At 40.2% G+C, this 144,179-nt stretch overlaps 3 protein-coding genes across 4 annotated transcripts; 2 read left to right on the top strand and 1 right to left on the bottom strand.

The window, feature by feature from the left end:
- Positions 1 to 28,364: 28,364 nt before the first annotated feature.
- On the bottom strand, positions 28,365 to 33,851 carry LOC106084936 (uncharacterized). 2 transcript variants are annotated; one of them, XM_059365922.1, is made up of 3 exons: positions 33,620 to 33,851; positions 33,307 to 33,567; positions 28,365 to 28,483 (listed from the first exon to the last, which is right to left on the bottom strand). In XM_059365922.1, the coding sequence occupies exons 1-3, from the start codon at positions 33,772 to 33,774 to the stop codon at positions 28,459 to 28,461; spliced, it is 441 nt and encodes a 146-aa protein (XP_059221905.1). In that variant the 5' UTR covers positions 33,775 to 33,851; the 3' UTR covers positions 28,365 to 28,458. The 2 variants fall into 2 exon arrangements, 1 of the variants encoding a protein (XP_059221905.1); XR_001220888.2 differs by lacking the exon at positions 28,365 to 28,483 and having other exon boundaries at positions 33,461 to 33,550; positions 33,620 to 33,710.
- A 16,837-nt stretch (positions 33,852 to 50,688) lies between these two features.
- On the top strand, positions 50,689 to 100,875 carry LOC106084951 (thioester-containing protein 1 allele S1). Its single transcript, XM_059364238.1, has 9 exons — positions 50,689 to 50,816; positions 57,701 to 58,109; positions 64,947 to 65,770; positions 76,174 to 76,435; positions 76,499 to 76,766; positions 79,472 to 79,559; positions 82,782 to 83,865; positions 99,693 to 100,217; positions 100,283 to 100,875. The coding sequence occupies exons 1-9, from the start codon at positions 50,752 to 50,754 to the stop codon at positions 100,772 to 100,774; spliced, it is 4,017 nt and encodes a 1,338-aa protein (XP_059220221.1). The 5' UTR covers positions 50,689 to 50,751; the 3' UTR covers positions 100,775 to 100,875.
- A 5,473-nt stretch (positions 100,876 to 106,348) lies between these two features.
- LOC106084940 (thioester-containing protein 1 allele R1) lies at positions 106,349 to 143,280 on the top strand. Its single transcript, XM_013248919.2, has 9 exons — positions 106,349 to 106,600; positions 106,660 to 107,077; positions 117,170 to 117,990; positions 124,881 to 125,145; positions 125,202 to 125,481; positions 128,730 to 128,817; positions 137,776 to 138,844; positions 141,572 to 142,096; positions 142,635 to 143,280. The coding sequence occupies exons 1-9, from the start codon at positions 106,533 to 106,535 to the stop codon at positions 143,217 to 143,219; spliced, it is 4,119 nt and encodes a 1,372-aa protein (XP_013104373.2). The 5' UTR covers positions 106,349 to 106,532; the 3' UTR covers positions 143,220 to 143,280.
- The last annotated feature ends 899 nt before the right edge of the window (positions 143,281 to 144,179 follow it).

Genomic DNA, 144,179 nt, shown 5'->3' with positions numbered 1-144,179 from the left:
TGCGCCCTTGGGGGCTCAAGAAGTAAAATAGAGAGATCGATTTATATGGGAGCTGTATCGGGCTATAGACCGATTCAGACCATAATAAACACGTTTGTTGATGGTCATGAGAGGATCCGTCGTACAAATCGGATAATAATTTTGACCTCTAGAGGCTCAAGAAGTCAAGATCCCAGATCGGTTTATATGGAAGCTATATCAGGTTATTACCCGATTTGAACCTTATTTGACACAGTTGTTGGATATCATAACAAAACACGTCGCGCAAAATTTCATTCTAATCGGATAAGAATTGCGCACTCTAGAGGCTCAAGAAGTCAAGACGCAAGATCGTTTTATATGGCAGCTATATCAGGTTATGAACCGATTTAAAACATACTGGGCACAATTGTTGGATATAATAACAAAATACGTCGTGCAAAATTTCATCCCAATCAGATAAGAATTTCGCACTCTAGAGGCTTAAGAAGTCAAGACTCAAGATCGGTTTATATGGCAGCTATATCAGGTTATGTACCGATTTGAACCATATTTGGCACAGTTGTTGGATATCATAACAAAACATGTCGTGCAAAATTTCATTCCAATCGGATAAAAATTGCGCACTCCAGAGGCTCAAGAAATCAAGACCCAAGATCGGTTTTATATGGCAGCTATATCAGATTATTACCCGATTTGAACCATACTTGGCACAATTGTTGCATATCATAACAAAACACGTCGTGCAAAATTTCATTCCAATCGAATAAAAATTGCGCACTCTAGAGGCTCAAGAAATCAAGACCCAAGATCGGTTTATATGGCAGCTATATCAAAACATGGTCCGATGTGGCCCATTTTCAATACCAACCTACACTAAAAGAAGTATTTGTGCAAAACTTCAAGCGGCTAGCTTTACTATTTCAGAAGTGAGCGTGCTTTCGACAGTCAGACGGACGAATGGACGGACGGACGGACGGACGGACAGACGGAAGGACAGACGGACGGACGGACGGATATGGCTAGATCGACATAAAATGTCGCGACGATCAAGAATATATATACTTTATTGAGTCTCAGACTAATATTTCGAGTAGTTACAAACATAATGACGAAATTAGTATACCCCCATCCTATGGTGGAGGGTATAAAAAGAAAATTTTAAGTAAGGAATTCCGTGCTACTTACAAAATCCTTAATTGTTTTCAATGCCACTCCCCTAAGTTGGTTCATGTCTGATATTGTGTCTCCACCTAAGTACCGGTATTTGTTGTATGCGAAAGCCGGGCAATGACAAAGGAAACGCTCCATCGTCATCATCATCATCATCTCCGCATGCCCTACACATGCTATCACTTGCCGCACAGATTTTACATAAGTGAGCTCGTTGTCCTATTTGTCCCGTGATGATACCAATAGCTATACCGACCTCCTTCTTGCTTCCTTTCAGTAATAGCCTCATCTTCCCACAAACTGGATCCCCCCATAGGATTTTCGCAGTCCTATCGACCGTTTCGCTGTTCCACAATGTTGCATGCGCATTCGTCGCCCACTCCCTTAACTCGGACTGCATCGACCCGAAAGCCTTCGGGTTAACCAAGTTTCTTGACAGCAGTCCTCTGGCCCTCACCGCCAAATAGTCTGCCCTTTCATTTTCCCTTACTCCATTATGGCCCGGCACCCAAACGATGTGGATTTTCACATCCTCAGAGAAAGCGTTAATCTCCATCTTACACTGCAAGACTGTTCGTGACCTTACCGTCCTGGTTGTTATTGCCCTTATGGGAATTTTACTGTCGGTAAAGATGTTCACACTCGACGTCCTCGCGTAAGCACCACACCACTTCATGTATTCCGTCATCGCCCGGATCTCCGCCTGCAGGACCGTATTATGGTCAGGCAGTCTAAAACAGATCTCAGTCCCTGTGTTTTCTATGTAAACCACCAGGCCCACTCTGTCCTCTAGCTTTGATCCATCCGTGTAACATGCTCCTCCAGATGGCAAAACTAGGGTTCCGCCAGTCCAAGACTATGACGATGGCAGCAGAGCGTCCCACTCGACTTCAAGGTCCATCTCAGGTATCCGATCGGAAACCTCTCCCCTTCCTTCCGGGTTTCCTATCGTCCCCTCGATTATAGCTGCTCCCATCTCATGAGCTGCTCCCATCCTCAATCTACTTTCCCATCACCTTAAGTCTCATAGCCACAGTGGCTGCCTCACAGTTAATCTGTATGTCAATGGGTCGGATATCTAGAATAGTCTCCAGTGCCCTAGTGGGCGTGAGGCCACCGTAGCGCAGCGGTTAGCATGTCCGCCTATGACGCTGAATGCCTGGGTTCGAATCCTGGCGAGACCATCAGAAAAAAATTTTCACCCGTGGTTTTCCCCTCCTAATGCTGGCGACATTTGTGAGGTACTATGCCATGTGAAACGTCTATCCAAAGAGGTGTCGCACTGCGGCTCGCCGTTCGGACTCGGCTATAAAAAGGAGGCCCCTTATCATTGAGCTTAAACTTGAATCGGACTGCACTCATTGATATGTGAGAAGTTTGCCCCTGTTCCTTAGTGGAATGTTCATGGGCAAAATTTGCCTTTATTTGCCCTAGTGGACGTGGTCCTCATCGCTCCGCCTATGCCAAGACAACATGTTCTCTGAACCTGTTGTATTGGTCTAATCACGGTCCTGTAGAGCCAGTGGACTATCCTCGGATTCAGGCCCCATTTCGAGCCTACGGCCCGTCTACATAGTGCCCAACATCTGTGAGCCTTCTCAGTACGCTCTCAATTCAATTTCGTGTTCAAGATCACATCTAAGTATTTGACATTTCCAGCTATCGAAATCGTCTTATTGAGCAAACGTGGTGCGTTAAATTCGCCCACCTTCGTCTTCCAACTCAGTCTTTTCTGGGTTAACATTGAGACCTCTGGGTCTAGCCCAGTCATATGCCATATGCAAGACCCTTTTCACCCTTCTAAATAGCTCGTTCGGATCCTTACCCCTTAGAAGTATTATAACATCGTCTGTCAGCATCCGTAATAGTTAATTATGGTGGTCACCCATAGGATTGGCGATAAAATGCACCCCCCAGATGAGGCGCCAGATAGTCTGCCTCTTTCTGTAGTAACGCCGGAAAAATTTCATCAGGTCCGGGTCACTTAAATGCTTTGAAGCTCCTCAAGGATTCCATCACCATAAATTACGTTATTATAAACCTTCGATCAACGTAATTTTTCCAAGATACCGGTGTCTCCGTAAGTCCCGTAGTATCCTGTGGAAAATGTGTTTACATCAAAAGCCTCAACATGTCCTCCGTTGACCACAGAATAAGATGGTCTAGATAAAAGTTGCCAAAACTCCTAAATAATGCGAAAGCAACTAGGGCCCTACAGGACTGGGGCTTTAAGGCTGAGAAATTTGTAGCTACTTGGAAGATACATCCAAGGCATCTAGGCTAAGGAATATCCTATTACTTTTGGGTAAATACCGAAGTCAGGGAATAAATGGACAATCGATACTTCAGGATACACTATTCGCAGGAAACTCTCCAACGAACAACATTGCACCGGAAGAGGTCGTCTTTGATTTGCATTTTTCAGGGATTGGACAAAGTGTGTCCAATATTTTTGTTCCCTGGCTTAAACCTAGTACTAAGAAAAACTTTTCGCCCGAACCATTGTGAAAATTAAAACTAATTTTTGGCAAAAACAATCCAAAAATATTCTCCTGAAGTGGTACTGAGCTCTATGGCTAAAAAAGCAGCGACATGTCCCTGCCTCACTACTTATTTCACTTAAAATAATTGTAGACGTATTCCTCACGAACTGCGCCACAATCAACCCTATTTTAAACATGTTTCCTTTGTTTTGTTTTGTTTGTTAGCTTTTGCTATACCCACCACCGAAGGATGGGGGTATATTCATTTTATCATTCCGTTTGCATCACATCGAAATATCCATTTCCGAACCTATAACGTATATATATTCTTGATCAGCGTAAAAATCTAAAAGGACCTAGATATGTCCGTTTGTATGTCCGCCCGTCCGTCTGTCTGCTGAAATCACGCTATAGTCTTTAAAAATAGAGATATTGAGTTGAAATTTTGCACAGGTTCTTTTTTTGTCCATAAGCTGGTTAAGTTCCAAGATGGGCCATATCGGATTATATCTCGATATAGCCCCCATATAGTCCGATCCACCGATTTAGGGTCTTAGGCCCATAAAAGCCACATTTATTATCCGATTTTGCTGAAATTTAGCACAGTGAGTTGTGTTAGGCTCTTCGAGAATTTTCTGCAATTTGGCCCAAATCGGTCCAGATTTGGATGTAGCTGTCATATAGACCGATCTTTCCATTTAAGGCTTTGGGCCCATAAAAGGCGCATTTATTGCCCGATGTCGCCGAAATTCCGGACAGTGATTTGTGTTAGGACCTTCGAAATCCTTCTTCAATTTGGTCCAGATCGGTCCAAATTCAGATATAGCTGCCATATAGACCAATCTCTCGATTTAAGGTCTTTGGGCCATAAAAAGCGCTTTTGTTGTCCGATGTCGCCGAAATTTGGGACAGTGAGTTGTGTTAGGCTCTTCAACATTTTTCTGCAACTTGGCCCAAATCGGTCCAGATTTGGATATAACTGCCATATAGACCGATATCTCGCTTCAAAGTCTTGGCCCCATAAACGGCGCATTTATAATTCGATTTCACTGAATTTTGACACAGGCTGAATTTTACGAGGCTTTTCGACATCGGTGTCGTATATGGTTCCGATCGGTTTATTTTAAGGCCAATATTTTGAACATTGACTGGTACTTATTAGTATTTTGTCCAAATCGGAACATATTTCAATATACAATAGCTGCTATGGGGCATTAGGTAGGCATTTTTCATCGGATTTTGACGAAAGGTGACTTACGTATATACCCGAGGTATTGGGTATCCAAAGTTCGTCCCGGCCGAACTTAACACCTTTTTACTTGTTTATTTATGTTCTGGTGAAATATATAGTCCGACAGATTTCGTAATCATGTCGTAGCATCCCAGGGGGAAACATGAGAAGGACCCACACTTAGAAGCCTTCCATTAGGCCTTCAAACTCAAACAAAGCAAAAAAATGTCCTTCCAAATTTTGCCATTATAGTGGGTGAATTTTTAAGAGCTATAGGAAAGTTTTTCAAAAAAATTACGTCAAATACAAAAAAAAAACCGTAAGGAAGGGCAAAAGTCGGGTGGTGCCGACTGTATAATACCCTACACCTACTCTATTAGTACAATGTGGGACCTATATCCAATTCTGAACCATTTTTGATGGACCTCGGCGAGCAAAATTATGTTCAGACTGTAATAACTACAGTTGACATATGACAACACTATTGCAAATTACCCAAAGTCTGACGAACATATATATGAGAGCTATAACTAATACTGAACCGATTTCTATAAAATTCACCAGTAATGTCGAGATAACAATTGACCATTTTATTGCAGTAATACTGCAAATCGGGCGAACATACATATGGGAGCTATATCCAAATCTGAACCGATTTTTTCCAATTTCAATAGGCTTTGTCTCTAAACCAAAAAACACTCCCATACCAATTATGAAGACGATCGGATGAAAATTGCGACCTGCAGTTTGTACACAAATTAATATGGACAGATGGACAGACAGACAGACAGACGGACATAGCTAAATCGAATCAGAAAGTGATTCTGAGTCGATCGGACAGACAGACAGACGGACATAGATAAATCGAATCAGCAAGTGATTCTGAGTCGATCGGTATACTTATCGATGGTTCTATCTCTCTTCCTTTTGGGTGTTACAAACTAATTAACTAAGTTATAATACCCTGTCCCACAGTAGTGGTGTAGGGTATAAAAACACGAAATCTTTATTTGAATTGATAGTACGGTCCATATAATTTAACGTTTGAAGATTATTCCAGACCGTGACTGCGCGTCAAATGGTCCATCCGCTTAGTCCAATTTTGGCATACTCTTTTCAATACATCGGCCGGTATCTCATGAATAAATTCTTCAATATTGTCTTCCATTAGGTCAATTGAAGCTGGCTTGTCTGTATAGACATGAGCTTTAACATAGCCCAACCAAAAAATATTCTAAAGGCGTTAAATCGCACTATGTAGGCGGCCAATTGACCGGTCCCGAATGTGAAATAAAATGTTCACCAAACTCGCCTCTCAATAAATCCATTGTTATGAGTCTTGTGTGGCATGTGCAACCGTCTTGTTGAAACCACATGTCATGCAATTCAAACTCTTGCATTCGGGGCAAAAAAAAATTGGATATCATCTCACGGTAGCGCTCATCATTCACAGTTACATTACGATTCGCATCATCTTTGAAGAAGTACGGTCCAATGATGCCACCAGCCCATAAACCGCACCAATCTTTGACATTTTCTAGATGCATTGGTAGCTCTTGCAATGTTTCTGACTGATCTTCACTCCAAAGTCTGCAATGCTTCTTAGTTACGCACCTATTGAGCCAAAAATGGAAGAACCGCGCAGCTCAATGGAAGAAGCTCGCGATGAACTTTTTTAACAGATTGCACATTTTTTGATTATAAAATTCAATAATAAAAGCGTTGTTCGTTTGTAAGACTATTCATGGTTAAAGTACAGACCAGAGTGAATACGTTTGACAGTGAAACAAAACACGAAACGTATGTGAGCTGTTTAAACCAGTGTTTCCAAAAAGATAATAGCTAAAAAATCTCCCTTTTAATATTGTCTTTAGAAGAAAAAGCTGTAAAAGTGATCGCGTATTCAGACCACGTGGCTATTGTGAGTCAAGGAAATGTTGCCGCCACTCTTAGAGATATACTTCAGAAAGGCCTACCTACGACAGCGAAGGGGGCTTCCGAAAGAGGTCTAGAGATAAAGTCGTCCAAAACGGAAGTTTTTCATTTCAAAAGGAGATACATGTTGCCCACAGTGGAGCCTGTCTCCTTGGGAGGTGAGAATGTTCCAATAAATGAAAGTACACAACAGCTGGGTGTTTTGTTTGCGCAGTTGACTAATCTTCAAATTCAAGATTTTGGAAAGGGTTAAAGGCTCATTCTTGCTCTTTACTCCCGAAAGAGTTATAAAAGATCAAAATCGAGCAGCACTGAGGAAGTCACCATCTGATGTACTAAATGTAAGGCTACACTTTATGTCTGAGATTGTGGCTGGAAAAATTTCTACAACATTGCATGAGCCGCTACTTGGTGAAAGGCAATGTACCCTCGGAACCAAATATCTGATTCTGACAAGACCGTACCGAATTCTTCCGAATTTTGTCCAAACTTCTTGCGTAAGTATTATTATTCGGATAACTCGAAGCGAATGCTAAACTTCTCCCCAAAAAGATGTCGCCCAAGTACCCAGCGGGCCCCCATCCCCCAAAACTCCTCCTAAACAGATATATTCGAAGTACATATCAATATGGCACTCAAATGAAAAGTATTAGGCAGTAGATTACAAATATGGCATAAAACATTAGGTCCAAGTAATGGGGGGTCGCCCACCCCCAAATGGGCATATTAGCCGACCATAGCTATATGGGACTCAAATGAAAGCTATTAGGAAGTAGATAACGAATATGACATTAAAATTTGCGTTCAAATCTATGTGGCAAATTTTTCTCCTAATAATACGTCAAATTGACCTATTATTACAATATGGGACTCAAATTAAAGGTATTTGAGAGTAGAAAACGGGTTTAATACCCAATTTTGGAGTCAAGTGTATTGGGTTACGTCCCAAAACACCCACTAAACTGAACTTCATTTCCGTTGGAAATAAAGAACGAAGTTAATGTCTAATTTCAGTAATTTTAAAGTGCCCGTGGCCGCCCGATTCCAATTCAAGTTTAAACTCAATGATAAGGAACCTGTTTTTATAGCCGGGCCCGAACGGCGTCCCGCAGTGTGACACCTCTTTCCGGAAAAATTTTCAAATGACCATACATGACACTGTACCTCGCCAACATTAAGAAGGGATGAACACTGCTTTATCCGATGTTCTCGCCAGGATTCGAACGCGTTCAACATCAAAGGCACGAATGGCACGAATTCGACATCCGCATTCAAGGCAAAGTGTCCCCAGTCTAAAAAGATATAAGAGAGTTAAAGAAGGCGCAGGGGAGCGGGCCAGGTTTGGCTAGTATTATCTAAAAATGATAATCGCAAAAAAATATATTGATTTTCTTCATGAAAAGCTAGCATAGGAAGGGATAACAACTGCAGAATTTGTATACCCTCCATCATAGGATGGGGGCATACTAACTTCGTCATTCTGTTTGTAACACCTCGAAATATGCGTCTGAGACCCCATAAAGTATATATATTCTTGATCGTTATGTCATTTTAAGTCGATTTTGCCATGTCCGTACGTCAGTCTGTCGAAAGCACGCTAACTTTCGAAGGAGTTAATATAGCTGCTTGAAATTTTGCACAAATACTTCCTATTAGTGTAGGACAGATGGGTTTTTTAAAGGGCCAAGTCGGTTCATGTCTTGACATAGCTGCCATATAAACCGATCTGGGATCTTGAACTTAGCACGCTCTTACTTGTTTTCTTTTTACTTTCTCGCCCTGATCCAAGCGTTCAGTGTCAAAGGCGGACATGCTTAACTATAAACTAAGGGTGGCCCCATTTGCAACAATGTACCTTTCCTAAATTTCTAAGCAATAGCTTTTTACCATAAATGCTTAGTTTGCACTGCCTCCGTTGGTTTTGTCTCCAATGATATCCTATTCGTCAACAAAGTTACGGGTATACTGCTAATGAAGGATAGATGGCATTTGTAAAGTTGACATTTTTGGTCTACAAGGGTTTTGCAAACATAGTTGAATCTAAAGATGCTACAGTAGATTTTTAATTGATTAAATTCAAAGTTTGTTTTAAAGATTACGGATTTGTAAGGGTTCAATCGTTGAGTGAATTTGCTTTTAACATTAAGTGATTTGCTTTGAAATACTTTAGACTTTTGGCCACAAATATGGAAGAAAGGAATATTCCATGTTAATAAGACCTCAATCGGTTGCAGTGTGATTGTAATGTCTATTTGTATACTTCCTCAAAGGGCGTAGTGGTATGCCAGAGAAGGCCGATGTCCTAGGCAAATTATAGGCATTCGAAGATAAAATAGGTTCAGGTTAGTTCTCATGACTCCAACCAGGTGTCTTTTACAGACCAATCGTTTGTCGATTGGCGCAGCCACTCCACTAGTCGAGGTCTCAGTAGCAGACAACAACCTTTGGCCTAATACCACCACCGCAGCTGTTTGGTCTTTGGAGTCCATTCTAAGCCTACTCCCGGGCTCTACATCTACCGCTCCACTGGAAACCGTTCCATGTCATCAACCGCTTGAAGGTCACAACAAAATGAGCGCATTGCTTTGAAAAATGCAACTCTAATCATCAAAAATCAGAAATTTCTAACTTTGACGCCTAAAAACACGAGTCAAGAGTGCCAACACAGAACGGCGCTCGATTTCAGTCATAAAAGTTTAAAATTCTTTAACTAATCAGCGTTGCTCGCCCCAGGAGGTGTCGTAATATCAATGAGATAAAACTTGAATGGGGCAGCACTTATTGATAGGTGCGAAGTTTGCCCCTGTTAGTTAATGGAATGCTCATGGGTAATTTTGCACTTCTGAGCTACCTTAGAGCTCTACATATCCTTCTTGCCGAATATGATCTAGAACGGGCCATATTTGGATACAGCTATCAAATAGACCGATCTCACAATTTTTCGAGGAAATTACAATAGGTTAGGTTTAGGTGGCAGTCTGCCATCAGACTCACTTAGACGTTTTCGTCCATTGTGATGCCACAGGAACAGGAGAAGGAAGATGTCCTCTAGTTCCTACCGGTGAACCATCCAGATCGGTTTAAAAAGCCTAACAACTTGCGAGTGTTCACATCCGCTAAATCAGACAGGATCTCAAAGAAATGAGAACCTAAAGAGGAACTCTTTCTGACTGACAGTGTGGGAAATACACACAGAAGGTGTTCTATAGTCTCTTCTTCTTCTATGTCCTAATAGCTTCTGCAAAAGTCGTTACCGGAAATATTCAGTCTGTCAGCACGTTTTCCGATTAGACAGTGACCTGTCATGACGGACACAATGACTGAGACGTCCGTTCAAGCCAGTGACAGCAAAGCGGTAAACTTCTTCAAGTCTAGATTAGCTCACATAGTTTTGGAATGCTCACAGTCCCCTCTTTGGGACCATCTGTCATTCATTGCACTTCGGGCCTGGTCCTGAAAACTTAGCTTATATGTCGCTAGAGGCATACCCACAGATTCCAGTGTCCCTGGAGTGTGTTAGGTAGTTCCTAGTCTCGCAAGCTCGTCCGCTGTACAATTCTCTGAAATATTTCTGTGGCCCGGCACCAATAACAGGTGAATTTTGAACTGTTCAGCCAAAGTCGAGGGCAGTTTTCGTGCTCAGAAATAAGTTCTCCAGGGATTTAATGTCTGCCTAGCTGTCTGAAAAGATATTTATGCCAATCGTCGTTATGACATAATATATTAGCCATTCCACCTCTTCCTTAATTGCACGGATCTTTGCTTGATACACACTGCAGTGGTTGGGTAACCTTTTCGATATGACCAGTTCTAGATCTTTAGAGTACACCCAAAGCACACCTTGTCGTTTAGTTTGGAACCATTCGTATGGAAGTCTATGTAACTTCTGTTATCAGGGTTATTGTGGTTCCAATGGGTTCAATCAGGAATAGTGGTATAGTAATTTTAATCAAAAAGCGGCTCAGGTAATCTACACTGACTGGAACATCGGACATTGTATCAAGCATAACACAGTGTCCGTAGCCGCTACATGACCAACCTCACGGCAGTGGTCGCTGCAATTTGGTTAGCCACAATGTCCAGAGATATAAGATGTAACATTAAATTCCGTGCATCAGATGTTGTCGTCCTCAGTGCGGCTGTGATGCACAAACATGCCACCCTTTGGATCCGGTTGACTATTGAACAATAGATGGACTTTTGAAGCGTCGTCCACCAGACCATAACACCATATAGCATTATAGGTCTGACAACTGCAGTTCACTTTATGACACGCGGTCTAAATACGGAACTTTTGTCAACGGCTCTCTTGCAGGGGTACAGGGCAAGCGTTGCTATTCATGCCCTTTCCAAAATGTTGGATTTCAATTTCCTGTCCACCAAAACTCCCAAGTATTTTACGCTTTCTGTAAATGGACCATTCTCTCCTCCCAAGTAGATAGGTGCCACAGTAGGCAACTTGTATCTCCTGCTGAAGAGAAGTACTTTTGTCTTGCACGGATTTTAATCTAGACCACTTTCAGTAGCCCACTTTGCTGTTGCACGTGTAGCTTCCTGAATTATATCTTCTAGAGTGCTGGGAAACTTTCCCCTAACCGCAATTGCCACGTCATCAGCATACGCGACCACTTTTACAACTTTTTCTTCCAGAGACAATAAATATTGTTAATGGCTATATTCCAAAGTAGAGGAGACAGTATACCTCCTTGGGGAATTCCTCTGCTGACCCATATTTGTAGATCCACAAATCCCAAGCCTGCCGTAATGCTTCTTTTAGTAAGTAAGTTATTAATAAACTTTCTCACGGTAAAGTTGATGCCTAGAAACTCCAACTCCTTCATGACCATTGACAATGTCAAGAAATTCTACCGTTGTATATTCCTTGACAGCGAGAGAACCCTCTATGTAGCCGACAAGGTCGTGAGGGGCTGTTTCAGTGGATTTGCCTTTACTATATGTATGTTGCTGCCGCGACAAGCGACCTTCAGCGATTTTTGCCCTAAGATATGTTTCTATCAACCTATCAATAGAGGATGACAGACACGAAGTCGAAAATTTTTCTTGTGGAAAGGTTTTCCTGCTTTCGGAATGAAAATTGCCTTCGTGTCCCTCTATCCCACAGGTATATATGGCATGCTGATACAAATAGAGTATATCTCCCTTAGCCAAGGAGCCAGTCTATCGGACACAGCTTGTAATTCACACGGTGATACACCACCAGGGCCATGCGACTTAAGGGAGTCGCAACTTCTTATCGCCCAAAGGATTTTTGGCTTATACACCATTTTTCTAATAAACTCCGACCAATGCATACCAGTGACAATATCTTCTGGCGGTGGAGAATTTTCCGGGAAATGTGTATCAACGAATAGTTCTAGTGTTTCTTCACTAGCCATTGTCCATACATTCTCTGACTTCTGAATATACCCCACCGCAATAGGTCTCGAGGACAGAATCTTCCTTAGCCTAGGGGCCTCAGATGTATCCTCCACGGATCTACAGAATTTGTTATTGTATTTATTTTGAACCTTCCTCAGCTTGCCCTTATATTTTCTTAGCTAAGCCTTGTAGAGGTCCCAATCGAGTGGTGCTTTTGTGGCTTCCGTCCTATCGCGGAGTATTCTTTAGTCCTTCCTTCCTTCCAACCAGCTCTTGGGTCCACAATGGCGGTCGCTGTTTGCCCCTTGGCTTGGCACTAGCACATGCTGACAAAAGCGATTCATGCAGGGGCTTCGTTATCCGCTTGACCACTAAACCTATATACTCCACAGATTCCACATCCTTTTCTGGTCTGAAGGCATAATTCGTGACGAAATTTATCCCAATTCGCCCAATCCGAATCCGTATGAAGTACTAGGGGCTTTGCCAGGTCCAGGGGTCCTTTAGTGTGATTATGTCTTGGTATTCATTTAGGAGTTAAAAGTTCTTGGTTGCCGAATACTTTTAAGAAATAATTGTAAGCTCGTATTTGATGGAGAAGGAAAATAGGTTACAAAAGCTAAACTAAATTTTTCTTCTTTAATCATGCAAATTTGTCATACCTTCATTTCTGAATGTCAATAATTGTGGAACGTTTACTACTCCCAGTCCACAGAAAGCAACATTCTAACTAAGCAGGCCAAGTTTTTGGGTGGAGTTGCTCATTTGGTGTTGCTAAATAAAAACTGCGCGCCTAGGCTGTAATTTAAAGTCATTGGTTTTGTGGCGGCATTGCAATTCCAACATGGAATTTTTGCCTGCATCAAGAGAACACGGCCTTAATAAAACCCTCAAATATGTACATGTAGGTTAGAATGACCGGCATTGGTCCATAGCGAGATTCATAACGAAATTGGCAACCAAACGTTCGAGTATGTGGTGGCGTGACAGCAACCTCGTATATTGTGTCATGTTGTACTCTGGTTTTTGTCCATGGCGCCAATATTTGAAAAAAGTTTCACCGGAAGGGAATAACATTCAAAATGTTTAATAGGTTGCGATGAGAAAACTCGGTATTTTGAAAGAAAAAAGTAAAGCAGAGAGGAGTAAGAAGCAAAAACCTATTAAGTTCCAGCCATATGAAAATGCCGACCGTTTGAATCAAGCAATTCGGTCAGAAGAGTGGAAGATGTCTTGTCATATGTGGCATTTTCAGTTCCCGATTTTAAGCATCGGCGTTATGTTGCGGCAAGTTTATTACCCTCAATCCATTATCAAACTTCAAAAAATGCGTTTTTTATAGTCGGGAATTCAGTCTAATGTTGTATATAGACCAATTCCTATTATGTGGAGAACATCAGCGATGGTTATTCCCTCCTAGTGCTGGCGACTCTTAAGAGGTATTTTCCTTTGGTAGCTGCATAAACTTCTCTACTAAAATCGTATAGCTCTGCCACCAATAAATAAGGAAGTCCCATATCATTGAGTTCATACTTGTATCGGGGCTGCACTCATTGATATGAGAAAAGTATGCCCGCTATTCCCTAATGAAGTGTATATCCAAATATGGTCCGATCTGACTCAAGCTCGGCACTGTCTAGACTTGGCTTGCAAGATGGTTGGGATTACCCGACTTTTTGGGACTATCCCGACCACCGATTTTTGGAGAAAAATGTGGAAAAATCCCGACTTTTGGATTCTATACAAATATTGCATTTTTAGTCTGCATTTCATTCATACACCATTGTTTTCAGAAATAATGCTGTCGGAATGAATCCTAGTACATAGTTATCAAAATCTAAGACGATCCGTCCGCCTGTCCGTCCGTCTGTCCGTCCGTCTGTCTGTCCATCTGTCCGTCCGTCTGTCCATCCATCTGTCCGTCCGTCTGTCCGTACATCTGTCCGTCCGTCTGTCTGACCGTCTGTCCGTCCGTCTGTCCGTCCATCTGTCCGTCCGTCCGTCTGTCCGACCGTCTGTCCGTCCGTCTGTCCGTCCGTTTGTCCGTCCGTCTGTCCGTCCGTTTGTCCGTCCGTCTGTCCATCCATCTGTCCGTCCGTCTGTCCGTTCGTCCGTCTGTCCGTCCACCCATCTGTCCGTCCGTCTGTTGAAATCACTCACAGTCTTTAAAAATAGAGATCTGAAACTTTGCACAGATTCTTTTTTTGTCCACAAGCAGGTTAAGTTCGAAGATGGGCTATATCGGACTATATCTTGATATAACTTCCATATAGACCGATCTCTCGATTTATGGTCTTAGTCCCATTAAAGCCACATTTATTATCCGATTTTGTTGAAATTGGGGACAGTGAGTTGTGTTAGGCCCTTTAACATTCTTCTTGAATTTGGCTCATATCGGTCCAGATTTGGATATAGCTGCCATATAGACCGATTTCTCGATTTAAGGTTTGGGGTCCATTGTCCAATGTCGCCGAGATTTGGGATAGTGAGTTGTGCTAGCACCTTCAACATTCTTCTTCAATTTAGACCGATCTCGCGATTTAAGGTTTTGGGCCCATAAAAGGCTCATTTATTTTCCGATGTCGCCGAAATCTGAGACAGTGAATTAAGTTAAGCCCTCGAAATATTTCTTTAATTTGGCTCAGATCGGTCCAGATTTGGATATAGCTGTCATATAGACCGATCTCTCGATTTAAGTCTTTGGGCCCATAAAAAAGCGTATTTATTGTCCATTGTCGCCAAAATTTTGGACAGTGAGTTGTGTTAGGCCCTCCGACATTTTTCTCCAATTTGGCCCAGATCAGTTCAGATTTGAATATAGCTGCATATTTGAATATAGCTGCGGGTACCCATAACATAATGCCTTTTTACTTGTTTTCTTCATGTGCGGGACTAAAATTAGTCATTGGGTGCCAAGTTAGGCATGTTCGGCACATGACCCATCAATTCGACATTTTGGCCGTTCAAAAAAACACTGGTTTGAGCCGAAGTGTGAGAGGTCGCATTGTCATGGTGAACAATGATTTGTGTTCTCTTGTTCGTTATTCGATTTTCTCCCTAGACTTCAGGCAATCAAATTGTAATGCACCGTTCAGAATTTAGCGCTTTATGTTGCTCAAGCGGAAAAGTCGCCATATGACCAGTTTTGCCGAAGAAACAGGCAACCATTTGCATCGAAGTGCTTCTTCCACGAAAAACTTGTTTTGGTTGGATTTTGCCCGTCTTCGAAAACCCACACCGTCGATTGTTGTTTTGTTTCGGACTCATACGCATAAATCTACGATTTTGAAGCAACTTGATCGTATTTTTTTCAAACATTTCTACGCAATAATCGACACGAGTGTTTTTTGGGCGATTCTCAAGTTGTGTGGAACCTAACGGGAACAAACCTTTTTCACTAGTTTTAGAAATGCCCAAGCGTGCCACCATCTCATGGTATGTCACATGACAATCTTGCATTATAAGTTCAAGCAAGGCATCAATGTACTCTGGCACAACAGCAGTTTTTGGACAACCTTCACGGAATTCGACTTTGAGCGACCGTCGGCCACCACAGAATTCATTAAATCACTTTTTTACAGTATTATAGGGTGGTGCTTCATCGCCATATAAAGATTGAATATCATCAATATGCGAAAATGTTCACGATTTAACGTTCTGAGTACCATTAGGCAAGAAAAGGTCAAACTTTCCAATGGAAATGTCAGATTATACCTGAGAACACTTAGTGTTGCCTAGGTCAGAAACTTAGCAGTCTCGTATAAACGGAATGACAAAATGAATATACCTCCATCCTTCGGTGGTGGGTGTAAAAAAACAATAGCTTAGTGGGCCACTCTTCACATTTGAACAATCGGTACAACCTAATAATATCATCGGAAAGCTGTATCCGCAAAGAAACAACCATATAAATTTCTGTGCGTTGAAGGCATGAGCAGCATTGACCAAATTTTGTTTACGACCAAACGGCAAGCATCATTGTGCAACGAATTGCAGTGCACAATGGCTGCTGATTCCGTTGCGTTGACCATTGCCGCAGCTTTTATGGGCAACGAGCGTGTTGACTGTGGCCGATTGCGGGATGTCGTGGTTGTGTGCATGTGTGTGTTTTCACGCCTCCTTGTTATGTTATCCAGCCACAAAGCTGCAATACCTAGGATGACTCTACTGAGGACACAGTTCGTGCGTGGTATTCTCAATGGTCTCCGGTTCCGGCAGCTGCTCACAATAAGTGTTAATGGTCGAAGTAGAGGAAATTTTGATGATGCCAGAATAGAAAGTGTGAGAATTTGTATCAATTTTAGAACTGCAACGCAGGGCCATGAGAAAGAAAGTTTAAGTATTTCAAAAAAAAAAAAAAAAATAGACGTAAAGCATCATTGGTCGTCTTTGTCTAGTTTTAATAAGCGAAACTCAGAAGGGGTCATTCAATAATTTTAGCATGCTAATGTTTAAATTGGCATAAGAAATGAAATCTAAATTTTACTTTACAGGGATGCTTATGCGTTAGAGGACTCATTTAAATGGATTTATACAGGATGTACAATAAAATAGGGGTGGACTAGACCATCTACATATATGTAGCATATATTACAACAAAGTCAGTCTAGGCTACTTTTAATTCGTCCTATGCCTCAATTGACACTTACCTACGCCAGTAATAGGCACTCTACTTAAAAGTAACGCCGAAAAAATTTATGTGAGGAATACCGTGCTACTCACAAAATCCTTAATCATTAACCAATCTATTCCTCAAAATTTCTTTATGTCTGGTATTATGTCGGATAATAAAGGCACCTTTTATGGGCCCAAAAGTCTTAAATCGAGGGATCGGTCTATATGGCAGTTATATCCAAATCTGAACCGATCTGAATAAAATTGAAGAAGGAAGTCGAAGGGCCTAACACAACTCACTGTCCCAACTTTCGGCGACATCGGACAATAAATGCGTCTTTTATGGGCCCAAGACCTTTAATCGAATGATCGTTCTATATGGCAGCTATATCCAAATCTGAACCGATCTTGATCTTGAACTGAAGAAGGATGTTGACTGGCCTGACACAACCCACTGTCTTAAATTTCAGCAAAATCGCATTATAACTGTGGCTTTTATGGGCCTAAGACCCTAAATAGGCGGATCGGTCTATATGCCAGCTATATCCAAATCTGGACCGATCTGGGCCAAATTGACGAAGGATGTCGAAGGGGCCAACACAACTCACTGTCCCAAATTTCAGCAAAATTGGATTATAAATGTAGCTTTTATGGGCCTAAGACCCCAAATCTGCGGATCGGTCTATATGGGAGCTATATGAAGATATAGTCCGATATTGCCCATCTTCGAACTTAACCTGCTTATGGACAAAAAAAGAATCTGTGCAAAATTTCAGTTCATTATTTCTATTTTTAAAGAGTGTAGCGTGATGTCAACAGACAGACGGACGGACGGACATGGCTAGATCGTCTTAGATTTCTACGCTGATCAAGAATATATATACTTTATAGGATCGGAAATGGATATTTCGATGTGTTGCAAACGGAATGACAAAATGAATATACCCCCATCCTTCGGTGGTGGGTATAAAAAAAAAAACAAGTAAAAATGTGTTAAGTTCGGCCGTGACGGATAAAATAATCATCCTATCTTCATATAACTCCACCAGTATATCCAAAGTTATATCTAAATATGGGCTGGTTTCAATCGTATTTTGTTTACGTCCCGAGAACTCATATACAAGTAACAGTTTCAGCGAAATTAGACCCAAAACTAGAAGATCGATCTATATGACACTTATATCTGTATAGTCATATCTGAATCAGCTGGCGGGAGCCTCAAAACAACTCACTGATTCACACCTCAGTCAAATGGGGTAATGAATAAAGCTTCTTTGGGTGTCAGACCCTTAATCGGCATATCGGTCTATATAACAGCTATATCTAAATATAGTCCAAACTGAACCATTCTCAGGTCTGTATCGGGGGGCTTAAAATATCTCATTGTTTAAAATTTCAACGAATGTAGGTAATAAATGCAGCTTTTATAGGCCTTAGACATTTAACCGGCAGATCGGTCTATATGGCAGCTTTATCTACATATAGTCCGAACTCAATCATATTCGGATTGGATATCGCGAGGCCTAAAACTGTTCACTATTTAACACTTCAGCGAAATCGGATAATCGGTGGTGGGTATAAAAAAACATTTTGGGCTAAGTGCCTGTGCGGTTCCACAATCTTAACGTTTTGCAATATGCACTGCATTCAACTTCAAGGCAAGTTATGTATGCCAACAATGTGAAGTCAAGATAAACCCATGAGAGCTAGAAGTTTCGATTAAAACAAGTAAAAGCGTGCTAAGTTCGGCCGGGCCGAATGTTATATACCTTCCACCATTGATCGCATTTGCCGAGTTCTATGTTTTAGACAAACATAGAATATTGAATAAGAACTGTTATGCTATTGGAGCTATATCAAGTTGTAGTCCGATTCGGACCATAAATGAATGCTGAACATTGTAGAAGCCATTGTGTAATATTTCAGTTTATTCCGATAAGAATTGCGCCTTGTAGGGGCTCAAGAAGCAAAATCGAGAGATAAGTTTGTATGGGAGCTGTATCAAGCTATTGATCGATTCAGACCATATTTGACACGTAGGTTGAAGGTCATGAGAGATTTACGATTTACGCCATACTTAGCGTGGTTGTTGGAAGTGCTACCAAACCACTACGTGCAAAATTTCAATAAAATTGGATAAGAATTGCGCGCTCTATTGGCTCACGAAGTCAAGATCCAAGATTGGTTTATATGACAGCTATACCAGATTATGAACGGATTTAAACCATACTTAGCGTGGTTGGTGGAAGTGCTACCAGAACACTTCGTGCAAAATTTCAGTTAAATCGGACGAGAATTGCGCCCTCTTGAGGCTCAAGAAGTCAAGACCCAAGATCGGTTTATATAGCAGCTATATCAAAATATGGACCGATTTGGCCCATTTGCAATACCAACCGACCTACACCAATAACAGTGCAAAATTTCAAGCGGATAGCTTTACTCCTTCGAAAGTTAGCGTGCTTTCGACAGACAGGCGGACGGACAGGCGGACGGACATGGCTAGATCGACCTAAACCGACATGACGATATATACTTTATGGGGTCTTAGACGCATATTTCGAGGTGTTATAAACAGAATGACGAAATTAGTATACTTCCATCCTATGGGGTCCAATTCTGAACCAATTTTAATGAAACTTGCTGTATGTTTTCAGATGGGTTATTAAACAATCCCAATCCCAAACGTTCGATACAGTCAGCAATATGTATAATATGTATAATATGTATACCAATAGGCTTAGTTTTAGAGATGTCTGTTTATTTTCTCAATCAACCTAACATGGAAATTAACTTCATATTCAGTTTAATCAAAAATTTCGTAAACAATTTGTCCTTAAGAACGGTTTTAAGGTACCGACTAAATACCTTACAAAGCCTTTATCGTCTTTTATCAGCATGTATGTGTAGACTGCCAATGCTGCCCGCATTGGCATCCACGTACAATATCGGTGTGGGCGATTCGAATCACAGTATAAAAGTACGTGTTTTGCATGTACTTTGCCCTGTTCACAGAAGGTACTCTAATTATAAGGGCTTAGGCAATTCTGGCCAATTTAAATTTAACATGCACTACCACGCATACCATATTAGTGTCAGCTTATGTATGAGATGGCGCCAATGGTCATTTCCGGTCATTAGCGTTGATGTTGGCTGTTTAAACACTTTTTGAGCTCTCGTTGCAGAAGCAGCAACGACTGTTCCCTAAACACAAAGAACATCGAAAATTGTATTGACCAGACACATGGTGCACCCAATTGCAATGTGGAAAGTGAAGTCTCACCACCGAAGGAGAACGTCATACCGTTTATAACACATCGAAATGTACATTTATGAACCCATAAATAAAATATATTTTTGATCTTCGCAATATATTAAGACAATCTCGACATGTTGGTCCCACCGTCCGTCTGTCTGTTGAAATCTCGCTGTAGCCTTTAAGGCCGTGAGCCCATATTAGGAACATTTTTTATTGGACTAAAACTGCATGTGATTAGAATATAGTTTCAGATCATTATCCTTATTTTGAACAAGTAAAAGCGTGCTAACTTCTGCCGGGCTGAATCTTATTTACCCTCCACCATTTAACGCATTTGTCAAGTTTAACGCACAATTCATTTTAATCAGTAGAAAGGCAATAAATAAAGAAGAATTGATTTTCATAGTTGATCAAGAAACCAAATTAAGAAATAGGTTATATGGGAACTATGTAAGGTTAAAGACCGATTCTGACTATACTGGGCACAAATGTTGGAGGGAAGAGAACGAGAAAATCAGGCCAGTATGTTGTCATTGCTTATTGACATCAACCTTGGGAATTAAAATACATCCCTTATTACACCGGTTCAGCTTCAAGAGGAAATGGTCAAAACGAGAAAGCATATACCTACAGATTTGAAGTTACCAGGCCAGGCAGATGAGCAGTTGCGGAGTGTATACAAGCTATCAATGTCTGTGCCGAATTTGAGTGCATAAGTTATCCAGTCTTCACCGGATTGTGACGCAAGGGGGTTTACATATACACCCTAGGTGGTGGGTATCCAAAGTTTGACCCGGCCGAACATAATGCCTGTTGACTTGTTGTACCCACCACCGAAGGATGGGGGTATATTCATTTTGTCATTCCGTTTGCAACACATCGAAATATCCATTTCCGACCCTATAAAGTATATATATTCTTGATCAGCGTAAAAATCTAAGACAATCTAGCCATGTCCGTCCGTCTGTCTGTTGAAATCACGCTACAGTCTTTAAAAATAGAGGTAATGAGTTGAAACTGTGCACAGATTCTTTTTTGTCCATAAGCAGGTTAGATATAGCCCTCATATAGACCGATCCACCGATTTAAGGTCTTAGGTCCATAAAAGCCACACTTGTTATCCGATTTTGCTGAAATTTGGGACAGTTAACTGTATTAGGCCCTTGGATATCCACCATCAATTTGGCCCAGATCGCTCCAAATTTGGATATAGCTGCCATATAGACCGATCTGCCAATTTAGGGTTTTAAGCATATAAAAACCACATTTATTATGCGATTTTGCTGAAATTTGGGGCAGTGAGCTGTATTAGGCTTTTGGATATCCGTCATCAATTTGGCCCATATCACTTCAGATTTGGATATGGCTGCCATATAGACCGATCCTCCTATTTTGGGTCTTAGGCCCATAACAGCCACATTTATTATGCGATTTTGCTGAAATTTGGGACATTGAGTTATGTTAGGCCCTTTGACATCCTTCATCAATTTGGCTCAGATCGCCTCAGATTTGGATATAGCTGCCATATAGACCGATCTGCCGATTTAAGATTTTGAGCCCATAAAAGCCACATTTATTATCTGATTTTGCTGAAATTTGGGGCAGTGAGTTGTGTTAGGACCTTCGACATTCTTGGTCAATTTGGCTTAGATCGGCCCAGATTTGAATATAGCTGCCATATGGACCGATCTGCCGATTCAAGGTTGTGGGTCCATAAAAGCCACATTTAATATCCGATTTTGCTGAAATTTGGGACAGTGAGTTGTGCAAGGCCCTTCGACATCCATAATCAATTTGAGATTAACCTGAAATTTGCCACAGCTACGTCTTTCTGCTGCACGCAGTTCAAATTCTTTAACGAGGCAAATCGGACCATATTTGGATATAGGTGCCATATAGACCGATCAGCCGATAAAGCGTCTGAAGCCCATAAAAGCTTTATTATACCCTCCACCATATGATGGGGGTATACTGCTTTCGTCATTCTGTTTGTAACACCTCAAAATATGCGTCTGAGACCCCATGAAGTATATATATTCTTGATCTTTCCGACATTTTAAGTCGATCTAGCTATGTCCGTCCATCTGTCCGCCCGTCCGTCTGTCAGTCGAAAGCACTCTAACTATCAAAGAAGTAAAGCTAGCCGCTTGAAATTTTTATTAATAATAATAATAATATTTTTTATTAGTGCATATCCGTTGGTATTGTAAATGGGACAAATCGGTCCATGGTTTGATATAGCTGCCATACAAACCGATCTTGGGTCTTGACTTCTTGAGCCTCTAGAGGACGCAATTCTCGCCCGATTTGACTGAAATTTTGCACGAAGTGTTTTGGTATCACTTCCAACAACTGTGCTTAGCATGATTCAAATCGGTCCATAATCTGGTGTAGCTGTCATATAAACCCTCTATTGGCTCATAGCTTGAGCCAATAGAGCGTGCAAATCTCATCCAATTTGGCTGAATTTTTACATGAAGTGTTTTGTTATCACTTCCAATAACTGTGCTAAGTATGGCGTAAATCGGTATAGAACCCGATATAGCTGTCATATAAACCGATCTAGGATCTTGACTCTCTAGAGCCTCTAGAGGGCGCAATTCTTATCCGATTTGGCTGAAATTTTGTACAACGGCTTCTCTGCATGACCTTCAACATACATGTCTAATATGGTCTGAATCGATCAATAGCTTGATACAGCTCCCATATAAACCTCTCTCCCGATTTTGCTTATTGAGCCCCTTGAGCATTCATTTATGGTCCGAATGGGACTATGACTTGACCTACAGCATAACAGTTCTTATTCAATATTCTTTGTTTTCCTAAAAGAGATACCGCACATAGAACTCGACAAATGCGATCCATGGTGGAGGGTATATAAGATTCGGCCCGGCCGAACTTAGCACGCTCTTACATGTTTATACCCTACACCACTTCTTTGGTACAGGGTATTATAACTTAGTGATTTAGTTTGTAACATCTAAAAGGAAGAGAGATAGGCCCATTAATATGTATATACCGATCGACTCAGAAGCACTTTCTGATTCGATTTAGCTATGTCCGTCTGTCTGTCCGTCTGTCCGTCTGTCCATGTTTATTTGTGTATAAAACTACAGATCCCAATTTTCATCCGATCGTCTCCAAAATTGGTATGGTAGTGTTTTTGGTCTAGAGACGAAGCCTATTGAAATTGGAAAAAATCGGTTCAGATTTGCATATAGCTCCCATATATTGTGTTCGTCCGATTTGCAGTAATACTGCAATAAATGGTCATTTATTGACCGATTTTCTCGAAATTTAGCAGGAAAGATTTTCTTATGCCTCTTGACATTACATGTGAATTTCATAGAAATCGGTTCAGATTTGGATATAGCTCCCATATATATGTTCGATGTCCGATTTGCAGAAATAATGCAATTAAATGGTCAATTGTTATCCGATTTGGCAGGAAGGATTTTCTAATGACTCTCGTCATTACTGGTGAATTTTATGGAAATTGGTTCCGTATTAGTTATAGCTCTCATGTATATGTTCGTCAGATTTTGGGTAATTTGCAATAAAGTTGTCATTTGTCAATCGCAGTTATTAAAGTTTGAACATATTTTTGCTCGCCGAGGTCCATCAAAAATGGTTCAGAATTGGATATAGGTCCCACATTGTACTTATAGGGTAGGTGTAGGGTATTATACAGTCGGCACTGCCCGACTTTTGTCCTTGCTGGTTAGATATAACTATGGATTTAGTAGTGGAGTTATAATAAAGTAGGATAATTATTATATCCTTGTTTTCCTTGTCTTTAGATTGCTGGTTTCTTGACTGCTACGCTGTTCTTTTACATTCACAAAAACTTACACCGAAAATACATCCCCCTGGCGACAACATTGCAAACTGAGGAAATCAATTTTTAAAGCTGCATACACAAAAGCTAAAAAGTAATTCAATATATAATAACACAACCAATACGTTTGGAAAAGCTCTACAAGATGTCGCTTAATAATTTAAAAACAAAACTCTAACTTGAATACGTTAAGTAAAGCATTTTGAAATACGAACTGTTTTCAAAGTCTTCAAACGTTAACCATAAAATCGAAATTATAAATTTCATCCAAACATTGCTAAATTTGTTGCAAAAATCTATATTTGTGAAATGTACCCTTCTATGGAAGCTATTGTAAAATATTGGTCGATCCGTTCATGTGTTCATGTGTGTGCTATGCATTGACAATGTCGCTTGCCAAATTTGAGACAAATTGAAGAAAAATTTGGACTACAAGCAAAAGCGCGCTATGTTCGGCCGGGCCGAATATTGGGAACCCACCACTATGGTTTCTGCTAAAAATTTATACAAAATAAATTAAGTTCAAGATTATAGTTGTATTCTACATACCAAACTCTTGTCATACCAGTAAAATTTTAAGCTTCTAGGAACCGAACAAGAATGATCGAGATCTACATCCCAATGATGGGAGTAACATGAGGTTAAAGACTGATTTGGACTGTATTTGGCACAGTTGTTGGAAGTTATAACAGAACGCACGCAAAATTTCAGTCAAATTTCAATCAAAACCAGTAAGGAAAGGCAAAAGTCGGACGGTGCCGACTATACAATACCCTACACCACCTCGTGCATGTAGTACATTTTATATGCAGAACTTATCTCGAAATCTAGTCAGGCTTTAATTTGGATACCAATTGAAAAAGCAATTTAGAACCTTGTAAGATTTTCCTACCATAGGTTTGGATTTCCACATCTCTAAAAGGCCATACGGATAAAAGACTATATGGGGGTTATATCGAAACCTGTGTCAATTTTAATGACACATAACGGGACATGAAATAAAACATCTCACGCTATATTGTAGAGATGTGATCAAAATTGTGGATTTTACTACCTTAAAAGTCCATATTGGTGAAATATACACATTGGAGCCATATCTAAATTAGGACTGATTTTAATGAAATTTTGCGCACGTATTGGAACGTCAATTTAAACGTCTCCTGCAAAATCGGACGAAAATTGTGAATTCTACAGCTTTAAAAGGCCATATCGGATGAAAGATATATATGGTAGCTATATCTAAATCTAAATCGATTTTTATGAAATTTTGCACACAAATGAAGACGTCAAATAAAGCACCTCATGCAACATTTTGTAAAGATCGGACCAAAATTATGGCTTCTACAGCTTTAATAGTTCAAATCGGATGAAAAATACATATTGGAGCTATATCCAAATCTAGACCAATTTTGATGAAACTTTCCAGATATATTAAGTGCAGTAGCAGAACAGTCCGTGCCAAATTTTGTGCAAATCGGTTGAAAATTGTAGCTACTACGGCCATTTAAGTGCAAATCGGGCGATACATATATATGGGAGCTATATCTAAATCTGGACCGATTTTTATGAAATTTTTCACACACATTAAGACCTCAAATTAAACACTCTATGCCAGATTTTGTAAAGATCGGTAAAAAATTGTGGCTTCTACAGCCTTAAACGGCCATATCGGATGAAAGATATATATGGGAGCTATATCTAAATTTGGAGCGATTTTTATGAAATTTTGCACACATATTAAGACGTTATATAAAACACCTCACGCAGAATATTTTAAACATCGGACTAAAACTGTGGCTTCTACAGCCATAAAAGTTCATGTCGGATGAAAGATATATATGGGAGCTATATCTAAATCTAAACCGATTTTTATGAAATTTTATACACATGTGTAGACCTCAAATAAAATACCCAGTGCCTGAACCGATTTTTTTCAAAATCAATAGCGTTTGTCCTTGGGCCAAAAAAGTGGCATGTGCAAAATTTCGTGACAATTGGACAACAAATACGACCTGCACTTTGATTACAAGAATACATGGACTCATAGACGCACATGGCTAAATCGAATCAGAAATTGATTCTGAGTCGATCGGTATACTTATCAATAGATCTAGCTCTTCTCCTTCTTAGCGTTGCAAACAAATGCACAAATCTGTACCCCAGTGGTAGTGCAGGGTATAATTACGCCCTCCAGTGGCTCAGTGTCAAATTGGGATATCGTCATAAACCGCAGTTATACCAGGTTATCAACCGATTTAGACCATACTTGGCACAACAATCAATGCAAAATTTCAATCAAATTTGATAAAAATTGCGCCCTTTAGAAGCCGAAGAAATCTAATGGGGACATCGGTTTTTATGGCAGCTATATCAAGTTATGAAGCGATTGGAACCATACTTAAAACAGTTGTAGAAAATGATACTAAAACACCACGTAAATATTCAGCCAAATCGGATAAGAATTGCGCCCTCTAATAGCTCAAGAATTCAAAATCGGGAGATCGGTTTATATGGCAGCTATATCAGGTTATGAACCGATTTGAACCATACTTTAAACAGTTAAATTTCGCCCTCTAGAGGCTCAATAAATCAAGACCACAGATCGGTTTATATGACAGCTATATCAAAACATGGACCGATTTAGCCTATTGACAACCACAACCGAGTGCCTTCGACAGACAGACGGACGGACAAACAGACATGGCTGGATCGGCTTAAAATGTCATGACGATCAAGAACATATGCACGTTTTCGGATGTCAGACGCATATTTCGAAGTGTTACAAACGGAATGACGAAATTAGTATACCCCATCCTATGGTGAAGGGTATAAAAAGGCATTAAGTTCAGCCAGGCCGAACTTAGGATACCCACCACCTCCGGCTTATATGTACAAATGCAGTATTTATGAACCCATAACATGGATGTCGAAAAGCCCAACGTTAGTCACTGTGTCAAATTTCAGCGAAATCGGATAATAAATACGCCTTTTATGGGGCCAAAACCTTAAATTGATAAATCGGTCCATATGGCACCAATATCCAAATCTTGACTCATCTAGGCCGTCTTCAAGATGGATATCGAGGGGCCTCTGGCACAACTCACGCTCCTAAATTTTAGCGAAATCGGATAATAAATACGCCTTTTATGGGGCCAAAACCTTATAACTATAGATCGGCCCATTTGACAGCTAAAGGGTGATTTTTTTGAGGTTAGGATTTTCATGCATTAGTATTTGACAGATCACGTGGGATTTCAGACATGGTGTCAAAGAGAAAGATGCTCAGTATGCTTTGACATTTCATCATGAATAGACTTACTAACGAGCAACGCTTGCAAATCATTGAATTTTATTACCAAAATCAGTGTTCGGTTCGAAATGTGTTCATTCACCGTTCAGCGATGAGGCTCATTTCTGGTTGAATGGCTACGTAAATAAGCAAAATTGCCGCATTTGGAGTGAAGAGCAACCAGAAGCCGTTCAAGAACTGCCCATGCATCCCGAAAAATGCACTGTTTGGTGTGGTTTGTACGCTGGTGGAATCATTGGACCGTATTTTTTCAAAGATGCTGTTGGACGCAACGTTACGGTGAATGAACACATTTCGAACCGAACACTGATTTTGGTAATAAAATTCAATGATTTGCAAGCGTTGCTCGTTAGTAAGTCTATTCATGATGAAATGTCAAAGCATACTGAGCATCTTTCTCTTTGACACCATGTCTGAAATCCCACGTGATCTGTCAAATACTAATGCATGAAAATCCTAACCTCAAAAAAATCACCCTTTATATCCAAATCTGGACTCATTTGGGCCATCTTCAAGATGGATATGGAAGGGCCTAACACAACTCACCCTTCTAAATTTCAGCGAAATCGGACAATAAATCCGATTTTTATGGCCTCCAGACTTTAAATCGAGAGATCGGTCTATACGGCAGCTATATCCAAATCAGGAACGATCTGGGCCATCTTCAAGAAGGATATGGAGGGGCCTAACACAACTCACGGTCCCCAAATTTCAACTAAATCGGGCAACAAATGCGGCTGTTAGGGGACCAAGACCTTGAATCGAGAGAGCGGTCTATGTGGTAGCTATATCCAAATCTGCACACGTCTGGGCAGAATTGAAGAAGGATGCCTTATTGAGCGGACAATGAATATGGCTTTTATGGGGGCTATATCAAGATATATTCTATATAGCCGCCTTCGAACTTAGCCTGCCTATGGACAAAGAAAGAACCTGTGCACCTGTATGCAGTTTAATTTTTAAAAACTGTGGCGAGAATTTAACACACAGACGGACGGATGGACGGACATGGCTAGATCGTCTTAGATTTTTATGACGATCATGAATACATAAACTTTATAGGGTCGTAAATGGATATTTCAATGTGTGGCAAACTGAATAACAAAATGAATATAACCCCATCCATCGGTGGTGGGTATAAAAATTAACAAAAAATGTGGGGCCAATGAAATAAAAAGAAATTTTTATTTACGAAACCAAAGAGCTAAAAATATAATTTTATAGAAAAATAATTGGAGCAGAAAAATTTGAATACAACAATCAGGCGATTTTGTGGTGAGTATTCCTGAAATGAAAGAATGAAAATTTGTTGATTGTATTTAGTATACTCTTTATTATCAATAAACCAATAGGGAAAGGCAAAAGTCGGGCAGTGCCGACTATATAATACCCTACACCACCTAGTGCAGATAAAACACTCCACGCCAAATTTTGTAAAGATCGGTAAAAAATTGTGGCTTCTACAGCCTTAAACGGCAATATCGGATGAAAGATATATATGGGAGCTATATCTAAATATGGACCGATTTTCATGAAATTTTCCAAATAAAACACCTCGTGCAAAATATTTTAAAGATCAGATTAAAACTGTGACATCTACAGCCATAAAAGTCCATGTCGGATGAAAGATATATATGGGAGCTATATCTAAATCTAAACCGATTTTTTGTGAAATTTTGCACACATATGAAGACGTCATATGTGTGCATTTTGCACCTCATGCAAAATTTTGTAAAGATCGGACCAAAATGGCGGCTTCTACAGCCTTAAAAAGCCAAATCGGATGAAAGATATATATGGGAGCTATATCTAAATCTGAACCGATTTTTATGAAATGTTGCACATATATTGAGATTTCACAAAAAAGGTTCCACTCCAAATTTGGTAGAGATCGGACCAAAATTGTGGTTTCTACAGCTTTAATAGTTCAAATCGGATGAAAGATATATGTGGGAGCTATATCTAAATCTAAACCGATTTTTATGAAATTTTTCAGATATATTAAGATCAGTAACAAAATGGTCCGTGTCAAATTTTGTGCAGACCGGTTGAAAATTGTAGCTACTACGGCCATTAAAGTGCGAATCGGGCGATACATATATATGGGAGCTATATCTAAATCTGGACCGATTTTTATGAAATTTTGCACACATATGGAGACATCAAATGAAACACCCCATGTCAAATTTTGTAAAGATCGTTAAAAAATTATGGCTTCTACAGCCTTAAACGGCCATATCGGATGAAAGATATATATGGGAGCTATATCTAAATATGGACCGATTTTTATGAAATTTTGCACACATATTAGGACATCAAATAAAACACTTCACGCAGATTATTTTAAAGACGGGACTAAAACTGTGACTTCTACAGCCTTAAAAGTCCATATCGGATGAAAGATATATATGGGAGATATATCTAAATCTGGACCGATTTTTACGAAATTTTTCACACATATGGAGACGTCAAATGAAATACCCCGTGCCAAATTTTGTAAAGATCGGTAAAAAATTATGACTTCTACAACCTTAAACGGCCATATCGGTTGAAAGATATATATGGGAGCTATATCTTGATCTGAAACGGTTTTTTTTTCAAAATTAATAGCGTTTGTCCTTGGGACAAAAAATTGGCATGTGCAAACTTTGGTGACAATCGGACAACAAAAAGGACCTGCATTTTGATTACAAGAATACATGGACTCACAAACGGACAGACGGACATGGCTAAATCGAATCATAAAGTGATTCTGAGTCGATCGGTATACTTATCAATGGGTCTAGCTCTTCTCCTTCTTAGCGTTGCAAACAAATGCACAAATCTATAATACCCTGAACCACAGTGGTGGTGTAGGGTATAACAAGTAAAAGTGTGCCGGGCCAAATCTTGGGAACCCACCACCATAGATTCTGCTAAAAATCAATACAAAATAAATTTAGTTGAATGGCATAATTATACCCTGCACCATAGGTGGGGGTATACTAATTTCGTCATTCTGTTTGTAACTACTCGAAATATTCGTCTGAGACCCCATAAAGTATATATATTCTTGGTGGTGGTGACATTTTATGTCGATTTAGCCATGTCCGTCCGTCCGTCTGTCCGTCCGTCTGTCCGTCCGTCTGTCCGTCCGTCTGTCCGTCCGTCCGTCTGTCTGTCGAAAGCACCCTAACTTTCGAAGGAGTAAAGCTAGCCTCTTGAAATTTTGCACAAATACTTCTTATAAGTGTAGGTAGGCTGGGATTATAAATGGGCCATATCGGTCCACATTTTGATATAGCTGCCATATAAACCGATCTTGGGTCTTGACTTCTTGAGCCTCTACAGGGCGCAATTCTAGTCCGATTGGACTAAAATTTTGCACGTGGTGTTTTGGTAACACTTCCAACAACTGCGCTAAGTGTGGTTCAAATAGGTCCATGTTTTGATATAGCTGCCATACAAACCAATCTTGGGTCTTTACTTCTTGAGCCTCTAGAGGGCGCAATTCTAATCCGATTTGAATGAATTTTTGCACGAAGCATTTTATTATAATATCCAACAACTGTGCTAAGTATGGTTCAAATCGGCTCATATCCTGATATAGCTGTCATATAAACAGATCTTGGGTCTTGACTTCTTGAGCTCTAGAGGGCGGAATTCCTATCCGATTTGGCTGAAACTTTGCATTACGTATTTTATTCTTATTTTCAAATAAGGTTCAAATCGGTTCATAATCTGATGTAGCTGCCATGTAAACCGATCTGGGGTCTTGACTTCTTGAGCCTCTAGAGGTCGCAATTATTATCCGATTTGCCTAAAAATTGTACACAGGTCTCCAACATATAATTTAATTGGGTCCAAACCGAACCATATCTTGGTATCGCTCTAATAGTAGAGCAAATCTTTTCTTATATTCTTTTTTGTCTAAGAAGAGATGCCGGGAAAAGAACTCTTTAAGATTCGGCCCGGCCGAACTTAGCACGCTTTTACTTGTTTTAATCTACATACCAAACTCCTGTTAAACCAGCAAAAATCAAAGCTCTAGGAACCGAGCAAGTATGAAAGAGAGACCGGTTTGCATCGCCAGATTATAAACTGATTTGATATGTTGTTGGAATTCGTAACAGAACACAGTATGTAAAATTTCAGCCTAATCGGACTAAAATTGCGGCTGGTAAGGATTCAAGAAGTCAAATCAGGAGATCGGTTTATATGGGAGCTATATCAGGTTATAGACCAATTAAAACCGTGCTTGTCACAGTAGTTGCAAGTCATAACGAAAAACTACATGCAAAATTTCAGCTAAATCAGACAAAAATTACGACTTGAAAGGATTCAAGAAGTCAACTCGAGAGTCATAGCAAAAGTCTTTGTGCCAAATTTCAACCAATCTAGATGAACACTGAGGCTTCTAGGGGGCTTAGGAAGCCAAATCTGGGGATCGGTTTGTATGGCAGCTATATCAGTATATAGATCAATTCGAATCATGCTCGGCACTGATGTTAGAAGACAAAACAGAAGTCCTTGTATCAAATTTCAGCCAAATCGAATGAAAACTAAAGCTTCTTGGAGTTCAAGAATTCAAATCTGTGGGTCGATTTATATGGGACCTATATCAATTTATGGACCAATTCGGATCATACTTGACAGAGATGTTGGAAGCCACCGCGTAAGTCTAAGTCTGTCAGCCAAATCGGATAAAAATTAAGGTTTGTGGAGGCCACCGTAGCGCAGAGGATATCATGTCCGCCTATGAGGCTGAACGTCTGGGTTCGAAACCTGGCGAGGCCATTAGCAAAAACATTTTCAGCGGTGGTTTTCCCCTCCTGATCCTGGCAACATTTGTAAGGTACTTTGCCATGTAAGTCTTCTCTCCAAAGAGGTGTGGCACTGCGTCACGCCGTTCGCACTCGGCTATAAAAAGGATGCCCCTTCATTGAGCTAAAACTTGAATCGGACTGCACTCATTGATATTTGAGAAGTTTGCCCCTGTTTCTTAGAGGAATGTTCATGGCCAAAATTTGCCTTTGCAGGGGCTCAAAAAGTCCAAACTGGAGATCGATTTTTATGCCGGCTATATGCAAATCTTAATCGATATGGCCACTTTGCAATCATCAAAGACCTACATCGATAAAAAGTGTCTGTGCAAAATTTCAAGCGTATATATTTATTCGTTCGGAAGTAGTAGCTGCAGCCTTTGAAAGAATCGAAAGAGAGTCAGTGAAAATGGGTATGACAGTAAATGGAGATAAGACGAAATGATTGGTTTCAACTCCCAAAAGGCGTTGTGCAACCGAACAGATAAAGAAAATTGAGAAAGTTGAGAACCACTACTTTGAGATAGTCAGCAATTTTGTCTACCTTCGCACCGCCGTCACCGAAACGAATGACACCAAATTTGAAATACAGCGAAGAAAAATACTGACAAACAGTTGCTACTTTGGATTGAGGATGCAGTTTAGAAACAAGGCCACCTCTCGTCAAACGAAGATTACACTATGCAAGACACTGATACTACCCGTGTTGTTATATGCTTCTGAGACACAGGTACTAGTGAAAACAGACGAGACAGTGCTTGGAGTGTTTAAGAGAATGATTCTTCGTACGTTTGCGTCAATAAAGAATAAAGGCGTTGTATGAACAACGAGCTGTATGAGGACGATAACATAGTTAACACGTAACGACTGCGTTGGCTAGGTCATGTTGTTAGAATGGATGAAGCTCCAGCAGAAAGTTTTGAAGGCAAACATGGTGGTACACGCAAACCGGGACTATCAAAAGCCCGATACAAAGATTAGTGTGATGGGAGGCACATCGAAACTTGATATCAAAGATTCTAAAATGAGCGCGAAAGATCGAGACGCTTGCAACGGTATTCTACGTTCGGCTAGTGGAACCAATGTTCTGTCATAGCCAATTAAAATAAAGTTAGCAAATTTATTCGTTCGAACGCTATCGTGATTTCGATAGACGCACGGACGGACACGGTTGGTCGACGATCAAAAATATTTCGTCAATATTTCGAGGTGGTACAAACGGCATGCTAGATAAATATGCCTCCGATCCTATGGTGGTGGGTTTAATTATTTTTCTTTTTTTTTTAATACAATGGTACAATGTTACCTTATTTGCCGCATGAAATTTATTTTCTTTCTTGATTCCGAGTGATTTATAAAGTGGTCATCCATAAATTTATATTCGCATGATTGTCGCATTTCAAACTCATTGCATGGTTTTCGATTAAACAAAGGATCTGGCTCGGTTTCTACATTCACAAGAGGCACACAAATATAATTATCAAATGGTGGCGCATAGTCACGATTATAGGATGTTGTCAAGGGAATGGTCACAGAAAAGTTTGACGATGCTAAATGATCATGATGGCTGTGTTTTTAAATGAGTAATGAAATTGCAAAAACATTTTTGTTCTACTCACGGTAAACTAGTCGAAAAGGATACTAGTTGCTTATGGGCTCCTCTTTTTGCCGGTGTAGCAGTGTTATGGACATTTTCGAGCATTTCCTGGGTTGTGGTTTTGGGAAAAACTCCATTAGTTTCAGTATAATACCAACCAAAATGTTCTCTAGGCATAATTACTCCTTGAATGCTTATACAATTAATTTATTTCTGACAGTTCTGATGTCAAACGACATTTAACATATGTATACATATGTCATATTTTTTTTGGGTACCACAGTGGTGGTATAATATTTCTCTACTTGGACCTCTAAGTTCTGTTTGCAAAATACTGAAATTTCCGAAATTTACGATTTCCGACCATACAAAAAAATTGTTTATCAATGTAAAACTCCAAGACGACAAGGCGACGAAAAGTGTGCTTACCAAGTACTCCTTCACCCGAGCAGATTCCTTTTCTATAGCCTTGTGGGATTTCAATGGTCTCAGCGAAAAACTGTTGGCAGACCATTGCTGCTCCGTGTGACAACAGCTCTGAGCTTGTAACAAGGCGTTTTCCAATGCCTGTTGGGTTATTCTTCCTTTGTTTCCCTTTGATGTCACATTGTAATCCTCCTTAAGACTAACTGTACTGTCATCGAATGAGTACCTGCTACTTTCGGAGTATCGTTGAGTTGGCAAGTGTGGAAACATTCGCGTCCGTTGCTTTCTTTCTCTTGGATGGGTGGATGGTATAGGCACCAGCAGGTTTGCCGCTGGAATAGCCAATGCGGCCTTTGCTCTGAACTTGTTGTTTGTAGAAGTTCCATCTCCTTTGCACATCCATTCAACTTTTACCATGTTTATGTCAAATAACTCCTTCAATAACTGAAAATTTTCTTTTTATACCCATAACTATAGGGTGGGGGTATACTAATCTAGTCATTCCGTTTGTTACAGCGTCTGTCCGTCTGTGGAAATCACGATAGCGGTCGAACTCGTAAGTTAGCGGCTTGAAATTTTGCACAGATACTTAATATTGATGCAAGTCTTTGAGGATTGCAAATGGGCCATATCGGTTCAGATTTAGATATAGTTTTGACGGAATTTGTTGAATGCTACAAATCGATCAATGAACACCTATTTATGAACGGTTGCTATATTCCTGAGTACGTTTACGTTGGAACTTTATCAAAAATTCCAAATTATTGACCTCTTCTTTATAAATGTGGTTTCTGTAACAAAATTATCCCCAACAGGTAGCCAACGGAAAAACACACATCAATTAACAACAAGTAAAAGCGTGCTGAATTCGATCGGGCCGAATCTTGGGAACCCACCACCATGGATGCTGAATATGGGAGCTATGTCTTGTTATAGACCGATTTGTACCGTTATTGCCACAGTTGTTGAAAGACATAACAGAACACTATATGCAAAATTTCTGCCAAATCGGATAAAAATCGCATCGATTCGATCTGTACTTAGCACAGTTGTTGGAAGTCAAAACCAAAAACTTTTTACGTAATATTAGCCAAATCTGACGAAAATTGCGGCTTATAAAGGCTCAAGAAGTCAATTCGGAAGACCGGTTTATATTGGAGCTATATCAGGTTATGGACCGATTCGGACAGTACTAGACACAGTTATTAGAAGTCGCAGCAGAACACTACATGCAAATTTTCAGCCAAATGTTACGGTTTCCAGGGGCTCAAGAAATCAAATCGTGATATCGGTTTATATGGGAGCTATATTAGATTATAGACCGATGGGGAAGTCAAGAAGTCTAATGGGGAAATTGGTTTATATGGGAGCTTTATCAAAGTCTGAATCGATATGGCCCATTTGCAATCCCCAACAATAGTAAGTATCTCTGAACGCAAACCGTTTGGCGTTCGATCACTATCGTGATTTCGACAGACGTATGGACGGAAGTGACTAATTCGACTCAGAATGTCGAGACGATCCAAAATATATATACTTTAGGGGCCGCAGATCAATATATCGAGGTGTTACACACGGAAGGACTACATAAATATGCCCCTATCCTATGGTGGTGAGTATAAAAAACACGTTCAAAATTTCAGTAGATAACAATTGCTGCTTAAAGGGACTCAAGGTGTCATATCGGGAGATAGCTTTATTCCGCTTATATGTGAGCTATTATATCAGATTGTGAACCGATTTGGACCATACTTGGCACTATTGTTAGAAGTCGTAACAGAACGCTACGTGCATTTCAGCCTAATAAGATGGTGTTGCAGTTTCCAGGGGCTTAGAAGTCAAACCGAAAAGCCACTTGAAATCGGAGCTATATCGAAATCTGAACCAATATGACCCATTTGCAAATGGCCTATAGTTTCAAGGAGATAGCTTCATTCGTTCGACTGCTATTGTCATTTCAACAGACAGACGGAAGGACGGATATAGACAGATTGAGTTTGAATGTCAAGACTATAAAGAATATACACACATTATGGGGTCGCACATCAATATTTCGAGGTGCTAAGAACGAAATGATTGGATTAGTATACAACCATCCCATGGCGGTGGGTGTAAAAATTGTCCTTAGCCGACCACAAATTGTTGGAAACATTTTTTTAATTAGTACAATGGCTTATGCCTCCGGATGGACTAAAGCCTATGTCTATCATATTCATGTACGATTTCTCATAGATAAGAGATATGTACACCAGTGTAGGTGAATATTTATGTTTGCAAATATGTGCGTAAAATGTGTAAACAAAAGCAAAGGGTGTATATATGTATGAGCCCAATATCTGAAGCAACTGATAAAACCACATATTCTTAAACATAACAAGTAAAAGAGTGCTAAGTTCGGCCGGGCCGAATCTTATATACCCTCCACCATGGATCGCATTTGTCGAGTTCTTTTCCCGGCATCTCTTCTTAGCAAAAAAGGATATAAGAAAAGAGTTGCTCTGCTATTAAAACGATTTCAAGATATGGTCCGGTTCGGACCACAATTAAATTATATGTTGGAGACCTGTGTAAAATTTCAGCCAATTCGAATAAGAATTGCGCCCATTGGGGCTCACGAAGTAAAATAGAGAGAACGATTTATATGGGATCTGTATCGGGCTATAGACCGATTCAGAACATAATAAACACGTTTGTTGATGGTCATGAGAGGATCCGTCGTACAAAATTTCAGGCATATCGGATAATAATTGCGACCTCTAGGGGTCACGAAGTCAAGATCCCAGATCGGTTTATATGGCAGCTATATCAGGTTATGAACCGATTTGAACCTTATTTGACACAGTTGTTGAAAGTAAAAATAAAATACGTCATGCAAAATTTCAGCCAAATCGGATAGGAATTGCGCCCTGTAGAAGCTCAAGAAGTCAAATCCCCAGATCTGTTTATATGACAGCTATATCAGATTATTGACCGATTTCAACCATACTTGACACAGTTGTTGGATATCATAACGAAATACTTCGTGCAAAATTTCATTCAAATCGGATAAGAATTGTGCCCTCTAGAGGCTCAAGAAGTCAAGACCCAAGATCGGTTTATATGGCAGCTATATCAGGTTATAAACCAATTTGAACCATACTTGGCACAGTTGTTTGATATCGAAACAAAACACGTCGTGCAAAATTTCATCCCAATCGGATAAGAATTGCGCACTCTAGAGGCTCAAGAAGTCAAGACCCAAGATCGGTTTATATGGCAGCTATATCAGGTTATAAACCAATTTGAACCATACTTGGCACAGTTGTTGGATATCGTAACAAAACACGTTGTGCAAAATTTCACTTTGATCGGATAAGAATTGTGCACGCTAGAGGCTCAAGAAGTCAAGACCCAAAATCGGTTTATATGGCCTCTATAACAGGTTATGGACCGATTTGAAAAATACTTGGCACGGTTGTTGGATATGATAACGAAACACGTCGTGCAAAATTTCATTCCAATCGGATAAGAATTGCGCACTCTAGAGGCTCAAGAATTCAAGACCCAAGATCGATTTATATGGCAGCTATATCGAAACATGGACCGATATGGCCCATTTACAATACCAACCGACCTACACTAATAAGAAGTATTTGTGCAAAATTTCAAGCGGCTAGCTTTACTCCTTCGGAAGTTAGCGTGCTTTCGACAGACAGACGGACGGACGGACGGACGGACGGACGGACGGACGGACGGACGGACAGACGGACGGACGGACGGACGGACGGACGGACGGACGGACGGACAGACGGACGGACGGACGGACGGACGGACGGACAGACGGACGGACATGGCTAGATCGACATAAAATTTCACGACGATCAAAAATATATATACTTTATGGGGTCTCAGACGAATATTTCGAGTAGTTGCAAACAGAATGACGAAATTAGTATACCCCCCATCTTATGGTGGAGGGTATAAAAATCAATTTGTATTTGTTTGTCAGTTTGTTTATGTGTTCCTTATAGGCTCAAAAACGGCTTAACATATTTTCTTGAAATATTCACAGATGGTGCATAATGATAACATGGTGAAAATAAGGTACTACATTTTTTAATATCTGAAGGGGGAGCGGACCCTCCCCCTTATTTTCAGAAACGCCAGATCTCGGAGATGGGTGGTACGATTTAAGTGAAATTTTGTGTGCTTTCTTATTGTAAACTAAAAACAGAAATTTGATATCCAGATGGGGTACCTGGGAGGCCGCCCCACCCCCAAAACCTACAAAATATGTATAGACCAATCACGACAATATGAAACTCAAATGAAAGCTATTTAAAATTAGAAAACGTATCTAATATCCAATTGTCGAACCAAGTGTTTGGGGGACAACCCCAACCCGCAAAACACCGCAAATCGGACATATTTACCCACCATGGCAATATGGGACTCAAATGGAAGGTATTTAAGATTAGAAAACGTATCTGATATCCAATTGTCGAACCAAGTGTTTGGGGGACAACCCCAAAACACCCCTATATCTGACATATTTACCACCATGGCAATATGGGACTTAAATGAAAGGTATTTACGAGTAGAATACGAAATTGTTAACGAAATGTGGGACCAAGTTTCTGGGGAAACACCCCCCAAACATGACTTATTTACTGACCACGGCAATATGGGGCTTAAATAAAAGCTATTTGTGTGTAAAATACGAATCTGATATCCAAATGTGGGGCCAAGTGATTGGTTGGCCGCTCCTCCTTAAAAACATTCACCAAAGAGGACAAATTTACGACCATATCAATATGGGGCTCAAATGAAAGGTCTTCGGGAGTTAAGCACGAATCTGATTTCAATATTCGAGAAAAAGTTTCCACCCCAACCCCATAGCACCACCTAAATAGCAAGTATTTGCTAACCATTGCAATATGGGGCTCAAATAAGAGGTATTTAGAGTAGGACAAGAATCTGATATATATTTTCAAGGCTGAGCCACTGAGTGGCCGCCTCATCACCCAAACCGGTCATATTTGCCTACTATGAAAGGTATTTTGGGAGTAGACAACGAAATTGATATCATCATTGGGGACAAAGTGTCTAGGTCAAGTCCCAACACCATAAAACCCCCAAACAGGACGTAATTGCTCACCAAGACAATTTCGGACCACAATTAAATTATATGTTGGAGACCTGTGTAAAATTTCAGCCAATTCGAATAACAATTGCGCCCATTGGGGCTCACGAAGTAAAATAGAGAGAACGATTTATATGGGATCTGTATCGGGCTATAGACCGATTCAGAACATAATAAACACGTTTGTTGATGGTCATGAGAGGATCCGTCGTACAAAATTTCAGGCATATCGGATAATAATTGCGACCTCTAGGGGTCACGAAGTCAAGATCCCAGATCGGTTTATATGGCAGCTATATCAGGTTATGAACCGATTTGAACCTTATTTGACACAGTTGTTGAAAGTAAAAATAAAATACGTCATGCAAAATTTCAGCCAAATCGGATAGGAATTGCGCCCTGTAGAAGCTCAAGAAGTCAAATCCCCAGATCTGTTTATATGACAGCTATATCAGATTATTGACCGATTTCAACCATACTTGACACAGTTGTTGGATATCATAACGAAATACTTCGTGCAAAATTTCATTCAAATCGGATAAGAATTGTGCCCTCTAGAGGCTCAAGAAGTCAAGACCCAAGATCGGTTTATATGGCAGCTATATCAGGTTATTAACCAATTTGAACCATACTTGGCACAGTTGTTTGATATCGAAACAAAACACGTCGTGCAAAATTTCATCCCAATCGGATAAGAATTGCGCACTCTAGAGGCTCAAGAAGTCAAGACCCAAGATCGGTTTATATGGCAGCTATATCAGGTTATAAACCAATTTGAACCATACTTGGCACAGTTGTTGGATATCGTAACAAAACACGTTGTGCAAAATTTCATTCTGATCGGATAAGAATTGTGCACGCTAGAGGCTCAAGAAGTCAAGACCCAAAATCGGTTTATATGGCCTCTATAACAGGTTATGGACCGATTTGAAAAATACTTGGCACGGTTGTTGGATATGATAACGAAACACGTCGTGCAAAATTTCATTCCAATCGGATAAGAATTGCGCACTCTAGAGGCTCAAGAATTCAAGACCCAAGATCGATTTATATGGCAGCTATATCGAAACATGGACCGATATGGCCCATTTACAATACCAACCGACCTACACTAATAAGAAGTATTTGTGCAAAATTTCAAGCGGCTAGCTTTACTCCTTCGGAAGTTAGCGTGCTTTCGACAGACAGACGGACGGACGGACGGACGGACGGACAGACGGACGGACGGACGGACAGACGGACGGACAGACGGACGGACGGACGGACAGACGGACGGACATGGCTAGATCGACATAAAATTTCACGACGATCAAAAATATATATACTTTATGGGGTCTCAGACGAATATTTCGAGTAGTTACAAACAGAATGACGAAATTAGTATACCCCCCATCTTATGGTGGAGGGTATAAAAATCAATTTGTATTTGTTTGTCAGTTTGTTTATGTGTTCCTTATAGGCTCAAAAACGGCTTAACATATTTTCTTGAAATATTCACAGATGGTGCATAATGATAACATGGTGAAAATAAGGTACTACATTTTTTAATATCTGAAGGGGGAGCGGACCCTCCCCCTTATTTTCAGAAACGCCAGATCTCGGAGATGGGTGGTACGATTTAAGTGAAATTTTGTGTGCTTTCTTATTGTAAACTAAAAACAGAAATTTGATATCCAGATGGGGTACCTGGGAGGCCGCCCCACCCCCAAAACCTACAAAATATGTATAGACCAATCACGACAATATGAAACTCAAATGAAAGCTATTTAAAATTAGAAAACGTATCTAATATCCAATTGTCGAACCAAGTGTTTGGGGGACAACCCCAACCCGCAAAACACCGCAAATCGGACATATTTACCCACCATGGCAATATGGGACTCAAATGGAAGGTATTTAAGATTAGAAAACGTATCTGATATCCAATTGTCGAACCAAGTGTTTGGGGGACAACCCCAAAACACCCCTATATCTGACATATTTACCACCATGGCAATATGGGACTTAAATGAAAGGTATTTACGAGTAGAATACGAAATTGTTAACGAAATGTGGGACCAAGTTTCTGGGGAAACACCCCCCATGACTTATTTACTGACCACGGCAATATGGGGCTTAAATAAAAGCTATTTGTGTGTAAAATACGAATCTGATATCCAAATGTGGGGCCAAGTGATTGGTTGGCCGCTCCTCCTTAAAAACATTCACCAAAGAGGACAAATTTACGACCATATCAATATGGGGCTCAAATGAAAGGTCTTCGGGAGTTAAGCACGAATCTGATTTCAATATTCGAGAAAAAGTTTCCACCCCAACCCCATAGCACCACCTAAATAGCAAGTATTTGCTAACCATTGCAATATGGGGCTCAAATAAGAGGTATTTAGAGTAGGACAAGAATCTGATATATATTTTCAAGGCTGAGCCACTGAGTGGCCGCCTCATCACCCAAACCGGTCATATTTGAATACTATGAAAGGTATTTTGGGAGTAGACAACGAAATTGATATCAACATTGCGGACAAAGTGTCTAGGTCAAGTCCAAACACCATAAAACCCCCAAATAGGACGTAATTGCTCACCAAGACAATTTGGGTCTTCAGGACAGTGGAGCTTGGTATTGTTAGTTGTTGGGGCCAATTCCCCAAACCGGTCATATTTACTGACTTTTGCAATAAGTGACTTAAATGAGAGGTATTTGAGATTAGAAAAAGAATTTGATATCTTATTTCGAGGCCAATGCCAATATGGGGTTCAAATAGATGATATATTGCAAATTTTGCCCATGAAGATTCCACTAAGGAACAGGGGCAAACTTCTCACCTATCAATGAGTGCAGTCCGAATCAAGTTTAAGCTCAATGATAAGAGGCCTCCTTTTTTATAGCCGAGTCCGAACGGCGTGCCGCAGTACGACACCTCTTTGGAGAGAATTTTTACATGGCATATTACCTCACAAATGTTGCCAGCATTAGGAGGAGAAAGCCAGCGCTCAAAATTTTTTCTGATGGTCGCGCCAGGATTTGAACCCAGGCGTTCAGCGTCATAGGCGAACCCAGGCGTTCAGCATCATAGACGGTAGCCTCCAATAAATGATATATAGATACAGACAAAAAAGAGCACCTAGCTGATATTTTTTCAGGGCTTAGTGTTTGGGGGACCACCCCACCCCCTAAATCGGGCATATTTACCGACTATGTCAATGTGGGGCTCATATGAAATTGATACCCACTTACGGGACCAATTTTCTGGGGATTCACCCCTTTCCCAAAATAGATCACAAACAGCAATTATTTACTCATCGTCGCAATATGGGGCTCAAATAAAGGTCTTTAAGAGTTGAATACGAATTTGATATCCAAATGTAGGACCATGTATTTGGGTCACCGCTCTTTCCCCAAAAAATCCCCAAAGGGTAAAAATTTAACGACCATGCTATTATGTTGCTCAAATGAATGGTATTTGAGATTGGAAAACTAATTTAACAACCAATTTTGGGCCAAGTGTTTGGGGGACACCCCAACCTATAAACTCTACTGAAACCAATGGAAATATGGGGTTAAAATAAATGATATTTGAGAGAAGAGCACGATGCTGATATTTTTTTCAGAGACAAGTGTCTAGGGGTCCACCTCACCCCCGTAAACTCTCCTAAATCGGACATCATGAGAATATCGGGTGGAAATTAAGTGTTTTTAGAATGGTATTAAACCCCTCGAGCGAATTCATGGTCCAATAACGATCATATGGAATGCAGATATAGGCACTTATTTTGTTTGGCAAGCTATATGCATATACTTTTTTCGTAGCATGGCATTTCACTAAAAGCTCTTTTTTTGTCCAAAATAAATTTTCAAATGATAATTTTGTTCCATATAAAGTAAAAGAAGTCCCAGTGGAGCGGGCCCGGATCAGCTAGAACTACATATATTTCAAGAGAAAGGAATTTTTTATCAAACAATATATTCAAATATTTTTAATAAAAAAAGTCGCATATTTCGGAAAAAAAAAACAAATTTATCAAAATTTTACAATGCATATTCTTTCTGTGTATATACATCGCTCTATTTGCGCGTATAGCGCTGTAGTTATTACAATTTGAAAATATGTGCTCGAAATTTGATACGAATACTATAACCCATCTGAAAACCTGCTCCTAGGTTCATCAAAATTGGTTCAGAGTTAGATATAGCTCCCAATTGTTACTTATAGGCAAGATGTAGGGTATTATATAGTCGACACCGCACGACTTTTGTCTTTGCTAATTGGATTTTTTAATTTTTTGTTAAAAAAAAAAATTACTTCATCAATGAATATAAAAGCTGTTAATAGTGAATGTATGAATCTTCATCAAAATTGAACAAGAAAATCAATTAAGTGCTAACATTGCAAGCACACCAAATCTTCGCTTTGTACTATTCTTTCGTATTGCCCATAAAACCTGTTTACCAAACGGGAAATCCCCCTAATATTTATTATAAAAAAATTAAATCAATAGGTATTAATACAACTCGTGCAATAGATAATTCAAAAACTGAAAACAAGTAAAAAGGCGTTAAGTTCGGCCGGACCGAACTTTGGATACCCACCCACCACCTCGGGTATATATGTAAACCACCTTTCATCAAAATCCGGGGAAAGTTGCATACCATATGCCAAATAGGTATGGGTAGGCGATATCAGACAATAAATGCGCCTTTTATGGGCCCAAAACCTTAAATCGAGAGATCGGTGTTTAAGGCAGCTATACTCAAATCTTGACCGATCTGAGCGAAATTAAAGAAGGATGTCGAAAGGCCTAACACAATTCTCTGTCCTAATTTTTGGCGACATTGGACAATAAATGCGCCTTTTATGGGCCCAAAACCTTAAAAAGAGAGATCGGTCTATATGGCAGATATGTCCAAATCTGGACCGATCTGTGCCATATTGCAGAAGTATGTCGAAGGGCTTAACTTAAGTCACTTTCCCAAAATTTCGGCGAAATCGGATAATAAATGCCCCTTTTATGGGCCTAAAACTTTAATTCGGGAGATCGGTATATATGGCAGGTATATTTAAATAAACACTGATCTGGGCCGTATTGAACAGGGATGGGGAGGATCACAGCACAACTCGCTATACCAAATTTCAGAGAAATCGTATAATAAATACGCCTGTTATGGACCCAACACTTTAAATCGAAAGATCGGTCTATATGACAGTTATATCGAAATATTGACCGATTTTAACCAAACGCGATACGAATATCGAAGGACCTAACACAACTCATTGTGACTAATTTCAGCAAAATTAGTTAATACACTTATGTACCTTTTATGAGCTTAAAACCTTACATCAGGAGATCGGTATATATGACAGCTATACCAATCTAGGCCATATTGAACAGGGATGTGGAGGAGCCTAACACATCACACTTTACCAAATTTCTGTGAAATCGGACAATAAATGCGCCTATTATGGGCCCAAGACTATAAAATGAGAGATCGGTCTATATGACAGCTAAACCCAAATCTGGGCCGATCTGGGCGAAATGAAATAAAGATTGCGAGGAGCCTTACATAACTTGCTGTCCCAAATTTCAGCGAAATCAGAAAATAAATGCGTCTTTTGTGGGCCCAAGGCTATAATTCGAGAGATCGGTCTATATGGCAGCTATACCCAAACGTGGTCATATGCAAAAAGTTAATCGGGTGCAGCAAAAAGACTTAGGTTAGGTTAAGTTTAAGTGGAAGTGTGCCATCAGACTCACTTAGACGTTTTCGTCCATTGTGATACCACAGGAACAGAAGAAGGAAGATGTCTTCTAGTTCCTACCGCTGAACCATCCAGATCGCTTTAAAAATCCCAACAGCGAATGTTTACATCCGCCAAATCAGGCGGGACACACACACAGAAGGTGTTCTATCATCTCTTCTTCTACGATGTACTCACAGTTTCTGCAAAAGTCGTTCCTGGCAACCTTCAGTCTGTCAGCATGTTTTCCGATTAGACAGTGACCTGTCATGACGGACACAATGACTGAAACGTCTGTTCCAACCAGTGACAGCAAAGCGGTAGACCTCTTCAATTCTAGATAAGGCCGCATAGTTTTGGAGTGCTCACAGCCCCCTCTTTGTGAACATCTATCATTCGTGGCCTTTCGGCCCCGATCCTGAAAATTTTGTTTACTTGTCGCTAGAGGCATAACCATAGATTCCCGTTTCCCTGGAATTTGTAAGGTAATTGATAGTCTCGCGACCTCGTCCGCTTTACAATACCCTGGGATATCTCTGTGGCCCGGCACCCAGAACAGATGAATTTTGAACTGTTCAGCCATCTCGTTGAGAGATCTGTGACAGTCGATGCCGTTTTTTTTTTTTTTTTGTTCAGAAATACATTCTCCAGGGATTTAATGGCTGTCTGAGAAGATATTTATGCCAATCGTCGTTATGGCATTATATCGAAGACATTCCATCACTTCCTTAACTGCAAGGATCTCCGGTTGATACACCATGCAGTGGCCAGTAACCTTTTCGATATGACCAATTCTAGATCTTTAGAGTGCACCCCAAAGCCCACCTAGTCGTCTAGTTTGGAACCATCCGATAGATATCTATGTAACTTCTATTATCAGGGATGTCGTAGTTCCAATAGGTTCTATCAAGAATAGTGCTACAGTACTTTTTATCAAAAAGCGGCTCAGGTAGGGTGTAATACACACTGCCTGGAACATCGGACATTGTATCAAGGATCACACAGTGTGCGTAGCCGCCACATGACCAAAAAGAAAGCCCCTTAGCCTCATGGCAGTGGTCGCAGCAATTTGTCTAGCCACAATGTCCAGAGGCGTAAGATGTAGCATTAAATTCAGTGCATTAGATGGTGTCGTCTTCAGTGCGGTCGAGATGCACAAACTAGCCATCCTTTGGATCCGGTTAAGTATTGAGCAATAGGTGGACTTTTGAAGCACCGTCCATCGGACCTCAACATCATATGGTATTTATTATAGGACGTATCTGTGCCATATTTCAGCACAATATCTCAATTTTTGAAGGATGTAGCGTGATTTCAACAAACGGACGAACTGACACGCGGACATCGTTAAATCGCCTGAGAATTTTACAAGGATTCGAAATATATATACTTGGTAGGGTCGGAAATGGATATTTCGATGTGTTGCAAACAGAGTAACTGAATGAATATATCCCCTATCTAATGGTGGTGGGTACAAAAATATCAAATAAAATAATCAAACTAATACTTGTTTTTATACCCACCACCATAGGATAGAGGGTATATTCATTTAGTCATTATGTTTGCAACACATCGAAATATCCATTTCCGACCCTACAAATTATTAATATTTCGAATCGTCGTAAAATTCTCAGGCGATTTAACGATGTCCGCGTGTCGGCTCGTCCGTCGGTTGTAATCACGCTACATCCTTAAAAAATTGAGATATTTTTCCATTTCATTTGTAACACCTCGAAATATTGAGTCGATCTAACCGTGTCCGTTCGTCCGTCTGTCGAAATCACAATAGCGGTCGAACGCCACTCAAAATTTTGTACTCATACTTCTTATTGATATTGGTCGTTGGGGATTGCAAATGGTCTATTTCCGTTCAGATTTGAATATAGCTTCAATATAAACCGATCCAAGGTTTTGACTTCTTGAGCCCCCAGAAACCTCAAATTTTATTCGAGTTGGCACAATGACTTTTGATATGTCTTTCGACATATGTGCCTAGTACGATCCGTAACTAATACAATATATCCCTTATATAAACCGATCCCTAGATTTGATATTTTGACCTCGTAGAATCCTCAATTTTCACCTGATTTAACTGAAATTCGGCACAAAGACTTTTGTTCCGACTTCCAACTTTAGTGACAAATATGATTCGAATCGGTATATAAACTGATATAGCTCCCATCTCCCCCATTGGGATACTTTTTAACAGAATCCATTGTGATGGGTACCAAAAATTCGACCCGGCCGAACTTTTAGCACGCTTTTACTTGTTTTGCCTTTAAGTATTGAGAGAGATTTTATTTACTTATCTCTCAATTCAATAAAATTTGCTAATTAACAACTATTCAGCTTTAATGAGCATAATGACATACAGAGTACATTTCAGTATTCTTGATTACACCAATCGACTAAATTCCATAGTAATAGAGAGTAACTAAAAAATTATAATGGTAGGTTATAGCAAAAAATCCCCATGGAGTTTTTATGTGATTGGATAAAAATTGCTTTCTATGGGTGCTTAAGATGTCAATTCGAGAGATCGATTTATATTTATTTTCGGACAGTCGTCAAGCTCGAGATCATATTCAATGTCGCCCTGCGACATACCGAGTACGAACACTTGTTTGTGGAGAAGTTTTTACATGGCTGCCATTCCAAATGGTGCAGTACCTCACAAAAGTTGCCTGCATTAGGAGGGAATAATAACCGCTGAAAAATTTTTCAGATGTTCACGGCATGATTCGAACCCAAGCGTTCAGCGTCATATGCGGACATCCTAATCTCTGAGCTACGGTGGCCACCATTAAAGTTGGGCAAATGTGCATGATTAATCAAAAACTTTGACTGTCATGGTGGATCGCGGTTTCTGATACGCCATGCATATTCTTCAATGCCTAAGCACAAAATGAATGTACAAATGCACAACAAAAAAAGAGTTTGGCAATGTTGATGTGTTTTACTATACCCACCACCATACGATGGGGATATATTCATTTTGTCATTCCATTTGCAATATATCGAAATATCCATTTCCGACCCTAAAAAGCATATATATTCTTAATCTTCGTAAAAGTCTAAGTTGATCTAGCCATGTCTGTCGGTCTATCCGTCCGTCTGTTGAAATCACGCAACAGTCTTTAAAAATAGAGGTATTGAGTTGAAACTTTGCACAGATTCTTATTTTGTCAATAAGCAGGTTAAGTTCCAAGATGGATATGTCGGACTATATCCTGATATAGTCCCCATATAGACCGATTTGTGAATTTAGGGTCTTAGGCCCATAAAAGCCACATTTATTATCCGATTTTGCTGAAATTTGGTACAGCGAGTTGTGCTGGGCCCCTCTTCACTTTGGCTCAGATCGGCCAGATTTGGATATAGCTATCATATAGACCGATCTCTCGATCTCAGGCCCATAAAAAGCGCATGAATTATCCGATGTTGCCGAAATTTGGGACAGTGAGTTATGTTAGGCCTATCGACATTCTTCTTCAATTTGGCCCCGATTGGTATAGATTTGGATATTGCTGCCATATAGACCGATCTCTCGATTTAAGGTTTTGCGGCCATAAAAGGCGCAATTAATACCCTATATTGCCAGCATATGGGACAGTGACTTGTGTTAGACCCATCGACATCTTTCTTCAATTTTGCTCAGATCGTTCCAGATTTGGATATAGCTGCCATATAGATATAAGGCGATAAAAGGTTTTGGCCCCATAAAAGGGGCATGAATTGTCCGTTGTCGCCGAAATTTGGGACAGTAAATTGAGTAAGGTCCTTCGACGTCCATCTGCAACTTGGCTCAGATCGGCCCAGATTTGGATATAGCTGCCATAAAGACCCATCTCTCGATTAAAGGTCTTGGGCCCATAAAAGGCACATTTATTGTCCGATTTCGCCGAAATTTGGACAGTTAGTTGTGTTAGGCCCATTGACATTCTTCTTCAATTTGGCCCAAATCAAATTAGATTTGGATATAGATGCCATATAGACCGATCTCTCGATTTAAGGTTTTGGTTCCATAAAATGATTTGGACATAGCTGTCATATAGACCGATCCGCCGATTTAGGGTCTTAGGCCCATACAAGCAACATTTATTATCCGATTTTGTTGAAATTTGGGACAGTGAGTTGTGTTAGGCCCTTCATTATCTATCTTCAATTTGATCGGATCGGTCCAGATTTGGACATAGCTTACACATGGACCGATCTCTCTATTTAAAGGTTTGTTCCCATAAACGGCGCATATATTGTCCGATGGTGCCGAAATTCGGGACAGTGAGTTGTGTTGGGCCCTTCGACATTCTTCTTCAATTTGGCTCAGATCGATCTCTCGATTAAAGTTTTGTAGCGATAAAAGGCGCATTTATAATCCGATTTCACTAAAATTTGACACAGTGCCTTATGTTGGGCTTTTCGACATCCGTGTCGTATATGGTTCATATTGGTTTATTTTTAGATATAGCTACTAACAAGTAAAGACGTGCTAAGTTCGGCCGGGTCGAATCTTAGATACCCTCCACCATGGATCGCATTTGTCGAGCTCTTGCCACGGTATCTCTTTTTAGGCAAATAAAGGATAAATGAAAAGAATTGCTTGGTTATTGGAACAATATCAAGTTATGGTTTATTTCGGACCATAATTGAACTGAATATTCCAAGCCAAATCTAGTAAGAATTGCGCACTTTAGGGGCTGATGAAGTAAAATAGGGAGATCGGTCTACAAGGGAGCTGCATTAGCTTGTAAACCGATTCATGCCATTTTCGAATGTATGTTAAAGGTCATGAGAGAAGTTGTAGTACCAAATTTCAGCTAAATCGGATAATAATTGCGTTCACTAGTCAAGACCCCATATCGGTTTATATGGCCACTATATCAGATTATGCACCGATTTGAATCAGCACAGTTGTTGGAAGTTATAATAAAACACCTCGTGCAAAATTTCAGCCAAATCGGATAAGAATTGTGCCCTCTAGAGGCTCAAGAAGTCAAGACCCAAGATCGGTTTATATGGCAGCTATATCAAGACGTGCACCAATATAGCCCATTTACAATCCCAGCAGAACTACATTAATAAGAAGTATTTGTGCAAAATTTCAAGCGGCTTGTTTTAGTCTTTCGAAAGTTTGAGTGCTTTCGACAGACAGACGGACGAACGGACATGGCAAGATCGACATAAAATGTCATGTCGATCAAGAATATATATACTTGATGGGGTCTTAGACGAATATTTCGGGGAGTTACAAACAGAATGACGAAATTAGTTTACCTCTATCTTATGGTGGTGGGTATAAAATGTATAAGAGAGCTATATCTAAATCTGAACCGATTTCTATGAAATTCAACGGAATTATCGGGAGTCATTAGAAAAAATTTACATACAAATTTCCTCGACGACTACCACAAAAATCGAAGAAGTTTGGTCGAAATCGGTTGAGCTTTAGATATAGCTCCCATATGTATAATCGTCCGATTTTGAGAAATATTACAATAGTGTTGCCATTTGTCAACCGTAGTGATTTCAGTTTGAAGATATTTGCTCGAAATTTGATGCACATTGAAAACATCCGCCGAGGTCCCTCAAAATTATTTCAGAATTAGATATAGCTTCAGCTTTGTACTTATAGGATAGGCTTAGGATATTATACATTCGGCACCGCCCGACTTATGGCATTTCGTATAACGTTTGGAGATTTAGGCCAAATTTCTTGTAGCACAGTGTTTCTCGCTGTGCTCAGTTGTTATGTTTTAAATATGTCATAATAATGCAATCATTTCAAAATCTTCCATCAGTATAAAATAAACAATTCGCAGCATCGTATGGTGATATTCCGGATCGGCGCTTTGCAACTTAAATTTAGACAAAATGCGTCACCTCTATTTATGTATCGCGTTTACTGCTGTTTGTCTAACACTCGTTGGAAGTGAAAGGTAGATGATAACGACAAAATTTCAGTTAAAATATTGATCTATATAAGACAAATGACAACTATTAATGAATAGATTATCAGTTGAATGAAATATGAGTGAATATTAGCAGTGAATACAGTGAACTACGCATCATTTGAAATATAATCAGTGATTTGTTAAGAATAAGGATTTATATCGGTAAAGAGGAAAAAACGCCCTTGAGTTTGACTGGGTAAAGTTTTTCTTTTCGCCACCAACATGGACCCTCGGACAACCCATGCCGTACCTTTGGACTGTTTTATGATATACTACATGACAACATTCTAAGCTTAGGCGGTATCGAAAACTGCAGTTATATGTAACAAGTAAAAGCGTGGAAAATTCGACTGGGCCGAAACTTGTATACCCTCCAACAAGGATCGCATTTGTCAAGTTCTTTGAATGACTTTTATACCCACCACCGAAGGATGGGGGTATATTCATTTTGTCATTCCGTTTGCAACACATCGAAATATCCATTTCCGACCCTATATGGTATATATATTCTTGATCAGCGTAAAAATCCAAGACGATCTAGCCATGTCCGTCCGTCTGTCTGTTGAAAGCACGCTACAGTCTATAAAAATAGAGATATGGAGCTGAAACTTTGCACAGATTCTTTTTTTGTCCATAAGCAGTTTATATCGGACTATATCTTGATATAGCCCCCATCTAGACCGATCATCCGATTTAGGGTCTTAGGCCTATAAAAGCCAAATTTATCATCAGATTTTGCTGAAATTTGGGACAGTAAGATGTGCTAGGCCCTTCGACATCTTTCTGCAATATGGCCCAGATCGGTTCAGATTTGAATATAGCTGTCATATAGACCGATCCGCCGATTTACGGTCTTAGCCAGATAAAAGCCACATTTATCATCCGATTTTGCTGAAATTTGGGACAAAAGGTTGAGCTAGGCCCATCGACACCTTTCTGCAATTTGGCCCAGATCGGTTTAGATTTAGATATAGCTCCCATATAGACCGATCTCTCGTTTTAAGGTCTTGTGCCCATAAAAGGCACATTTATTGTCCGATTTTGTCAAAATTTTGTTCGGCCCTTCGATATCCTTCTTCAATTTGGCTCAGATCGGTCCACATTTGGATATAGCTGCCATATAGAACGATCCCTCGATTCAAGGCTTTGAACCCGTAAAAGGCGCATTTATTGGTCGTTTTCGCCGAAATTTAATATAATATATAAATTAATATAGCTGTCATATAGACCGATCCTCTGATATAGGGTCTTAGGCCCATAAAAGCCACATTTATTATCCGATTTTGTTGAAATTTGGGACGGTGAGTTGTGTTAGGCCCTTCGACATTCTTTTTTAATTTGGCTCAGATCGGTCCATATTTGGATATAGCTGCCATATAGACCGATCTCCCGATTTAGGGTCTTAGGCCCATAAAAGCCACATTTATTGTCCAATTTTGCTGAAATTTGGGACGGTGAGTTGGGGTAGGCCCTCCGACATCCTTCGTCAATGTGGCCCAGATCGGTCCAGATTTGGATATAGCTGCCATATAGACCAATTTCTCGGTTTTAGGTTTTGGAGCCATAAAAGGTGCATTTATTGTCCGATATCGCTAAAATTTGAGACAGTGAGTTGTCTTAGATCCTTCGACGTCTGTCTTCATTTTGGTCTTGATCAGTTCAGATTTTTATATAGCTGCCAAATAGACCGATCTCTCGGTTTTAGGTTTTGGGGTCATAAAAAGCGCATTTATTGTCCGATATGGCTGAGATTCGAGACAATGAGTAGTTTTAGATCCTTCGACGTTCTACTTCAATTTGGCGCAGATCGGTTCAGATTTCAATATATAGCTGCCATATAGACCGATCTCTCGATTTAAGGTTTTGGTCCCATAAAAGGCGCATTTATTGTCCGATTTCGCCGAAATTTGTCCTGTCAAATAGACCGATATCTTGATTTAAAGTCTTGGCCTGATTTCAATGAAATTTAACACAGTGACTTATATTAGGCTTTTCGACATCTGTGTCGTATATGGTTCAGATGGGGTTATTTTTGGATAAAGCTACTAAATGGACCAATATTTTGTTATACGTAATTGAACAATGACTTATACTTGTTAGTATTTGGTCCAAATCGAAACATATTTTGATGTAACTGCTATGGGGTATAAGGTATGCAATTTTCACCGGATTTTGATGAAGCCAAACTTAACGCCTTTTTACTTGTTACATGTTCAAATGTACATGAGCTATATCAAATGATTGACCAATATGGACCCAAGAAATCTAATCGGAAATCGGTTTATATCGCGCCTATATCAGGTTTTGGACTGATCTAGGTCATATTTGGCACAGTTGTTGGAAGTCACACCAAAACGATAAGTAAAATGTTTCAGGCAAATCGGATAAGAATTGCGCTCTCTAGAAGCTCAAGAAGCCTAATCGGGAGATCGGTTTATATGGCAGCTACATCAGGTTATTGACCAATTTGATCTAGCCATGTCCGTCCGTCTGTCCGTTCGTCTATCCGTCCGTCTATCCATCCGTCCGTCTGTCCGTCCGTCTGTCCGTCCATCTGTCCGTCCGTCTGTCCATCCGTCTGTCTGTCCGTCCGTCTATCTGTCCCCGAATATGACTTCCTGAGTCCTTAGAACGCTCAGTTTTCATCCGATGTGGCAGAAATTTGAGAGAAGGACTTGAGTTATGACTTCTAAAATTCATGCCCAAAATGATTCGCATCGGCCTATAAACAGATAGAGCCGCCATATAAACCGATTCCCGGATTTGAGCTCTTCAGCCTTTAGAAGTTTTCACCTGAATTGGCTGAAATTTGACCCCCAATCTTATCTTATGACTTAAAGCATAGGTTAGGTTAGGTTTGGTTAGGTTTTAGTGGCAGTCTGTCATCAGACTCATTTAGACGTTCTCGTTTATTGTGATACCACAGGAACAGAAGAAGGAAGATGCTTTCTTGTTCTTACCGTTGAACCATCCAGATCGACTTAAAAAGCCCAATAACTTGCGAATGTTCACATCCGCTAAATCAAACAGGTCCTCAAAGAAATGAGAACCTAATGTCGAACTCCTTCTGAATGCAAGTTCGGGACACACACACACAGAAGGCGTTCTATAGTCTTCTTTTTCGATGTCCCCACAGCTTCTGCAAAAGTCGTTGTTGGAGACCTTCAGTCTGTCAGCATGTTTTCCGATTAAACAGTGACCTGTCATGATGGACACAATGACAGTGATGTCTGTTCTAGCCAACGAAAGCAAAGCGGTAGACCTCTTTGACCTCTTCAAATCTAGATTAGGCCACATATTTAGTTTTGCAATGCTCACAGCCGCCTCTTTGTGACCATCTATCGTTCGTTGTCCTTCGGGCCTGGTTTTTTTTTACTTTTATCCAAGTCGGTCAATATGGTGACATAGGATCCCCCTAAGTACCAACATCCCGATATGACTTCTGGAGAGCAAAATAATTCATTTGTAAATAATGTTTGCGCAAATTTTTAATTGCCGCCCATATTGCATCTAAGAAGTCATAAGAAGCCCATTTACTGGAGGACCAATGATTGCGGTCATCCAGATAAACCTCCACCGAAGCGAGACAGCTACATACGCTCTGATGGAGAAAATCAGCAAGGCCAAGATTCGTACTGCCTTAACTCAGGAGCCATGGACGACCCGGAACCAAGTTTCTGAACTGAACCATATCAACTACCAATTATCCTATGCAAACACTGGTACTCGGCCGGGGACCTGGTTTATTTGTCATAAGGAGACGATGGCATCACTTTATCTGCCTTATGATTCTCCGGCACCGACACCCACATCGGAGCTGCAACAGCTGGTGAGGAAAGCAAAACTGACAGGAAATGAGGAACGAATAGTGTGCGATGCGAACTCTCACCACATTTCGTGGGGTCCCCATGGAATACTCTTTCTATGACCATCGCTATATTAGGTTCCGATAAGCTTCCGGAATAAGTTGAAAACCAACTTGACAAAATTTGGTGACAGAATTCTTGAGGAGCTTCAAACCATTTAAGTCACTCGGACTTGATGGAATATATCCGGCATTACTACAGAAGGTGGCAGACTATCTGGCTCACCACCTGGCCAATATATTCACAGCATGCCTGGGACATATACTCCGAAAGCCTTACAAGAGGCAAGGATGGCATTAATACCCAAGCCCGGCAAGGCATGTTATGCGACACCAAAGACCTACAGACCTATCAACCTTACGTCCTTTCTGCTCAAAACCATGGAACGTATTGTGGGCACCATGATAAAGAGTAGAACATCCAGCGAACTGAATCCTTAGACCAGTACCAGGTGGACCCGGTCCTTAGAGACTGGATAAACCATATGCTAAGGAACAGGTGGATAAAATGTGTGTCCCATGATATTAATATACGGTAGAGAGTTGCCACTCCCTCCCTTATATTGCACGCCACTGGGGGGCATTTTATCGACTCCTATGGGTGACCACCATAAATGACCTATTAAGGACTGACTGAAGAGAGACTTGAACCCGTCTGCTACGCAGACGATGTTATAATACTTCTCAAGCATAAGAATCCTACCCAGCTATGCAGAAGGGCCGAAAGGGTCTTGCATATGGCATATGACTGGCCTAAACTAGAGGTCTCAATATTAATCTAGAGAAGACAGAAATACACCTGTTCTCGGGCCAATTTAACGCACCACGTTTCCTCAATAAAACAATTTCGATTTCTGACAAGGTCAAATACTTAGGAGCGATCTTGTGTAGGAAACTTAATTGGATGTGTCACATTCAGGAGCGTACTGAGAAGGCTCACAGATGTTGGGCAATATGTAGACGGGCCGAAACTCGAAATCGGGCCTGAATCCGAATATAGTCCGGTGGTGTGCTACAGGAGTGTGATTAGACCAAAATATACTTACGCCTCAGTAGTTTGGTGAACTGTAATGGAGAGAAAGTGCAACGTAAGGATAATACAACAGATTCAGAGGACATGTTGTCTTGGCATAGGTGGAGCGATGAGGACCACTCCTCACTCCTAGGGCAATGGAAACCTCTCGAGACATCCGACCACACACACATTCTAGACATCCGACCCATAGACACACAGATAAAGTGTGAGGCAGCCATTACGGCTCTGAGATTTAAGGCGATGGGAGAAGCTCATACCATCACGGTAATCAAGGCGACGACAGGAAACCGTCTGTCCGTCTGTCTGTTGAAATCACGCTACAGTCTTTAAAAATTGAGATATTGAGCTGAAACTTTGTACAGGTTCGTTTTTTGCCCGTAAACAGGTTAAGTTCGAAGATGGGCTAAATCGGACTATATCTTGATGTAGGCCCCATCTACACCGATCCGCCGATTTAGGGTCTTAGGCCCATAAAAGCCACATTTATTATCCGATTTTGCTAAAATTTAGGACAGTGAGTTGTGTTAGGCCCTTCGATATGCTTCGTCAATTTGCCCAGATCGGTCCAGATATGGATATAGCTACCATATAGACCGATCTGCCGATTTAGGTTCTTAGGCCCATAAAAGCCAAATTTCTTATCCGATTTTGCTGAAATTTAAGGCAGTGAATTGCCCCAGGCCTTTCGAACTTCTTCTTTAATTTGGCCCAGATCGGTCCAGATTTGGATATAGCTGCCATGTAGACCGATCTCTAAATTTAAGGTTTTGAGCCAATAAAAGGCGCATTTATTGTCCGATATGGCCGAAATTTGGGACAGTGAGTTGTGTTAGGCTATCCGATTCCTTCGTCAATTTGGCCCAGATTGGTCCAGATTTGGATATAGCTGTCATATAGAACGATCTCTCGGTTTTCGATTTTGGGCCCATAAAAGGCGCATTTATTGTCCGATTTCGCCGAAATTTGGGACAGTGAGTTGCGTTAGGCTCATCGAAGTCCTTCTTTAATTTGGCCCAGGTCGGTGCAGATTTGGATATAGCTGCCATATAGACCGATCTCTCGATTTAAGGTTTTGGGCCCATAAAAGGCGCATTTATTGTCCGATTTCGCCGAAATTTGGGACAGTGAGTTGTGATAGGCTCTCCGACATTTTTATTTTTAGATATAGTTACTAAAGAGACCAGTATTTGCTTATACACAATTGATCCAAATCGGAGCATATTTCAATATAACTGCTATGGGACATAAGGTATGCAATTTACACCGGATTTCAACGAAAGGTGGTGGGTAACCAAAGTTCGGAACTTAACGCCGTTTTACTTGTTTCAAACTAACCTCAAAAAATTCATCGCGCGCTTCATTCATTTGACCGACTAAGCTCATTTTTGGCTCAATGAGTCAGCAAGTTAGCAGAATTGGCGATTTTTGGAGTGAAGATCAGCCAGATGCATTGCAAGAGCTACAAATGGATCCGGAAAAAGCCACAGTTTGGTGACATCGTTGGACCGTACTTCTTCAAAGAGGGTGACAATCGTAACGTAATTGTGAATGGTGAGCGCTATTGTGAGATGATATAGAACTATTTTGTACCCAAAGTGCAAGAGTTGGATTTGCATGACATGTGGTTTCAACAAGACGGCGCCATATGCCCCGCAGCACGCCTAACAATGGACTTATTGAGAGGCGAGTTCACATTTGGACCGGTCAATTGGCCGCCTAGATCGTGCGATTTAACGCCTTTAGACTTTTTTTGTGGGGCTATGTTAAAGCTCATGTCTATACAGACGAGCGCGCTTCAATTGACGCATTGGAAGACAACATTGAAGCATTTATTCGTGAGATACCGGCCGAAATGTTGGAAAGAGTATACCAAAATTGAACTAAGCGGTTGTGAATTATTTGCAAAATTAATAAATATTATCGTTCTATCCAGTATAAGATTTTGTTAATAGCAAGGTTTTCTTTCAGTTATTACTCGTTGACTGCACCCGGAGTCATCCAATCAAATAGGAAATACATGGTGGTTGTATCTCTTCACGAGGCAACTGAACCTGCAAAAATAAACATAAAAATTCAAGGCCCATATTATCACTTGGAATCTGATGTTTATCTAAAACCATATGAAACACAAGCTATTGTTTTTGTACCACAAAAACTAGTGAGCGGTGTTCACAAGCTGATTGTTGAAGGAATGAGTGGAGTTATTTTCCGGAATGAAAGCATGCTTATTTCGATACCAGATGCTGGTCCGAAAATTTATATCCAAACCGACAAGGCAGTATTTAAGCCCGGCGATGAAGTTAAGTTTCGAGTCATAATTTTAGATGAACATACGCGGCCTCTGAAGGTAGCAGAACCGATACGAATTGATATTTTGGTAAGTAATAGGAATATATAAAGTATCAAAAATTACTCTTACCATTTAAAGTTACGGTAAATGGCTTAGCAGGATTTATTTTATTATTGTAAAAGCGCATACCTCTGCCGAAAAGGCCGTAACATACATTCATCCTGTAGTCGGGTATCTCGGAGTAATCCTCCGAACCCGTCGCCTTGAGCCTAAGTCTCATCCTCCCCTTGGAGATATCTTAGAATAGCAATGCCTCATGCTACTAAAACATAGCATACGTCTCCCCCATTTCTCATTCCGAGAAGGCAAATCCTGAAGATTCTATCCTGCACAGGACTAGGTGTTTGATAGTGTGAAACCTTGCTCAATATTCAGAATAGAACTGAAGCCGTACTCATTCTTCTTCAGCAAGTCTAGTTCTCTCAGCCTAGGTGCAACCTTGGCGGCATAGTTCCGAATTGCTTCAAAACCCTCCAGTGATGTGGACCTTAACACTAACGTGATTCCGTGACTTTGAATAAGTCTTTGAACCCTTTGAAACTGCCCGGTACAAGACCTTCTTTCAACAGCCTTCCACCACACGAGTGCTATATATGCCAACACCACTCTCATAGTGGCCGTGTACATCCACCAAATCATTTCGCTTCGTACCGAACATCCTCTTGTAGTAGTGGACGACTCACAGTGACTTTTGGCTTCGTTCCTCCATATTCCTTTTTTGGGTCTGTTTTCACCCTGAAGAGCGCCCTGCCCAATGACGGGAGTCTAAAATCCGAGTGAAGAACCCCAGCTCCATCTAACTTGGGTAAGTCCTCGTTGTCCATTTCGATAGTCTCCCTCTGATCACCACCTCAATTCGCCTTGATCACAGCCTAAACTTGCCTCGAATCAGTAGCACGAGGCACAGTGGGATAGAATCGAAAAAACTTAACTCACTGTACCAAATTTCGGCGACATCGGATAAAAAATGCGCCTTTTATGGGGCCAAGACCTTAAATCGAGAGATCCGTCTATATGGCAGCTATATGCAAATCAAGACCGATCTACACCATATTGCAGAAATATGTCGAGGTACTTAACTTAGCTCACTGTCCCAAATTTCGGGGACATCAGACAATAAATGCGCCTTTTATGGGCCCGAGACCTTAAATCGAGATATCGGTCTATATGGCAGCTATATCCAAATCTGGACCGATCAGAGCCAAATTATAGATGATCGTCGAAGGGCCTAACACAACTCATCGTCCCAAATTATGGCTCAATCCGGCAATAAATGCGCCTTTTATTGGCCTAAGACCCTAAATTGGCGGATCAGTCTATATGACAGCTATATCCAAATCTGAACTGATCTGGACCGAATTGAAGTGCGATATTGAAGGGTCTAACACAACTCTCTCTCCCAAATTTCGGCGAAGTCGGATAATAAATGCGTCTTTTATGGGCCCAAAACCATAAAACGAGAGATCGGTCTATATGGTAGTTATATCCAAATCTGGACCGATCTGGGCCAAATTGCAGAATGATGTCGAAGAGCCTAAAACAACACTCTGTTTTAAATTTTGGCAAAATCGGACTATAAATGGGCCCATATAGGTAACTGCCATATAGACCGGTCTGCCGATTTTGGGTCTTACCCCTACAACAGGCACATTTATTATCCGACTTCGCTGACATTAGAAACAAGGAGTTGCATCAAGACTTTCAACATCTGTCCCGAATATGGCCCAGATCGGGTTACAATTAGATGTAGCTGACATAGAGACCGATCTTCAGCGTAAGGATCTAAAGACCATAAAAGGAGCATTTATTCTTCGATTTTGCTGAAATTTGAAACAGTGAGTTGCCCTAGGTACTTCGACTTCCGACCCGAATATGGTGAATATCGGACAATATTTACATATAGCTGTCATATAGACCGATATGCCGATTTAGGTTCTTAACAGTGAGTTTTATTAGTCCCGTCGATATCCGAACCAAAAATGGTCCATATCGGAACATATTTGGATATCGCTGCCATATAGACCGATCTGCCGATTATGGCTCTTAGGCTTATAACAGGTGCATTTATTACCCAACTTCGTTTAAATTTGGAACAGTGTGTAGTACTAAGACTTGGTCCCATATTTGGACATCAGATTCTAATTCTACACTCAAATACCTTTTATTTAAACCCCACATTCCCTTGGTCATTAAATAAGTCCTTTTTGGGGGTGTTTTGGGGAAGGGGTCCAATAAAAACCACATTTATTATCCGATTTTGCTGAAATTTTGGACAGTAAGTTCTGTTATGCCCTTCGGCATCCTTCGCCAATTTGGCCCATATCGGTCCAGATTTGGATATAGCTGCCATATAGACCGATCCTCCGATTTTGGGACTTAGGCCCATAAAAACCACCTTTATTATCCGATTTTGCTCAATTTGGTCCAGATCGGTCCAGATTTGGGTATAGCTGCCATATTGACCGATCTCTCGGTTTTAGGTTATGGGGTCATAAAAAGCGCATTTATTGTCCGATGTCGCCGCAATTTGGGACAGTGAGTTGTGTTAGGCCCTTAGACATAATTCTTTAATTTCACTCAGATCGGTCCAGGTTTGGATATAGCTGCCATATAGACCGATCTCTCGATTTAATGTTTTGGGACCATAAAAGGCGCATTTATTGTCCGATATTGCTGAAATTTGGGACAGAGAGTTAAGTTAAGCCCCCTCCACATATTGATCGATCAAGATTTCTATATCGCTGCCACATAGACCGATATCTCGATTTAAAGTCTTTGCTGAAATTTGAAACAGTGAGTTGCCCTAGGTACTTCGACTTCCGACCCGAATATGGTGAATATCGGACAATATTTACATATAGCTGTCATATAGACCGATATGCCGATTTAGGTTCTTAACAGTGAGTTTTATTAGTCCCGTCGATATCCGAACCAAAAATGGTCCATATCGGAACATATTTGGATATCGCTGCCATATAGACCGATCTGCCGATTATGGCTCTTAGGCTTATAACAGGTGCATTTATTACCCAACTTCGTTTAAATTTGGAACAGTGTGTAGTACTAAGACTTGGTCCCATATTTTGACATCAGATTCTAATTCTACACTCAAATACCTTTTATTTAAACCCCACATTCCCTTGGTCATTAAATAAGTCCTTTTTGGGGGTGTTTTGGGGAAGGGGTCCACCCCCCAGAAACGTGGTCCCACATTTGGATATCAAATTCGTATTCTACTCGCAAATACCTTTCATTTGAGTCCCATATTGCCATGGTCGGTAAATATGTCCGATTTAGAGGTGTTTTGGGGGTTGGGGTGGTCCCCCTAGCACTTGGTTCGACAAATGGATATCAGATACGTTTTCTTATCCTAAATACCTTTCATTTGAGTCCCATATTGTCGTGATTGGTCTAAATATATGTTTGGTAGGTTTTAGGGTGGGGCTGCCCCCCTAGGTACCCCATCCGAAATTTGGATACCAAATTTTTATTTTTAGGGTACTATATGAGAGCACACAAATTTTCGCTTAAATCGCACCACCCATCTCCGAGATCTGGCGTTTCTGAAAATTAGGGTAAGGGGAGGGTCCGCCCCCCTTCAGATATCAGAAAATGAAGTACCCTATTTTCACCACGGACTCATTATGCACCATCTGTGAAAATTTGAAGAAAATCGGTTCAGCCCTTTCTGAGTCTGAGAAACAAACAAACAATTGATTTTTATATAGAAGATTATATTGTTGTAAAACTTGGAGCTTGACATAAGGGACTACCTGTAAAGTTCAAGTTTTTATAAATAGCCTCCTACGACAAGTACTTCTTGTTTTCTGGCCAAACCTCATGTATTTCAAATGAAGAATTGCAAGTAAGGACAAACACTTCCCCCGTCCATGTAGAAATCCGGAAGAGAAAATGGACTTGGTTGGGTCATTTCCAGCGGCGACCGCTCAGTGATATAACGAGAAATGTCTTGGACTGGAACCTGCAAGGCGGCGATGTAGGGGACGTCCGAAAACCACATGAATCCGCTGTGGGAAAAAAGAGTTGGAACAACCCATGTATCGTTGATAAACTCAACTTGAATCGGAAAGCACTCATCGATGTATGAAAAGTTTGCCCCTGCTCGGTTGGCGGGCAAATTTTTACTCTACTACCCAATGCCTTTCTTTTGAGCCTCATATTACTGTATTGGTATATATTTTGGGGTTTAGGGGGTATTTCGGAAGTGGTCACTTGGCCATCACAGTAAATATAAGATGCGTGTTCAACTTTCAGAAACATTTCGTATGAGTCCCATAATGGCATGATTGGTAAATAAGTTGTGTTTGAAGGTGGGCTAGACCTCAGAGCCTTTGTCCCGAAAATGATTATAAATTTCCCTAAAATCAATAAATTTCATCCTTAAATAGCTTTTATTTAATAGGGAGGTATTTTAGGGTGGGGCAGCTCCCCACACACATAGCTCTATATTGTCGTGATTGGTCTATAAATTCATTTGGCAGGTGTTTTGGGGCTGGGAAGGCCACCGACACTTTGCCCTGAAAATAGATTTCAAATGTTCTTTATGTAATGTAATATGTTCTTTACTCTCAAATACCGTTGATTTGAGCTCCATATTGCTATAGTCGGAAATGAAGTTCAGTTTAAGGGGTGATTTAGGGCGTACCCGCAAAATTGGGGGTGAGTCAACCTCCCATTACTTAAACCTAATTTTTTAATGCCATATTTGTAATCTACTGCCGGATACTTATCATTTGAGTCCCATATTGATAGGAACGTCGAATATTTCAGTTTAGAAGAGTTTTTGGTTTGGGGCGGCCCGCTGGATACTTGGACCCAATATTGAATATGATATTCATTTTCTAGCCTCCAATACCTTTCATTTGATACCCATATTGTGCCCATCAGTCCTCTTTTGGTTTTGCGTGGCGTATTTGGTGTAAGGGGGAGGGTCAGCCACCTTCCGATATCTTAAAATTATATAACCTATGTTTCCTTTTTTTTATTCTACGAAATCGAGTCTCTTATGGTCATGATGGGTCATATGCCCATTTGGGGAAATTTTAGGGGGTGGATTGACCCCCTACACTTCGATCTGATTATGTATGCCAGATTAGTAGTTTACTCCCGAATACCTTTCATATAAGCCCCATATTGATGTGGACGACCAATTTTTCTGTTTTTAGACATTTTGGGGTGAGGGCGACTTCCTGGGTTCTTGGACCCAATTTTTAATACCATATTCGTATTCTACTCTTCAATACCTTTCATTTGATATCCATATTGTCTTTAACGGTCCACTTGTGATTTTGGGTGGTATTTTTGGGGTAACGGGGAGGGTCCGCCCCCTTCCGATATCAAAAAATTTGGTAACCTATTTTCACCACCGGATCATTATGCATCATCAATGAACATTTCAAGAAAATCATTTCAGCCGTTTCTGAGTCTATAAGGAATATACAAACAAACACAAATTGATTATTATACCCACCACCGAAGGATGGGGTATATTCATTTTGTCATTCCGTTTGAAACACATCGAAATATCTATTTCCGACCCTATAAAGTATATATATTCTTGATCAGCGTAAAAATCTAAGACGATCTAGACATGTCCGTCGGTCTGTCTGTTGAAATCACGCTACAGTCTTCAAAAATAGAGATATTGAGCTGAAACTTTGCACAGATTCTTGTTTTGTGCCAAAGCAGGCTAAGTCGGAAGATGGGGTATACCGGACTATATCTTCATATAGCCCCCATATAGACCAATCCGACGATTAAGGGTCTTAGGCCAATAAAAACCACATTTATTATCCGATTTTGCTGAAATTTTGGACAGTAAGTTCTGTTATGCCCTTCGGAATCCTTCGCCAATTTGGCCCATATCGGTCCAGATTTGGATATAGCTGCCATATAGACCGATCCTCCGATTTTGGGTCTTAGGCCCATAAAAACCACCTTTATTATCCGATTTTGCTGAAATTTTGGACAGTAAGTTATGTTATGCCCTTCGACATCCTTCGTCAATTTGGTCCAGATCGGTCCAGATTTGGGTATAGCTGCCATATAGACCGATCTCTCGGTTTTAGGTTATGGGGTCATAAAAAGCGCATTTATTGTCCGATGTCGCCGCAATTTGGGACAGTGAGTTGTGTTAGGCCCTTAGACATAATTCTTTAATTTCACTCAGATCGGTCCAGGTTTGGATATAGCTGCCATATAGACCGATCTCTCGATTTAATGTTTTGGGACCATAAAAGGCGCATTTATTGTCCGATATTGCTGAAATTTGGGACAGAGAGTTAAGTTAAGCCCCCTCTACATATTGATCGATCAAGATTTGTATATCGCTGCCACATAGACCGATATCTCGATTTAAAGTCTTGGCCCCAAAAAAGGCGTATTTGTAATTCGAGTTAACTGAAATTTGACACATTGCCTTATGATAGGCTTTTCGACATCCATCTGGTATATGGTTCAGATCGGTTTATTTTAAGATATAGCTACCAAAAAGACCAATATTTTGTTATACACAATTGAACAATGACTTGTACCGATATTAGTATTTGATCCAAATCGGATCATATTTCGGAATAACTGCTATGGGACATAAGGTAGGGTATTTTCACCGGATTTTGATGAAAGGTGGTTTACATATATTCCCGAGGTGGTGGGTATCCAAAGTTCGGTCCGGCCGAACTTAACGCCTTTTTACTTGTTATATATAAGAACATATATACTTGTTTGCCTATATTCAAATATCGGACAAACAACCTGCCGAATGCGATCCTTGGTGAAGGGTATATAAAACTCGACCCGTCCGAACTTAGCATGCTTTTATTTGTTTTTTCTCCTTACTTTCAGGACGACAAACGCAATCGAGTGAAACAATTCAAGGACATCTCACTGGTAAAAGGTGTCTACAAAAATAAATTTCAACTCTCCGAATATCCAGTGATGGGCACGTGGAAAATTTCTGTTTCTATCAGAGGAAAATATGATTTTGCTGCATCGAAAACCATAAAAGTACAAAAATATATTTTGCCTAAATTTAGTTTGTACGTCGACACTGATCGAGTTTGTTTGAAAAGTAATTGTCATATAAAAGCAGTGGTCTATGGAAAATATACATTTGAAAAATATGTGGAGGGTGAATTAACCGTAAAATTTACTGGGCTGAATCGTGGAGGCGACAAATTAATCCAGGAAAAACATATGTATATCAATGGTATACTTACCTTAGATTACCACTTTGATGAAAAAGATTTAGAGGGTTGCTATGGCATGCACTTATACGCGGAATTAAGAGAAAAACATACGGGCGAGATGCAGTCAAATAAAGAATATATACATCTGGAAATGAATAACCATCAAATTTATGTGGATGATAAAGAAATAGAATTTAAAAATGGCCGACCATTTCGCTTAAAGGTCCATGTGAATCATTGGAATGGCTGGCCAGTTGAAGATGCAACAAAACCTGTCGTTATGACATATGGATCCAAGAAATACACTTCTCAGCTTAATGGTGGAGGGGTAGCGATCTTCGAGTTTGAACAGCAGGTCAATGAAGATCAAGTCTTTCAGTACGAGGATACCTCATATACCCTGCATGGTGTGTTGTCAGATGCTACTCTGGGCAAGAAGAAAACCGAGTCATATTTCCGATTAACTATAAAGGGGGATAGGTAAGTCGAAATTAGCATAGCACATATCATTGACTACATAGTATAATATATATAGCTATAGCGGTCCTCTATCGCTTTTGGTACAGTGTAAGCCTGCCAGTGCCGCGGTTGTCAGTGCGACCGACACTACCGAATATATGACACATATCCACTGGCAATAAGTTAACTTGAATAGCGGGAAACTTGGAAAGGCCTCACATTTATAAACCTTACGCAAGGCCTGTAATTCAATGTCAAACAATCTCTACTTTGTATTCAATATTTTCACTTTTCAAATGCACTTCATTCAAAAGCCCTTCTATGCGAGCATTTCTCAGCTATGAGTTCATCATGTCGTTGCACAAGTAAACAAAACAAGTAAAAAGGCATTAAGTTCGGCCGGACCGCACTTTGGATACCCACCACCTAGGGTGTATATGTAAACCCCCTTTTGTCACAGTCCGGTGAAAACTGGATAACTCAAATTTGGCACTGACATTGAGTGGTCTAATAAATATAAGTCATGGTTCATTTTTGAAGAACCAAATATTGGTCTTTTTGGCACATATATCCAAATATAAACCGATCTGAACCATAAAGGACTCGGATGTCGAAAAGCCCAATATAAGTCACTGTGTCAAATTTCAACGAAATCGAATAATAAATGCGCTTTTTATAGGGCCAAGATTTTAAATCGAAAAATCTCACTATATGGCATCTATAATCCCAAATCTGGACCGATCTGGACCAAATTATATAGGGGCATAATAAACATCCTATTTTGTTATAACTCCACTACTATATCCGTAGATATATCTTAATAGGGGCTGGTATCGATCATATTTTATTCAGATCCCGAGAACTCATATACAAGTCACATTTTCAGACAAATAAATCTGCTTTTAATAGGATTAAAACAGTCGGAAAGTTTAGCCTCCACGAGATAAGATCCAGTAATGGGAGGCACAAGATTTCAACAAAACAAGTAAAAAGGCGTTAAGTTCGGCCGGGCCGAACTTTGGATACCCACCGCCTCGGGTATATATGTAACCCACCTTTCATCAAAATCCCGTGAAAATTGCATACCTTATATCCCATAGCAGTTATATCGAAATATGATTCGATTTGGACCAAATACTAATAAGTACCTTAGCTATAAATAAAAATAAACCGATCTGAACCATATACGACACGGATGTCGAAAAGCCCAATATACTGTGTCAAATTTCAGCGACGTCGGGTTATAAATGCGCCTTTTATGGGGCCAAGACTTTAAATCGAAACATCGGTCGTCATGTAGACCGATATATATATGTAGCTATATCCAAATCTAGACCGATCTAGACCAAATTGCAGAAAAATGCCGAAGAGCCTAACACAAAGCATTGTCCAAAATTTCGCGAAATCGGACAATAAATGTGTCTTTTATGGGCCCAAAACCTTAAATCGAGATATCGGTCTTTATGGCAGCTATATTGAAATCCGGACCGATCTGGGCCAAATTGAAGACGTCGAAGAGCCTAACCAAACTCACTGTCTTAAATTTCAGCGACATCGGACAAAAAATGCGCCTTTTATGGGCCCAAAACCTAAAACCGAAATATCGGTCTTTTTGACAGCTATATCCAAATCTACACCGATCTGTGCCATATTGCAGAAGTATGTCAAGGGGCTTAACTTTACTCACTGTCTCAAATTTCAGCGACATCCGACATTAAATACGCTTTTAATGGCCTCAAAACCTTAAATTGAGAAATCGGTCTATATGGCAGCTTTATCCAAATGTGATCCGATCATGGCCAAATTTGAAGAAAGCTATCGAAGAGCCTAAAACTCTCACAACTCACTGTCCCCAATTTCGGCAAAAATGGATAGTAAATGTGGATTTTATGGGCCTAAGACCCTAAATGGGAGAATCGGTCTATATGGCAGTTATATCCAAATCTGGACCGACCTGAGCCAAATTGGCGAAGGATGTCGAAGGGCCTAACATAACTCACTGTCCCAAATTTCTTCAAAATCGGATAATAAATGTGGCTTATATTATATTGTATTGGCCTAAGACCCTAAATCGGAGGATCGGTGTATATGGCAGGTACATCCAAATCTAGACCAATCTGAGCACAATTGACGAAGAATGTCGAAGAGCCTAACACAAATCTTTGTTCCAAATTTCAATAAAATCGGATAATAAATGTGACTTTATGGGCGTAAGACCCTATATCGGAGGATCAGTCTATATGGCAGCTATATCCAAATCTGGACCGATCTGGGCCAAATTGGCGAAGGATGTCGTAGGGCCTAATATAACTCACTGTCCCAAATTTCTTCAAAATCGGATAATAAATGTGGCTTATATTATATTGTATTAGCCTAAGGCCCTAAATCGGCGGATCCGTCTATATGGTGCCTTTATCAAGATATGGTCCGATATAGCCCATCTTCGAACTTAACCTGCTTATGGAAAAAAAAAAAATCTGTGCGAAGTTTCAGCTCAATATCTCTTTTTTTGGATACTGTAGCGCGATTTCAACAGATAGACGGACAGACATGTCTAGATCGTCTTAGATTTTTACGCTGATCAAGAATATATAGACTTTATAGGGTCGGAAATGGATACTTCGATGTGTTGCAAACGGAATGACAAAATGAATACACCCCCATCCTTCGGTGGTGGGTATAAAAATATTCACAAAGCCATATGGCTGTCACCCGATCAAGACACGAGAAACCAAATTGATCACGTTGTGATAGATGGAAGGCATTCATCCAGAAGATGTGTTAGATGTACGATCGATTCGTGGAGCGAATATAGATTCGGATCATTACCTTGTTGCAGCATAGGTTCGCACCCGTTTGAACATGGCGAGGAAAGTACGACCTGACACTGCAGGGAAGCTGGACATTGAAAAGCTACAAACACAACAAATGGCAATGGCATACTCCACTCGGCATACTCCACTCGACTGACCCAACTGCTTGATGAAAGCATTCCTTGTTCCGAAGATTCAATAGCGCATTGGCAAACTATTGCCCATTCCCTGGAAAATGCCGCGAAATCCGTACTTGGGTACCGGAAGCCTCCCCCATGAAACCCATGGTACGACCAAGAGTGTCGAGATGCTACTGAAGCCAAGAATGCGGCATATAGAGCAGCCCTGCAATCAGCAGCAACACGCCAGAAAAGGAGAGAGGAGAAACGTCCATTCCGCAGAAAGATATATACGATTGAGATATACAGGAGTCAGAATAAAGTTCGGAAATTCGACCAAAGAATTAAACATCAAACCGATGGCTTTGATGCAGGCACATCCTCCTGCAGAGACAAAAAAGGAAATCTGGTAACTGACACAGATAACATAGCTGAGGATATGGAAAGAATATTTTACCCAACTTCTAGTGTCCGATGTTGGCGGCGAAGAGGATAGAGCAGAATCAATCCCTGATGATGGTATAGAATATTTACCTCCTCGTCAGAATGAGGGCCAAGTAGCAGTGACCCGATTAAAGAACAAAAAGGCAGCAGTAGCTGACGGGGTACCCGCTGAACTATTTAAGACCGAAGGCGACACCCTGATAAGGCGTATGCATCAGCTTATCTGCGCAATCTGGCTAGAAGAACGCATACCCCATGGGAACCTCAACATACTATGTCCCGTACACAAGAAAGGAGACATGATGGAATGTGCCAACTACAGAGGAATAAGTCTCCTCCCCATCGATACTTTCGAGCGTACTGTGTGAAAGATTAAAGCCTAAATTCAATGAGATAATTGGGCTCTATCATCGCGGCTTTAGACCAGGTAAATCCACCCTAGACCAAATATTCACTCTGCGCCAAATCCTGGAAAACACCCGAGAAGGACAAATCAACACCTACCATCTCTTCGTTGACTACAAAGTCGTCTTCGATACTCCTTTACGTTCAAAGGTATTTCAAGCCATGTCTGAGTTTGGTATCCCTGCAAAATTAATAAGACTCTGCAGGAGTCCGCGTTCCTCAGTAAGAATAGGAAAGAATCTCTCCGAACTATTTAATACCAAACGAGGTTTCAGACAAGGAGACAGCCTCTAGTGTGATCTCTTTAATATCCTGCTGGAGAAGATTATACGAGATGCAGATGTGAATAGATATGGCACACTAATCACAAGAGAACACATGCTGCTCGCCTATGCCGACGACATCGATATCATAGGTCGGTCACCGGATGTAGTAACTGCAGCGTTTGAAAGAATCGAAGGGAAGTCAATGAAAATGGGTCTGACAGTAAATGGAGATAAGACGTAATGGATGGTTTCAACTCCCAAAAAGCCTTGCACAACCAAGCAGATAAAGAAAATGGAGAACGATGGGAACCACAACTTTGAGACAGTCAGTAACTTTATCTACCTCGGCACCGCCGTAACAGAAACGAATGACACCAGTTTTGAGATTAAGCGAAGACTAGTACTGGCAAACAGATGCTACTTTGGACTAAGTAAGCAGTTTAGAAACAAGACCCACTCCTTTCTACTCAAAACCATGGAACGTATTGTGGACCCCCATGATAAAGAGTATGACACCCAGCGAACTGCTCATATACAAAAAACATGCCTACATCAAGGAAGTGTGGGTGGAGATTGCCCTGTACGAGGTTGTGCATAAAATAGTAGAATCCTTCGATGCTAAAACGTACTCGCCAGTGAGTGAGACTATGCATTGACATCAAGGGGGCTTTTAACAATGTGCGGACCGACACACTGATCTAATCGTTAGACCAGTACCGGGTGGACCTGGTCCTTAGAGACTGGATATACCATATGCTAAGAAACAGGTGGATAAATTGAGTATCCCATGATATAAATGTAAGAGAGAAAGTGGCCCAAGGCACGCCATAGGGGGGAATTTTATTACCACTCCTGTGGGTGACCACCATAAATGACCTATTACGGATGCTGACTGAGGAGGGATTTGAACCCGTCTGCTAGGCAGACGATGTTATAATACTTTTGGGGTATGGATCCGAACAAGCTATGCAGAAGGGCCGAAAGGGTCTTGCATATGGTATATGACTGGGCTAGACCCAGAGGTCTTAATGTTAACTTAGAAAAGACTGAAATATGCCTGTTCACGAGAAAGACGGAGGTGGGTCAATTTAACGCACCACGTTTCCTCAATAAGACGATTACGATATCTGGCAAGGTCAAATACTTAGGTGTAATCTTGGACAGGAAACTGAATTGGAAGTGTCATATTCAGGAGCGTACTGAGAATGCTCACATATGTTGGGTACTATTTAGACGGGCTGTAGGCTCGAAAGGGGGATGAATCCGAGTATAGTCCACTGGCTCTGCAGGGGCGTGATTAGACCAATACTTACTTACGCCTCAGTAGTTTGATGGACTGCGACGGAGAAAAAGTGCCACATAAGGACCATACAACAGGTTCAGAGAACATATTGTCTTGGCGTAGGCAAAGCGATGAGGACCACTCCCACTAGGGCACTGGAGACTATTCTAAAAAATCTAACCCATCGACAGATTAAGTGTGAGGCAACAACTGTGGCTATGAGACTTAAGGCGATGGGATAATGGATTGAGGATGGAAGCAGCTCATACCATCTCGGTATAATCATGGCGACGATAGGAAACCTGGAAGGAAGGGAAGAGGTTTCCGATCGGATGCCTGTGATGAACCTTGAGGTCGACTGCGAGGCACTGCTGCCAGCGGCACAGTCTTGGATTGACGGAACCCTAGTATTGCCATCTGGAAGATAATGTTACACGGATGAATCAAATCTAGAGGGCAGAGTGGGCCTGGGGGTATATATTGAGGACCCCGGGTACTGAGATCTGTTTTAGACTGCCTGACCATAATACGGTACTGCAGGCGGAGATCCGGACGATCACGGAATGCGTGAAGTGGTGTGGTTCTAATGCGAGGACGTCGAGTCTGAACATCTTTACCGACAGTAAAATTGCCATAAGGGCAATAACAACCAGAAAGGTCAAGTCACGAACAGTCTTGCAGTGTAAGAAGGAGATTAACGGCTTAGGTGTATGACTATAGTGGCATGGTGCGGATTAATATCCGCCCTTCTAAATACCCAGCATCGAAGGATGGGGGTATATTAATTTTGTCATGCCGTTTGCAACACATCCAAATATCCATTTCCGACCCCATAAAGAATATATATTCTTGATCAGGTAAAAATCTAAGACATCTAGCCATGTCCGTCCATCTGTCTGTCTGTTGTAATCACGCTAAAGTCTTTAAAAATATAGGTATTGAGTTGAAACTTTGCACATATTCCTTCTTTGGCCATAAGGAGGTTAAGTTCGAAGATGGGCTATATCGGACTATATCTTGATATAGCCCCCATATAGAGCGATCCGCCGATTTAGGGTCATATGCCCATAAAAGCCACATTTATTATCCGATTTTGCTGAAATTTGGGACAGTGAGTTGTGTTAGGCCCTTCGACATCTGTCTTCAATTTGGCTGAGATCGCTTCAGATTTGATAAAGCTGTCATATAGACCGAACAGCCAAATTATGATCTTAGGCCCATTAAAGCCACATTTATTGTCCGATTTTGCTGATATTTGGCACAGTGCGTCTTTTATGGGCCCAAGACCGATTTAAGGTCGAAGGGTATACATCTTCCTTCAATTTGGCCCAGATCGGTCGAGATTTGGATGTAGCTGCCATATTGACCGATCTCTCGATTTAAGATTTTGGGCCCATTAAAGGCGCATTAATTGTCCGATGTCGCCGAAATTTGGGATAGTGAGTTAAGTCAATCCCCTCGACATGCTTCTGTAAAATGCCACAGATCGGTCCAGGTTTCGATATAGCTGTCATATAGACCAATCTCTCGATTTAAGTTATTTGGGCCCATAAATTCGCATTTATTGTCGGATAACGCCGAAATGTGGGACAGTGTGTTGTGTTAGGCCCTTTCTTCAATTTGGCCCAGATCGGTCCAAATTTGAATATAGCTGCCACATAGACCGACCTTTCGATTTAAGGTTTTGGGACCATAAAAGGTACATTTATTGTCTCATTTCGCCGAAGTTTGGGACAGTGAGTTGTGTTAGGCTCTTCGACATTTTTCTTTAATTTGGCTTAGATCGGTGCAGATTTGGATATAGCTGCCATATAGACCGATCTCTCGATTTAAGGTTTCGGAACCATAAAAGGCGCATTTATTGTCCAATTTCGCCGATTTTTGGGACAGTGAGTTATGTTTAGCCCTTCGACATTCTTCTTGAATTTGGCTCAGATCGGTCCAGATTTGTATATAGCTGCCATATAGACCGATCTCTCGATTTAAGGTTTCGGAACCATAAAAGGCGCATTTATTGTCCGATTTCGCCGATTTTTGGAACAGTGAGTTAAGTTAAGCCCTTCGACATTCTTCTTGAATTTGGCTCAGATCGGTCCAGATTTGTATATAGCTGCCATAGAGACCGATCACTCGATTTAAAGTCTTGGCCCCATAAAAGGTACAGTTATAATCCGATTTCACTAAAATATGGCACATCCGTGTCGTATATGGTTTTCGGCATCCGTGTTGTATAGGGTTCAGATCGGTAAATTTTTAGATATAGCCACTAAAAAGACCAATATTTTGTTATACAATGACTTGTACTTATTAGTATTTGGTCCAAATCTTAATATATTTCGATATACCTGCTATGAGGCATAAGGTATGCATTTTGCACCGGATTTTGACGAATGGTAGTTTACATATTTTCCCGAGGCGGTGGGTATCCAAAGGTCGGCCCGGCCGAAGTTAACGCCTTTTTACTTATTATCAACCTAACCTAACCTAATGCCTTTTTAATAGTTTTTGTTGTACTATACGTTCAAAACCTCCTTTTGCTTACGGTTTTCTGTAAGCCCTACTTTTGGATATGATAAAGGAAGCCTTCATACTTTTGGACACGCCTTTTCAAATAGCAAGGAGTAGGGTAGCCTCTGGCATGTCTTGTGTCTCCACAATTAGGCATTTTAAGAGCAGCTTTTACTAAAGAATTTTTCCGCTGGATGGTTATAATCACAGACGATAAATTGTAATTGATTAATCATGCCTCTCAACGAAAACTATGGCAACTATGAACGACGATTAGAAATCTGACGTTTTCTTTTGTTTCATTCTTAGGAATCACCTAAGAAAGAAGAAAATAGAATTGAGGGAACATAAAAACTGTGGAAAAACTCAAGCAAATTAACAAAAATAAGCGTGATACCGTACAAAAATAAGCGTGATACAGCAGGAAATAAGTCCTGTTTCGGGGTGCTGGTACGTCCTTTCAGATATCTCGCTCCAATGTGGATAATATATGGGTGCTCTTCTCCCAAATACCTTTCATTGGAGCCGCATATTGCTATGTTCGGTACATATGTGCAGTATGGGGATGTTTTTGAGAGTGAGCCGGTTCATTTGGCTGCTGGCTTTGGAGGTGGGGCGGCCCCCTTGGTATCCCACACATCTCCGAGATCTGGCGTTTTTAGAAATAGGATAAAGTGAGGGTCCGCACATTAAAGTTTGGATGTTTGATCTACTTCATTCTCTTGGATTTGATGGTGGATAGGAGTAGGCAAACTCTTTGCCCCAAAAGTGGTTATCAGATTATACTCCACTCCCGAAAATCACATTGGAGCTACATATTGATATCCATATGTGGTTTAAGGAGAGTTTATGAGGTGAGGCGTCCCTGAAACACTTGGCCATGAAACAAATACAGATTTGAGCACCTTTTTGTCATAATCCACAAATATATCTAGTTTGAGGGGTATGCAGGGTGGGGCGGCCACCCACGTACTTACAAACAAACAACAAATTTTGCCCATGAACATTCTACTAAGGAAAAGGGGCAAACTTCTCACATATCAATGAGTGCAGTCGGATTCAAGTTTTAAACTCAATGGTAAGGGTCCTCCTTTTTATAGCCGAGTCCCAAGGGCGTGCCGCAGTGCGACACTTTTTTGGAGAGAAGTTTACATGGCATTGTATCTCATAAATGTTGCCAGCATTAGCCCGTACTTAGCCCTAAACAAGTAAAAGCGTGCTAAGCTCGGCCGGGCCGAATCCTATATACCCTCCACCATGGATCGCATTTGTCGAGCTCTTGCCACGGTATCTCTTTTAAGGCAAACAAAGGATAAAAGAAAATAATTACTATGTTATTGAAACAATATCAAGTTATGGTTCATTTGTCCTAATTGTGCGTGCCAGATTCGTAGTCAAGACCCAAAGACCTTTCATTCGATACCCATTTTGTGATGTTGGACATTTATGTACGTTTTGGGGGTTTTTGGATTGGGGAGGCCCCCTAGACACCTTGGACCAAATTCTCATAACAGATGTGTACTCAGTTTCAAAATATCTTTCATTTGATACCCATACCGTCACAATCGGTAAATATCGCCTGTTGAGGGGTTTTGGGAGGTGGAGACGCACCTCAGACACCAAGAAATGAATTTTTATATAAGCATTGGACTGTACTTTTAAACAGCTTTTATTTGATATCCATATTTTCCCAATCGGTAAATTTGTCCTGCTGGGGGTTTTGGGGAGGTAGGAAGGGCCCTCAGACACCAAAAAATAATTTTTTGTCTCAGATTTGCATTCTACTTTAAAATACCTTTTATTTGATACCAATATCACTTAAAGCGGTTAAAGTGTCCTGTTGGGCGGAGTTTTTGGGGGGTGGGTGCCCCCCCCGACACTTGGGGTAACATTTTAAAGCCCAGTTTGTCCAAAGCAGTGGAGGTGGGCGACCCCCCCCCCCCCCCCCCCCAAAACTTAAGAGTGAAATTTATATACCAAATTCGTACTCTGCTCTTAAATACCTTTCATTTGATACCCATATTGTCTCAAACGGTGCAGATGTCCGTTCGGTTGGGTTTTGAGATGGGGCGCCCCCACCCCAGATTATTTGACCCCAATACCCAAGTACCATAAGGTGGCATACAAAATTTCGCTTAAATCGGTGTATGCATCTCCGAGATCTGGCGTTTTTGAAAATTGGGGTAGGGAGATAGACCGCCCCCACTTCAGATATCAAAAAATACCCTATTTTTACCGGGGGCCCAAACTCTACCATCTGTGAAAATTTCATGAAAATCGGTTCAGCCGTTTTTGAGTCTATACGGAACAGACAAACAAACAAAGCGCAACAAATCTATCTTTATATATTGGGTTGCCCAAAAAGTAATTGCGGATTTTTCATATAGTCGGCGTTGACAAATTTTTTCACAGCTTGTGACTCTGTAATTGCATTCTTTCTTCTGTCAGTTATCAGCTGTTAAAAAAAGTATATTTTATTAAAGTTCATTCTAAGTTCTATTAAAAATGCATTTACTTTCTTTTAAAAAATCCGCAATTACTTTTTGGCCAACCCAATAATTTTCACAGTTCTTCCATCTTCTCTTAGACCGCGTTTTGGAACTGATGTGGAAATTGAAGTTGCCTCCACGATGGAGATGCCGTATTTGATCTATGTTATTATGGCACATTCCAATATTATCCATGCAGATCATATTACATTAGGGCCTAATAAAAAGGTCTACACCATACGCATAACACCAACCATAGAAATGGTCCCCCATTCATTTGTATACGTCTACTATGTACAAAACGGAATATTGCGCTACGAGGAAATACAAATCACCTTACCCCTGGAATTTGAGAATAAAGTAAGTCTGCCGACCATATCATATAATTATATTTATGCAAAACTTATATTTTTATTTTTTCAGATTAGTCTCATAGCCCCAAAAACGGTGAAGCCTGGTGATAACGTCACGCTTCAACTGAATGCTCAGCCGCAATCTCTTGTAGGAATTTTGGCTGTTGATTTAGGCGTATATTTATTGGATAATTCGTACGATCTTCAAAGGGAAACGATTCTTAGTTCGTTGGAAAGCGACCGCTCAAGTATACCTTTATCTGCCTTGGTTTATCCAGGTCTCTTGTCCGGCATCGTTACCCTTACAAATGCGCACTACATATTCGAGCCTTTAGGTCGTAAGTTCTGTTAAATGATTACATTTTTCGATGCGATGAGGATCCCGCCCACTAGGGCACTGGAGACTATTCTAGATATCCGACCCATTGACATACAGATTAAATGTGAGGCAGCCACCGCGGCTATGAGACTTAAGGCTATGGGTGAATGGATTGAGGATGGGAGCAGCTCATACCATCTCGGTATAATCGAGGCGACAATAGGAAAACTGGAAGGAAAGGAAGAGGTTTCCAATCGGATACCTGAGATAAACCTTAAAGTCAAGTGCGAGGCACTGCTGCCATCGGCACAGCCTTGGATTGACGGAACCCTAGAAATGCCATCAGGAAGATCATGTTACACGGATGGATCAAAGCTAGGGGACAGAGTGGGCCTGGGGGTTTACATTGAGAAGCTAGGGACTGCGATCTGTTTTAGACTGCCTGACCATAATACGGTGCTGCAGGGGGAGATCCGGCCGATCACGGAATGCGTGAAGTGGTGTGGTGCTAACGCGAGGACGTCGAGTGCGAACATCTTTACCGACAGTAAAATTGCCATAAGGGCAATAACAAGCAGGACGGTAAGGTCACGAACAGTATTGCAGCGTAAGAAGGAGATTAACGCCTTCTCTGAGGATGGAAAAATCCTCATCGTTTGGTTGCCGGGCCATAACGGAGTAAGGGGAAATGAAAGGGCAGACGAGTTGGCGGTGAAGGCCAGAGGACTGCCGTCAATAAACTTGGTTAGCCCGAAGCCATTAAAGAAGTGGGCGACGAATGCGCATGCAACATTGTGGAACAGTTAAACGGTTGGTAGGACGGCGAAAATCCTATGGAGGGATCCAGATCGTGAGAAGACGAGGCTATTACTGAAAGGAAGCAAGAAGGAGGGCAGTAGACCTATTGGTACCATAAAGGGACATATAGGACTACGAGCTCACGTATGTCAAATCGGTGCGGCAAGTGTACATATATATATATATATTGGTTTGCCCAAAAAGTAATTTTTCATATAATCGGCGTTGACAAATTTTTTCACAGCTTGTGACTCTGTAATTGCATTCTTTCTTCTGTCAGTTATCAGCTGTTACTTGTAGCTTGCTTTAGAAAAAAGTGTAAAAAAAGTATATTTGATTAAAGTTCAATCTAAGTTTTATTAAAAATGCTTTTACTTTCTTTTCAAAAATCCGCAATTACTTTTTGGGCAACCCAATATATAAACATATATAAGGAAGGCCGACTTACATACTTACTAACTAGTTAACCAATGAATGTTGAGTTAACTTAGTATATTTATAAAGGAAGATGGGCTATATCGGACTATATCTTGATATAGCCCTCATATAGACCGATCCGCCGATTTAGGGTCTTAGGCCCATAAAAGCCACATTTATTATCCGATTTGGCTGAAATTTGGGACAGTGAGTTGCGTTAGACCCTTCGATATCCATTGTCAATTTGGCCCAGATCGGTCCAGATATGGATATAGCTGCCATATATACCGATCCTCCGATTTAGGGTCTTAGGCCCATAAAAGCCACATCTATTATCCAATTTTGCTGAAATTTGGGACAGTGAGTTGTGTAAGGCGCTTCGACATTCTTCGCTAATTTGGCTCAGATCGGTCCAGATCTGGATATAGCTGCCATAAAGACCGATGCTCCGATTTAGGGTCTTAGGCCCATAAAAGCCACATTTATTATCCGATTTTGCTGAAATTTGAGATAGTGAGTTGTCTTGAGCCCTTCGACATTTTTCTTTAATTTTTCTCTGATCGGTTGAGATTTGGGTATAGCTGCCATATAGAACGATCTCTCGATATAAGACTTTGGGCCCATAAAAGGCGCATTTATTGTCCGATTTCGCGGAAATTTGGGATAGTGAGTTAAGTAAAGCCCCTTGATATACTTCTGCTATATGGCACAGATCGGTCCAGATTTGGTTATAGCTGCCGTATAGACCGATCTCTCGGTTTTAAGGTTTGGGACCATAAAAGGCGCGTTTATCGTCTGATTTAACTGAAATTTGAGGCAATGAGTTGCGTTAGGCTGATTCTTCCATTTGGACCAGATCGGTTCAGATTTGGATATAGCTGCCCTATAGACCAATCTCTCGATTTAAGGTTTTGGGTCCATAAAAGGCGCATTTATTGTCCGATTTCGCCGAAATTTGGGACAGTGCATTGTGTTAGGCTCTTCGATATTATTCCGCAACTTGGCCCAAATCGGTCCAGATTTCGATATAGCTGCCATGTAGACCGATATCTCGATTTAAAGTCTTGGCCCCATATAAGGCGCATTTATAATCCGATTTCCCTGAAATTTACCCAGTGACTTATGTTAGGCATTCCGACTCCCGTGGCGTGTATGGTTCAGATCGGGTTATTTTTAGATATCATTACTAAAAAGACCATTATTTTGTTATACACAATTGAACAATGACTTGTACTTATTAGTATTTGGTCCAAATCGGAATATTATTCGATAAAACTGCTATGGGACATAAGGTATGTAATTTTGACACCGGATTTTGACGAAAGGTGGTTTAAATATATACCCGAGGTGGTGCGTATCCAAAGTTCGGCCCGGCCGACCATAACACCTTATTACTTGATGTCTTAGAGTTATTTTAATCTGGAAATAATCTGAAATAATTTTTTTAAAACTTATTATTTTGTTTAATTTATTCAATTTCATGCCATAACTACACATTGAAACATGTAGAGTTTTCTGTCTTAGGCCCATTTGCACCTGCCTTATTGCGTTTCCGTAAAAAGTTTCCGGAAACTTGGATATTCCAAAATTATGAAATGTAAGTTAACTAAAATAAAATTTATATTTAAAATTTTGAACAATACAATTTTAATGTGCTGATAATTTTACTATCCACCATTGAACGGAAGTTTGCAATCCCTTTTATGTAAAGGGTGATTTTTTTGAGGTTAGGATTTTCATGCATTAGTATTTGACAGATCACGTGGGATTTCAGACATGGTGTCAAAGAGAAAGATGCTTAGTATGCTTTGACATTTCATCATAAATAGACTTACTAACGAGCAACGCTTGCAAATCATTGAATTTTATTACCAAAATCAGTGTTCGGTTCGAAATGTGTTCATTCACCGTAACGTTGCGTCCAACAGCATCTTTGAAAAAATACGGTCCAATGATTCCACCAGCGTACAAACCACACCAAACAGTGCATTTTTCGGGATGCATGGGCAGTTCTTGAACGGCTTCTGGTTGCTCTTCACTCCAAATGCGGCAATTTTGCTTATTTACGTAGCCATTCAACCAGAAATGAGCCTCATCGCTGAACAAAATTTGTCAAAATTTGAACACATTTCGAACCGAACACTGATTTTGGTAATAAAATTCAATGATTTGCAAACGTTGCTCGTTAGTAAGTCTATTCATGATGAAATGTCAAAGCATACTGAGCATCTTTCTCTTTGACACCATGTCTAAAATCCCACGTGATCTGTCAAATACTAATGCATGAAAATCCTAACCTCAAAAAAATCACCCTTTATATCCCTTTGTAATTGGGTAAGACCCAACGAAAAGCCCTAACAGTGATGTGTGTCCGCCAGCCGGAATCTCCTTGAAATTCTTCGATATAGCTTCCGAGGTCCGATTTGGGTTCTTGAGCACCGTTGGACGCAATTCTTTTCATTATTTTATACCATCCCCCATAGAATGGGGGTATACTAATTTCATCATTTCGTTTGTAACACATCGAAATATTCATCTGAGATCCGACAAAGTTTGACATTCTTAGTCGATTAAGCCATGTCCGTAAGTCCGTCCGCCCGTCCGTCTGTCTGTCTTAAGCACGCTAACTTTCGAAGGAGCTGAGCTAAATGCTTGACATTTTGCATAAATTCTTCTTATTCGCCGAGGACGGTTGGGATTGTAAATGGGCCAAATCGGTCCATGTTTAGGCATAGCTGCTATTTAACAGATCTCGAATCTTGACTTCTTCTCTGAGCCTCTAAAGGGCTCAAGAAGTTTTAACTGATTTGGTTAAAATTTAGCATGAAGTGTTTGGATATGCCCTTCAAAAACTATGTCAAGCTGGCTTTAATCGGTTCATAATCTCATATAGCTCCCATATAAGCCGATTTCGGATCTTGACTTCTTGAGCAGCTAGAGGGCGCAATTTTTATCCAATTTAACATGAAGTGCTTTGGTTTGAACATCAACAACTGCGCTAAGTTTGGCCTAAATCGATTTATAACCTGATGTAGCTTTAATATAAACCGATTTCAAGATTTTATTTCTTGAGCCTCTAAAGGAAGCAATTCTTATCTGATTAAAAATTTTACACAATAACATCTTGTATGACCTTTAACATACGTGTTAAATATGAATCGGTCCATAACCTGGTATAGCTCCCCTATAAACAGATCTCCCAATTTTATAATTTGAGCCACTTTTGGGCGCATTTCTTATCCGATTTGGCTGAAATTGTGCAAAATTAATTTCACTTTGGTCTCCAGCAGCCATACCAAGCATGACCCGAATCGGCTCATAACATGGTATAGCTCAAAAATATGCATTATGCATTGTCCTTTGTTTGTCTATAAGGATATATAGGACAAAGACATTGAAAAATGCGATCCATGGTAGAGGATATTTAAGATTCGGCCCGGCTGACCTTATAACGCTTTTATTTGTTGTGTACTAATTTTCATATGATGTTATGTTCTAACATAAAACATTCATGTCATACAACGTGCAAACAACTTGCTGAACTCAATCCATGGTGGAGGCTACATAGCATTCGGCCCTGTAAAACTTAACATATTTTTATACTAATATCCACCACCGAAGGATGGGGGTATATTCATTTTGTCATTCCGTTTGCAACACATCGATATACCCATTTCCGACCCCATAAAGTATATGTATTCTTGATCAGCGTTAAAATCTAAGACGATCTAGCCATGTCAATCCGTCCGTCCGTCTGTAATCCGCATGTCCGTCCGTCTGTCTGTTGAAATCACGCTACAGTCTTTAAAAATAGAGACATTGAGCTGAAACTTTGCACAGATTCTTTTTTTTTTGACCATAAGCAGATTAAGTTCGAAGATGGGCTATATCGGACTATATCTTGATGTAGCCCCCATATAGACCGATCTCTCGATTTAAGGTTTTGGGCCCATAAAAGGCGCATTTAATATCCGATCTCGCCGAAATTTGGTACAGTGAGTTATGTTCGGTCCTTCGACATCCTTCTTCAATTTGACCCAGATGGGTGCAGATTTGAATATAGCTGTCATATAGACCGATCTCTCGATTTAAGGTTTTGGGCCCCTAAAAGGCGCATTTATTGTCCGATATTGCCAAAATTTAGGACAGGAAGTTGTATCAGTCTCCTTGACATATTCTTGGAATAAGGCACAGATCGGTCCAGACTTCGATATAGCTGCCACATAGACCGATCTCCTGATATAAGGGTTTTGGCCCATAAAAGTCGCTTTTATTGTCCGATTTCGCCGAAATTTGGGACAGTGAGTTGTGTTAGGTCCTTCGACATCCCTCTTCTATTTGTTCAATATCGCTTCAGATTGGGATATAGCTGCCATATAGAACGATCTCTCGATTTAAAGTTTTGGCCCCATAAAAAGGACATTTATAATACGATTTCGCTCAAATTTGGCACAGTGTCTTATGTCAGGCTTTTCGTCATCCGTGTCGTATATGGTTCAATTCGGTCTATATTTGGATGTGGCTATCAAAAAGACCAATATTTTGTTCTGCAAAATTAAACAGTGTCTTATACTTATTAGACCTCTCGATATCCGTGCCGAATTTGCTCATAAATCGGACCATATTTCGTTAAAGCTGCTATGGGGGCATAAATTATGCATTTTTCACCTGATTATGACAAAAGGTGGTTTACAAATACACCCGAGGTGGTGGGTATCCATAGTTCGGTCAGGCCGAACTTAACGCCTTTTTACATGTTTTTCCTTTTGTTTTCTTTTTTTTAAGTAAATTTCTAACGCCCATCAATCTCATTGTACAGCACAAACCAAATCACCAATTTGACTTTGGAAATTCCCGATACGGTTACCTCATGGCGTATAACTGCTTTTTCGGTGAATGAGAAAAGCGGATTTGGTATTGTTGATGGTCCCACAGACATCACTACCATACAGCCATTTTTCATCAGTTTAAATCTTCCATATTCAATAAAGCGTGGTGAGATTGTTGCCATACCGGTTTTGGTGCATAATTACCAAAACCAAACTCTGGACACCGAATTGAAGCTCTTCAATGAGGCACAACAATTCTATTTTATGGAATCAAATATCCTTGACGTCGAGAGGGGTTCCGACGATCGGGAACGCATTAAACGTCTTGCGGTACCGCCGCAAAACATTGCGAGTTCTTCTTTTCTTATTAATCCCAAAGAAGTAGGAGAGATAACTCTACGCCTAACCGCAACCAATGCTATTTCATCCGATGCCATTATACACAAACTAAGTGTTGAGCCCGAAGGAGTGGCCAATCATCGCAACAAGGCTCTGTATATCAGCGTACAACCGCCTGAAACATTTAAGGTAACACTCCCCTTAAATATTCCCCAGGATGTTGTACCCAACTCGGAATTTATCTCTCTCTCGTTGGGCGGTGACAATATGGTGCCTACTCTGAAAAATTTAAATAAATTAGTGCGCTTGCCCACCGGCTGCGGCGAGCAAAATATGGTGAATTTGGCTCCCAACATTTTGGTCTTACAATATCTCAAGGCAAATGGCCAATATTTTATGCAGAAAGATCTAGTCACTAAAGCCAAAAAATTCATAGAGGTTGGCTATCAACAAGAATTGTCATTTCGCCACAGCAATGGTGCTTACAGTGTCTTTGGCGAAGAAACTGATAAGGAAGCCAGTACTTGGCTTACTGCCTACGTTATACGATTTTTTATGAAGGCCGCCAAATATACGACACTTGACACCGAAATCGTGGAAAGTGGTTTGTCTTATTTGTCCAGCAAACAATTACCAGATGGCAGTTTCCCCTATACCGGCTATCTATTCGAACCAGCTCAACAGAATCGATTTGGCTTTACGGCGTTTGTACTAATGGCGTTTTTGGAGGAACAGGTAGGTGGTTTAAGCAAATCATACAGAAATAAAGGTGGAAATGTCACATTAACTGGTAAGTCAATGGGTAACCCGAAACAAAATTCAGTAACCAATTACTAACAGGTATGCCCCCAATATTAATTTTACATGGACATGGCATTGGAAAAAAGTGCTTGAGAGTAAACATGCCATCAGAAAATAAACAAGTAAAAAGGGTTTAAGTTCGGCCGGGCCGAACTTTGGATACCCACCACCTCGAATATATATGTAAACCACCTTTCATCAAAATCCGGTGAAAATTACATAGCTTATGTCCCATAGCAGTTATGTCGAAATATGTTCCGATTTGGACCAAATACTAATGAGTCATTGTAATAAGTCATATTTCAATTATGTATAACAAAATATTGGTCTTTCTAGTAGCAATATTCAAAAATAAAACGATCTGAGCCATATACAACATGGATGTCGAAAAGCCTAACAAAAGTCAATGTGTCAAATTTCAATTAAATCGCATTATAAATGCGCCTTTTTTGGGGCCAAAACTTTAAATTAAGAGATCGGTCTATATGGCAGCTATATGCAAATCTTGATCGATCTAGGCCAAATTGCAGATCGATCTGTCCCAAATTTCGACAACATCGGACAATAAATGCACCTTTGATGGCTTTAAAACCTAAAACCGAGAGATCGGTCTATATGGCAGCTATAACCAAATCTGGACCGATCTGTGCCATAGTGCAGAAGTATGTCAAGGGGCTTAACTTAGCTCACTGTTCCAAATTTCAGCGACTTCGACAATAAATGCGCCTTTTATGAGCCTAAGACCCTAATTGGGGGATCGGTCTATATGGCAGCTATATTCACATCTAGACCGAACTGAGCCAAATTGACGAAGTATGTCAGGGGGCTTAACTTAACTCAATGTCCAAAATTTCAGCAAAATCGGATAATAAATGTGGATTTTAGGGGTCTAAGACCCTAAATCGGAGTATCGGTCTATATGGCAGCTATATCCAAATCTGGACCGATCTGGGCCAAATGGACGAAGGATGTTTAAAGGGCTAACACAACTCACTGTCCCAAATTTCAGCAAAATCGGATAATAAATGTGGATTTTATGGGCCTAAGACCCCAAATCGGAGACCTGTCTATATGGCAGCTATGTCCAAATCTGTTCCGATCTGGGCCAAATTAACGAAGGATGTCGAAGGCCCTAACACATCTCACTGTCCCAAATTTCGGACAATAAATGCGCCTTTTATGTGCCTAAGAACCTAAATCGGAGGATCGGTCTATATGGCAATTAAATCCAAATCTAGACCGATCTGGGCCCCATTGGCGAAGAACGTCGAAGAGCCTAATACTAATCTTGGTTTCAAATTTCAGCAAAATCGGATAATAAATGTGGATTTTATGGGCCTAAGACCCTAAATCGGAGTATCGGTCTATATGGCAGCTATATCCAAATCAGAACCGATCTGGGCCAAATGGACGAAGGATGTTGGAAGGCCTAACACAACTCACTGTCCCAAATTTTCGCAAAATCGGATAATAAATATGTCTTTTATGGCCCTAAGACCCTAAATCGGAGGACCTGTCTATATGGCAGCTATATCCTCATCTAGACCGAACTGAGCCAAATTGACGAAGTATATCAAGGGGCTTAACTTAAACCACTGACCCAACCTTCAGCAAAATCGGATAATAAATGTGGATTTTATGGGCCTAAGACCCTAAATCGGAGTATCGGTCTATATGGCAGCTATATCCATATCTAGACCGATCTGAGCCCAGTTGACGAAAAAGAGCCTAACACAAATCTTTGTTCCAAATTTCAATAAAATCGGATAATAAATGTGGCTTTTATGGACGTAAGACCCTATATCGGAGGATCAGTCTATATGTCAGCTATATCCAAATCTGGTCCGATCTGGGCCAAATTGACCAAGAATGTCGAAGGACCTAACATAACTCACTGTCCCAAATGTCAGCAAAATCGGATAATAAATGTGCCTTTTATTGGTCTTACACCCTAAATCGGTTGATCGGTCTATATGGGGGCTATATCAAGATATAGTCCGATATAGCCCATTTTCGAACTTATCCCACTTATGGACCAAAAAAGAATCTGTGCAAAGTTTCAGCTCAATATCTCTATTTTTGAAGACTGTAGCGTGATTTCATCAGACTGACGGACAGACTAACGGAAATGTCTAGATCGTCTTGGATTTTTACGCTGATCAAGAATATATATACTTTATAGGGTCGGAAATGGATATTTCAATGTGTTGAAAACGGAATGACAAAATGAATATACCCCATTCTTCGGTGGTATCCAAATTTCGGATGGGTTACCTCGGGGGGCGTCCCATCCCCAAAACCTACCAAATATCCTGTATACACAATCACGACGATATGGGACTCAAATGAAAGTTATTTAAGATTAGAAAACGATCTGATATCCAATTGTCCGACCAAGTGTTTGGGGACCACCCCAACCCCCAAACCCCACTTAATCGGACATATTTACCGAACATGGCAATATGGGACTCCTATGAAAGGTATATGCAAGTAAAATACGAATCTGATATAAAATTTGGACAAAGTTACTAGGGGTCACCCCCCTTCACCAAAACACCCCCCAAACAGAACTTATTTACTGACCATGGCAATATGGGGCTTAAATATGGGGACCACGTGTTTGAGGAGCCGCCCATCCCAGAGAACACCCCCCAAACGGGTCATGTTTGCCGACTATGGAAAATTTGAGCTCAAATGTAGGGTATTTGGGAGTAGACCATAAATCTAACATCAACATTCGGAACCAATTGTCCAGGAGACTTGCCGCCACCATAACAACCCCCAAGGAGGACGTCTTTGCTCACCAAGACAATTTGGGTCTTCAAGACAGTGGAGCTCGATATTCATAGTTTTTTAAGGCCCATACCCCAACCGAACATATTTGCTGGCTTTTTCAATAAGGAGTTTAAGTAAATGGTATTTGAGATTAGAAAGCGTATTTGATATCCAATTTTAAGGCCATTGGCAATAGGGGTTCAAATATATGAGAATAGATCACGTTGCTGATATATTTTGTAATGTACACAACCAAATATTTGTTGTAGATACTATTTTACAATAACTTTCGAGCATCTTAGAACCAGAGAAGAGGTAGGACTTCGGGAGCCTTTGAAATGCAAGCTGCAGTCGGGAGGGGGGTTCGCGTCCTTCTCTAATCAAGCCTTGTTCACAATACAATAATTATTTTAGACTCCCTTTTTATTTCAACTACTAGGATAACAAGAAAAAAAATGTGTGGTGCTAATGTGATACCCCTTTTTTAATATGAATTTAATTTACTAGAACGGCAGTTATTCGAAATGGTCTAAAAAAAAAAAAAAGATATCAAGTGGACTCTATGGTGGTAAAAAAAAAGTCTCAGCCTCCATGCCCGCGCCATCCTATGTCCTGCTGGCTATGATATTTCAGGACCCCTAAACTACGATCACACCAAATTTATCCTACATACCTTTGCAAGAAACGTCTACAAGATAGTCCTTACAGATTCATTTTAAAAAAATTCAGTTTTATTCCAAAACATTTTAATTCTCTTAACATTTTTCGTTCTATAATCAATAAACTATACTTTAAAAAAAAAAAAAATTAAGTATTTTGCATAATTTTCATGGCCCTTAAGGGGTTAAATTCAAAAAAAGTAGAAGTATCTTACTACGCAAATAAGCAGATGCAAATACAATATAATTTCTTTTTACAAATAATCCAAGAAAGAGCAACTCATTCATAACAAAATGCGTGTAAAACGTATTTAGAAAAAAAAAAAAACAAAATGTGTGGGAGTCATACTCCACAATAGAGACAGAAATCGAAACAATAACAATGCACTTGTGGTTACAAACCAGTTGGGCTGTATAACACCTTAAAACATTCGTTGCTCTTTCTCAATTATAACAGATCAATGCAAGAAACTTTATCAATAAATTAACATAGCAATGATGACTTACCACCTTACTCCACTCTCTCGATGAAGGCCTCCACTCGATCGTTGGTTGATGGGTGATATTTTGGTGAATGGCTGTGATTTATGAATGAAATTAAATTTCTTGCAAAGAACATACAGACAGTGACTAAAATAGGTACTTAACAAAGCTAGTGGAGTTCATAACACATACATTTTTTTTGAAGTTTTTAAACGTAAAAATGATTTATGTCATTTTGTAAGGAAAAATCATTAAAAACAAATTAAATAAAAAAAAATTAATTTAAATTAAATTAAATGGGAAAAAATGTGTATGTGAAATGACCCAAACTTGCTTTGTTACGATTCATTTTTTTTTTTATATAATAATTATACTTATGCTTATATATTTTTTTGTGGAATTTAATTCCTTTAATTAAAAAATCTACACAGTTGGTTGACACATTATGGTTGGACCGGCTAGTCTTTGTAAGAAAAAAAGTTGAGGTGCTGTTTAGGTTATGGTCATGGATGGTTATGGTAGCTTCTCGAGTTTTATATGGCCATTAAAACTGGTTGGAAATTGGACTTTAGTCTTCCTGGGTAATTCGGTGTTTGTTTACTTCACGCTTTTATAAAAAAAAGGCGTCTGGTTGGAATTTGACGGTAGGCAAAATTAAGCGGTGTTCATGTTCAAAAAGTGCCTTACATGTGGCAAATTCAATGTAATAAGTGTTTCGATGCTGTACAAATGAACGTTTTGTCACAGATACCGACAGTCAGATTTCAGCAAAATTGTAGGCTTATATCATTGGTTGGCTGCTTGCCGATTTATAACGTTGGATTTAAACAGAAGATTGGTGTTCTAGGCTCTTAGGTGATACCTGGCGTGGTTTGCGATCGGAGATGGATTGATGCTACTTATGCATGCCACATGAGCTTTGACAATCTAGCTTCCAAAACTTTGATGAAAGAGAATGGGCTCTGGATAAAAATCAGTGTCGTGTCTACCCTGTGGGTAGACTACGACAAAAAAGGTACCAACTTCTGCGTCTGTCCAAATTGGAAATTTACAGATTTCCAAGATATTGAGAATAAAGTTGAGAAGTACACGTGTAGGTATCCTTCTGTCTTCCAAAAAAAAAAAACTTATTTTGCACTTTCCTTAAAATTCTGAACAACTTTAAATTACTTTTCGATATTCACTATAAATTAGTATGAACTTGGTCCTTAAGATTTTTTTTCAAGTATTATTTCTTTAAATTTTCAATTTTTGATTGGTCTTTTCTCTTCGAAGTCAGATCACAGAAGCCCTTTTATTAAATTTGGGGCAACGAATCAGACCTTTGGTTTTGCAATAAGGAGGTAAAATATCGACTATCAAATGCCATAAGTAACTGTCTTTTCCATTCCTATAATGAAATTAATCGATGATATCGGCCCAGATATCGATAAAAAGTTTCACTTTTTAAAAGGATTTTTCTTCAAAAGTTTTATTCAAAATGGAAAATAAGAGTTCAAACTAGTTTCTAGAGTCGATGGACTTTTTAATTAAGACCAAAAAATCCAAGTCTGATCAAATTTGGGAATATTTCTATATACTTCGATTATATACCTTCTCTATACATGTGTGTCTGGGTGTCTCTTGTATATAAGGAGTTTGAGCAGTACTTCTATGTTGTCATGAGAGATGACAACCCAAAAGGAAGATTGAATCAAAACACAAAATAACCAAAATTGTCCAACTGTGCGAGATGGTAAAAAAGACATATCAAAAATCATTTCTTGCGTTTTATGTAAAAAGAGGAAGACAAAAAAAAAAAAATAATTCAGAAAAGAGGTCAGATATTGACAAAATACTCCGCCGATATCAGACTTTAAAAATGTATCTCTTTTCAGAGGCAACAAAATTGGGTGGCAAGTATTGAAGATAAAAAAGAAGGAAAACCAGGCGTAATGGTGACGATGGGAAAATAAATGGAATTAGCCCATCAATTTAGCCATAGAATTTAAAGAAGTGGATGGAAATGGTGTAGCCACAATAAGTGAAAACAATGCCAATAAAAATTTACAAAAAATATGACCAAGCATATCATTGTCGTTGGTGAAAAAAAAAGAAAAAAATAAAAATTGATGACTGAAAGTGGCCACTACAAACCGGATAATTCAAAAGTCTTACGGCATTGAATTAGATGGAAAAAAAGCCACTAGTTTCTTATGTCTTTTCCATGGTAGGTCCCAATTAGTTTACTATTCATATCTTCAAGTAAGTAATAGTGGTTGCCAAGCCTCTCTTTCACCCTTGCTTTTAAGAAAACTGGGGATAATTTAGCGCTAAAAGATTTCTCAGCACTACTCTGGGCAAAATTACGGTAGAAGACAATTTGGCCAACATTGTAGGTCTGAACCCTGGTTCTATGGTCGTAGTTATGTTGGTTCCTTTCATAAGCCTGTCTTATGTGTTTCCTTAAATCCATCCTGATCACCTGCAAAGCATCGTCTCTGGCCAGTTTAGCCGTGGGCTCTTCCAAGAGATCCAAACTCCTCAGGAGTTGGTACGTCGAACCGTGAGTCACCATGTCAAAGCCATACAAAGCACGGTATGGTGAACAATGTATACTCTGGTGATAGGCATTGCGTAGGGCACAGCTGATGGAAGATAGATTCTGATCCCACTGTCTGTGGTCACTTCTTAAATAGGCCCTTATTCCTGCCAACAACGACCGGTTGACCCTCTCGGATGCGTTGGCTTGGGGGCTATATAACGCTGTATAGACGTGTCTTACACCGAATTCTGTCAGAAAAGCGTTCAGCTCATTTGACTTAAATTGACTCCCGTTATCACTGACGATTGTCTCGGGCACCCCATATGCGTGAAAAATCTGTTTCTCAAGGAAATCCTTTATATGGGTGGCCGTAAACTTCCTTAGAGGACAAAGCCAGTGATATTTGGAAAGGTGGTCGAGAACAATCAGGAGACCGATATGTCCCCTCTTGCTTCTTGGGTAGGGTCCAAGAATATCAACGTAGAGACGCTGAAAGGGACGGACGGATTCCACGAGGTTACCCATTGGTGGTTTAAGAACTATATTCGGAGCTTTTGTGGTTTTGCAAACCTCACAATTCCGTATGTAATCGCGGACGTCCTTTACCATTCCTGGCCAGAAAAAAGTTCGCCTTATCAACTCTAAAGTTTTGGCCATGCCCCCATGGGCTGCAAGGGGATTATCGTGAGCTCTGGAAATGGTATCAGTACGAAGTCTATCTGGAATCCAAAGCTTCCAACAAAACTCGTCCCTAGACTCATCCCCTGAGCAGTGCTCAGTGCGATAATACACATATCTATCCCCTATTTTGATATCAGGGTATCTGTTAGGATCTTTTATAACCCGTTCCTTCAAAAGTCGATAGTCCTCGTCATCAAAAAATGGTGAATCCAAGTCAACACCTGGCTCTGAAACTTCCAGAGCTGAAATATCGTCCGTCGGTATCCTGGAAAGGGCGTCGGGAACGATGTGGTCTTTGCCTTTCCTGTGGCTTATCGTAAAACGGTATGGCTGCAACTTGAGGACCCATCGAGCAAGTCTTCCGCTCAAGTCTGGCTGTCGCATGAGCCATAATAGACTGGAGTGGTCCGTCACGACTTCAAAATCTTGGAGTTCCAAGTAGCACCTGAATTTCCTTATAGCCTCCAGAGCAGCTAAACACTCACGCTCTGTAACACTATAGTTACGTTGCGCGGTGTTTAGTTTTCTGCTCATGAAGGCTATAGGTTTCTCATTCCCCTCATCATCGAGTTGTATCAGCACAGCCCCAATGCCGTAGTCGCTGGCATCGCAGTGCAAATAAAATTTCTTAGAGAAATCAGGGTTATTTAGCACTGGAGCCGAAGTAAGGAGCGACTTGACACGTTCAAAGGCCTGCTGTGCTTCGCCCGTCCATTTGAACTTGCGTTTGGTGGATACAACTTCGGTGATGGGGAATGTTTCAGTGGAAAAATTCTGAATAAAACGACGGTACCACCCACAAAGTCCAAGAAAGCCACGAACCTGTTTAAGATTCCGGGGCACTGGCCAGTTGGTGATCGCCGATATCTTCTCGGGGTCGGTAGTAATGCCCCCATTGCCGATTATATATCCAAGGTAGTTTGTCCTGGTGACACAAAACTTGCTTTTGGATATATTGAGGGTCAGGTTCGACCTCCTAAACTCAGTGGCAATTCTCATCAGGATCTGGATATGGGTATCAAAATTCTCCGAGACAATTACCATATCATCCAAGTAGCCAAAAACCGAATGGCGTAGGTCTGGAGGTATGAGCACATCCATCAGCCGACACATCGTCTGTGGGGCATTACACAGCCCGAACGGCATAACCACAAACTGGTAGAGCGGCCTACCAGGGACTGTGAACGCCGTCAGCTGTTTGGATGGCTCGTCCAGACCTATTTGCCAGAAGGCATCTTTGAGATCCAGCTTTGAAATGATGTTGGCTCTTGGTAGTCTCGAGAAAATCCCCTCTATGTTTGGAAGCGGATATGCGTCCTTCTTTGTTACAGAATTCAGCTTTCTCGCATCCAAACATAGCCTCACCTTGCCAGGCTTCACGACGAGCCTCATCGGAGAACTCCACGGTGAATTAGAGGGTTCGATCACCCCTAACTCTAGCATCCGATCAACCTCGGCAAACATGAGTTTTTCAACAGCTGGAGAAACAGGGTAAAAACGTTGTTTTATAGGTCTGGCATCGCCGACATCAATCGAATGTTGGATCAATGCGGTTCTGCCTAACCCCTGTTTCTCGAAGCTGGGAAAAAGTGCAATAACAGCTTCCAGCTGTTTCATCTCACCCTGAGCCAATCTCACATGAAAGTCATCGTCACGTCCCCCGCTATGGATTTCAAGTGCCGACACGACAGATGGGAAAATACTGTCATTGTGACAGACCAAAATATCAGAACTCGATAAAAGATTATTCAAAAGATTGAAAATATTCCAAAAATCGATCCCAAGAATCAATCGTTGGGAAATAGACGGAATAATGAATAATCGAATGTCCTTTGTCATGTCCTTGAAAGTAATAGAAACGTCTATCCACCCTAAGATGTTCTGGACTTTACCATCTGCTGTCTTGGCAAAAGACTTGCATGGAGTAAAGTTGGGAAACTTAGAAAAGTCATACTGGGCCAGTTCACCACCGATACAGCTTATATTAGCCCCAGTGTCCAACAGGCCGAATTCATGAAAGTCCAAAAATGACACTTTGGCATAATAGCGTCTATCATGCGGGTTCGACATAATCGTAGAAATCTGAATCTTACCACAGACCTTCCTGATGCGAAAATATCTCCTTAGACGAAGTGTGGACCGTTTAGGTGATTTTGCTTTAGAAATACTAGACACGTTAAAAATTTCATTTCGCCTTTGAACATATATTTCCCATCGCTTATGATAGGGCAACCTGGGGTATATCAATCGAGAAACATCCTCATGTACATCAGAAGTGCTGGGCCTTTTCAAAATGGTAATCCTATCAGGGTCTAATTTGGACAGGTCAGGTTCAATAGAGGGTAAGTCAGGATCTGAAATTGTAAGTCCGGGAATTGGGGATGGGCCGACATCTAGACTTGGTTCTTCGTTGGCCCCGTCTGTCTGTAGTTTTTTGAAGAAGAAGACTGAACACGAGATAAACATCTGGCACACTGTGGTTTATAAACATTTTTCGCGCCACACCCGTAACAGAAAATAGTCCTGTCCTCAAGACAATCCTGCCAAGTGTGTCCTATGTTATCACAGTTCCAGCATCTAATCGACTCAGATCTCTGGACAGCATCGATCGTGTAGTCCGACTCAGTGTCATTCGAAACACCCTGATCTAATTCTGCCAGTTGCCTGCGTGGTGGAAAATTCAGGTTTTGAGATCGTTGGGAAAGTGTTCTGCGCACATACTCGTCGCTCAGAAAGTTCTCTCGCATTTGCACGAGTTTGCGTAGATGGGACAGAGACCTAATTGGGACATAAAGTAAATCCTGACGAATGTCAGGCCGTAAATTCCTGGCAATGATCTCTATGAATTCGTCCTCACTCATCGGATTGGACAGTTTATCAGCAATGATAGAGAGGGCATCGAAGAAAGCATCATAGGATTCACCCGGTTTCTGCTTTCTGATTCGCATCTCCTCTCTAAGGTCGAATGAGGACTTCATGTCCTTATATTGGCTACGGATCGCCTGGCAGAAACCCTCCCACGTAATGGCTGGCACTTGCTTGTGGTATCGCCAATACCATTCACGAGCTTTTCCAGTCAGGAGTGTATTAAGGTTCCTACAGATAACACTAAAATCATCATTAAAGGTTTCCCTCGTCAGAGTCCTAATGCGATATAGAAACTCATCAATACTGAGACCCGTTGACGAGCCGACAAATTTCAAATTCCAATTATTCACAATAGAAGTTATCTTGTCTGCGTCCCTATTCATCGAACTAAAACTTCCCGAAGCATTCGGACTCGAAAATTGCGCAGCACGAGGGAACTGAAAATCACGGGGATCACGAGGATAATCACTGCCACCCATATTCGGAGGATTTGGTGGCCGGTGGTTGGGAAAATTACTCGGCATATTGACACAGTTACCTGAAGGATAATACGCATTAGTATTGGGCACGTTCCGGGGATCCCGGTTTAAATTGGGAATATTATTGGAAGTCGCAGTGTGTGGCAGATTCATGTTATGAAAAAACTTCCTCAACTGATCTTCTATCATGCGACCTATCTCGCGGTAATCTACACTCGAGTTCAATGCCTGAGGATCGGCAATGTTTTGTTGTGGAGGTGTCGTAAAGTCAAAAGAAGTATTATTGCATTGCTGAGGAGTCTGCCGGGTAGCAGGCTGTGTATTAGTAGGATTCTGTGCATCCTGAAATAGATTCTTAGTCACACTACGAGTTTCATAAGTCTTGTTCAAGGCACCTCTACCCTTGCCTCTATTATTAGGAGCCTTTCGAGCTGGGGGTGGTTTCGAAGCCATACTATATGTTCTTAACTCGCCTAGGTCACATACTCTCTTACAGACAGGACATTCTGCGGACGAAGAAAGATATGTCTCTATGCAGTTCCTGTGAAAAGGATGCGCACATGCGCTTATAATTAAACAATCTTGGCCTTCAACCAAAAGTTGCTTACAAACCTCACATACTACCGAAGTATTGTCCGTAGAGGTTGTCTCTGATTGCGGAGGCAATTCTGGAGGTATCGGTTCCTCTGAAGCCATAATGACAAATTCGATTCAAATAGAAAAAATTTCACTCTAAAAACCGTAAAATGAAATTATAGAAAAAAATCTATTTTCCTTCAAAAAAGTACTGTCTAAAGAACAAATAGGCATAATAGTTTGACGTTTCTTGCTAGAATATGAAAATAGAATATGGTGTGATAAAACTCATTTCGAAAAACTGTGGATACAAAAACTGGTCTATGGCATATGTATATATTCATAGAATTAATTTATCTTGAGACACACCAGCTAAAGGGGAAAATTCTACCTTCTGTTATCAAAACGGTCGCTAATATGCTTACGCAAAATTAATCGAATTCCTATTTTGGAACAGGGCTGATAACTAAGTCTAAAAGAAAATTTAGTTCGCCGACATATAAACATTGTTTGGGAAAATTTAAATATATCTTTTCCTAAAGGAAATCTCAAGAGACAAAACAGATGTGGCTGATCAGCGGTCAGCTTTTCGGGTTAAACCCCAAAAAAACTGAAAATCCAGCAGACAACTAACAAAAGATTGTCTGGTGTGAAGTCCTGACAAAAAAAAAAAAAAAAAACCTTAAAACTTTCCATCTAAATGAAATCTACTCAAATAAAAAAAGCTTGAATGAGCCTGAAAGGACAAGGTCGTTATCCTTCGGCCCCACGTTGGGCGCCAAATTATGTAATGTACACAACCAAATATTTGTTGTAGATACTATTTTACAATAACTTTCGAGCATCTTAGAACCAGAGAAGAGGTAGGACTTCGGGAGCCTTTGAAATGCAAGCTGCAGTCGGGAGGGGGGTTCGCGTCCTTCTCTAATCAAGCCTTGTTCACAATACAATAATTATTTTAGACTCCCTTTTTATTTCAACTACTAGGATAACAAGAAAAAAAATGTGTGGTGCTAATGTGATACCCCTTTTTTAATATGAATTTAATTTACTAGAACGGCAGTTATTCGAAATGGTCTAAAAAAAAAAAAAAGATATCAAGTGGACTCTATGGTGGTAAAAAAAAAGTCTCAGCCTCCATGCCCGCGCCATCCTATGTCCTGCTGGCTATGATATTTCAGGACCCCTAAACTACGATCACACCAAATTTATCCTACATACCTTTGCAAGAAACGTCTACAAGATAGTCCTTACAGATTCATTTTAAAAAAATTCAGTTTTATTCCAAAACATTTTAATTCTCTTAACATTTTTCGTTCTATAATCAATAAACTATACTTTAAAAAAAAAAAAAATTAAGTATTTTGCATAATTTTCATGGCCCTTAAGGGGTTAAATTCAAAAAAAGTAGAAGTATCTTACTACGCAAATAAGCAGATGCAAATACAATATAATTTCTTTTTACAAATAATCCAAGAAAGAGCAACTCATTCATAACAAAATGCGTGTAAAACGTATTTAGAAAAAAAAAAAAACAAAATGTGTGGGAGTCATACTCCACAATAGAGACAGAAATCGAAACAATAACAATGCACTTGTGGTTACAAACCAGTTGGGCTGTATAACACCTTAAAACATTCGTTGCTCTTTCTCAATTATAACAGATCAATGCAAGAAACTTTATCAATAAATTAACATAGCAATGATGACTTACCACCTTACTCCACTCTCTCGATGAAGGCCTCCACTCGATCGTTGGTTGATGGGTGATATTTTGGTGAATGGCTGTGATTTATGAATGAAATTAAATTTCTTGCAAAGAACATACAGACAGTGACTAAAATAGGTACTTAACAAAGCTAGTGGAGTTCATAACACATACATTTTTTTTGAAGTTTTTAAACGTAAAAATGATTTATGTCATTTTGTAAGGAAAAATCATTAAAAACAAATTAAATAAAAAAAAATTAATTTAAATTAAATTAAATGGGAAAAAATGTGTATGTGAAATGACCCAAACTTGCTTTGTTACGATTCATTTTTTTTTTTATATAATAATTATACTTATGCTTATATATTTTTTTGTGGAATTTAATTCCTTTAATTAAAAAATCTACACAGTTGGTTGACACATTATGGTTGGACCGGCTAGTCTTTGTAAGAAAAAAAGTTGAGGTGCTGTTTAGGTTATGGTCATGGATGGTTATGGTAGCTTCTCGAGTTTTATATGGCCATTAAAACTGGTTGGAAATTGGACTTTAGTCTTCCTGGGTAATTCGGTGTTTGTTTACTTCACGCTTTTATAAAAAAAAAGGCGTCTGGTTGGAATTTGACGGTAGGCAAAATTAAGCGGTGTTCATGTTCAAAAAGTGCCTTACATGTGGCAAATTCAATGTAATAAGTGTTTCGATGCTGTACAAATGAACGTTTTGTCACAGATACCGACAGTCAGATTTCAGCAAAATTGTAGGCTTATATCATTGGTTGGCTGCTTGCCGATTTATAACGTTGGATTTAAACAGAAGATTGGTGTTCTAGGCTCTTAGGTGATACCTGGCGTGGTTTGCGATCGGAGATGGATTGATGCTACTTATGCATGCCACATGAGCTTTGACAATCTAGCTTCCAAAACTTTGATGAAAGAGAATGGGCTCTGGATAAAAATCAGTGTCGTGTCTACCCTGTGGGTAGACTACGACAAAAAAGGTACCAACTTCTGCGTCTGTCCAAATTGGAAATTTACAGATTTCCAAGATATTGAGAATAAAGTTGAGAAGTACACGTGTAGGTATCCTTCTGTCTTCCAAAAAAAAAAAACTTATTTTGCACTTTCCTTAAAATTCTGAACAACTTTAAATTACTTTTCGATATTCACTATAAATTAGTATGAACTTGGTCCTTAAGATTTTTTTTCAAGTATTATTTCTTTAAATTTTCAATTTTTGATTGGTCTTTTCTCTTCGAAGTCAGATCACAGAAGCCCTTTTATTAAATTTGGGGCAACGAATCAGACCTTTGGTTTTGCAATAAGGAGGTAAAATATCGACTATCAAATGCCATAAGTAACTGTCTTTTCCATTCCTATAATGAAATTAATCGATGATATCGGCCCAGATATCGATAAAAAGTTTCACTTTTTAAAAGGATTTTTCTTCAAAAGTTTTATTCAAAATGGAAAATAAGAGTTCAAACTAGTTTCTAGAGTCGATGGACTTTTTAATTAAGACCAAAAAATCCAAGTCTGATCAAATTTGGGAATATTTCTATATACTTCGATTATATACCTTCTCTATACATGTGTGTCTGGGTGTCTCTTGTATATAAGGAGTTTGAGCAGTACTTCTATGTTGTCATGAGAGATGACAACCCAAAAGGAAGATTGAATCAAAACACAAAATAACCAAAATTGTCCAACTGTGCGAGATGGTAAAAAAGACATATCAAAAATCATTTCTTGCGTTTTATGTAAAAAGAGGAAGACAAAAAAAAAAAATAATTCAGAAAAGAGGTCAGATATTGACAAAATACTCCGCCGATATCAGACTTTAAAAATGTATCTCTTTTCAGAGGCAACAAAATTGGGTGGCAAGTATTGAAGATAAAAAAGAAGGAAAACCAGGCGTAATGGTGACGATGGGAAAATAAATGGAATTAGCCCATCAATTTAGCCATAGAATTTAAAGAAGTGGATGGAAATGGTGTAGCCACAATAAGTGAAAACAATGCCAATAAAAATTTACAAAAAATATGACCAAGCATATCATTGTCGTTGGTGAAAAAAAAAGAAAAAAATAAAAATTGATGACTGAAAGTGGCCACTACAATTTGCAAGGCTTAGTGATTGGGGGACCATCCCCTTCTCCAAAACACCCCTAAATCGGGCATATTTACCGACCAAGTCAATGTGGGGCTTAAATGAAAGGTATTGGGGGGTAGAGCTAGAATTGATACCCCCCCTTTTGGGACCAATTTTCTGGGGGTCTACCCCTTTCCCAAATATACCCCACAAACAGCTATTTTTTACTGACCATCGCAATATGAGGCTTAAAAAAGGTATTTGGGAGTAGAATACGAATTTGATATCCAAATGTAAGACCATGTATTTAGGGCAGCACCCCTTCCCCAAAGTATCCCCCAAAGGGTAAAATTGTTTCGACCATGCCAATATGTGGCTCAAATCAAAGGTATTTGAGATTAGAAAACAAATTTGATAACCAATTTTGGGACCATGTGTTTGGGGGACGCCTCATCGTGTAAACTCCCCTCAAAACCAATGGCAATATGGGGTTTAAATAAATGTTATTTGAGAGAAGAGCACGATGCTGATATTTTTTCAGGGCCAAGTGTCTGCCTCACCCCCGAAAACTCCCTTAAATCAGACATCATGAGAATATCGGCCTGAAATAAAGTATTTTAAGAATGGAGTACACCTTATATCCAAACATAAATTCGTAGACCAATAAAGCTCATATGGGATTCATTTAAGCTACTTACATTGTTAAACTGTTAGTCATGCGATATACTATTTTCGTAGCATGGTATTTCACTAAAAGCTCTTTAATTGTCGAAATAAATATTCCAAGAAAAAAATACCCGAGAAGGTGGGTATCCAATGTTCGTCCTGGCCAAACTTAATGGCGTATTACTTGTTTCTCTTATATTTGCTCATATTATTATCATATTTTGTTTTTTTTTTTTTTTTTTTGCTCATTTCAGAAATATTCACAGAAATATCAAACTACCATTGACAATGGTATGAAATTTCTTAACACCAATCTGGACAATACCAATGATGTGTATGCCCTTTCTATTATGGCGGTGGCAATGAAAATGGCCAAACATCCAAATTCTCCGAAAGTTATGGAAAAATTAATGGCCAGCAAACAGACTGCAATGGACTACATTTGGTGGTCACAAGCTGATGGTAAGCAAGCTAAGGACGTTGAAATAACTGCGTATGTCTTGATGGCTCTTTTGGAGCAAAGTGATGTTGAACCCAAAATTATTCAAAGTACCGTCAAATGGCTGGTTGAACAGCGCAATGATCGTGGTGGTTTTAAGTCCACACATGACACTGTTGTGGGTCTGCAGGCGTTGGTGAAGTACTCTATGAGCTTTAATTCCGTTAATGATTTGAATTTGCACTTGCAATACTCCGCTAAGAACAATATGAGCCAAATTCTAAAAACGGGCTCTTTAAGTGTGGATGCGAACAATTTTTTGGTTTTACAAACTGAAGAGGTATAGAAAAATCTATTTTTACTTCTTTGCTTATTGACATAAACTTACTGCTTCTTGCTTCATAGTTGCCTAGATCAACTCGTTCCATAGAAATTGAAACTAGCGGCAAGGGAAATTCACTGCTGCAACTTGCTTATCATTTTCACACAACCGACGAGCACAGTTTTAAGCATTTCCATATACAGCCCAAACCGAAGATGTTGAACGACAACGAAATGCTTTTGGAAGTATGTGTCAAATACCTACAAAATGATACCATGCCTCAAAGCTCCGCCACCAACATGGTCATAATGGAAATTAATCTACCTTCGGGTTATACATCATCCGATGAGTATGGCCAGGAATTGCTGGCAAACGAAATCATTCAGAAAATTGAGACGAAGAATTCGGACACAACCACTGTTATCTACTTTGAAAAACTCATATCCAATGTCAACAACTGTCTGCAGTTATTGGCAGACAAAATCAATGATATAATCAATAGTAAGCCTTCTGCTATAGCAGTATATGACTATTACGATATAAGTCGCCATGACACCGCATTTTACAGCATATGAAGATGGAGAAAAAAAAATTATCATTGTTAGCATATTTAAAGAAAATGCAAATAAATATAACTTTTATACCCACCACAATAGGATGGGAGTATACTAATCTAGTCATTCCATTTGTAACACCTCGAAATATTCTTGATACCCTCGTAGTTCTGAATCGAACTACGCCATGTCCGTCCGTCCGTCGGTCTGTCGAAATCACGATAGAGGTCGAACGCATAAAGCCACTTGCCACCTGAAATTTTGCACAGATACTTAATACCGATGAAAATCGGGGGGATTGGGCCATATCGGTTGAAATTTCGATATAGCTCCCATATAAACCGATCTCCAGATTTGACTTTTTGGACACCTGGAAGCCGCAATTTTTATCCGATTTGACTAGAATTTTGCACGTGGTGTTCCGTTACGACTTCCACCAATTATGTAAAATACGGTCTGAATCGGTCTATAACCTGATATAGCTCAAATATAAATAGTAACCTCTAAAAAGAAAATTTTAAGTTACGAATTCCGTGCTAATTACAAAATCCTTAATTGTTTTCAATACCACTCCCCTAAGTTGGTTCATGATAGCTGTCCACCAAACTACTGAGGCGTAAGTAAGTATTGGTCTAATCACGCTCCTGTAGAGCCCGTGGACCATCCTAGGATTCAGGCCCCATTTCGAACCTACGGCCTATCTACATAGTGCCCAACATCTGTGAGTCTTCACAGGACTCTCCTGAATGTGACACTTCCAATTCAGTTTCCAGTCCAAGATCACACCTAAGTATTTGACCTTCTCAGATATCGAAATCGTTTTATTGAAAAAACGTGTTAAATGTGTCCACCTTCATCTTTCTATTTCAACAGGCATATTTCAGTCTTCTATGGATTAACGTCTCAATGTTAACCCATTGAGACCCCTGGGCCTAGCCCAGTCATGTGCCATACGCAATACCCTCTCGGCCTTTCTCATAGCTCGTTCGGATCCTTATAGGTTATTTATGGTGGTCACCCATAGGAGTGGCGATAAAATGCCCCCTGTAGCATGCCCTGTGCCACTTTCTCCTCATATTTATCTCATGAGAGTCGCAATTTATCCACCTGTTCCTTGGCATATGGTTTATCCAGTCTCTAAGGGCCCGGTCCACCTGGTACTGGTCTAAGGATTGGATCAATGTGTCGGTCTGCACATTGTTAAACGCCCCCTCGATGACAATGCAAACCGCCAAGGCGTACACAACCTCGTGCTGGGCTGTTTCCACCGACATTTCCCTGACATAGGCATGCTGTTTGTATTTGAGCAGTTCGCTGGATGTCCTACCCCTTATCATGGTATCTACAGTACGTTCTATGGTTTTGAGTAGAAAGGACGTAAGGCTTATAGGTCGGTAGGCCTTTGGTGTCGTATAACTTCCCTTGCCGGGCTTGGGTATAAATACCACCCTTGCCTCCTGCCAGGCTTTCGAAGTATATGCAAGTCTTCGGCAAGTCCTCCTTTTGTGATAACGCCGAAAATATTCCACGTAGACCGATCTCCCGATAAAGGGTCTGAAGCCCATAAAAGCATTATTTTTTCTCCGATTTCGCTGAAATTTGAAACAATGAGTAGTTTTAGGCCATCCAATATAGGACCCAAATATGGTTAAGATCGGACTATATTTAGATATAGCTGCCATATAGACCGATCTGCCGATAAGTGGTCTGAAGACCATAAAAGCTTTTATTTATTACCCGACTTCGCTGAAATTTGAAACAGTGAGTAGTTTAAGGCTTTCCGATAACTGACCCAAATATGGTTCATATCGGACTACCATATAGACCGATCTCCCGATAAATGGTCTGAAGGACATTAAAGCTTTATTTATTAACCGATTTCACTGAAATTTTAAACAGTGAGTAGTTTAAGGCTTTCCGATAACTGACCCAAATAGGGTTCAGATCGGACTATATTTAGATATAGCTGCCATATAGACCGATCTGACGATAAAGGGTCTAATGCCCATAAAAACTTAATTTTTTAACCGATTTTGCTGAAATTTAAAACAGTGGGTTATTTAAAGCCTCCCGATATTTGACCTAAATATGGATTAGATCGGTCTATATTTAGATATAGCTGTCATATAGACCGATCTGCCGATAAAGGGTCTAATGCCCATAAAAACTTTATTTTTTAACCGATTTCGTTGAAATTTAAAACAGTGGGTTATTTTAAGCTTCCCGAGATCTGATGTAAATATGGTTCAGATCGGACTATATTTAGATATAGCTGCCATATAGACCGATCTGCCGAGAAAGGGTCTAATGCCTATAAAAACTTTATTTTTTAACCGATTTCGCTGAAATTTGAAACAGTAAGTTCAGTTAGGCCCTTCGACGTCCTTCTTGAATTTGGCCTAGATCGGTCCAGATTTGAATATAGCTGCCATATAGACCGATCGCTCGATTTAAAGTCTTGGCCCTATAAAAAGCGCATTTATTATCCGATTTCCTTGAAATTTGACACAGTGACTTATGTTAGGCTTTTCGACATCCGCTTTCTTTATGGTTCAGATCGATTTATATTTGGTTATGGCTGCCAAATAGACCAATCTTTTGTTCTACAAAATTGAACAGTGACTTATATTTATTAGACCATTCAATGTCCGTGCCGAATTTGGGTGCATAAGTTATCCAATATTCACCGTATTGTGACGAAAGATGGTTTACATGTATACCCGAGGAGGTGGGTACCCAAAGTTCGGCCCGGCTTAATGCCTTTTCACTTGTTTAAGCTCAATGGTAAGGGGCCTCCTTTTCATTGCCGAGTCCGAACGGCGTGCAGCAGTGCGACACCACTTTGTGGAGAAGTTTTTTATATGGCTGCCATACCAAATGGTGCAGTACCTCCCAAATGTCGCCAGCATTAGGAAGGGATAACCAATGCTGAAAAGTTTGATGATGTTCTCGCTAGTATTCGAACCCAGGCGATTCGGTGGCCTCCAATATACCGTGTATATAGTCGTAAAGTTCACATTTGCATCTCTATTTCTTCCGCAAATCTGAAGGTTCTATGAAATTTTTAGGTACCCCGGTGGTCAAATTGGGGGTATCGCTCTGTAAGGGGTTTATTGATGGTTTTGATCCAATCGGGGGTAAAAATAAACTTGTCTGTATGCCATCTAAGGGGTTCTAGGTTACTAATTTACCTTTTTCAATCGTATTGCTGCTAAACCTATTAAAAACTGTGCCTGTTTGGGGCTCCAGACGTCAAATCGAAGGATCGGTTTAAGTGAGAGCTAAATGCATAGAAAGAAATATGAAGCAATGGAATAGTTTAATCATTCGAAAGCTTTTGTTATTTTGAGAGACGGACATAACTAGATCTGGTTAGAATGGCAAGTCCATTAAGACTACATATACTTCATAGGATCACAGAACGATATTTCAAATGCAATGAACTCTCGACTTGAAATCATATTAGCCTGCTGTTTCATCCGAAATCAATAAAATTCTCTCCAGCATAAGTTTTGGGTTTACATTTCTCCCGATTTCTATGAAACTGGAAATGGTATGGTGTATCCCCTTTTACATCTGTTCAAAGAATGCTCCTTATGGAGCTTATTGACAACAATTGCATGATTGATTATTCGCCCACAGAATTCTAATTTTTCATCCTATCTTTAGAAATTGGAAGCAGTGTGCCCTGTACTTTCTTCCATTATCCATTCTGAATACATTAACAGTGGTCTTCCAATATTAAGTAAATATATGGTTAGCAATATACCCATGGCAGTGGTTATAAATAAGTCTGGCCCGGCTAAACTTAAAACTTTTTTACTTGTTCTGATTCAAGAAATCGATGTCATAAAGTACATATTCTTGTAAAGGCCAGTGAAGAGTTAACAGCTACATTAGTTGTCGATTATTTATACCCACTTGTAAGTATATATTGACACACTGACCATTTTATTGATTGCATGGCGAGATTCCAATTGTAGCTGCAAACATCAAATACAAACAAGTAAAAGCGTGCTAAGTTCGGCCGGGCCGAATCTTATATACCCTCCACCATGGATCGCATTTGTCGAGTTGTTTTCCCGGCATCTCTTCTTAGGCAAAAAAAAAAGGATATAAATAAAGATTTGCTCTGCTATTAGAGCGATATTAAGATATGGTCCGGTTCGGACCACAATTAAATTATATTTATGTTGGAGACCTGTGTAAAATGTCAGCCAATTCGAATAAGAATTGCACTCTTTGTGGGCTCAAGAAGTAAAATAGAGAGATCGATTTATATGGGAGCTGTATCGGGCTATAGACCGATTCAGACCATAATAAACACGTATGTTAATAGTCATGAGAGAATCCGTCGTACAAAATTTCAGGCAAATCGGATAATAATTGCGACCTCTAGAGGCTCAAGAAGTCAAGACCCCAGATCGGTTTATATGGCAGCTATATCAGGTTATGAACCGATTTGAACCATACTTGGCACACTTGTTGGATACAATAACGAAACACGTCGTGCAAAATTTCATTCCAATCGGATAAGAATTGCGCACTCTAGAGGCTCAAGAAGTCAAGACCCCAGATCGGTTTATACGACAGCTATATCAGGTTATGGACCGATTGTTGGATATCATGACGAAATACTTCGTGCAAAAACTCATTCAAATCGGATAAGAATTGTGCCTTCTAGAGGCTCAAGAAGTCAAGACCCCAGATCGGTTTATATGGCAGCTTTATCAGGTTATGGACCGACTTGAACCATACTTGGCACAGTTTTTGGGTATCATAACAAAACACGTCGTGCGAAATTCCATTCCAATCGGATAAGAATTGCGCCCTCTAGAGGCTCAAGAAGTCAAGACCAAAGATCGGTTTATATGGCAGCTATATCAGGTTATAGACCGATTTGAACCATACTTGGCACAGTTGTTGGATATAATAACAAAACACGTCGAGCAAAATTTCATTCCAATCGGATAAGAATTGCGCCCTCTAGAGGCTCAAGAAGTCAAGACCCAAGATCGGTTTATATGGCTGCTATATCAGGTTATAGACCAATTTGAACCATACTTGGCACAGTTGTTGGATATAATAACAAAACACGTCGTGCAAAATTTCATTTCAATCGGATAAGAATTGCGCACTCTAGAGGCTCAAGAATTCAAGACCCAAGATCGTTTTATATGGCAGCTATATCAGGTTATAGACCGATTTGAACTATACTTGGCACAGTTGTTAGATATCATAAGAAAACACGTCGTGCAAAATTTCATTTCAATCGGATAAGAATTGCGCCCTCTAGAGGCTCAAGAAGTCAAGACCCAAGATCGGTTTATATGGCAGCTATATCGAAACATGGACCAATATGGCCCATTTACAATACCAACCGACCTACACTAATAAGAAGTATTTGTGCAAAATTTCAAGCGGCTAGCTTTACTCCTTCGGAAGTTAGCGTGCTTTCGACAGACAGACGGACGGACGGACGGACAGACGGACGGACAGACGGACGGACAGACGGACGGACATGTCTAGATCGACATAAAATGTCGCGACGATCAAGAATATATATACTTTATGGGGTCTCAGACGAATATTTCGAGTAGTTACAAACAGAATGACGAAATTAGTATACCCCCCATCTTATGGTGGAGGGTATAAAAATATACTCGTAAAATAAACAAGAGAGCAAATATGTAAAGTCTCCCTCTTATCAAGTGTGCCTTCATGCGCCTTTCATAAAATAAAAAATTCGCATTCAGTGTCTTCCAACCTGTGATTCAGCATGCATCAATTCTCTACGACTTGTTCAATCTTTCTGACAATTTGTGCAACCTGTGTATTAAGTGCAAAGTAAAACAACTTGAAATCACAAAAATGCAAAATAAATTAAAAATTTTTTGTACTTATAGCCATTACTCGATAGTTGCCCCCGCCACGATACGCTCCAATCGCAATTACTCAGTTTGTGTTTCATTGCATGATGCATCGACAGCCGCCACTATACGTCTCCGTCTACATTCCCCGACAAGTTCCATACATTTAAGTCAAGATGTTACGCTACAACCCTACGAAACAAAGCTGGTTGACTTTATGCCACCCCGGCTCTATGAAAAGTTCAATTATTCACTAACAGCTGAGGGAGTAAAAGGAATTACATTGAATAAAACCCAAGAATTGTATGCCATAACTGAAGGTGGACCGCGGGTATACATCGAAAGTGATAAAGGTCTCTACAAGCCGGGAGATGTTGTACAATTTAGAGTAATTGTTCTTAATGAACATGTGCAAATAACAAGAATCATTGAACCGATACGTATTCAAATTTTGGTAAGTATAAGAAGAGTTTTTAAGGCGCTGCGTGCCCACCGGAGAATTTTAAGCGGTATTTTTTTCTATTTTGCGGTATACTCATAAAAATGCGGTGTAAGTATCCATCATAATCATATTCGATGCGTGGTATGCTATGCACACTGCACTATGTGCCGAATGTGGGGTTTTAAAGGCACCAAATCTCAGGCAGTAGCTAGGACTGTAACATTTTGAACTGTGCCACTGCTGTGAGCGTGGAATTAACATCCTCCGATTGGATTCCTTTGCCCCTGACAGGTAGCAATTATTATCCGATTTGGCTATAATTTAGCATACTAACCTCTCCAACGGAGGCCATCGTAGCGCAGAGGTTAGCATGTCCGCCTATGACGCTGAACGCCTGGGTTCGAATCCTGGCGAGACCATCAGAGAAAAATTTCAGCCGTGGTTTTTCCCTCCTAATGCTGGCAACATTTGCGAGGTACTTTGCCATGTAAAACTTCTCTCCAAAGAGGTGTCGCACTGCGGCACGCCGTTTGGACTCGGCTATAAAAAGGAGGCAACTTATCATTGAGCTTAAACTTGAATCGGACTGCACTTATTGATATATGAGAAGTTTGCCCTGTTCCTGAATGGAATGTACATGGGCAAAATTTGCATTTGCAACCTCTCCTCCTTATCACCGAGCTTTAATTTAAATCGGGCAGCAATCATTGATATGTGAAAAGATTGCCTCGGTTCCTAAATGGAATGTTCATGGGCAAATTTGCATTTTTACCTCATATTACCGCCATCATTCTCGCCAAATATAAATACCCACCACCTCGGATATACATATTAACCTCATTACATAAAGTCCGGAGAAAAAAGTCCATTTATGAAATTTTGACAGCTATATCGAATACAGGCTGGTCTGGACCGAACACACCAGGGACGTCAAGTCGCCTAAGACGATCTAGACAAGTCCGTCCGTCTGTCTGTTGAAATCACGCTACAGTTTTAAAAAATAGAGATATTGAGCTGAAACCTTGCACAGATTCTTTTTTGTCTATAAGCAGTTTAAGTTCGAAGATGGACTATATCGGACTATATCTTGATATAGCTCCCATATAGACCGATCCGCCGATTTAGGGACTTACGCCAATATAAGCCACATTTATTATCCGATTTCGCTTAAATTTGGGACAGTGAGTTGTGTTAGGCCCTTCGACATCCTTCGTGAATTTGGCCCTGGTCGGTCCAGATTTGGATATAGCTGCCATATAGACCGATATCTCGCTTTAAATTTTCGGACTCATAAAAGGCGCATTTATTGTCCGATTTCGCCGAAATTTGGGACAGTGTTTTGTGTTAGGTCTTCGACATTTTCTGCAACTTGGCCCAAATCGGTCCAGATTTGGATATAGCTGCCATGTAGACCGATATCTCGAGTTAATGTCTTGGCCCCATAAAGGGTGCATTTATAATCCAATTTCACTGAAATTTGACACAGTGACTATTATTATGTATATGGTTCAGATCGTTTTTTTTTTAATATAGCTACTGTACTTATTATTTATTGGTCCAAATCGGAACATATTTTGATATAACTGCTATGGGACATAAGGTATGCCATTTTCACCGGATTTTGATGAAAGGTTGTCGACATATATACCCCAGGTTGTGGGTATCCAAAGTTCGGACCGGCCGAACTTAACGCCTTTTTACTTGTCAAATAGTGAGTTGTTTTAAGCCTCCATAAATCGGACTCAGATGTGGTTCAGAACGAAGTATATCTGGACATAGCTGTCATTTAGACCTGTCTGCCGATTAAGGGTCTTAGCCTGTAAAATCCGCATTTTTTGTCCGATTTCGCTGAAATTTGAATCAGGAAGATGTACCTAGGGCCCTAGTTTTCAAACCGAACATGGCCCATATCGGACCATATTTACATATTGCTGCCATATAGACCGTGTGACTGATAAATTTTAACAATTTGGATGAGGAAATTTATACTGCATGAAAAGTTTTTTTTTCGTTAGACTCACAGAGGCTTTGGAATGTAAACTAGAGATTTCTAAATTCTTTTATACTCAACCAACTAATTTTCGATTGATTTTTATTTGAAACTTTGAACTGTCAAGACGTTGTTCGGAAAGGACAGAAAATAATTAATTTTTGTTTAAAATTTTATTAGAATTTTTCATTTAAAACGAAGAAAATTCTAAGATTTTTTTACAATTTTGTCAAATAGCGCGTTAGAAAAGAAGCTTTGGCTTTCAGTTTTTGTGGAAAATCGCCGTGTTCCACATCGTTCAAGAAGATTCTAAAGGATTTTTGTGAGGCAATATTTTACCTACCACTGAAAATTTTAAAAGGAAATCTAGAAGAATCTCTACGAAACTACACAAGGATTTGACGATATAATTTTAACTGGACTTTGGAAAATTTGTATAACCGGACGCAACAAAAATAGTAAATCTGATTAGTAAATCTATTTGGAATTGCCGCTAAAGCGGGAATTCCCCATCAAATGGCAACTATTTAAGGAGGGCATTCATTGAAGCCAATATCACATAAGGATGTTCTCCATCAATTTAACAATATTTTGCAACCAAATGCTGTCTTTTAAATGGAAGAAACCCTAATTTAAAAATTCTACTTAATGAATTAGCTATCGAAATAATTTAACAACATTTTATACAAACCGTGAGCTCAGCAAACTAAATTTAAAAAAAAAAAAAAGAATTTCAGCTGCCAAAACAATGAATAACTCCCAGTCAACAGGCCTGATGACAACGTTGAATTAACGGGTGAGTCCTTATTTTATTTTTACATTCGCGATTTAGTTTGCATATGCTCAAATACCTACAACTAGTACACTTTAAAAAATCATAGAAATCAAAAAGATTTCTTCTGCTCATTTATTAATTGTTTTAATTTTTTTTTTTTTTTTTTGTTTAACATTTAAAATAATTATTACTAGTTTTTTTTTTTATCAAATTTGCAATTAATATTTCCTCTTATCTTAATATGATTGATAGCATCACTTTTTACTATTGTTTTGATTAATTTTAAATATATATTGTAATGAATTTCTAAGCATTATCCGTTCATTTGTGAAAGGTGATGGTCTTTAAGTAGAGGAGGTTATTTAAGGGCTGAAAGAACTTGGAATTCAGCATGGTAGGGTGGGAAGCTGAGCAGTTACGAGATCAATAACTGCATCCTGTAGTAATAACATCATCTTCCTATTTCTCCCTTTTCTATTTCCTTACTTCATTTTCTACCTCTATCCTTTTCAAGAGCTACCTTATTTTACTTTTATGTTTGCGAAACCGAGTCTACTTCTGAAGGGAAAGAACTGCCCCAAGACTGAGCGCGGCCGGGGCAAGGAGGTAGCCACTCCCAGAGGAAGTAGAGCCCGTGTGGTGGTTCGTTACATAAATTAAATGGCGCCCAACGTAGGGCCGCAACTGGCCGTTATCTAGCTATCCTAGATTTTTGGTTAAACAGTAATTTGACACCTTAATGCTGGTCCCTTATATTTATTTTCCTTTTAAAACTTAAATCTTTTAAAAGAATTTGAGACTTTCAACTTTTGCTGTTGCGAATTTCGTACCATATTACTTTTATAGGATTTTCTATCTTAATCTTAATCTATATCTTTTTTCTCTTTCTTTCTTTGCTATCAAAATTTCTTTAAGCAATTGTGGTGGACTTTATTAATTGGTTCAGATCGTTTATTTACCGCTGCAATAGTTTAAAGAAATCTTTCTTTTTACTTTCGAATCTACCTTCGCATTTTTGTACTATTGTAGTCTGGACTTTATAGGATGGTTTCATATCGTTTTGTTGCCACTACAATGGTTCAAGAATATTTTTAACTGCATTTTTCAAATTATAGTGGATTTATGCTTTCTGGTTTTAAGCTGGAAACGTACCCTGTAGTTTGATATGCAATATTCTTATTACTTATGATGATGTTACTGCAACTTAACACCTCTACTTTAAAGTACCTTCTTCCGAGTAGCAACTGAATAAGTTTTGCCATTATATAAAAGTCAATTTTTTTTTTTAATTTTTTTTTTTTGCGCTGGTTGCATTTTGTCAGTTAAGGCTATATCTTAAATCCGAATCAGAAAATTACACACATACAAAATGCCTGTTACACGAAGTAGGGACAGAAGTGCTAATATTGAAGCACAACCGAATGCTTCTAACGTGATAGATGATAATGCTGCCCCTCCTGAAGAGGAAAATAGAGGTAGGAGCAGGAGTAGGAATTCGCAGACAGATCGTGCTAGGGCACCATCTGCCAGTGACGTGAGAAGAAATGAAAGAAGAATCCGTTTATTGGTTTCAGAATCTATTTCTGAAATGCGTGATGAAATTTCGTCCTCTATTGCAAATGAACTCGAGAGATTAGTTCAGGGGTTGGATTTGAACAGAAGTGCTACTGTACCTAATGAGAATATGAATCCAGTGATAAGATCTGGATCAGTCAGAAATACAGGCTTGGATACATTACAAGATAGTCCTGAGAAGATTATGAATACAATCCGTAATTGGAAGTTATCTTTCTCAGGTTATAATAAGGATATACCAGTCGAAGAATTTATCTATAGGGTGAATATTATGACCACTAATACTCTAAATGGTAATTATGAATTATTATGCAAATATATTCATATTCTGTTTGAGCACAAGGCACTGGAATGGTATTGGAGATACCATCGGCAGAATGATGCTGTTGAATGGTCAGGTTTGTGTGCATCATTGAAGACTCAGTACAAGGATTCGTTCAACGATTTCGATCTAAAGGACGATATCCGACGCAGGAGGCAGAGACACAATGAGACCTTTGATGAATTCTATGACTCCATAATGTCTATAGCCGATCGACTTCGGGTGCCCATGACAGATGAGGAACTGTGTGAAACAATAATTCGCAACCTTAGGTCAGAGATAAGACATGAATTGCTTCATTTAGAAGTTTCTAGTGTTTCACAGCTTCGGAAATCGGTTAGGAGACACGAAAAGTTTGTCACAGAGCTTCAAGCAGCAAATAAATGGGGCCGATATCGTGATAAGGGCCAAATAGCTGAAGTTGGTAATGAAGATCTTCAGGGCAGCGACGATTCCGAGCAAGGAGATGTGATGGAAGTCCACCGAGAAGTTCTATGTTGGAATTGTCATGAAAGCGGCCATACATATAAATCTTGTATGAAGGACAGAACAATTTTCTGCTATGGTTGTGGTTTAATTAATACTTATCGGCCTACTTGTCCTAAATGCAGGGAGTCGGGAAATGTCCAGAGGGGTGTCCCTCAAAAGAAGAGTGGACATCCGTCACCATATCCAAGGAAATAGGGAACATATCTCCCTATTCGAATTCACAACCAACACAAGACCCAGACGAGAGAGAAGATAATTTACTCAGACTTAAAACAACCGGACCTACACAAATTTACTATAGAAATGCAAGACTGAGACGAAATTCTAAGCGTATACAAACATATTGGAAAAGATTGAAATCATTTAGAAAATTTACCATCGCATCTATAACTACAAAGGAGAATGATACTAGACCATATATCCCTATTACCATCGACAATAAACTATACTTTGCTTTATTAGACAGCGGGGCTAATAAGAGCGTTATTGGGGGTGATTTGTGTCATAAGGTGCAACAGTTACCAGGATTCAAGAAAGCCCATGGAAACGTTAAGACAGCAGATGGTCAGAACCAAAGTATATCTGGTATAGTTAACGTTGATTTTAAATTTCAAAATGATGATTACAAATTTGAGTTTTTAGTAATCGAATCAATAAGGCAAGACATTATTTTTTTTTTTTTTTTTTTTTTTTTTTTTTTTTTTGAGCGTGTTATTATTTGTGACTGATAAATTTTAACAATTTGGATGAGGAAATTTATACTGCATGAAAAGTTTTTTTTTCGTTAGACTCACAGAGGCTTTGGAATGTAAACTAGAGATTTCTAAATTCTTTTATACTCAAACAACTAATTTTCGATTGATTTTTATTTGAAACTTTGAACTGTCAAGACGTTGTTCGGAAAGGACAGAAAATAATTAATTTTTGTTTAAAATTTTATTAGAATTTTTCATTTAAAACGAAGAAAATTCTAAGATTTTTTTACAATTTTGTCAAATAGCGCGTTAGAAAAGAAGCTTTGGCTTTCAGTTTTTGTGGAAAATCGCCGTGTTCCACATCGTTCAAGAAGATTCTAAAGGATTTTTGTGAGGCAATATTTTACCTACCACTGAAAATTTTAAAAGGAAATCTAGAAGAATCTCTACGAAACTACACAAGGATTTGACGATATAATTTTAACTGGACTTTGGAAAATTTGTATAACCGGACGCAACAAAAATAGTAAATCTGATTAGTAAATCTATTTGGAATTGCCGCTAAAGCGGGAATTCCCCATCAAATGGCAACTATTTAAGGAGGGCATTCATTGAAGCCAATATCACATAAGGATGTTCTCCATCAATTTAACAATATTTTGCAACCAAATGCTGTCTTTTAAATGGAAGAAACCCTAATTTAAAAATTCTACTTAATGAATTAGCTATCGAAATAATTTAACAACATTTTATACAAACCGTGAGCTCAGCAAACTAAATTTAAAAAAAAAGAAAGAATTTCAGCTGCCAAAACAATGAATAACTCCCAGTCAACAGGCCTGATGACAACGTTGAATTAACGGGTGAGTCCTTATTTTATTTTTACATTCGCGATTTAGTTTGCATATGCTCAAATACCTACAACTAGTACACTTTAAAAAATCATAGAAATCAAAAAGATTTCTTCTGCTCATTTATTAATTGTTTTAATTTTTTTTTTTTTTTTTGTTTAACATTTAAAATAATTATTACTAGTTTTTTTTTATCAAATTTGCAATTAATATTTCCTCTTATCTTAATATGATTGATAGCATCACTTTTTACTATTGTTTTGATTAATTTTAAATATATATTGTAATGAATTTCTAAGCATTATCCGTTCATTTGTGAAAGGTGATGGTCTTTAAGTAGAGGAGGTTATTTAAGGGCTGAAAGAACTTGGAATTCAGCATGGTAGGGTGGGAAGCTGAGCAGTTACGAGATCAATAACTGCATCCTGTAGTAATAACATCATCTTCCTATTTCTCCCTTTTCTATTTCCTTACTTCATTTTCTACCTCTATCCTTTTCAAGAGCTACCTTATTTTACTTTTATGTTTGCGAAACCGAGTCTACTTCTGAAGGGAAAGAACTGCCCCAAGACTGAGCGCGGCCGGGGCAAGGAGGTAGCCACTCCCAGAGGAAGTAGAGCCCGTGTGGTGGTTCGTTACAACCGACAAATCGGTTTAGGGTCTTAAGACGGTAACAGGTGCTTTCATTATCCAATTTCGGTGAAATTTGAAGTAGCGAGTTAATTAAAGCGTGCTAAGTTTGGCGGGGCCGAATTTTATATAGCCTCCCGCATGGATCGCATTTGTCAAGTTCTTTGACCGACTTTTTCGAATAGAAAAACACCTCCTCCAAAATTTCAAGCAAATTGAGTTTCAAAAAGTTAAACTGGAGATCGGTTTATATCAGGTTATATACCAATTTAAACCATACTTAGAAAAGTTATTGGAAGTTATGCAAATTTCAACAAAAATAAAAATTTCGCCCTCTAAAAGCCCAAGAAGTCTAATCGGGAGATCGGTTTATATGGCAGCTATATCAGGATATTGACTAATTTAGACCATACTTAACACAGTGGTTAGAAGTAAAAAAAAACTGTTTATTCCAAATTTCGGCCAAATCGGAAAAAAATTGCGCCCTCTAGAAGCTCAAGAAGTCAAGATCCAAGATCGGTTTATATGGCAGTTATATCGGGAAACACCACGCTATTTCAGGATATGAACTGATTTCGACCATACTTACGCAGTTATGAGAAGTAACAAGTAAAAGCGTGCTAAGTTCGGCCGGGCCGAATCCTATATACCCTCCACCATGGATCGCATTTGTCGAGTTCTTTTCCCGGCATCTCTTCTTAGGCAAAATAGGATATAAGAAAAGAGTTGCTCTGCTATTAAGACGATATCAAGATATGGTCCGGTTCGGACCACAATTAAATTATATGTTGGAGACCTGTGTAAAATTTCAGCCAATTCGTATAAGGATTGCGCCCTTTGGGGCTCACGAAGTAAAATAGAGAGAACGATTTATATGGGATCTGTATCGGGCTATAGACCAATTCAGACCATAATAAACACGTTTGTTGATGGTCATGAGAGGATCCATCGTACAAAATTTCAGGCATATCGGATAATAATTGCGACCTCTAGGGGTCAAGAAGTCAAGATCACAGATCGGTTTATATGGTAGCTATATCAGGTTATAAACCGATTTGAACCTTATTTGACACAGTTGTAAAAATGTAAAAATAAAATACGTCATGCAAAATTTTAGCCAGATCGGATAGGAATTGCGCCCTCTAGAAGCTCAAGAAGTCAAATCCCCAGATCTGTTTATATGACAGCTATATCAGGTTATGGACCGATTTCAATATATCAGGTTATGGACCGATTTCAATATATTTGGATATAACAGCAAAACACGTCGTGCAAAAATTCATTCAAATCGGATAAGAATTGTGCCCTCTAGAGGCTCAAGAAGTCAAGACCCAAGATCGGTTTATATGGCAGCTATATCAGGTTATGGACCGATTTGAACCATACTTGGCACAGTTGTTGGATATAACAACAAAACACGTCGTGCAAAATTTCATTTCAATCGGAGAAGAATTGCGCACTCTAGAGGCTCAAGAAGTCAAGACCCAAGATCGGTTTATATGGCAGCTATATCAGGTTATAGACCGATTTGAACCATACTTGGCACAGTTGTTGGATGTCATAACAAAACACGTTGTGCAAAATTTCATTCTGATCGGATAAGAATTGCGCACGCTAGAGGCTCAAGAAGTCAAGACCCAAGATCGGTTTATATGGCAGCTATATCAAAACATGGACCGATATGGCCCATTTACAATACCAACCGACCTACACTAATAAGAAGTATTTGTGCAAAATTTCAAGCGGCTAGCTTTACTCCTTCGGAAGTTAGCGTGCTTTCGACAGACAGACGGACGGACGGACGGACGGACAGACGGACGGACATGGCTAGATCGACATAAAATGTCGCGACGATCAAGAATATATATACTTTATGGGGTCTCAGACGAATATTTCGAGTAGTTACAAACAGAATGCCGAAATTAGTATACCCCCCATCTTATGGTGGAGGGTATAAAAACATGCAAAATTTCGGCCAAATCGGGTAAGAATTGCACCCTCTAGAAGCTCAAGAAGTCAAGACCCATGATCGGTTTATATGGTAGTTATATCGGGTTATGAACCGATTTGAACCATATTTAGCACAGTAGTTGGAAGTCATAACAAAACACGTTATGCTTAATTTTAGCTAAACCGGATAGGAATTGCGCCCTCTAGAGGTTCAAGAAGTCAAATTGGGAGATCGGTTTATATGGCGGTTATATCAGGTTAAGAAGTGATTTAGACTATACTTGTCACAGTTGTTAGGAGTCATACCAAAACACTTCATGCAAAATGTCAGCGAAATTGGATAAGAATTGCTCCCTCTAGAAGTTCAAGAAGTCAAGACCCTAGATCGGTTTATGTGGCAGCTATATCAAAACATGGAACGATTTGGCCCATTTACGATCCCAAATGACATACATTAATAAGAAGTGTGTGTGTGCGAGATTTGAAGCGGCTAGCTTCACTCCTTCGAAAGTTAGCATGCCTTCGACAGATAGACGGACGGATGGACAGACGGACGGATGGCTAGATCAAGAATATATATTCTTTATGGGGTCTAAGACGCATATTTCGAGGTGTTACAAACGGAATGACGAAATTAGTATAGCCCCCATCCTATGGTGGAGGGTATAATATTGTTCAGATATAGCTGTCATATAGAGCGTTCTGCATATTTGGGGCTTTGAGCCCATGAAAGCTGCATTTATAACCCGATGTCACTGAAACCGGAAACATTGAGTCTCACTTTTTCACTAATGAATGACATCTTTTTCATCTCTTTACTACTACAGGATGCACAAAAAAATCGTATCAAGCAATTTAAGGATATACAATTGGATCGTGGTGTTTATGCAGCAAAATTCCAGCTGTCTAAACAACCAATTTTGGGTGAATGGACTATCACAGTTCACATAAGCGGCAAATACAACATGGACAAGAACTACAGATTTAAGGTGATGAAATATGTTCTGCCCAAGTTTAGTGTACACATTGAAAACGATAGATACATGTGGAATAAGGATAACATTTTGAGAGCTACTATCTATGGTAAATATACCTATGGCAAATACGTTCAAGGTACTGTGGATGTTTCCGTCTTAGAGTCCTCAAGAGACTTTAAGTATGCAAAAAACCAAACTGTTGAAATCGGCGATGGCGAGGTAAAAACTGAGGTGGTTTTTGATGTACAAGATGTAAGTTATTCTTGGAAGTTGTATATAGTGGCGACGTTAAGGGAAAAACACACAAATGTCACTGCGAGTGCTGAGAGCGAAGTACAATTTCAATATGGTCGCTACAATTTATTTGTACCCGACTCTGGAATCGGATTTGGCGATAAGAAACCGAATCGCTTTGAACTTCATGTGGAAAACTGGAATGGGACTCCTGTAAGAGATCGTACAACGCCGGTCTTTATGCATATGAAAGAAAAGAAATTGTCATCACTTTTAGATGAAAATGGCGTAGCAGTATTTGAATTTGAATACGAAACTACTGATACGTTTGGATTTAATTACAAGGATACGCAATTCACATTTAACAATTTGTTTGTGGAGAGATCCAGTTATGCGATCGATGACTCCAACTGTAAAATTAAAATGAGTCCCAGAAGGTAAGTCGATTGTTTGTGAAATATGCGATTAACAATGTTAACTTAAATAATTATTAAATAGTTCAAATAAGAAGAGGTCAAATATTAAAGGCCTTTTTCACAAAGTTTAATATAGATATGAAATAGGTTCATTTCACAAATTTCCTTTATAGAACTGTCTAATTAACCTATTTCAAATGTACATTTAGTTTTGTGAATAATCCTGTAAAAGTTTCATATCATGGATAATTATTATCTTACTTTATTAAAGCTCCACCATATACATAGTATCCAAATATATGTAGTTCGATCTCTATCTTATTTGGTTCAAATGCCGGGAAGCCTACGGCAAGTCACATTTTAAAATATCAGAGAAATCATGTAAAAGAATCCGCACTTTATAGAATAAGATCCTAAATCGGAAGATCGAGTCTATGTAGCAGCGATCCGATCTAGACCGTAATTGGCAAGCATATCAAGAGAGATCTAATACAACTCTATGTTCCAAATTTCAATGAAATCGGGTAATACATGCAGTCAATATGGCAGCAATATCTACATATGGTTTTATGTTTATCATATTCGGTTCGGATATTGGGAGGCCTACTGCATCTCACTGTGAAATCGGGTTATAAATGAAACTTTTGGGGGCTTAAGACCCCATATCGGCAGATCTATCTTTATGAAAGCTATATCGAAACCTGGCCCCATAACTACCACATTCAATTCGAACAGCGGGGCACCTAGTGGAGTTCACATTTTCTAGGTTTAAGCGAAATTGGGCAATAAATGTGGCTTTTGTTTGCTGAAGATTCTAAATCAACAGATCGGTTTTTATCGCTGCTATATTCGAATATGCTCCGATCTAAATAGTATTCGGTTCGCGTATTGGAAGGCCTAATAGCATCAAATATCAGCGACATCGGATAATAAATTTCGGTTTATATGGGCTACAGACAAATTGTAGATAGACAGATATATCTAAACATTACACAGTGGAAGAAAATCGAAAAACAAAACTAGTAAAAAACCAGTAAGGAAGGGAAAAGTCGGTGCCGACTGTTCGAGCAAACTTCTCAGATAATGTGGTAGTCGTCGAGGAAAGCGTTGTACAAAGTTTTGGCAAGATTGGTCAATAAATGCGCTTGCAGTGGATCTTAAAGTGAAAATCGGGCGATATATATATATGGCAGCTATATCTAAATCTGAGCCGATTTCTGTAAAATTCACCAGTAATATTGAGAGTTAAGAGAAAATCCCTCCTGCCGAATTTCGAGAAAATCGGTTAACAAATGACCATTTTATTGCAATATTACTTGAAATCGGACGAACATATATGTGGGAGGTATATCAAAATCTGAACCGGTTCCGAGCAAACTCCTCAGATACTGTGGGAGACGTTAAGGTAAGCGTATTGCAAAATTTTGGCAAGATGGATCAATAAATGCGCTTACTGGGACTCTAGAAGTTAAAATCGGGCGATATATATATTTGAGAGCTATATCTAAATCTGAACCGATTTCCATGAAATTAACCAGTAATATTGAGAGTTAAGTGAAAACCCCTCCTGCCGAATTTCGAGAAAATCGGTTAACAAAAGACCATTTTATTGCAATATTACTGCAAATCGGACGAACATATATATAGGAGCTATATCTAAATCTGATTTTGACCAAACTCTATGTATATTGTGGTAGTCATCGAGGAAAGCGTTGTGCAATATTTTGGCAATATTGGTCAATAAATGTGTTGGCAGTGGCTCTAGGAGAGAAAATCGGGCGATATATGAGAGCTATATCTAAATCTGAACCGATTTCCATGAAATTCACCAGTAATGTTGGCAGTCGAAAAAAAAACCTTCCCGCCAAATTTCGAGAGAATCGGTTAACAAATGACCTTTTTATTGCATTATTACTGCAAATCGGACGAACATATATATGGCAGCAATATCTAAATCGGAACCAATTTTTCCAATTTCAATAGGCTTCATCTCTAGGCCGAAAAACATGCCTGTACCAAATTTGGTTTATTTCGGACCATAACTAAACTGAATATAAGTCATTGTGTAAAATTTCAGCCAAATCTAGGAAGAATTGCGCACTTTAGGGGCTGAATAAGTAAAATGGGGAGTTCAGTTTATAGAGGAGCTGTATTAGGCTATAAACCGATTCGTGCCATATTCGACACGTATGTTTAAGATCATGAGAGAATCCGTTGTATAAATGTTCAGCCAAATCACTTGCGCCCCTTAGAGGCTCAATAAGTCAAAATCCCATATCGAATTATATGGCAGCTATATCAGGTTATGGATCGATTTGAACCATTACTACCACAGTTGTTGAAAGTTAAAACAAAACATCTCATGCAAAATGTTAGCTGATCGAATAATAATTGCGCCCTCTAGTGGCTCAGGAAGTCAAAACCCCAGATCGGTTTATATGGCAGTTATATGAGATTATGGACCGATTTGAACCATTATTAATACAGTTGTTGGAAGTCATAACAAAACACGTCATGCAATATTTCAGCCAAATCGGATAATAATTGCGTCCTCTAATGTCTCAAACAATCAAGACCCCCGATGGGTTTATATGGCAGCTATATCATGGACCGATTTGAACTATTCTTAATACAGTTGTTAAAAATCATAACAAAAAACACGTCGTGCAAAATTTCAGCCAAATCGGATAGAAATTGCGCACTCTAGACGCTCATGAAGTCAAGACCCCAGAGAGGTTTATATGACAGATATATCAGATTATGAACCGATTTCAACCATACTCAGCACAATTGTTGGAAGACATAATAAAACATCTCATGCAAAATGTCAGCCAAATCGGATAAGAATTGTGCCCTCTAGCGGCTCAAGAAGTCAAGATCCCAGATAGGTTTATATGGCGGCTATATCAAAACGAGGACCGATATAGCCCATTTACAATCCCAACCGACCTACACTAATAAGAAGTATTAGTGCAAAATTTCAAGCGGTTAGCTTTACTCCTTCGAAAGTTAGAGTACTTTCGACAGACAGACGGACGGACGAACGGACATTGCTAGTTCGGTTTAAAATGTCATGACGATCAAGATATATATACTTTATGGGGTCTTAGACGATTATTTCGAGGAGTTACAAACAGAATGACGAAATTAGTATACCCCCATCCTATGGTGGAGGGTATAATATGCCATTTGTGAACGCATAGGGATGACTCCATCGAGCACTGGTATGGTGAAAGGCCGTAAAGAAGAGCACACGTGCGAGGAAGTTCGAGAGAGTCCAGAGACTAGCCTGCGTCGGGGTCACAGGGGCACTGAGATCCGCACCGAAGGCTGACCTCGAGGCGATGCTGGATATGCAGCCCATTCAGACTGACCTTGAAGTCATGCTGAAGGAGGATGGTTGCGACCACAGTTCCATTCTGGGTGTTATGGATACGAAGGGTGGACTTAGGAGGATCTTCGACTACTTGGCATCAGTGCCGACTGGAGTGGGGGCATTCGCGATTCGTTTTCCTGGGAGGGATGAATGGAGGGCGATTGCTTTACTTAAGGAGGATGAGACGTCAATCTATACAGATGGCTCCAAGAGGGTTCAGGGACTGGATTGGGGGTCTACTCTAACGCACTCAATATCGGTATCTCTCCAAGACTGCTGGCCGAGTGTACGATATTTCAGGCAGAGGTCTTATCATTGCAGTAGCAGCAAGGTAAATTCTGGTAAGGAATTTATCGCTCTCAAAACTCAGAATTTATGTGGAGAGTGTGGCTGCGCTCAAGGTCTAGGGGTCGAGGATGGTGGGATCGAGATGCGAGGCGAATTGTCCCCGGATAGGTTCCGGGTTCACGATGTAAAGCTGCCATGGATTCCCGGACATGAGGGGATTCCCGGACATGAGGGGATTCCCGGACATGAGGGGATTCCCTGAAATGAGAGGGCGGACGAGTGCGCAAGGAGGGGTTCGTCTGCGCCGGGCGGACCAGCCACCACACTTGGCTACGTGCCAATTGTCGAGCTACTGAACACAGTAGAGCGGATGGCCAGGGCGGCGTCGGTGGCGAGATGGGTCTGGGTGGATGGTTGCCAGACTGCAAAGGCAATCTGGCTTGTCATCGACCGGAGGAGGACGATGGAGTTGCTGGCGTTCGATAACCGGTACCTTAACCGGACAGTGTGCTATAGGCCGCATGGCGGCGTGCATGGGAATACTGCACAATTATGTCCGGGTATTCAGGGGCGTAGGCTCTGCTTTCTGGGGAGCCATTTCTTCTGTGATCTGGATGAACTAGTGATCTGGGTGAACAAATCTCAGGACACCTATCAGAGGTACTCGTAGAGAGAGATTTATTGAAGAAACTGGATGGTTCCGACGGGTGGTGCCATAAGCTCCGGCGTAGGTACATCCGTGATAGCGTGGGGTGGGAATTTCTTTACCCCCTGCTCGGGTTCTCCATTCTTCCTGTTTTATACCCTCCACCATAGGATGGGGGTGTACTAATTTCGTCATTCAGTTTGTAACACCTCGAAATATGCCTCTAAAGTATATATATTCTTGATCGTCGTGACATTTTAAGTCGAACTAGCCATGTCCGTCCGTCCTTCGAAAGCACGCTAACTATTGAAGGAGTAAAGCTAGGCGCTTCAAATTTTGCACAAATACTTCTTATAGGTGTAGGTCGATTGGGATTGTAAATGGGCCAAATCGGTCCCATTTTTTAATATAGCTGCCATATAAGCTGATCTTGGGTCTTGACTTCTTGCGCCCTCTAGAGGGCGCAATTCTCGTCCGATGTGACTGAAGTTTTGCACATAGTGTTTTGATATTACCTCTAACAACTGCGCTAAGTATGGTTCAAATCGGTCCATAACCTGGTATAGCTACCATAGAAACCAATCTGGAATGACGTGTTTCGTTATGACTTTCAATAACTGTGCTTAGTATAGTTCAAATATTTTCTTACCTGATATAGCTGTCATATACACCGAGCTGGGATATTGACTTCTTGAGCCTCTAGGGGGCGCAATTCCTATCCGATTTGGCGAGAAATTTGGCATGACTTGTTTCGTTATGACTTCAATCTACTAAGCTATGTATGGTTCATCGGGCCATAACCTGATATAGCTGTTTTATAAACCGATGTGGGATCTCGACTTCTTGAGCCTCTAAAGGGCGCAATTCTTATGCGAATTGGCTGAAATTTTACACCATGACTTCCACTATGGTCTCCAACATTCAGTTCAATTATGGTCCGAATTGGACCATAACTTGATATAGCTCCAATAGCATAGTAATTCTTATCTTTTATCCTTTGTTTGCCTAAATAGAGATACCAGGAAAGGAACTCGACAAATGCGATCCACGGTGGAGGGTATATAAGATTCAACTTAGCACGCTTTTACGTGTTATACCCACCACAGTAGGAAAGAGGGTATATAAGGGTATATAAGGGGACCATATTTGGATATAGCTGCTATATAGACCGATTTTGCGATAAAGGGTCTAATGCCCATAAAAGCTTTATTTTTCATCCGATTTTGCTGAAATTGTAAACAGTTAGTAGTTTAACGCTTCCCGGCAACTGACCCAAACATGGTTCAGATCGGACTACTACCATATAGACCGATCTCCCGATAAAGGGTCTGAAAACCATAAAAGCTTTATTTATTGACCGATTTCGCTTTGCAACAGTGAGTTATTTTTAAGCCTCCCGACATCTGACCTGAATATGGATTAGATCGGTCTATATTTAGATAAGCTGCCATATACCCCGCTCTCCCGATAGAGGGTCTGAAGCCCATAAAAGCTTTTTTATTACACTATTTCGTTGAAATTTGAAACATATATGGATATAATATGGATTAGATCGGTCTATATTTAGATAAGCTGCCATATACCCCGATCTCCCGATAGAGGGTCTGAAGCCCATAAAAGCTTTTTTTATTACACTATTTTGTTGAAATTTGAAACAGTGGGTTATTTTAAGCCTCCCGACATCTGACCCAATTATGGTTCAGATCGGACTACATTTAGATATAGTTGCCTAGTAGACCGATCGCCCGATAAGGAGTCTGAAGCCCATAAAAGCTTTATTTTTTATCCGATTTTGCTTAAATCTGGAATAGTGCGCAGTTGTAAGCCTCTCAATATCCGACTCAAATATGGTACAGATCGGACTATATGTAGATATAGCTGCCATATAGACCGATCTGCAGATAAAGGGTCTGAAACCCATAAAAGCTTCATTTTTTAACTGATTTCGCTGAAATTTGAAACAGTGAGTAATTTTAAGCCTCCCAACATAGGACCCAAATGTGATTCAGATGGGACTATATTTAGATATAGCTGCCATATTAACCGATCTGCCGATAAAGTGTCTGAAGCCCATAAAAGCTCTATTTATTACTTGATTTCGTTGAAATTTGAAACACCGGGTTGTTTCAGGTCTCCCGACATCCGTCCCAAATGTGGTTTGTATCGGACAATATTTAGATATAGCTTCCACACAGAGCGATCTGCCGATAAAGGGTCTGAAGCCCATAAAAGCTGTATTTTTTATCCGATTTCGCTGAAATTTAAAAGAGTTAGTACTTTAAGGCCACCCGCCATCCGATCCAAAGATGGTAAAGATCGGACTGTAGGTAGATATAGCTGCCATATAGACCGATATGCCGGTTAAGGTCTGTAGCTCCCAAAAGCTTTATTTATTAACCGATTTTGTTGAAATTTGAAATACAAAATTCAACAGTGACTTATATTTATTAGACCACGCAATGTCCGTGCCGAATTTGGGTGCATAAATTATCCAATTTTCACCAGATTGAGGCGAAAGTGGGTTTACATATATACCCGAGGTGGTGGGTATCCAAAGTTCGGCCCGGCCGAACCTTTTAACTTGTTTTTTTCTATTTTCAGTTCTGCCGATCTTTCTGAACCGCTTGAACTTAAAGTCTCCGCCAATCATACTATTCCCTACATGATATACACTCTAACAAGTCATGGCAATATTGTACGCCAGGAATATATTCAGTTGCCGTCAAATCAGTACTCACATACATTTCGCATTCAAGCCACTATGGCAATGGTACCTGACTCGTATCTTTTTGTTTATTATATTGTTGGTGATCAACTGCATTATTGCGAATTCACAATCCGCCTGCCACACAATTTTGTCAATAAGGTAAGATAATTCATGAAGGCATTCATTACGAGAATATCAATTTATTTTAATTTTAGTTAGCAATAACTGCAGCATCTAATGTGAAGCCAGGCCAAAACATAACCCTGAACGTAAAGGGTAACCCGAATTCTCGGGTTTCCATAATAGCTGTTGACAAAAGCGTTCTACTACTCAATTCGGATAATATTTTGCAAAAGAATAACATTATTTCAGATCTGTTGTACGATAGATCACATAATATTCAACGTCTAAGTGCACATGAGTATTTGCATACTCCTGGGTACAGCGCAGGAGTGTTTATATTGACAAATGCCAAGTACGAAGTGCACGTTTTTCGTAAGTTTACAACTCCTGTTAAATAAACACTTCAATATCGTAAATCAATTGATAAATTTCATTAAGATTTGTTTTGAGATTTAACTTTAATTCAAATATTATAGCATAGATTACAAAAGGATTGCGAGTGTTGTCAAAGATAAATCAGTCCTAGAAATACCCTGGGTGATCGGGGTGATTCGCAATATTGGGAAGAGGTCCGTAGACTTTATAACAGAGTACGAAATGGATGGCTACAGTGGGAGAAAGCGAGAGAAACTAGTAAAAATATATGCCGTTTGTGAACGGATAGTGATAACTCTTTGAAATTTGAAATGGCTAAAAATGTTATCGAGATCATTTGCAAATCTTCAAGGTCTAGATGGTCCGGACGCCTCTGAAGTTGGTCACTTCGGCATTTCGAAAAATTGTTCGGGACGCCAAAACTTCATTTATAGTTCGTTTTTCAAAATACTTTTTTGTTGGATAGTGCTATATATATTCTTGATCTCCTCGACATTCTGAATCGATCTATCCATGTCTGTCCGACCGAACCTCCGTCTGTCGAAATTACGATAGCGGTCGAACGCGGTGGTGGGTTCCCAAGGTTCGGGAACCCACCACCAAACACTATATCCTATCCTATCCTATCCTATGATATAGTGTTTTTCCTCTACTCTTTCCTCATAACTCAACTTATGAATACCTTATTTTAAGTGCCGTAAGGGTCATTTTGTACACATGTACGAAATGTGTCAAATGCCGCTACCAAGCCATCGGTTTGAATTCTTTGGTAGAATTTTTTGGACTTTATTCTGATTCCATAGCATTTTGATTCGCTCACTATATCCTCTTTTTCTCCTCTTCCTATGGAAAAGATGAAATTTCTCTTCTCTTTTCTTTCGATACCTCTATATATGCTTCATAGGAGAATGCTTTTTGTATCCAAATGCGAGTTTCGTAGCATTTTCCACGAAGAGGGCTAGGTTTTGATATTGGGCCCAAGACTTTGCATTTTTCCGACATTCAGGTAGGTGGCCACAATAGCGCTATACGCCTGACAAGAACATCAGGAAAATCCCTACCATAAAATCAACTTTAGATATAAATTATCTCCACTGGTTTCGGGGATATTCAACTTTTTTTACCCTCCACCAATGGATGGGGGTATACTAATTTCGTCATTCTGTTTGTAAATCCTCGAAGTAGGCGTCTAAGACCCTATAAAGTATATATATTCCTTATCGTCATGGCATTTTAAGTCGATCTAGCTGTGGTCGTCCGTCCGTCCATCCGCCTGTCTGTCGAAAGCACGCTAACTTAGCCGCTAGCCGCTTAAAATTTTGCACAAATACTTTTTATTACTGTAGGTCGGTTGGGACTGTAAATGGACCAAATCGGAGCATGTCTGGATATAGCTGCCATATAAACCGATCTTGGGTCTCGACTTCTTGAGCCTCTAGAGGGTGCAAATGCGATTTGACTGAAATTTTGCATGTGGTGTTTTTGTATCACTTCCAACAACTGTTCTAAGGATGGTCCAAATCGACTCATAACCTGGTATAGCTGCCATATAAACCGATCTTGGATCTTGAGTTCTTGAGCCGCTAGAGGGCGCAGTTCTTATCCGATATGGCTGAAATTTTGCATGAGGTGTTTTGGTATCACTTTCAACAACTGTGTTAAGTATGACGCAAATCGGTACATAACCTAATATAGCTGCCATATAAACCGATCTTGGATCTTGAGTTCTTGATCCGCTAGAGGGCGCAGTTCTCACTCGATTTGGCTGAAATTTTGCATGAGGTGTTTTGGTATCACTTTCAACAACTGTTTTAAGTATGGCGCAAATCGGTACATAACCTAATATAGCTGTCATAAAACCGATCTGGGGTATTGACTTCTTGATCCGCTAGAGGGCACAGTTCTCAGCCTATTTGGCTGAAATTTTGCATGGGGTGTTTTGGTATCACTTTCAACAACTGTGTTAAGTATGACGCAAATCGGTACATAACCTAATATAGCTGATATATATACCGATCTTGGATCTTGAGTTCTTGAGCCGCTAGAGGGCGCACTTCTCATCCGATTTGGCTGAAATTTTGCATGAGGTGTTTTGGTATCACTTTCAACAACTTTGTTACGTATGGCGCAAATCGGTACATAACCTAATATAGCTGCCATAAAACCGATCTGGGATATTGACTTCTTGAGCCGCTACAGGGCGCTGTTCTCATCCGATTAGGGTGAAATTTTGCATGAGGTATTTTGGTATCACTCTCACCAACTGTGTTAAGTATAACGCAAATCGGTACAAAACCTTATATAGTTGCCATAAAACCGATCTGGAATATTGACTTCTTGAGCAGCTAGAGGGCGCAGTTCTCAACCGATTTGGCTGTGTTTTGATAATACTGGCATATAGACCGATCTTTTGCCTCGACTTCTTGAGCCTCTAGAGGGCACAAATCCGATTTGATTGAAATTTTGCATGAGATGTTTTGGTATCCTTTCAACAACTATGTTACGTATGGCGCAAATCGGTACATAACCTAATGTAGCTGCCATTCAAACCGATCTGGGATATTGACTTCTTGAGCCTCTGGAGGGCGGAATTCTAATCCGATTTGGCAGAAATTTTGTACAACGGCTTCTCCCACGACCTTCGACATGCATGCGTAATATGGTCTGGATCGATCTATAGCTTGATACAGCTCCCATATAAACCGATCTTCCGGTTTTTCTTTTTGAGCCCCTAAACGGCACAATTCTTATTCGATTTGGCTGAAATTTTACACAGTGACTTCTACTAGGGGCTCCAATATGCAATTTTGTTATGGTACGAATCGGACCATAACTTCATGTAGCCCCAATAACTTCAATGTAGCGTAAATTCAGATACCGTGAAAAGAACTCGACAAATGCGTCATTTGAGGACGAGTGCGAAATACTTCGAGCTCACTTATGCAGAATAGATGCGTCAAGTGATGGCATGAGTAAGGCGTGTGGAAAGTTGATGATACGTTGGAGCATTTCCTATGTCATGGCCCTCACACACTTTGATGAGGATACAATACTAGACATGAACCGACTTAGAAGCGTCTTGTGGAGAGCAATTACGGATTTTGTTAGTAGACTAACTAGGTTTCTTTTACGAGTTTATTTTTATGTATATAGAGCCCACAACAAGCCGATTTCTGGCTTATGTGTATGTCCATAGTGGCACGAGTCGGATTAATACCTGCATCCTCTTTTTAACCTTTTTTTAGGGATTCCCATGTTTCCGACACCCCTTAACACACCTACGCCTGTTCGAACTCTGTTCCCAGAGACATGGATATTTAAAGATATTGACATGTAAGTATTGATATGGCTAACAGGGTGTTGACTTTTTAACTTTATTCTTAAAAATAATTTCCTGTACCATGAATGAATGAGCTTTTGCCTATTAATGACTAAAATTACGTTTATTTTATTTAAATATTGAAAAAAGTCACACACAAGCCACTTAGAAGTTATACTTTTGTGAAAAAGTTAAAATTTTTTCTTTCTTTTTAAATTATATAAATCCCAAACTGGAAAAAGTGTCATGGCTTTTAACCTTCGCGAAAAGTCACATAACCAATGTACCAAATGAGACATTGATCATAGAAATAAATGAACATTACTCGTTTTTATGTACAACTAGCCGAACAGGGCCCGCTCCGATGCGCCTTCTTTCTCTCTCTTATATCGTTTTAGGGTGGGGACACTTCGCCCTGAATGCGGATATCGAATTCGTGCCATGGTAGCCTATGAATCCTGCCGAGAACAGCGGACAAAGCGGTGTTTATCCCCTCTTAATATTGGTGACATTTGCAAGGTACAATGCCATGCATGGCCATTTAAAACATTTTCCGTAAAGAGGTGTCACAAAGCGGGACGCCGTTCGGACTCGGCTATAAAAAAACGTCCCTTATCATTGAATTTAAACTTGAATCGGAAAGCACTCACTGATGTGTGAGAATTTGCCCCTTCTAGGATCATTAGGGGAGGGATGACACCTCAGACATTTCGACTCAAATATGGATATCAAAATCGTGCTGCACTTTCAAATCGCTTTAATTTGGGCCCTATATTGCCATGGCCGGTAAATATGAACCGTCTGGAGGGTGTTTTGGGGCTGGGCGGCCACCGGCACTTTGCACTGAAAATAGACATCAAATTCATTCTTTATTCCCAACGGAAATGAAGTTCAGTTTAGGGGGTGCCTTAGGGCGTACCCCAAAACAATCGGCTCCAAAATTGGATATCAAATTCGTTTTCTACTCTCAAATACCTTTCATTTGAGTCCCATATTGTCATAATTTGTGAGGTACTATGCCATGTAGAATTTCTCTCCAAAGTGGTGTCGCACTGCGGCACGCCGTTCGGACTCGGCTATAATAAAAGGAGGCCCCTTATCATTGAGCTTAAAACTTGAATCGGACTGCACACATTGATATGTGAGAAGTTTGCCCCTGTTCCTTAGAGGAATGTTCATGGGCAAAATTTGCAATTTGCAATTCGTAATCTACTCCCTAATAACTTTCGTTTGAGTCCCATATAGCCATGGTCGGCTAATATGCCCATTTGGGGGTATTTGGGGTTGGGCGACATCCCATTACTTGGACCTAATGTTTATGCCATATTAGTAATCTACTACCTAATACTTTTCATTTGAGTCCCATATTTTGGGGTTGGGGGGCCCCGCTGGATACTTGAACCCAAATTTTAATACCACATTCCTTTTCTGGTCTCCAATACCTTTCATTTGATACCCTTATTGTGTCCATCGGACCCCTTTCGGATATGGGTGGCGTTTTTGGGGTAAGGGGGAAGGTCCGCCACCACCCGATATATGAAAATTAAATAGCTTATGTTTCCTTCAAGACAAACGTACACAATCTATGAAAATGTAAAGAAAATCGGTTCAGCGAAGTAGCTTTTCGTCCTAATGGGTCTTATGGCGTTTTGAGGGGTGGCGTGACTCCCTATATTTTGATCTGATTTTGTATACCAGATTCGAAATCTACTCCCGAACGTCCAATATATCTGTTTGGGTGAGTTTTGGGGTGGGGGCGGCCCGAAGGGTACTTAGAGTCAAATTTACATACCATATTCATATTCTACTTTCCAATACCTCTCATTTGATACCCGTATTGTCCCGATCGGTCCACTTTTAACTTTGTATTGTGTTTTTGGCATAAGGGGGAGGGTTCGCCGCCTTCCGAAACCGAAAATCTATATAGCCTATGTTTCCTTCCAGACCATCCTACACACTATGTGAAAATTTCGAGAAAATCGGTTCTGCCGTTTTTCAGTTTGTACCGAACAAACAAACCGAGTCCCATATATCCGTTATTGGCCAATGTTTCCATTTGGGCGGTTTTGTGGGGGTGGGGTGACACCTTATACTTTTCATTTGAAACCAATATTGTCCTTATCGGTCCACTTTTGATTTTGGGTGGTATTTTTGGGGTAACGGTGGAAGGTCCGCCCCCTTCCGTTATCAATAAATTATATAGCGTATTCCTATTTTCTGACCACATTCGTACTCTACTCCCGAATACCTTTCATTTGAGTCCCACATTGTCATGATCGTCAAATAAACCTATTTTAAGGGGGTTTGGGGCTGGGGCGGCCACCCCAGGTACTTGGACCCAACTTTTATTATGTTTTGTATGTGTTTTTTTTTTCTCTTCAAAGAAAAAAATATATATCCGTATCTCGCAATAGGTACTACCTATTACGAAACAATTTAAAGCGTTTTGGAGTAGACTAGAAATGGACACCAAAGACTCATGGCGTCAAGGTGTGAGACCGTCTACGTTGTCCTCCCCTCCTATAGGTGTGTGTGCGTTGGCACCTGTAGTCGCAATACTCTCGACTTCAAGCGCACAACTAGTCGTCAGACTAATTAATGAGGAAGAGACGGATGTACCATAGGAATGCACAGTTCGTCCCCAGCCTTTAAGTAAAAGTGACGATTCTGACTCGGATTCAAACAGCGACGGTGTCAATGAAACAGTCATCGCAGCCGAATCGAGAGATAAGGGCATCGGGATGACGGCAGAAGTGAGCGATGGCTTGCTCAGATCAGATCAGATCTCCCGAGAGCATAACATTGCTAAAATGCCCCTGAGTCTTCATGGAGGACTGTGATTTCCAAACTAAGGCCACAGCCATCTCGGAAGGGGAAGATGGTCGCTGTGAATGGTAAGGAGCCTCCCTCTTACGCCAGAGTGGCAAGGAAGCACAACGGAGATGAACTGACTTACGCAGTCATCAATATCGCTTGTGCATTCGGTAGGATTCCACCAGATCATCGGTCCCAAGTGGAAGATCTGGTTAACGATCAGATTTTCGAACATGTGTGGAACTCTGTAGAGGTCCACCCATACAAATGATAAGCTGCGAATATGGAGGGGAAATCTTTATGCTGCGTTTTGCGTCGGCGGAAGGTATTGATACCGTCAAACTGCTCGTCAGAGGTATTCACGCTCCCTGGGAAGGCGCTAAGTTCGACCTGGTGAGAAGGATGGGGCAGTTAATTTGTGACGGAACGCATGTTGGGATTCTTGGGTAAGCAAAACCAAGGTTTGGTCGCAGAGAAGTGGGAGGTCTTCCGCAGAAAGGAGAAGGAGGAAGAAAGTCTCCTTGTGGTTGGCATTGATCAAGTCTCCGTCACGAATTTGGCTAAAACTAAAGGCATGGCGCACTACGGAGCAAAGCTGTCTTTTTCAAGATTGGAAAGACTAGGATAGGCAGAAATTCTCATTTTGAGACATCAGGCCGTATAATGGCAGGTGACTCAACACCGCCCAACGAACAGGGGGCTGAAAACGAGACAATCACGGCCTCTCTTAATATTGGAAAGACTAGGATAAGCAAAGATCCTTATACTAAATAAAAGAGCAGGCAGTGCAGTGGCGAGAGACCCAGCACAGCCTAACAAACACGAACCCAACGACGGACCCATCACCGGCTTCAAGATTCGGAATACTGGGATAGGTAAAGATCCTAATATTGAAACATCAGGCAGCGCAGCGACGGGACTCTCAATGCAACCCAGGGAACAGAGAGCCGATGATGGTACCATCAACTACTCCCAAGAAGCCCATTTATTTTAAATTTGGAAGAGTAGGATAGGCAAAGATTCTAGTACAGAAACATCAGGCAGCACAGGGAATGGAAACGAACAGGGACCCGACGATGGAACCATTACCGAATTTATAAAGAGTCGGAAGACTAGACTAGGCAAAGCATCTAAAACGATAACATCAGGCAGTGCAGTGACAGGAGCAGATGATGATATCATCACCTACTCCCAAGATGCCTATTTACTGGAGGACCAATGATTGAGGTAATCCAGATAAACCTCCGCCGGAACGAGACTGCCACAAACGCTCTGATTGAGAAAATCACAGCAATGGCAAGATTCATATTGTCTTAATTCAGGAGCCATGGACGACCCGGAACAAAGTTTTTGGACTGAACCATATCAACTACCAATTATTCTATGCTAACACTGGTACTCGGCCGAGGACCTGCGTTACTTGTCATAAAAATTTTAATTATATATTTCCACCAGAGCTGTCAATGTCGGATGCAACAGTGGTGATACAGGGAAACGGTGGGGCATATCAGGCATCACTTTATCTGCCCTTCGACTCTCGGACACCGCCACCCACGTCGGAGCTGCAACGACTGGTGAGGAAAGCAAAACAGACAGGAAACGAGGTACTAATAGGGCCCGATGCGAACTCTCACTACACTTCATGGGGTAGTACCAACACTAATAAGCGGGGCCAAGCCCTGGCAGAGTTCTTGAATAGTAACGACCTAATAACACTTAATATTGGTAACACTGCTACCTATGTTAATAGGATTAGGGAGGAGGTATTAGATGTGACGTTATGTTCGGAAAATCTAATCGATGAGGTTCAAGATTGGAGGGTCTCCATGGAACATTCTTTCTCTGACCATCGCTACATTAGGTTTAGAATAGCACGGCCAGCGGGGAATCCGATAAGTTGAAAACCAACTGGACCAAATTCGGAAGGCTACTCAGAAGAAGACTTGGGCAAGATAATTTAGATTGTTCAAGCACAGAAGACATTGAAGAAAATGTCAACAGGATTACGACTGCACTGATGGGGTCCTTTGAAGATAGTTGTCCTCCTCGGGAAAGCAAATCAGCTGAAGAAAAAACCCTAGATGACAGGGAGATTCGCAATATTGGGAAAGAGGTCCGCAGACTTTTTAACAGAGCACGTCGAAAAAAGCGTAATTTTATTGGGATGAGTATTACACACGGCTTAAGGAATACAATAAGATTACCAGAGCGGCAAAACGTGCCTCCTGAAGCTTTTCTGCGAACAGGTTGATAGCGTTAATGAAGCCGCCAAGATAAAAAGTTTCTCTCAAAAACCCATGTCCAAACTGAAACTTTTTTTGATGAAAACCCATTTTCTACAGGATACGACGGGACTCACGGAGACACCGGAATCTTGCCATAATGACGTTGATCGAAGGTTTATAATTACGGAATTTATGGTGAAGGAAACCTTTAGGAGCTTCAAACCATTTAAGTCATCCGGACCTGATGGAATATTTCCGGCGTTACTATAGAAGGAGGCAGAATATCTGGCGCTTCATCTGGCCAATATTTTCGTAGCGTGCCTAGGACTTGCATATACTCGGAAAGGAGGCAATGGTGGTGTTTATGCACAAGCCCGGCAAGGCAAGTTATGCGACACCAAACGCCTACAGACGAATAAGCCTTAAGTCATTTCTACTCAAAACCATGGAACGCATTGTGGATACCATGATAAAGAGTAGGACTTCAAGTGAACTGCTCAAATAAAAAAAAGGCTTGCTTATGTCAAGGAAAAGTCGGCGGAGGATGCCCGCATGAGATTGTGCATAAAATATAAGAACCCTTCGATGCCAAAACGTACACACTGGCGGTATGCATTGGCATTGAGGGGGCTTTTAACAATACTCAGACGATGTTATAATACTTCTAAGGACTGACGATCCGAACCAGCTATGCAGAAGGGCCAAAGGTGTCTTGCATATGGCATATGACTGGGCTAGACCCAAAGGTCTCAATGTAAACCTAGAGAAGACTGAAGTACCACGTTTCCTCAATAAGACGATTTCGATATCTGACAAGATCAAATACTTAGGTGTGATCTTGGACAGGAAACTGAATTGGAAGTGTCACATTCAGGAGCGTTCTGAGAAGGCTCACAGATGTTGGGCACTATGTAGACGGGCCGTAGGCCCGAAATGGGGCCTAAATCCAAGGATTGTCCACTGGCTCTACAGGAGCGTGATTAGACCAATACTTACTTACGACTCTGTACTTTGGTGGACTGCTATGGAGAAAAAGTGCAACATAAGGACCACATGTTCTCTGAACCTGTTGTCTTGGCATAGGCGGAGCGATGAGGACCACGCCCACTAGGGCACTGGAGACTGTTCTAGATATCCGACCCATTGACATACTGATTAAGTGTGGGGCAGCCACTACGGCTATGAGACTTAAGGCGATGGGAGAATGGATTGAGGATGGGAGCAGCTCAAACCATCGCGGTATAATCGATGCGACGATAGGAAACCTGGAAGGAAGGGAAGAGGTTTCCGATCGGATACCTGAGATGAAGCTTGAGGTTGAGTGCGAGGCACTGTTGCCAGCGGCTCAGTCTTGGATTGACAGAACACTAGCATCGCTATCTGGAAGATCATGTTGCACGAATGGATTAAAGCTAGAGGACAGAGTAGGTCTGAGGGTCTACATTACGATCCCAGGGACTGACTTCTGTTTTAGACTGGCTGACCATAATACGGTCCTGCAGGCGGAGATCCGGGCAATCACGGAATGCGTGAAGAGGTGTGGTGCTAATGCGTGTACGTCGAGTGTGAACATCTTTACCGACAGTAAAATTGCCATAAGGGCAATAACAACCAGAACGGTCAAGTCACGAACAGTCTTGCAGTGTAAGAAGGAGATTAACGGATTCTCTGAGGATGGCAAAATCCGCATCGTTTGGGTGCCGGGCCATAACGGAGTCAGGGGAAATGAAAGGGCAGACGACTTGGTAGTGAAGGCCAGAGGACTGCCGTCAATAAACTTGGTTAACCCGAAGCCTTTTGGGTCGACGCAGTCTGAGTTAAGGGAATGGGTAGGACGGCGAAATAGTATGGGGGGATCCAGATCGTGAGAAGATGAGGCTATTACTGAAAGGAAGGAAGAAGGAGGTCGGTAAGGCTATTGGTATCATAACGGGACACATAGTACTACGAGCTCACTTAAGTAAAATCGTTGCGGCAAGTGATGCGGCATGTGTAGGGCATGCGGGGAAAATGATGAGACGTTGGAGCATTTCCTTTGTCATTGCCCGGCTAGGTGGAGACACAATAACAGACATGAACCAACTATTTATTGATCAATCTTGCCAAAATTTGCACAACGCCTTCCCCGTCGTCTACCACATTATCTAAAAAGTTTGCTCGAAATCGGTTCAGAATTTGATATATCTCCCATATATATGTTCTTCAGATTTTGGATAATTTGTAATAATTTTGTCATTTGTCAACCGTATTTATTAATGTTCAAAAATTTGGTACGGATATAATAACCCATCCGAAAACATCCACCAAAGTCCATCAACATTGGATATAGCTCCCACATTGTACTTATATGGTACAGGTAGGTTTGGTAGATATCCGTCTGTCCGTCCGTCTGTTGTAATCACTCTACAGCCTTCAAAAATTGAGATATTGAGCTGAAACTTTGCACAGATACGTCTTTTTGATACATGCTGGTTAAGTTCTTGAACGGGCCAAATCGGACCATATTTGGATATAGCTGCTATATAGACCGATTTTCTGATAAAGGGTCTAATGCCCATATATGTTTTATTTTTCATCCGATTTCGCTGAAATTTGAAACAATGAGTAGTTTTAGGCCTCCCGACATCTGACTCAAATATGGTCCATATCGGGCTATATTTGTATATAGTTGCCACATATACCGATCTGCCGATAAAGGGTCTGAAGCCCATAAATGTTTTATTTATCACCCAATTTCGCTGAAATTTGAAAGAGAGGGTTATCTTAAGCCTTCTGATGTCTGACCTAAATATGGATCAAATCGAACTATATTTAGATATAGCTGCCATATAGACCGATCTCCAGATAAAAGGTCTCAAGCCCATAAAAGCTTTATTTTTTAACTGATTTCGCTGAAATTTAAAACGTTGAGTACTTTTACGCCTCTTAACATAGGAACCAAATATGGTTCAGATTGGACTATATTTAGATATAGCTGCCATATAGACCGATCTGCGGACATAGGGTCTGAAGCCAATAAATGCTCTATTTATCACCTGATTTCGCTGAAATTTAAAACAGAGGGTTATCTTAAGCCTTCTGATATCTGACCTAAATATGGATCAAATCGAACTATATTTAGATATATCTGCCATATAGACCGATCTCCAGATAAAGGGTCTTAAACCCATAAAAGCTTTATTTATTACCCGATCTCGCTGGAATTTAAAACAGTGGGTTATTTTAAGCCTCCCGACATCAGACCTAAATATGGATTAGATCGGTTTATATTTAGATATAGCTGCCATGTAGACCGATCTGCCGATAAAGGATCTGCAGAATATAAATGCTTTATTTATTACCCGATTCCGCTGAAACTTGGAACAGTGCGCTATTATAAGACTCCCGACAACTGACGTAAATATGGTTCAGATCGGACTATATTTAGATATAGCTGCCATATAGACCGATCTCCCGATAAAGTGTCTGAAGGCCATAAAAGCTTTATATTTTAACCGATTAGGTCCTGATACCCGACCTAAATATGGCTCAAATTGGACTATATCTAGATATAGCTGCCATATAGACCGATCTGCTGATAAGGGGTCTGAAGCCAATAAAAGCTTTATTTATTACCCGATTTCGCTGAAATTTGAAACAGTGAGATTTTCTGAACTTCACGATATCCGACCTTAATATGATTCAGATCGATTTATAATTGGATATATCTACCAAAAAGAACAATATTTTGTTCTACAAAACTGAATAATTACATATATATTAGCCCACTCAATATCCGTGTCGAATTTGGGTGCATAAGTTATCCAATTTCACCGGATTGTGCCGAAAGGGGGTTTTCATATATACTCGAGGTGGTGGGTATCCAAAAATTCGGCCCGGCCGAACTTAATGCCTTTTTACTTGTTTAAAGCTAATTTTATATCTTTTTTCTAGAAATAAGGAGAACACCGCCCTCACTTTTCAAGTGCCAGATACTATAACAGCATGGATTGTCAGAGCGTTTTCGGTAAACGATGAGACTGGCTTTGGAATTTTAGACCACTCTCTAGACATTGAGGCTTTTCAGCCCTTCTTCATAAGTGTCACACTGCCTTATTCAGTAAAAAGAGGAGAAATTTTGGCAATACCTGTTACAATTTTTAACTACCTACAGCAGAGTCATCAAACGGAAGTCATTATTGGTAATAACGATGAGAAATTCCAATTAATAGACGACCAACTCAAACCCATAGCTCTGAAACAAGATTCTCGAACTATCACTGTTCCAGCAAATAATGGAAAAAGTGTAGTATTTAGAATACAGCCCAAAAAGGTGGGCTATGTTGAAATTCGTATTGTAGCCAAAAATTCTGTAACTTCAGACGCTGTGGTACACAGACTTAATGTCGAACCTGAAGGAATAGCTCACAATTATAATCAGGATGAGTTATTCACTTTGTCCAGCGGAGAACCTAGGCATTTTACGTTTTACACCCATATACCTCGTGATATTGTTACTGATTCGGAATACATAATTTTATCTGTGAGTGGCGATATAATGGGTTCAACTTTGGAAAATCTGGATCATTTGGTGCAAAAGCCCACAGGATGCGGAGAGCAAAATATGGTTAATCTGGTACCGAATATTTTGATATTGGACTATCTAAAGGCAATGGGCAAATACAGCAACCACATGGCATTAGTGAGCAAAGCAAAAAATTTTATTGACATTGGCTATCAGCAGGAACTTACCTATCGCCATCCAAATGGAGCCTTTAGTGTATTTGGTCCCAACAAATCCACAGAAAGCAATTGGCTTACCGCATATGTTGTCCGATTTTTCGCGAAAGCCATTCCCCATTCAGACATAGAACCGAAAATTGTTGAGGAAGGTCTTAAATATTTGGTAACCCAACAGTTGGATGACGGCAGTTTTCCCCATCGTGGACACCTCTTTCAACCTGCCCATCAAAATCAATATGGTTTTACGGCTTTTGTGATGTTAACATTTCTGGAAGATGAGGTAAGCAAGCAAAATGTAATCTTTATACCCTCCACCATAACTGTGGTACAGGTTATTGTAACTCCCAGAAGAAATACTAATCCTAATCGAAGTATTTAAATGTGGATTACTCTGAATAGCGCAAGGTTTGAACTTTGACTTCCTACACGTATAATGTTCATTATTATCCTGGGAAGCTCAGTTGAGAGCTGCAATTGCAGTCGCGCAATCAGCGGCTTCAAGAGTGAGAGAGAATACTGACTGCATATGATACTCGCAATGAAAATTTAGTGGTGCTTCCAATACTCAGTGAACCAAATTTCGGATATCAGACATTTCTGTACAAATTCTGAACTCTTCGGCCAATTGCTTTGTACGTCAATGTGATTTCTTTGTCTGCACCCCAAGTGCTGCCAGCAAGGGACTCGAGGACCTTGCTTCTACTTTTGACTTTATCGCAAATTGCTATGGCATGTGGGGAGAATGTGTAAAAGCTGTCAAATGTGACGCCAAGTATTTTGGGATACTTGATGGTCGGAATCATTTCTTCATCGACCATCACAGTCAGCTCGGTATTCACCTCACGCGTATTTGTAGTGAACAATGTGGCTGAAGATTTGGTGGCAGATATCTTCAGATTTCTTGCAGCGAAATACGAGACAAGTTTGTTGAGATTGACGTTCAACCTATCGCAGATGTCAATAATGGATGGGGGCCCTGATGTCTGATGCCATGATCGTATAATCGTCCGCATATGATACGATCTCTATGCAGTCTGGAGGGGGTGGTATGGAGGATATGTAGAGGCTAAACAGTGCCGGAAATATGCTTCGACTTCTTATCCCTAAATTCCAAAAATGACTGTCGACCACACAGATAATTCGCTACCCAGCGTTTCAGGCCTGAATGGAGGAACGTGATGAGGATGTCCTCAAACAGTTTAGCATGGCTGACCGTGTCGAATGCCTTCGATAGGTCCGGTTTCCCGTGGACCGTCCTATCACATGGCCTGGGCTGATTGAAGCCACGTCAAATGTGTGCGGTGATGGCATGCAAAGCATTTGCCGTGCTATGCAGTCTTCGAAATCCATGTTGATGCTCGGCGAATGCAAATTCTGCTACGAGGCTCAAGAGGAGTAGTGCCTCAAGCGTCTTTGCTACTGGTGAGAGAAGGGGGATCGGTGTGTACGACTCCCTAAAACTCGGGTCCTTTCCAGGCTTCAGTAGCGGGTTCACTCTGCCCATTTTCCAGACATCGGGAACTATAAGAGTGTTCAAAGACAGGTTGAGGACAGTGGTAAGGTACTCAACTCCAGGTGAATCCTGATTTTTCAACATCAATGCAGGGACGCCTCGAATGATTTGGTGCCACGGATGACATTCGTAACTTCGCCCACGGTAAAATGTGATGACTGTCCATCGGCTCGGAGACGACGAATACGCGAATGGCTCTTCTCCTTGCCCTGTCTCTCTCGAGATGCACAATAAATTGACGGTTAAACTCTCTTGTCTGCGAGTACCACTGCCAGCGCCGAGAAATTGGGCCGCACTTGGGGTATTCGACCGTCCGTGGTATAAAGCGATTAGCTGCTGCGTTAATGATGTCTGGGAATTTTTTCTCGGCTACTAGTACATCCGAGGGGTGTGGCAGTTCACTGAATAGGAGATTGGTACACTCTCTGAAGCCAGCCCAATCGCTCTTCTTCTGATTGATAAACGTCCGGCGCTCATAGGTTATGAAGTCTGGTGGTCGGTGAATGATGAGAATTGTGGGGAGGTGGTCTGAAACCAAGGAGATGACGGCTTGTTAGGATACGTCACTCAGGAGATCAGGGGATGCAATGGAAATGTCTGACGAGCTGCTGCACCTCCTCGTAATCCTAGTGGGGGCATCCTCATTCATTCATCATGCAAATCGTGGAGCCTACAATTTGCTCGTCGTTACCTAGGGGAGAATGCCATGAAATGTTATGCGCATTAAAGTCCCCTAGAACCAGACGGTTATGGCCAGATAATAACCCACATATGTTAGGGTTCTAAGCTTGGCCATTAATTGGGACACAGCTACCAAGCGGCGGTATGTACACGTTGTATAGCTCTTTCTTGACCGGACCTGACTGTTATCCCCGTGTACTCCGTGTAGGGATCTCTAGCACCAGGCGCAGGCGAGATGGGTCTATATTATTCTTACGTTGTATCCGTGACAACTGTGCATGCTGCAGGTGTTGGTCAGGTATGTCTCCTGGATCGTTATGACTAATATTATCTTCCGACTCATAAAATCCACAATCTCATCGATCTTGCCACGGAGACCGCTGCAGTTCAGTTGCAAAAATGATACACTTCCCACCACTGGCCTGGCAATATTGGAGCTGGGATGCTGTTGTTGCGTTTAGGCTCCTCGATAATGCTGTTGAATATGGCCCACATCGATCCAGATTTGGATGTAGTTGCCATATATACCGATTTAAGGTTTAAAGCCCATAAGAGGTGCATTGAATGAATTTGGTACAATGGTTTGTGTAGACCCTTAGATGGCCTTCCAGAATATGGTGAAGTTTTGACCACCTAGATATAATTTCTATGGACTCATAATTGAAATATTTTTCAACGTATTATGATATATATATCCGAGGTGGTAGATATCCACATTTTGGCCCGGCCAAACTTAATGCCTTTTTACTTGTTCAACTTCCAGTTGTGTAGTTATTAAGCATGCAATTTATTCCATTCCATATTTCATTTCAGAAATATGCTCGAAAATTCAATGATGCCATCCGAAAAGGAATGACTTTTCTCAAAAATAACATCAACAATGTCCATGATATATACTCACTGGCTATAATGGTCAACACATTTCAAAAGGCTGGATATGAAATCCAGGCTAAGAATATACTCGAGAAATTGGATTCAATGGCCCGAGAAGAGAATGGTCTTAAATGGTGGACAAGTAATAACAAGAATGAAGAAAGTGCCAATGATGTTGAGATAACCGCTTATATTCTGTTGGCCATGCCCGAAGGTCCTAGCAGTACATACTTGCCCATCTTTAATTGGCTGATCAAACAACGTACAAGTAAGGGAGGATTTGGTTCGACACATGATACTGTAATTGGATTGCAGGCTTTAATAAAGTACGCCGGCAAATTGACGCCTACGCAGGACAATCGAGTGAAGGTGCACTACACTGCCTGTGATAGTAAAGAAAAAAATCTTAAAGAGAATATTATGCAGGTTGATGTTGACAACGAGCTTATATTGCAGAGCGAGGAGGTATGTAAAAACAAAGAGATGGTTCTATAAACATTGATATGTGAGAAGTTTGCCCTCTGGAATGTTCCAGAGCAAATTTGCATATACGATTGGACACGTTGGCAGCGTACTCGCATTACAGGGGGTTTAATTCTTTAGATAGACTTTGGTCTGTAACGTACTCTCACTATTACCTAACCTAACCTGAAAAATTTGACATTGCTCATTCTGCTCAATTGGAGCAGAATTGAGATGAAGAATGTTGCATGTCTTCATTGGTATGGAAGGTTCTATTTCAATCGGTACCATTGTCCATGTTTGATATAAAACGGCTCAAAGCTATTGTTTCTCATTTGTATTGCATTTTGAAGTTATTATCGATGATGGTTAGGTTAAATAAGAGTGGCCCATTGTGATACCACATTAGCGACAGACCAAGGTCTCTCATGGGAATCGAGCCCACGACCCCCACACTATCAATCCGAAAACTCTGCCAACTCGGCTACCGGGGCTTCTTATTATCTATGATACTTTTATAAAACTTTATTTATTTTTTCAGCTGCCTCAAAATACACGTTCGGTAAAACTTGAAATTGCTGGCAAGGGTCGTGTGTATCTTCAATTCACCTATCAGTTTTATGTAAGCGATTCCCCGCCAACTTCAAGGTTAGTTTCTCAAACAGAAAAGCCAGCTATTCAAGAAACTACCACCGCAAGTCAACCTCGCGTAGTCCCGCGAATGTTTGCTACCTCAGTCTACGAATATTTCATCATTAATCCTATTGCAAAAATGGCTTCATCGACATCCATGTCTCTAGGAGTTTGCTTTACATACAAACCTTTGACAGAAGAAGAGAAGTTAACCAATATGGTCATACTGGAAGTACAATTCCCTTCCGGATTCACTTCGAACAATGCAAATATCGAGAAATTGAGAGACGAAGAAAACATAAGTCGAATAGATGTACAGAATTCAGCAACAAAGATTTTAATTTACTTTGAAAGCTTGGAGGGCCACAATGAACAGTGTCTTACAATTTTGGCAGATAAAAGTCACGATGTGGAATCGCTAAAGCCCTCACCCATAGTAATGTATGATTTCTACAATGATAAACGTCGTAACTCTGTTATGTACAAACTTTAGATGATTTTGTGTAAATAAACGCTGCCAAACTGTTAAGACAGGTTGGGCAAAAATAACTTTACTTTCTAAATTCGTACTCATTCTGCTGAAACCGATGAGTGAAAAGAACCGGATGTTTTAATCGCTCTCCCACCTCATAATATTAAGATTTGTAAATTTTCTTGTGAAATTATAAGGCAATGCTCTACGTGAATGCGCTTCCACTATGAACCCAATCCAGCGCTTGTAGAAGCACAAAATGGAGACAATGAAATCTTTGCAATATGTTTTGTTTTTATTCATTAAAGGACGTGCCAAACACACAAAAATACTGCTTCCATACAGGAAGCAGTGTGTGGAGGAGGAAGCACACGCTTACAATAGTGCACGGAAAACGCCCGAGTTTCAGCATAAAAATTTTTTGAAATTCCTTTCTGGTCAATAAAGGTGTAGTGTAACAAGGAGATTAACGCCTTCTCTGAGGATGGCACAATCCGCATCGTTTGGGTGACGGGCCATAACGGTCTGAGGGGGAATGAAATGGCAGACGATTTGGCAATGAAGGCCAGAGAACAGCCGTCAATAAACTTAGTTAACCCGAAGCCTTTCGGGTCGAGGCAGTCCGATTTATGGGCATGAGCGACAAACGCCCATGGGACACCTCGAAATATGTGTCTAAGACCCCAAAAAGTATATATATTCTTGATCGTCATGACATTTTAAGTCGATCTAGCCATGTCCGTCCGTCCTTTTGTCTAGCTCTGGGGCGGAAAAGAGCTAGACCCCTTGATAAGCGCGCCGATCGGTTGAAAACCCCTTCTTGATTCGATTTAGCTATGTCTGTCTATCCGTATGTCTGTCTGTCCATGTATTCATGTGATCAAGATACAATTGTTGTCCGATTGTTATTAAAATTTGGTCCAAAGACGACAGCTATTGAAACAAGTAAAACGACGTTAAGTTCGGCCGGGCCGAACTTTG

Source organism: Stomoxys calcitrans, chromosome 3 (assembly GCF_963082655.1).
Source record: "Stomoxys calcitrans chromosome 3, idStoCalc2.1, whole genome shotgun sequence".
In the NCBI taxonomy this organism is placed as follows: Eukaryota; Metazoa; Arthropoda; class Insecta; order Diptera; family Muscidae; genus Stomoxys; species Stomoxys calcitrans.
The sequence above is the reverse complement of the archived record's forward strand: the minus strand, read 5'-3'. Positions and strand labels throughout refer to the sequence as shown.

Coding starts and splice junctions, on each gene's coding strand:
- LOC106084940 (XM_013248919.2), top strand. CDS start 106,533: ATGCATCAATTCTCTACGACTTGTTCAATCTTTCTGACAATTTGTGCA. Junction 125,482..128,729: donor GTACGAAGTGCACGTTTTTC/GTAAGTTTACAA, acceptor ACCTTTTTTTAG/GGATTCCCATGTTTCCGACA. Junction 128,818..137,775: donor ATATTTAAAGATATTGACAT/GTAAGTATTGAT, acceptor TCTTTTTTCTAG/AAATAAGGAGAACACCGCCC.
- LOC106084936 (XM_059365922.1), bottom strand. CDS start 33,774: ATGCCTAGAGAACATTTTGGTTGGTATTATACTGAAACTAATGGAGTT. Junction 33,568..33,619: donor TCCTTTTCGACTAGTTTACC/GTGAGTAGAACA, acceptor TTAAAAACACAG/CCATCATGATCATTTAGCAT. Junction 28,484..33,306: donor AATTTCATGCGGCAAATAAG/GTAACATTGTAC, acceptor CTTTCATTTCAG/GAATACTCACCACAAAATCG.
- LOC106084951 (XM_059364238.1), top strand. CDS start 50,752: ATGCGTCACCTCTATTTATGTATCGCGTTTACTGCTGTTTGTCTAACA. Junction 76,436..76,498: donor CCCTGGAATTTGAGAATAAA/GTAAGTCTGCCG, acceptor TTATTTTTTCAG/ATTAGTCTCATAGCCCCAAA. Junction 83,866..99,692: donor TGGCGTTTTTGGAGGAACAG/GTAGGTGGTTTA, acceptor TGCTCATTTCAG/AAATATTCACAGAAATATCA.